Source organism: Xenia sp. Carnegie-2017, unplaced genomic scaffold, assembly GCF_021976095.1.
Source record: "Xenia sp. Carnegie-2017 unplaced genomic scaffold, XeniaSp_v1 HiC_scaffold_19, whole genome shotgun sequence".
Classification (NCBI taxonomy): Eukaryota; Metazoa; Cnidaria; class Anthozoa; order Malacalcyonacea; family Xeniidae; genus Xenia; species Xenia sp. Carnegie-2017.
Genome location: NW_025813481.1, coordinates 10,107,275 through 10,234,956, shown reverse-complemented (window position 1 = coordinate 10,234,956; position 127,682 = coordinate 10,107,275). Strand labels below are relative to the sequence as shown.

Genomic DNA, 127,682 nt, shown 5'->3' with positions numbered 1-127,682 from the left:
TAACCATGCCGCATTTTTACATTTTTTTTGCAAATAAAAAACAGCTGTCTACTGCTGTCTATAGCTGTCTACAACGGCAGTTGTCCTTCGACTTTTCTCTAACATAAAAGCATCGTCAAAATAATTTTTTATAAATACGAAAAAACATAACTATATTTACATTTCTTGCACTTCATATGAAAATTTTTATTTTCTGCAATTCTAGAATTATGCAGCTAGCTGTATACGTCTTAATTTTCTGAAATCCAAGTTTGCAACAGAGAAGTTATCAAGAAACAATCAGAAACGCAAAAAATTTTTGATGAACATGATAATGAATGAAATCAATGGATAATCTCAGAAAACGTACAATTTTGAAAACTGCTGGGGCGATCCGTCGGTTGCACGAAACCTGGATAGCGTTATCCACTTGATAGCCAATTTTTAAACTGTTAAAAAACTTCTTATAAAAAAAAAATATAAGGCTTTAACTGAGTAATCCCTGAAATAAAGAACTGATTCTAAGATTACAAAATTCCTCTGTTGTATTGAAAATATAAACACCTTTTATACAAGTTTGAAAATTTTACTATCCAATGGATAACGCTATCCAAGCTTCGTGCAACCAGTTTCTGCTGACGTATAAGCAGGTATATTGTAAATTTTCCTAGCATTGTTCTTCATATTCGTGACGTACACATACGAATTTTCTAAAACTTTTGTTCTCTAGTATTGCATCTAATTGTACTTAACATTCTCATTTTCTTTCAAATTCCTCATCAGATCTAAACGGACTCACTGACTCCGTATGGTAGGAGCACCAGTCTAGGTAAGTTTATCGAGTAATATGTGGTTTTATAATGTGCATGGATCGAATACATTACTCGATTATTCATTGGGCGATGTTAGAGACTGCAGATTTAACATACAAATCTGACGAACAGTGCGATTTTCTTCATGAAAGAGATTTATTATGAAGGCCAACGATGACGTCAAAGAGACAAAAAATCATTTTCTATTTGATGTTTAAATACATAGTTACAGATCCTTTTAATTTGCAACGTCGTGCCCAGATAGCTTCCAAAGAATGGGAGTGCTGTTATGATTATTTCTCTTACGTGTCTGTATTGTTCTATACATCATCCGGTGCTATCTGCTGAAAAAAGGCCACTTCAACTTTAATTCTTGGATTTCAACCAACATCGATTATCAAACAATGTCATTTGCCCACGACGTCTAGTGTTACAATTGCATTAATAAAATATTCTTTTGAATTTGACCTACAATTGAAAAAAACTAATACTTTTCCTGGTATTTCGTCTTCGCCAGCAGAAAGATACAACAACAGATAGCCATTATAATGATTATATAGCGAAAGAAATTTGTAAGGTAGGCATCACTGAAATTTTGAGCATAGCATACAACGGAAAAATATAGAAGTCTAAGATTGTTAAAGTTAAAAGAAAACAAAAGTTCTTAATCCGATTAAAAGCGCTTGACATCTATGAAGTCATTCCGAAGAGACAAGACATCTTGAGATTACAAAATATGAATCAGAACAAGACGCGACGTGAAGTGAACTGTAAATTTTCGACTTTATTCCAAAATCATCCTTAGACAAAATGATATTCAATACCATACATATATATTTAGAACGCGTGGATTTAATTACGGAAAAACAGAAGTTAAGCAATAGAAATTAATTATACGTCCACACGTAAAAGGATATTTTGGAAAACGGAGGTTTTTTCCTCCGTTTTGGCCTTACGTCCACACATAAACGACACTTTCGGTGACCATAAACGGAGGTTTTCGAATACGCTCTCCAGAGTGAAGACTTATGAAAACGCCGGTTTTGTGTTTACGGGCGAAAACGGAGGTTTTTGAAAATGATGACTTCAATAATTTAGTCCAGTGTCATGATTGAGTCGACCGAGTACTTTTTAAACTGGCGGGTCACAAGTGCATTGCTATTTTATTGGAATAATTTCAAATTTGATAGCATGCATTCCCTTGCATGTTGCAGTGATAAGTATTAAAGAAAGCGGGTGAATATTATGAAGATGCTTTCCTTGTCACAAAATGCCACAAAATATAACATTCGATTTTGCCTTTTCCTTTGGTTTAGCCTTCATTTGACTTTATACCATTCTAATTTTTCTTTAAAGTCACAAAATCAGCAGAGCGCCCCACGTTGCAAAAGAGACGTTAATAAATCCAAAATACAAATAATAAATTTTGCAATTTGATGCTGCAAAAGCTTGAAGAATCTCTTCTTTCAAGTAAATACGCATGCTCAGTACTTACAAGTATTGAATTTCCTCCGTGTTTGCGTATACGTGTGAACAGGCGAAAACGATTCAAATACGCTACGTGTGGACGCGAATCTTTTCAGAAACGGTGGAAAAAATCTCCGTATTTTTATAAATCCGTATACGTGTGGACATCGCTTAAATATTTTTATAAATCCGTATACGTGATATGGTCGGCACTAGATCATAGACACATATGCACAATTATGGGCCTCTAGTTTATACATGTCAGTGGTGCTCATTGAGTTTATGCTCTATATACTATTTTACAATTTTTTATAGACGTATTGTATATTCCATACACCATTTTACAAATTTTTATCAACGTATTAAATAAACGGATTTTAAAATATGAATGCCTAATTTTGACTTTATGCTATGGCTTCAATTGCCAAGAAAATGTAGTGTGGAATTTGAATAGTTACATTGTACATTATGTAGTTCACATTTCGTTATATGTGTCACTAGACTTCGGTAAGTGTTCTATGTAAATTTATATCTATATTATATATCATTGATAACTTCTGTGAAATAATTCACAGCCCGCAGTTAGCCTAAATTTTCACTTCTGCATTGCAAATTTTTCAGGATTTATTTAATAGTTACTATTTTTATTTGAACTTTCTTTTTTTCGGTAAAGAAAGACAAAAATGTTTGCATATGAGTGAAAAACAGTGTTGCCTTTACTACAGTTGTATTTGTTCATCATCACTGATCAGCACTTGACTTCTGAATCAGCATCATAAATTTCACAATTTTTCTTATTAACTCAACCTTTAAAATATTTTTAACCGGTCTTCTTTTTCCAACGAAATCAATTGTTTACGATGCATTTGATGTTTTGAATGCTGGGGTTGTAAGATTGATCTTTGCTCATAATTTAGTGTTCCCATACATTAAATTTATCTTCTTTCTTTTAGGCAGTTGTCGACAAGTTATCATCAGCTTCCCTTCTGTTCTACTTATTAGCTACTTTAAGCTTGCTCTACTTTTTTTATTTTCTGCAAATGAGCATACCATTTACAATAGAGTTTACCGCATTAATAATCACCACCCAACTAGTTTTCCTTTGATTTCTTGCAATTTAGGATTACATTATCCTTAGAATTGATGGCCAAGTGGTATATAAGTGGATTTTTAGTTGTAATAATATCCATTTGTTATTCTGAACAAAGATAATGAAAGAAGGAGCAGGGAGGGATGAATTACAAAATTACAACTGAGCACTGTCCGGACTTTTGGACGTTATTGTTTTCACAATATTCACAAAGGAAAGGTGAATTTGTTGCCAGTGCTGCAACCTGTAGTTGCATGTGTTGCAGAAAACCATTTCTGATTCAGGAATATATCTATAGCAAATGCAGTATATATGCTGATTGTGAAGTGAGATCCTCTGCTGGGTATTTGTTTTTACTTTATTTGGAAACATATAAAGTTATTTTTTCTCAAAGCAATCATGAAGAAGACTACGTATTTTATTTTGATCTAAACCACTATGGAGGGACCTATTCCGTTTGATACTGCTACAGCATTGGCTATGCAAAACAGGCCACAAGCACATGATCCAATTTGTCGTTGTTGAAGGAAAACTGTTATGTTAAGAGATCCATCATCATTGCACAACCCCTTGTAAATGTTAACAAATGCTATTTAAGTGACTCATTTAGACATTTGTATAAACTTTTTTAAATAACCTCTTCTCCAGACATTGAGTTTGATGCAACCCAATGTGCACTTTTGTTATGACATTGAATTGTGTTTTGCGAATCACGCAAGAGAGCAAACCTACTGCAATGTGTTGTTGCTGCAATATAATTTAAACCCCCAACTTGAGGGTTTATTACTTTTATGAGATGGTGGGCAGCATCAATATGAACATCAGTCAGCCATCCAAAGTTGTTAAGCAGGATATCTCTCAGCCTGTACGTTAGCTTTACTTAATTAATGATTACCCACACGTTACTTACTTAATTATAATCTTTTCTCAATCCTTTTCTTCTTGTTTGCATCAATTTTGAGGGTTTGAAGCGTACACCCTTTTCTTTTTCTATCAATGGCATCTTAAATGACAATCTTTGCATTCCAGGCATCCGCTACCGATCCCAATCTCTTTTGAAAATAATTTTTCTTTCTTCTTTTAGCCAACTTGCATGCAGTCACACTTCTCCGTCTTATGATGAGCAATGTGCTCTTTTGCCTTGGTCTACATTTCTTTGGTGACAAAGCCTTATCTTTAAAAGCAATTCCATTTTCCATTAGACGTTGTTTTCTGACATAAATAAGGACTTCCCTGATCTTTTTGAGAATGTGTGGTGATCTTGCGTCTGCTGGTGGTGGCACTTGGACTACCTGTTTATCTGATGTGAACAACGGATGAGTGTCCAACCGCAAGCCAAAGGATTCCCATCCTATATTTGGTTGATGGACAACAGCGCAAATGTGCTTACAAGGCAGTTTTTTTGTTATGTAGTCAATACACTGAGAAATTGGTAATTGCGTGTTGGAACTCAACCTAACTTCAAACAACTTATCATGGCTTTTTACATTGAAAAGTGTGGGTGTGAGTTGAGAAATTTTAGTTTTATGGATGTCAGCATTAATCCTCATCATGAAATGCACGACAACGCCTTTCGGTCGATTTTGCAAATACTTAGGCACACGCTGGACATAACACCTATATATCTCTGTGCATTTGATATTTTGTTCTTTGTGTCTTTCAAAACAAAAAGATTATTCATATATTAACTTTGCTTTTTGCGAACACATAACCATGTATAAAAGCCATCCGATTCAAAAGACCAAAATGCCAATGTATAATTCCTACTTATTTTTTGTAGCTGTTGGGTAGAAATTGCTTTATAATTCTTTTATACTTCTACAAGATCAGAGATGGAACTTTTTCGTCGACCCTCTAAGTATGAATTCTTCAGCCAATTACTTCGTCTCTCTATACCATTTTTTGTGTATATTGCCGCGCACATTATACGCGCATTATACGACCAAACTTGCGGACTGGCTACGCTCCTGCTCACGACCTAACTAATTACAAAAGAACGACCTACTTGGAAAGTGTAGCACTGTTACGTTAATCAAGTATTATGTGGTTTTAATTAATCGGAAGGCATTGTTCAATGGCCGCAATTTTCGCCTGGGGGCAGTTTAACATCATATTCCTTAGATTCCACACTGGATCTCCTTTCTTTATGATGCGCAGAACTTCAGAAATGGAGGTAATATCTTCCTTTTTTTGGTATGAATACTGCCACAACTACATATCCGACATTAGAGCGACACACAGGAAGAACAACGGTAACTTATTTCTGACAGAAACATTTGAGAAAAAATCTTGAGTCAAGCATTTAAGATTAACTTTATACGTACGTGCAGTAATGCTCAATCAATGGACTGTTACAAAAAGGATTTTACCTGTATGTTCGGTACATGACGTCCATAAGACACATTTCTTGACCGTACAATAAAAGTAAACGCCGCACCCACTCCGATTGGTAACTATAAAAAAAATTTGTGTTTTCGTGATTATTCAATGTCGATGACTGCATGAACAATTAACAAATTAACAATAAAGATAAAGTGGACTATATCTATTCATAGATAGAGAATGTTCATTTGTGAAAACTATCATGCATATTCAAAAACCATAATGGATTTTATATAACACAACGAAGTTTAGCAAAAATTTCCTTTGTTATTTAGGGAACACTTTAGGAGTAGCATTAAGACATATTTTACCCTAAAGTGTAATCCATCCAGTAAACTGCTATAGTGGCGAGAATTTCTCGTCCATACGCAGTTTAAAAGAGATTTGACTCGTCTTCAATCCCTTTGGGCTTGGTAGCTCCACAGGTAGTGCGGCGAACTAGTATCCCGTAGGTGCGAGTTCAAATCTCGTTCAATGTTTTTCTCGTCCAATGTTCACATGTTTTTCACATGTTCACAAATCTCGTCCAATGTTCACATGTTTTTCATATAAAACCGTGTTAGGTTTTGCATATTAAAACCGTGTTAGGAATAATATATTATATATATTCTCTGATGATGGCTTTGGAATAAATAGACTGTTATGGGAAAGCAAAAAACCACTAGATGAGAAGTTTTACCAATCAAAAATCTTGAGAGGAGAGAGTGTGTGAAAAAAATTAATGATTATATAGACTTTTGACCAATGCTCTTGACCCAAGCCCCATCCTCTCGTGATTTGTCTCATTAAAATTTAATATTCGTGTTTAGATTATTTTGAATTTGGCTTTATACGTTATGAATAACGACACCTGAGCAAATGAAAAAGAAATCATGGAATAAATTTCGAGTTATTAAATTCTCGGGTATGCTCTCAATTATGGCAGAAATCCCTTTTGGTGGATGCTGTGTGAAGATGACTTCGTATCCAGGCTACCTTAGTATACAACATTGCAAAATTTGCAAATCCAACGCTTGAAAGTTTCGTACCACGCCTTCTGTAGCATGGTAGTTGTGACTATTTACATTAGGAAGTTTAAGCACAAATTGGTCATCAATAACAATATTGTTTCCTGTTTGTATATCTGCATTCAAAGATAGTGCTGCATCTCTCATTTTTCATCTTGGTTTGCTACCATTGAGTCCAACTTCAACCTTACAATCAAGACATTTTAGCTGGTATATGTCCAAATTGTCCATGTGCATGCTTAAGTATTTGAGCATGATGCAGTTCATATCAATGAAAAAAGCTAACTACTTAGTACTTGCTTGACACAGTGTATATTTATGGGGAAATGATGGAGATGAAGAATTTAGTCATCCTTAGAAGGGATGCTGGAGCCCCCTAGGAAATAGCACATATGCCATGTTGTTAGTCATGGTCATTTTACCCAAAAACAGTTGAGGTAACTTCCAGTAAATGAAATGGATACCAGCTCTTATACAGGTCCTTGACTTAAACGAAACCCTGGATCTAGTACATACTTAATAATACTTTGGCATCATACCTTTGAAGTTGAACTTGCGCTTACAATGTTTATCGAGTTTATCGGTATAGTGCAACTCTCTTTGCAGAATATACTTTGTCTCCAGGTATTATTGTAGTTTTTAATCATTCTGATGAAAAATAATCGCAAACTTTTAAAAACTTTCGTGAATTATCGCCGAAATTTCGATAAGTCATACTTTCTAACGACAATACTGAATAGTTAATTCGGGTTATTTTTTATGCGCAACGAGTGGGTTTAATGGTGCCGGTTGCACGAAGCCTGGATAGCGTTATCAATTGGATAGCGAAAATTTTCAAACTTGTGAAAAAAGTGTTTTTATTTGTCTTACGACAAAGAAATTTTGTAATCTTCGACCCAATATTTGATTTTAATGATTGCTCAGTTCGAATCTTATATTTTTTGCTTTTTGAAAGCTTTAATAAAAGTTTTAAAAAATTGCTATCCATTGGATATCGCTATCCAGGCTTCGTGCAACCGGCCCCTGTGGTTTTACCGGTTGCCAATTCTCGACACAGACAATAACACTTTTATACAGTAACAAGGTGCAACGTGATAATCTGGATAGGAAAGAGAAGAGCGTATTTTTCGGTAGCTCTTTTTTGTTTCATAAATATTTTAAAGTATTTGCGTGAGTATGGTGTTCTTGTACAAATCGGAACACATTTTTTTGTTCAAATGTGTGTTGATTACTGCATTTGAACGTAGTTTCAGGACATTGTTTGCAAACCAAAGCAAATCGAAATCTCCAAAACTTAGCTTCTCGTTGTTTTGCAACTGTACGAAACAGTCATGTAAAATAATTTCATCTCTATACAGGAACGTATCAAAATCTGAAAGTTTTGTTTCTCTCACAACTCATACCAGGAAATTGCTGAACCTGGGGGCGGCCATTTCGAAAGGGTGTCTATTTTCACATTACGTTTGTGTAAAATGTTTGCTAATTTGCTAAGTGTGCATTATTTTTCTTTTACACTTTTAATGTTAATGCAATTAGGAGCTGATTGCATGATCCCGGTAGCCGTGATTCAGCCAAGCGTTAAATCATTTTGGCAAATGAAAACGATTCATTAATTATCATCAGATAAATCATCCCAAACGAACCAATTAAAACGAACCAATTTGCCCTAACTTGAGAATTACAACCGGAATGACGTGTAGCGCTTTGCAAACAGTTGCAAATTTTAACCTTGAAGTTTTGGCCTCTTTCAATCCCTTGAAATCATCGGGCCAGCTCGCCTCCATATAATCAGGCCCCTACCATCAAATTTTAGTAGGCTTGTACTTTGAAGTGCAGTATTTTGTATTAAACTGATAAAAAGTAATTTAGTATTTTTATAATGATAAGTTCTTAAATGGTGTTGTTGAAGATGCAAAAAATGTGTTTGTCCAGAGCTCCCTTTTGCCATCTTTATTCACACGATCCAAAATAGTTTTTTCGCTTCTCATTGGCTTGGTAAAATCTTGAGCAATGATATTGGTACAGACATCATCAATCCTATTTTTATGGATTATGCTATAAAAAATTTGCTTGTTTAGACTGTTATTAGACATAGTTGAACGTATCCATGATTTGATTTGACGCATAACGCTGAAACTTCTCTCTGCAGATGCTGACACTAACGGCACAGCGTTGTAAGAGGACAACAACTTGTCAATCTGAGGTAGGTTTTCTTTAAAACTTTGTTTCAGTGCTAGTACAGTAGACTGGCTAGTTCTTTTCTGTTTGGTGGGATTCTTCTGGTTTTCGCTTTGGCCGTGATCTGTTAGACGTTCTTCATTTTTCTTCCAATTACAGAAATCAGTGGCAGATTAAGTAAAGATAAATAGTAGATTAACGTGTTGTTGCCTATATTCTGTAAACGTTTGCTGCTTGCTTCTTGCAGTGACAGGAAAGCCAATCGTATTTTTTGAGCCATTTGGACTGGAAAAATCTTCATCTATTTTTACTTCTAAGCTTTTCGCCATTGTTGTAATCGCTCATATAACTTTGATCCATGGATCAACAATTGCTGTTGATATTTTACGACACGGGTCACAATCATTATTGCTAGCCCATGGAGTGGCATCATCCCTTTTAAATGTTTAGTCATCGTGCGTTGATTTTTCCACCAATTTCTTGGGATTGAAAAAATGATGCTATTTTGGGTCGACCAAAATGATGTTATTTTGGTTTCTCTTAATTAGCATCTTTCTTTGCTCGTAAAGCACGTAAAATTGTTTCAAATTTCTACTTATTGAACGAACTGATTTTATTATTTTACAAAGCAGTATTTATACTATTCATCACAAATAACAAATATTTTCATTGGTTCGTCTATTTAACCTAAATATGGTACATAAGGAAATTTTCCTGACGTCAATAAGTGTTCCTTGGGTGTTAACCGTGTGAGAACGAATACTCTGGTGAACCAAACTTTGTACATACTTTCTCCCTTAACGTATTTCTACTTGACTTGGCACAAGCAATGAAAAATTCCGCCAACAAAATTTGACCTTGAAGTTACCGTCCCCGCAAACGCGAAGTTTTATGTCCCTCATAAACAAGACGCTACTAATTAAGACGTAAATTTTTAAAGTAAACAGTACTTACACATAACACTCTCTGCTTTCGAGGTTACTGTTTCTTTTACCCGTTTCGCGCATTCTAAATGGGTACTACTCAGAGTTCTATACTTTAGATTGCGGAAGATAGCCAAATTAGATTGCTTTCTGTGCTATGTAAAGGCTATGTTTGTCTCTCCTGACCTCAATATCTCTGGACACTGTTAGTGTGAGACAGACAGAAAAGATGGCGCTTAGTAGGAACGGCAATCGCAGGGTAAAACCATACTCTTTGACTGTGAACTTTTTGTTAACTTTGTAAATGAGAAAAGACTTTTGATATGAGAACAAATATACATTGCTTTACTGTTATGTCCGAAACGGTTAAGGTTTATATTTCAAAAACAGTTTTTGTAATAATGTATGTGTTAGAAACCTAGTCTTCAATAAGGTATACTAATAAACGACGCATGCAACAATAGAAATGATTATAATTTGCTAGCCATAATGATTTAAGGGGTTTTTGTGGGCAACGCCCTTTTGAAGGGCAACGCCCTTTTGCAGGGCAAATTTTCTCCACACCCCCCCCATTACTTCAAGTCTTTGGAGAGAGAGAAATATTTTTCCTACTAAGTTTCCAATCCGTAGAGTATGTCTTCACCAGGGGCGTAACTAGACTTGAAGTAATGGGGGCGTGTGGAGAAAATTTGCCCTGCAAAAGGGCGTTGCCCACAAAAACCCCTTAAATCATTATGGCTAGCAAATTATAATCATTTCTATTGTTGCACGCGTCGTCTAATCATTTAGTTGTTTTTTAATGGTATGGTAATTTTTCTACTTCCTGAACACTGCCCTGCCACTTGACGGCAATATGCCCTGCAAAAACATTGTTTTTAGCAATTGGGGGGTGTCACCCAATTAACAGTTACGCCCCTGTATAACCCAGGCTCACTAGAAAGGAGCAAATGATGATTGTAAGATTGCATGACCCATTAGCTTAATTTTTTACAGGTCATGTTTAATGTTAGTGTATAGGTTACTTGATCATTTTACCAGGTGACATATACATGAACTTTGCCGCTCATGTAAACAAGCCGTGAGAGGCGCATCACAATAAAGCTGTTGACCGTATTAAAGCTTTCAACGCGTGGTGACCAACGGTGACGTACCGTATTAACCAGGTATGTCATGCACGTTGCACGATAAAATCGTTATTTTTGTTTCTCGAGCACATAATTTTGAACTTGACGTTAGTTTAAATGATTTAATTTGAACTTTCATTGTACAACGAACTCGTCTCAAAAAAAACTACTTCACAATTCAACAACAACATCACGAATGTATAATGTTAACAACAACCCCCCCCTTCTATAATAATCCCAAAGTGTCAATCACGTGAAATGCACGCCATCCGCAACAACAAAAACAAATGTTCATCACAAGGTATAACTTTATTGTAAAATAGCCAAGTGCTTCGCTGGGACAAAAGAGTGGCCGCATTATCAAGTTGACTATATTAACGGGTAATGGATTAAGTCCCGCCCTACTTAATACCCGAGGTTCTCTTTGAAACAAGCTATTGGGAAAAAATAGATACAGGAGATGTTAATGTCACTCAATGGGAATAAGGACTTTAGGATATTTGAAAGTTGCAAAAAAAGCTAACAAAGAACTAACAGCTGTAAAAGCTAACAAGAACGTTATTACATCATACGCAGTTTCAATGTATTATTTTATTAGCAGGTTGGAATGTCAATACTTTACAAAATGTTTGTAAACTAGTAAGATCTATACTATACTTTCTTGATGTATAATGAGTAGAATAATCCTTATGTTATGTCACTGTACGCTATTAAACTGTCCTCTCCTGTTATTTCTTTGTCGACGTTAAAGTTTATTCATTCGCATGTACAGGAGCATTTCAAAGAATTGAGATTACGTTGACAAATGTAATGGTATGAGCCACTGCATGGTAGATCATTCCATTTGCCATTAGAACTGAAGTGAGAACAATGCTCTATTTTCCCAACATTATTCGGTTCTCCGGCACCCCAATTGGTGAAAGAAGGCATGGCATGTTGCATTGTATAAAATTTATCGTCGTATTTGTTGCGAAACAAACCAAGATATGGATTGGGCAGATTTTTGCTTTTGGCAGCATTATAAATGACATTATTCTCAAGCAGGCTTTTTGGTAGAGCAAGATATCCTCCCATGCGTTGACATTCAACACTAGCTTTGAATCCTGTTTCCTTGGTCGTACTGAAGTAGTAACATGATTGAAGAATATGAATCCAGCCAGATGGACATTTACTGTTTGCTGTTTTGCAATGAAGAGCTTTTCTTATAGGAGTTGAAATTTAAAAGACTATTGAGCTTTGGCACTGCGAGGTCATGTTATTTTTGAGTACTCGATCCTTCGGCATGCTAGACTGTAAATTTGACATAAAATTACAAAACAAGATTTGTTATAAACTATTCATTGGGAACTGTAAACAGAATCACAAAGATTCTTTATTAGACATTTAATTACAGGTACAGATCAATTTGAATTCGCCACGTCATGGTCATGACCCACACACAGCCATCGAAGAAAGCAAGTGTTGGAAACTTGTGACTATAATATGTTTTGTCTTGTTTACCAGTGGTCCTTTTTAAAACAAACGATTTAACTTCAATATAAATTTTCACGGAAACTGCAATTAAGCAAAATCAAAGAGATAATGAAAGCTTTATCTTCCATTGCAGATGTAAATATTGTAAATATCTTCTTTTCCACGTAATTCTTTATTCGTCGTGCTTTTTTAAAACCTTGTTGTCGTATATAAAATGTTGAACAGATTACACACAATCATTGTATATTTAATTTACATAATTATGTATTTAGATATTAGACAAGGAATTTGCTCTGTCTGTAATTAGATAAATAAATTTCTAGCACTTTTTCTGTCGTATTTTAATCAATCGAACATAAAAATCCAGTTTATTTCACATACCATATTAAGAGGTTACATGAATGTACGAATATTGCACATTCCTTCTCCGAACTATTATGCTGCTAGGCTATGCACAACAAACCTTGATTGAAACTTTTAAAGTTAACTTTTAAAGCTGAAGATGACTTTGTTGAAAATGAAAAACAATTGTTTATTTAAATACAGTTGTTTTCGTGTAAGGTACAAACAAAAGCAATACAAATTTCAACGTCATATTTCTTAAATATTCATGTTAGCAGCAGTGGCAACGACAGCCTGAAACGAGTGGTCATGCAGTTATGAAATATAAACTCGCGATAGATTGCTCGCACTTTGTTTCAATTGAAGCATAAAATTTTAAGGAATATAATGAGTCAACTACAAAAAAATTGCAAAAATTTTCACATAATATAGAAAATGGTGGAGTTTCACACAAAATTATGCAACAATCTTATTGCAAAGAACGAAATATATAATTTTTCGCACAATACTATATCTTATAAGACTACTCACAGAATGAATTAGGCAACCAGACATGAACAGATAAATAAGTCATTTTCATAGCCATCACATTTAAATCCTGCTTTGCATATTTGGGTTCTTTTATAATTTTTGCTAGACATATTTTGCAACTGATTCTCCCAGCTGCATAAATGATTTTGCTGTAAGGTAACCATGCACACACTATATAATATTTAGCTTAGATCTCAAGAAAATAAAATATAAATTAAAAATGAGACACAACACTTAACTGGGTATTATCACTAAAAATCAATAACATCACTACAACAGCAATAAATTTAGAATGAGGTTAATGCTATTAAAATGGACATCTTAAACATAATATAATGACAGTGCAACAAAAATTAAATGAGTACACATAATTAAGCATCTTGCTCAAATAAAATTAATTTTTATAAACAGCAAACAAATTTTATGAGTTACTATAATGTAAGGAAATAGGTATATGAATTACTGCATCTTAGTAATAGATAAAGAAAGTCTTTTGAACATTGTACTAAACTTGCTTAGCAATTGTTCATTCAATATGTGTTTACATATTTATTTGAAATGTGAATAAAAATTTGACATGTAGCTGTTTCTGAATTCTGCTCAGCAATAGTATTTGACAAACCTAAACGCCACAGCCAACGAAACGTCTTGTTCGATTAAAAGGAGCGAGAATTTTCTATATTATGACGAAACACGTTAGAAATTCTTTGCAGAACAAGCGTTGTGGACCTGGCCTTGGTGGGTGGCTGACAATATTTATAATCTGTACGAAGCAATTAAATGTCGTTTTCAAAATATCCGTACTAGGATTGTTGATCTTGGCTGTAGGATTACATGCTGATGTAGAAGAACTGTGAGAAGAATTCAATAGGTTGCCATGTTCGCAAAATAACTACATTCTTCCCAGGCAGAAATCGTAAAGGCTTTGGTCAGGTTTGTTACCTGAAATTAAGTCTGCAATTTGAAAATTGCATGACCACCGATATGTATATTACACTGGATAACGCACCATGTATAAAATATAGTACGATAATTGAAGCCGGATGTTGGCTCATTTGCTACGACCTTGGGGGGTATCGGTCCCACTTTACTATATTTTTGTATTACATAATCCCAGTTTTGGCGTTTTTTGTCCTTTTACATAATTCTGATTTGGACAAAATTTTTATTAAATGAACAGAATAACCGGTAAAGAGTTTTAACTTAAATGTAGATATGATCTTCGCTCTTTGTTGGACAATTTAAGCAATTGTCTCATGAACCTGAAAAATTCAGGTTACTCTTGCGCGCTGATAACTTTAGCGACGTTTTTCTATCTGCTCAGTATTTTGAGCGCAATATTCAGCTTTGCTGGTGAACAAGTTAGAAAAATAGAGATGTAAAAAAATTTCTGAAACCGTTTATTAAGCTTTTATGCTCTGATCGATTAGATAGTAAAGCAAGGAAACAGAAATACAACAGTATCAAACATGCTTTTTACATATAACTTTATCAAACTACATGTTTGTAAATGTAGATCGTTCAGGTTGGTATAGTCCTGAGAAGGACTGTTTTTGTTGTTGTTGACTGAAGTTTCGACAACCTTAGCGGTAGTCATCTTCAGATTGAGCTTTTAGAATACGGGCATCGAAGCTAATGATGATTCAGTTTAATAAAAGAAAAAACAACTGATGATGATTCAGTTAAATAAAAGAAAAACAACTTAGAGTTTATGAAGTCTTCTTGATAATCTGTGACTCCTCCTCTAATTGTCTCAAGGCTACTAATCTTTTATGTTAACTGACATGAGAAAACCCTGACAACCATTGAGTTTGAAAATGCCCTCGAATATACATTTTAACAAAGTTTCCTGTCCGGTTGTCCGGCTACATTGTTTTTTTAGGATTTGGTTGACTTTAAGTTCAGACATAGCAGAGGAAAATGATAGTTTTCAAAAACAACATCGACCAGATCTCCTTCAACTTGTCTTATCATAATCAACTTAAACTTGGTCGATTTCATTTAATACCAAAGATTTATTTTAAGAAGTTGATGGCAAAAACAAGTAAAACAGTTTCAAATTAGGCCTTTTACGCATTTGTAATTCAAAAGAATGAAATTCCAACCCGTATTTTCTTCCGATCACGAAATTCTTCACTTTCGTTGGTAAACTGAGATTTCAGCAACATCGATTGTAGAAAAAGCATTTTCGTCTATATTCTTTAAGGGTAAAGGTATTGGCCAAAGGTTCTTATATCAAAACACGACTTCTATAACTGCGTTGTTTTAATAAAAGGGCAAAAGTTATAGACGTCGAGATAAAATGTGGTATACTTTCTTAAACGAAATTCATCCATATTTGACTCTCGGATGTTCGGATGTTGCGAAGTGAGTGGGAGGAAGTTGAATAATAGCAATTGACCATCCTGCTTTGCACTGATTGTTTGCCTACCTAACGGGCCTTTTGGACCCACAAATCAGGCCCATCCATGTGTACACATTTCCTATGTTTGACTTGGCAATATTATAGTAGGTATACTTACTCCAAGTTTTCTTTTTTCGCTATGGCCAAACTAAATATAAAACATCTTGAGCGATAGGTGGTACGCCTGGCACACACGGCCTACATGCTTACTCAGTAACATAAGCCTGCCTATACATAAAAGTACTTGCCATTTGTATACGCTACCATAACGACCGCTTGCATAAAAAAACCATTAAGGTAAAATTCAACCGATTCTCATTTTGGACTTTTCTTTTCATTATTTATTGATGTAGTTTACTGATTAAAACATCAGTTCCACTTAAAACTAAATAAAAGAGAACAATTTCTGGCCTATAATACATACAAAGGAGTGTTTACATTTTGAAACAGTCGCTAGATTTGCTAATCAAAATTAATTAAGCATTATCATTATGCAAGATGAATCCCGTCTGATATCAAAGCTTAATAGTACAGAACAAACATGCAATCAGTGAGAAACACATAATTAATTTGGCACCTGTTTTTCAAGGGCGAATACACTGGAATACAAGGCTAAATACAAGCAATGTTTGTCGCCATAAAATGGAAATACGGCATTTTGTTAAGTTCCATGTCTTTTTCGAACAAATTTAATCATTTCATCTTTGGCTTAAAGAACACATGTGATAAATAAGACAAACATTGTCACAATATCGTTCCAAGAACAAAGTCAAGGTTATTTGAAAGATTATCATTTTAAAGATTTCGTCTCCAATCAGCTGCTACAGCAAAGTCGCAAGTCTTCAAAGGTTTACTTTACTTGTTTATCTCGACTTTAAAATTTGTTTGGCGCCGAAATCGGAAAGGACGAAAGTACTATTGATGAACCAATAAAAAAATACTTTCTACAGAAAGGTAAGTTCTAGGCATCAAATGGCTCAGAAAAGGGCCTTACAAACTCCTCTACGAGACCCATGTCGAGATATTTATTTACTACAAATGCTTCATTCACTATAAAATTTATACACTTAGGAGGAAATCAATAAAAATGAAGCAGTCTTCGATTCCTGAGATCGTATTTTTGTTAAATACCAGTAACATAGCTACGCATTTTATTACCAAGGGCCAAGGGGTTATATGTTTTATGAAATTCAGAGCTAAGAACATCAACATGAAAGTACAGTTTGGGAAGACGCTATTTTTTTGTTACGCAATGACAGAATGTTGGAAGTGTGTTAAGGTTTACAAAAAGCCTTGAGATCGTGTTCATTGTTCTTATTTTATTTTCTAGTTTGAAACTGCTCTCAAAATGCGGTAAATGACAGTTTGATCATTGTATCTTTTAACCTTTAGAACCCAGTTACATCCTATGGGCTATGCCCCCGGGTAATTCCACCCTGGTCTTATTGAATACACTTTCTTCTATTTCCTACACTGAACAACTGAGAAGGGTTTTTACGAGAAGAAATGCGCAGAAGTACCGCATTGAGATTTCGCAGTACAAAGTCTGAGCAATTAGCGACATCAAAGAACTACATGGAAAAACGATGCTTGATAAAAACACTTTCGCAATATCGAAAAGAATACGGACAAAACATGAAGCAACTGAATAACAAAGAGCATAGTTTTTTGAGCGCAAATTATCATTATATTGTTGCGATGCAATGTCTCCAATTGAACAATATATTCGAAGAAAATCAGGAGAAGATGAACGACAAAGTTTCTCATAAAAATGAAAGGAGAAAACGATATTATCATTGGCAAAGTTTCAACACAAAATTGTCAAAGATCCCACCACAAACATTCACACATTCACCAAATAAAACATACAGGATGAAGCATCAGAGATCTAGAACAAAATTACCATCAATTAACGCAAAGAAGATTCAGGAAAATAATAATACTGAAACGAATAAATACGTAAACACCAAACTGCCACCATTTGATGAGCTTCGACTATTCAGCAAGACTGCTCGCTAGGAAGGTCGTAATAGCTGAAATATTTGTTAATTTTTCAACATTTCTGTGGTTGGTAAAACCTAGTGACTAACTATACGCTTACATGTTTTTTGCTGTGTCAGTGTGTCGACCAATTTGAATTGCAAAATAACAAGGAAACGCCATCTTTTTTCTTGCAGTTGCGCACATAGATATATTAAACATAGATTACTGACATATGAATAGCGGTGGGGCCATCGTGAATAATCCAAGATGGCGAAACAAGAGGGCAAAAGATACGGAGTTTGTATTACGAAAATGAGGTTTTTCGCAGTTCTTGCCAACAGTGTTTCGTAATTTATCTGATCAAGTTTTATAAGAAAGAGAAAGATACAGCGATCATTTTGAGCATATATTTGAGTGATATGGATGAAAAGTCGTGAATTTATTCACAGATAAATGTTTTAGTAAAACGCTCACTTGGTCAAATCCATCGTTTTATTGCCAAAAAATATTATGCTATGATATTTGCCTCTCGAATGATTTCCTGTAACTGAAGAAAACGTCGAATGAATGGATAAATTGTTGAAAGCTTGATGTGTTAACTGTATCCACACAAAAAATATGTTTTGACAACCAAAATCCGCCTTTACCGCCATGTTTTTGACAACCGGGTCCAGGCCACTTTTCCCCTCCAGGTCTTATAGAACTCAATGGGCCTCACGTGCGCTATTTATAGATGTATTATACGTCAGCAATCTATGTTTAATATATCTATGGTTGTGCAGTACGAGTTTTGCCAACCAACGCATGCGCACTTGACAATAAAACAATGGCGGTTTGAAGATACCAAAGTTAAAAGTAGCAAATAAGGATATCAATCTAAATCCTGAACCTGGTTGTTGGGCTTAGAGAGCATCGAATTCTGATATTGGCTTTTGATTTTTCATTCATGAAACAGAAATGCATCTTTTGGATCCCCATTCAGTGGTCTAATATACGTGATTGTATTTTATAAGGCTTTTGAAATACATATTTTCATACAAGCAAAATAATATTAAGTAGTTTTTGTGCTATTTCTAACATTAAATACACCTTTTGGACAAGTTATACAAACTACTTTGAAGATTCTTCCAAATAGTCTTTAGCTTCGTTGATTTTCGCGGCGAGATAAGGTGAACCACCTGATGAAAATGTTTGCATTAAAATGTTATGCAAAATAACCCTTTAAAAAGGTGGGCACTTATTGGTTGAATGCTCAAATCACGCGTCTTTACACGGGAACTTTCTTGCAGTTGGCGTGGTTTGCGCGTGCAATTTAAAAGACGAAAATATGAACAATGTATAGTTAAAATCAATTCATATAATAACCAGAAGAATTTGTATAATTTCATTGGTCGAGAGTTATGATCTATAAGAGGACAGACACTCGGAATTGACGTCACAGAAATTTGTTGTTTTTAAATGACAAGAGAAAGGCGAATTTATATGAATATTTACATGAATCCGTGAATTGACAAATAAAGAAATTAAGAAAGCCTAGTTGAAGCAGTGGACGTATTTGACAAAAAAGAAAAAAATCCGGTTTTCAAACATTGATTTGTACTTCGTCTTCGATAACAAAATTTAAACAAAATTGATCAACCATTGCTTGTTTATTTTGTTATCCAATCAAATTTTATCACGTGATTAATCTAGCTAATGCCATTTCTTCAATCCTATAGATCACGTAAGCGTGATATTAACAAAATCAAGACTTTTCAATGTTCGAAGTGTCTAGGGACAAAAAAACAAACTGTTTGACCGTTTAATTTGGGAAATTTTTCTCACTCCGGCAGCTCGTGGCCACTTTTTAAGTTTTTATCACAAATGACGTCATACCCGTGAATCTATAACTGTATAGACAACGGTTAAATGTTATCTTTTTTGTTTGACTACTTTGACTAATTTGAAGCTCTAAACTATGAGTGGAAACACTGATCTGAGCAGGCGCTTGATTCTTGAGGAATTTTAGTATTTTAATAATCACACGGGGCAACGAGAGCGCTTTCACCAAATATATGTAAAATAAAGGAAAATGAGTTGATACAACTCGCATCATATTTTATTTGTTCCTACGGGTTATAGAAACAAGGAAAATTTCTACTATTTCTCAAATATTACTGGACGTGTAGCTTAATGTGATAATTTACGGGAATATGGAGAAATCAAGGAATTTCAACTTACGTACCTCTGTCCGGATGATTTAGCAACATAATCCTTCGGTGCGAGTCGCGCACTCGAGATTTAGGAGCTGACGGACTGTAACACACAAGAAGCAGAAAACTTTTCAATAAAATTATCATAATATATGTATTAACTCACAAGATATAACTTGCTATCTTATTTTTGTACTTTGTAATATTGGAATTTACATTTGAATGCTTTAGATCATCAGTTAATAGCATACCAAAATTAAAATGCGGAGGAAGATTCTTACTTGGCGGGGGGAGGGGGGTAATATTCATAAATGCAAGTTTTACTATATCAGCTTTTATTGATTTTCATTGAGACCCCCTCCTATTATTGTACAATATATTCAATCAGCAGGAAAATCAGCCAAAGTACTTAAGTATATTGCTCAAGAACGTACTTACCTAACACCTAAAATTAAAGATGCTTCTCGTTTGGACATTTTTTGCTCAAAACCACCTTTATAGTAGCCTTTGAACGACTGGAAAAACAAAAAAATATTTTCCTAACACAAAACGTAACAGTATACATTTAGACAAGTAACAACCATTTATAAAATAAATCAAACACAATGTTACAGACGTATATCGAGAATGCATGAGGTGTAGTTGGCAAATGAAAGTTCAAAAAATTCAAAAAAAACCCTGCAAAATCACGGTATCAGGGACAGAAAAAACACGGGGAGCTCGAGCAGGGACTCTGCCCCCTAAAAATCATTAAAAGTTGGCCAGCCTCCCTTAATTTCTTCAAGCTACAAATTATTTCAATTACATATCACTGTTTTATACATAAGGACAAATAATACAATCCCCCTTCCCAAAAGAAAAAATAGGCATGCAGTGCGTACATGTGGGTAGCCTGTCAAGTATATAAATACTAAATGAAGTAGATTAAATGAGCATAATTCGAAAATAAACTATATATTTAATATTATTTACGTCAAACTTTTTTAAGATTTCAAAATATTCTTTAGTTCGCATCTGTGCTTATTGCAAATAACTTCTGCTTGATCTTTGTACGCGGACAGACGCTTCAGAGTTCACACAAAGGAAATGTATTATTACATTCATACTATGATACGCATATGCGCTTTGATTCCTTATTGTTTTCATGCCGAATGAAATGAAAATTTGATAGCAAAACAACTCACGATATTTTTCCAAAACGGTATTGTTCGCCAACGTTCGTATATCCGACTATCACTGAGGATTACGACAGACAGGACAGACAGACAGACACACAGACAGACAGACACAAAGACAGACAGACACACAGACAGACAGACAGACACAAAGACAGACAGACACACAGACACAAAGACAGACAGACAGACAGACAGACAGACAGACAGACAGACACAAAGACAGACAGACACACAGACACTTGCATGCGCAGCGGCCACCCACAAAAACAGCTTCCACAGCTCCTGAATTGAGGGAAGCAAGATCCATTTGGGAATTTGAGGTACTCTGGGGCAAAAAAATTGTTATAGATACGTACATTCGAATTTGGAAGATTCTTTGGAATTGCATCAATCACAGACGACAAGTCAATTTTTCTCAATCCTTGAATAAGAAATCGCCCTAAAGGTTTTAAAATGTTGTAGAATAAAGCATTTACTTGAAAATAATATACAAACAATTATAAAATGCTGGAAACCATTCCAATTGAACTATCAAACGATTTTACCACAACTAGTACTGCCTTACATAAAAAATTAGTTTTAACTCTATTTTCACAAGTAAACGATGAGCAAATTTTTCTCACCAGCAACTGCAGCACCAGCCACTCCAAGGCCAGCCAAAATTAAGGTTGTCTAAAACATAACAAAAAAAGGAAACATGAGGAGTTACGTAAATACACGAATGCAGTTTGACCAAAGAGTAACGATTACTGGAGGCGAACATATAGGGACGAAGGGTGGAGTTGACAGCCTTAGCTTTGAAGAAGTATTAGACGAAAAATGTCGGTCCGCCTTCAATTGTGGACTTTTCTAAACAGAAACGACAAACGTTTGTTCCAGAACGGATACGGTACAACCCCCCTATTTTATTCATTGCTATTTACGGCAATCAGGGAAGTCGCAAATATCTTCGATTTTGGGGGGTGGGGTGGGGTGGGGTGTAGCAAATATTTACCTGAAGATTTTACTGTTTTCCTGATAAGCATTTCGCCGAAATTGGCAAACAATTGAAAACTTCAAAATTTTCAATTTTAAAAAATAAATGATTTGTTTTAAGATATTTTATTCCATCATGTTTAGTTTACATAATCAAGGAATATGCAGCTCTCTATGCCACTCAACAATTTAACAAGTGAAATTTCTGTCCTAAAAATGGTAATAATGATTACGGTCGTAACAACCACAGGCGTACGGGAACTTTAGTTTTTGAGAGGGTAGTGGTTTACTTGTCCGAATTTCAAACCGATGTAAAGCCATTGTAGCAATTTTTAATCCCATGCAGATTTTAAATGATCAATTGGTTGTGTAAACTAATATCCACCGATTTGTAAGTGAAATTAAAGGACATATTGCCCATACCAACTTCCTATTTTACAAAAACTTTTGGTAGATTTATACGTCTATATGCCATATTTAGTTTTATGAAGAAATACATGACTTTATGCACAATTTTCCCTATTTCCTCGACTATTTTGCCCAGGTTTTGCAAAGTTTTTAAAATTTAGGAGACAGTTGCATTCCCTTACTCCCCATTTCGTACGTCTAACGTGTTATCACGTTCATGTACACCATGTTGATAAATTTTATAGATATAAATTATTATTTCCCAAACCAACTATGCTTTACTGATATCCTATAAGCAGGGATTGATAGTTTCAAAGCAACAACTTTGCTCGTCGTCAAATGAGCCAAGTAAGTCAGTTCCCCTGTGTCGGACCTTGCCTAGCCCATATGTCGAGAAATTAATGGGGCTAGACGCGCATTCACTGAAAATAGAAGTATGACGTCTAACAGTAATGGATACTCCCATAAAAAACATTGTGGAAAGAAATATTTACTTTTATCACTGAAGATCACTTTATTCGTAGGCGTAGTCTTCGAAACGTAGAAATGATTGAATGTTTTGTTTACTTTGTGTCTACTTTCTACAAAGTATCAATTGTTTATGTATTTTATACTGAGTAAACATAGAGCAAAGTATAACATATCACAGTCAGTGTTGTACTCTAACTATTGTTTCTTTGCGTATTTTATTATTAAAGGTATATAAAGGTAAGATAAACAGAATTACATGTTTGTAAATGTAGATCGTCCAGGTTGGTATAGTCCTGAGAAGGACTGTTTTTGTTGTTGTTGACTGACGTTTCGACTACCTTAGCGGTAGTCATCTTTAGAGTCAAATGAGGAGTAAACGTCAGGTTAGCCGTATGTGTTATAGTTATCTGGTTCTTAGGTCATTGTATTGTGTGTACAGGAAATGTGTGGGTGTCAATTGTGTATTGTTATTGTGAATAAGTCGTTTGTGAAGTGCCGAGAATTGCTGTAATCTGTTCATGGGGGTTTGTTCTAAGTTGGTATACCAACTTTTTAATGTAAGCCGTTGTCTATAGTAAGTACTAAAAGGAATGCTTTTTGCCGAGTCCCAGTCAATGTTGTGCATTTTGATTCGGTGATATTCGGCAATGTGATTAGTTTTGTCTAATTTCTTAGTAGCTCGTTTGTGTTCAGTAAGTCTTATGTTTAAGTTCCTGCCAGTTTCCCCCGATATGGGAGGCGTTGCAGTCGGAGCAGTTTATTTTGTAAACTGTGTAGCAAATTTCTCCTTTGCACGTTAGCACAAAGCAGTTATGCGTCCGGCGGTTCTCTATGGGACTCTATACTATCTAAAGCTAGCGCGCAGTTAAACACAATTCTCAAATGTCATCAATTTAATTTTCTAGTCAAAGTTATATATCAATTCCAATTCATGCTCCTTACTCGTTCACAGGCATCAACAAAAGACAATGCCGTCTTAATTTGACCCTTCTAAAATACTCAATAATCATAAGTTCCTTTTTCCGCTATAACGATAAGTTCCTAGTCTGAAATAACAATCATGATTTATTTATATAATTTCCGACAAACTGCACCTTGTCGTTCGTTGGGTTGTTCTTTGTCCTTTATGTTCGTTAGTACTTGTCGTAACGTTGTGATTGGTTTATGTGCGACACGTATGTTGTATGGTCGTAAGATACGTGAGATAGTCTCAGACGTACCTTTGATGTAAGGTATCGTTGCTGTTGTCACTGGGTTGTTCGTTTCGTTGGGTTCGTTGGGTTTGTAAGTGTTGCGTTTGATAAAGTCAGAGTAATAGTTGTTTTTGTCAAAAACACGTTTGAGATAGTTGTTTTCGTTGTGTAGAGCGTCCGGTGAATCACATATGATTTGTGCACGTCTTGTTAATTTTCTGATTGTGGTGGCTTTGTGTGAAGATAATTTGGCTTTGTTGTAAGATAATTGGTCTAGTAGTCCTTCAGTATGTGTTGGCTTGCGATAAACTGTTGTTCGTAGTTTTTAATTGTCATGTTTTACCAAACAGTCGAGAAAAGGAAGAGTTCCATTTTCTTCGACATCTTTGATAAATTGTATGTGGCTGTTCTGTTCATTGATGTGAGTGTGAAAGTCATCAATCTCATCTGCATGTAGTGCTGTGATTGTGTCATCTACGTGGCGAAACCAAAAAGGTAGTGCATGTTTGTAAGTCGTGAGCGCCCGTTCCTCTATAGATTGAATTACAATTTTAGGAACTACAACAGAAACGGGTGAGCCCATTACTGTTCCATGTAATTGTTTGTAGTGTGTACACTTCACACTAATTCACAATGACAATACATAATTGACACCCACACATTACAACTAAAAACATCACACCTAAATCACACATCACAACTAAAAATATTTCACTTCACACTAATTCACAATTACAATACACATTTCCTATACACACAATACAATGACGTAAGAACCAGATAACAAATACGGCTAACCTGACGTTTACTCCTCATTTGACTCTGAAGATGACTACCGCTAAGGTTGTCGAAACGTCAGTCAACAACAACAAAAACAGTCCTTCTCAGAACTATACCAACCTGGACGATCTACATTTACAAACATGTAACGATACTCCCGGGTTCAAATCATTTACTTTATAAACAGAATTCGAGGAGAGCAAGGAAAAGTCGCACTCGTTATCGTACTGCACGTTTTTCTAATATCGAATTATCTAAGTTGATGATAACTATTATGTTTATGTCAGTATTGCAATAGTTTAGCACCTGATTTTAACCTGATTTCTACCTAATTTTTACCTGTTTTTTGTTTCAATTTACTATTGGGGGGGGGGCGTTACACCCGCCCACACCTCCCGTTAGCGACCTCTCTGACGGCAATCTGCCCAGAACGTATACGGTACACTCCCCCTATTGTATTCATTCCTATTCACGGCAATCTGCGTAAATACACTGTTTACAGTCGCGGCAATAGAAGCGTTCCGAAAATATTTCATCAACACATTAGCTCACGATTATCAATTGACTTAAAGACTTCCCAACGAAACTCTTTGAAAAAATCAATAATTCCTGTTTTGAAATAATCAATCATACAATGTGCAATTTTTAAATCAACCAACCACAACGAAGCTTTGTGAATCACTTCGTAACTGAATGAATTCAGGGAATCGGGTTAAATTTGGTAAAAAAGTCGGCATTTCTTAAAAGGAAAGATATTCTTTCGAATTTGAAAAATTGCAACTACCAGAAGTAAAAAGGTGGAATTAAGGTTATTGGAGCTGGCTGGAATAGAAAACCATATTCAGCTGTCATATTAAACAAATATCATGATGATCATAAAGATTTTACTGTTGACACCCGTCAAAATAATAGTCAGCGCTATGAATACAATCACGATAAATCCTCAGTAAACATAGCTTCTAGTGATTGCCAGTTCACAAGTTCATCAAAAGCTCTTACATTTTAAGAAATTTCAGCATTTAAAAGTCATTTATACTGGGGAAAACTCAATCGAATTTCTTTCAGTTACTGAGTGATTCACAAAGCTTGGACGTGATTGGTTAATTAAAAAAACATATAGTATGATTGGTCAATTCAAAATATGAATAGCAGGAAGTTTGGAGTTTTTCAAAGAGTTTCGATGAGGAACTCTTTAGATCAATTGATAAAAGTGAGCTAATGTGTTGCTGAAATATTTTCGGAGCGCTTCTATTGCCGCGACTGTAAGAACCGTTGATAATGCGCATCAATCGAAGCACTTTCGTAAAAGCACATTTGACAATGCCATCTTCACGAATATTAATATAGTATGACATATGACAAGACCTCGAATATTTCCCAAAAATTGCTGATTTAATGAAGAAGGGTGGGGATGCCCCATTACCCACTTAGATTTCCATCCTTGGTTCATACTCAAAATAGTTGTACAGGTAGACAGGTTTTAAATAACTTTTTTTCCAAATTAGCATGGTTTTCGCGTAAGAAGAGAATGTTCGACGTAAAGAAAGCCTTGAACATAACTAATTGGTCAAGTACTTTGTTTGGCAACAAAAAACCTTGTTATTTGCGGTAGGGAAAACTTAGAATGAAAATGCTGGCGACAGAATTAAATAATATATAAGCACATTTGTTTTTGCAAAACCTTCCTTACTAGTTCTCTGCAAAACAAGGCGCTTTTCTTCGAAAACAGGGCATTGTTTAAAATTACTTTTAAATTTGAGGGGGACATGTGCCCTCTGTGACCTCCTCCCTACCTATGCCAATAATAACACCTTAGGTAGAGGTTATATTTGAAACTGGAAACAGTGATGTTTTTAAAATGGATAACGAGACGTTTGTTTTACCAGTGCTGTTTCACAGTTCTTTCCAAAATGTTCATTGAACACAATGTTTTTAAGAGCTCCCTCGAGTCCAGAGTACTTTCTAAGAACTGCCTTCAGACAAAGGAGAGAGACTGAACCACTCATTTCATCTAATTACGGAGAATTTTCAGAACAACCCCAAGTAAGCTACCTTATGTAAGCAATGCTACTTTATGTAAGCAAAGCTACAGGTGTGGATGGCACACCTGCAAAGATCTTAACAGAGTGTTCTGAAGAATTATCGTATTCAGGACTTAGACTATTTACTCAATCAGTCTTTAAAATGTGGGAGAATCACCTCTTTTTGGTAAAAAAGCAAAGAAACACCAGTGTTTTTATCAGATGTCAAAGAAATTGTTGAGACAATCTCACTTCTATCTATCCCAAAAAAAAGTGTAAGTTGTGCCATATTAACTGTCATGTTGGCTACTTACGTATTTGTCAGAATGACAGCATGGGTTTGTAAAGGTCATTTGTGCGCTACTCAGATGGTTTTATCACATAGTCAGTGGACAAAAACTCTACTAGTTGATGGATTGTGGGTTGGTGTGATTTGCATGAACTTTAAAAAGAAATTTGATCAAGAACCACATCACATTTGTTTGCAAAAACTGCTTGCAAATTGGATATTTCCAAAATTCTATAAAGCCAGTGCAAAGATTATTTAACTGACAACGAACAGAGAGTAGTCCTAGAGAGATAAAATTAGGTCTGCAGTTCTGTCCAGAGTGTCACATTTGTCATAATTATTGGCAACTTGCCTGAAATGGTTAAACGTTAAAACAAAACTGCCTTGCATGAAGATGACTGTAAAACATCTAGAGGGTATTCATGATCAACTGAGGTTACAATCAGATTTGGATACTTTGTTTTTATGGAGTGATCAAGCTTTAGGCAATAATTGATTTTAACAGTAAGAAATATAAATTGCATATCACCAACAAAAAAATCTTTCAAATCAAATTTCAAAATAAATAAAAGCGCATTTTAGAAAATCTCTGAGTTTAGTGGTCGTAGACCAAAATAACACTTGGCCACTTGGCTATAACACATTTGGCATTATTTATTTCAATTGTTACTACCCTAAGAATTTTGTATTGTGCATTGGTTAGGTCCCAAATGGAATTCTGAACAAAGATGTTTATATACTGCTTGGAATGTCTATAAGCTCAAGAATATTCAGAAAAGATGAAGGTACAAATTTTATGTTGAAAACTAATTAATGAAGATTTAGATTAATTATACCGATAAAAAATCAGAATGCTACAAACTATTCACTGCTGTAGCATATACAGCAGACTTTAAGCATTTTAGCTTTTTGGAAAGTAGGAAGCTTTTGCTTATCTAAACAAGATTAGCTTCTAGTTAATTGTAGGTGTTGAAAACAATAAAAACAATAAAACATGTGCACAAATTGATCTATAGCTGTGTTTGCATTAGCCTGTGCAAAACAGAACAGAGTTCAGCAACTGAAATCAGTCAACCAAAGAGTGGTGGCAAACCAATAATGAATACATTTTAGAAGAAGAATCTAAGAGTTTTTTTTTTTTGATTTTGTCTTTTTCATATTATTCTTATATTATGAAAGAAATAAAATATTTTATTCATGTTTGCACTGGCTTAAGTAAACCTCAGAGACATTAGTGAGAACTCTTGAGCAGGTGTAACCTTCTACCTTTGGTCTCAGGCTTGCACTGAGTTTTCGAGTTCTCCCAAATGTCTTATCAGTATGCATAAACCTGTGCAAACACAGTAAACATCTTTTATTCCTTAAAGATAATATTTCTAGTGATAATTTAATTTGAAATAGAAGTTTAGCAACCATTGTACACAAAACTATTTCTCATGTGATTCGTGGCTAGTCGAAATATTTTTTGAAGCTTATGTAAGTTAGTTAAATTTTGTATTGGACTTTGGTTTTGACTAAGACTTTGGTTTTGACTAATACTTTGGTTTTGACTAATACTTTGGTTTGGACTAAGACTTTGGTTTGGACTAAGACTTTGGTTTTGACTAAGACTTTGGTTTTGACTAATACTTTGGTTTTGACTAATACGTTGGTTTTGATTAATACTTTGGTAGCAGACTAAGGTTTTGTACGAACTTTGGGCCAATTTCAATGAAATAGCAGGTTAATATTCAACCGCTGTACATACCATGTTCAAATTGAAGGAAATTGTATCCAAGTTTTGCAAATTTCAACGCATTAGTTCGATCGATACGTATTTTCAGGGCAGGATTGCTGGTACTTTATAGCGATTTGCAAGTATATTAACTGGTTATTTGCCATCCATGAGCATGACATTTATGACGTAATTTGTACAAATAACCATTCAAAGTGGTGTGGGGGCTGTTTTGACCAGTTTCATAAGCATGTTGCAATTATGTTTATCTGTTCGTCTTTATGCACTATTTCTGACTCAAAAAGTAAGTCTCCACTGTTGTGTAGAAAATCTCGTTTGAACCACCAAATGTTAAGTAAACTTTCCACACAGCTGTAAGATTTTATTCAAAGTTTTAATCACAGTTCACAATCCGCTCTACATGTGTCTCTCGCTTCAACAAATGTGGCAATGTGCTCGCCTAAGCGGTACTTAGATGAGGGGCGGATCAATGCTCCTTTGACAGGAGGGATGCAGATTTACCAATGGGGTCCATCGTTATCCTAGCTAAAGTTGTAAAGGGCTTCGAGCTGTTGCCGATTTTTAAGCTTTCAGATGAGTGAACCTTGCATAATGAAAGCGTAATTACCTTTTTCGAAAAAATTGATATGTTTTTGTTAAAGAATTCGCATTTAATAACTTATTGCAATGTTTCAGTGAAAAAAAAGTAATACTTAATTGAAAATGGTGGTGGTGTATACTGTAAAGCAGGTTATTACAGGTAAAGCAGCAATTACCATTGAAATTAGAAGTTATACGCTTATTTAGTCTTATTGAACAATTTCATAGCTTCTAATACTGTTATATTATTTGTCTACAGTACGTATTATCATCCATAGAATTTTTCTTTGGGGATGTGCACCCCCCTTAACCCCCAGGAAATCTGGCCCTAATGTAGACCTGCCTTAGGGCATTCTGCGTAAGGTCTATTTATGGGTTATTTTTGACAGTTGCTAAAGTCACTTTGTTTAACAAAATTAGGTTTTGTACTTAGTGATCACTGACATAGAATTTCGCTTTTTGCAAAGCAGTGCTCACTGTTTTTAGCTTGGTAAACGTTCTTTCATTTCCTGCTACTGTCACAGGAGCTGTCAAGACGATTCTGAAAACCCTTCTGGTGAGCGGGAAAATGTGCTTGCGCTTCTCAGCTTTTTTGACATGGGCAGTTCTCCTAATGACTTGGTCTGTTGCTTGATGAGGGAAGTAGTTAACAAGATCTCTTGACAACGCTTTCTTCATGTTGTAGCTTTGAGGTTACTATTTGAACATTAGTACTATATAAAGTGCTTTCCAGCTCTCATTGAAATTTCAGTTGCTGATCCTGACATAGGCGTACAAGAGCTATAATGCCTAAAGTGGCAGTTAAACACTTTTCCCTGCTCAATAAAACACCACACTGCTTTACATAATTCTTTCACAAATATTTTTTGCGCAACTAACCTTCAAATTTTGCCATACTTTTCAATCTTCAATTTTTCCTTGTGTTCAGCTCCTCCCTGCCCCTACATCTTGTACGCCTATTGATTCTAGTGTGTTTGACAACATGTTTGATGCAGCTTTGCAAATTTGGAAGAAGCGTCTACAACATATCTTCATAGAATGATTTGAAATTATGTCTTTTCTTATGTCTTCCCACGATTTTTTTGTGCTACCACTCGCTTCCAAAACATCAATGATTTTCAAATTATCTTCCTGACGCTATTTCATCAGCACTTTTATTTTTAAAAAATGGAAACTAAACATTCGTTCTTGTGACCGCCACAAATACTGTATGCAGATTTTTTTACTTGCTTCATCGCCGCCATTGAAGCTCATTATTTTTAAAACAAATGAAAAGGCATTCGTACGCCACCAAAGGCCCGGCGAATTTTTGGGGACCAGATTTCATTAGACTTTTTATGGTCTTATCCATGTTCTGTTGAGACACAGTGCCGCATTAACCAATAAACCAACCACTGTATGGGCCCATGCCCAGAGCCCAAAAGTTTTCATTTTGACAATTATAGATCACATGTTTGTAAATGTAGATCGTGCAGGTCGGTATAGTCCTGAGAAGGACTGTTTTTGTTGTTGTCATACATGTTTGTCATACATGTTACATGCCAGTAATTTAAGAATGACAACGAACGCATGCGCAGCAGCTTAAAGTTACGTATAATGTAGACTGCAACCTTGTCGTTCGTTGGGTTGTACTTTGTCCTTTATGTTTGTTAGTACTTGTCGTAACGTTGTGATTGGTTTATGTGCGACAGGTATGTTGTATGGTCGTAAGATACGCGAGATAGTCTCAGTAATCTCTTAATGTTCTGATTGTGGTGGCTTTGTCTGACGTAGGGTTGTAAGATGATTGGTCTAGTAGTCAGTCAGTGTGTGTTGGTTTGTGATATACTGTTGTTCGTAGTTTTTGATTGTCCTGTTTTGCTAAACAGTCGAGAAAAAGAAGAGTTCCGTTTTCTTCGGCATATTTGGTAAATTGTATGTGGCTGTTCTGTTTGTTGATGTGAGTGTGAAAGTCATCAATCTCGTCTGCATGTAGTGCTGTGATTGTGTAATCTACGTAGTGGAACCAAAAAGGTAGTGCATGTTTGTAAGTCGTGAGCGCCCGTTCCTCTATAGATTGCATTACAATTCCAGCAACTACAACAGAAACGGGTGAGCCCATTGCTGTTCCATGTAATTGTTTGTAGTGCGTACCTTTGTACTGGAAGTAAGTCGAGGTGAGGCAGAGCTCCAGTAGCTCCATGATGTCTTCTGTCGGTAATGGCAGTACGTCCGTGGTGTTTGTAATGAGGGTTTTTGTACAAGTAAGTGCCAGATTAAGAGGAATACTGGTGAACAGTGATTTCATATCAAAAAAGTTCACAAATACCCACACTCATGCCGTGGGGCTTTAAATTCACCTTACAACCACCATTTACTTAAGAAATAAAAGATGTTACTGTGTTTGTACAGGCTTATGCAAACCGAGGAGACCTTTGGGTGACCGTGAGAGCAGATCAGTGGAACGCTGAGACCAAAGGTTGAGAGTTCTCACTGAGAGACAAACTGTCTCCGAGGTTTGCATAAATTAGTGCAAACACGAAAAACATCTTTTATTTCTTTCATAAAACGACAATAATGTAAAACAAACGTTTTAATTTTCCTCTAAAATTTATTCATGATTGATTGAGCTCAAATCAGTTTGTACAGGTTGATCCAAACACAAAGTCATTCATTTAGGTGATATTTTTTTCTTAATTTTCACGTGTCATTTTCCATTACCCTCATAGTATTAGCAAAACAAATCATTAGTAAAGTACAACTGAGTTTTTCTGGACATTGTTGCAGCTCTCTGCATTTCATACAGCTACAGTAGCTGCACTAATCGACCGCCCCTAAAATCTACACCCTGTCTTTGTCTTACGCCTCTTCCTTAACAGCTCACCCCCCTAAACGTTTCAGCAACTCCCTTGTAAATACTATAAAGAGCCGTCCATTGTTTTATAATCAAGATTATGGGAATAGAAATATTTCAATTGCAGTAACGGACATAAAGTGGTTACGCGCAAGGCCCGTAAAGCCTTTTCCAAAAGTCGGGGGGGGAGCAAAAATGCATGAGATCATAAATTATTTTAAAGGGAGAACGAATCTTACCCTATAAAGTGCTTTTGCATAAAAAAGGCGGGTCAGGGCAACTAGCCCCACCCTTTTCTCCTATTTGACATAGCGCCTAAATGTGGATAGCCTGTGACGTGTTGATGAATTAATTATAAAAGTTCAGTTTATGGAATTTTCTTCAACGAAACATTTATGGATTTGAAGGGCATGAAGCTCAATAGTAAATAGGCTATGTAGCTCAACATACAAGAGAAAACATGCAATAGGAAGACTTTGGTATTAGATTGAGTGTTAGTCAACAAGAAATGTAAAACTCAAAATTCTCAAAGCGAATCTATCCATTTTATTAAATATCAATTAATTTTAGTTAGAAAATTTTAGGACCGATAAAACTTTACTGACGCGAGAATGCTTTTTCAATGATTGTTCAAATTTAAATATTTTTATGATAACATTAAACGATCGTCACTAGCGATTTTTAGATTGACATATAATATATGCGATGAATACAATCATGAACTGCAGAACCGCCACTTACTTTCGGTTTTTCAAATAAAAAGCATCGTTACTATGAACATCTTAATGCATTTTTCGTTACAGCGAGGTTGCTGCTTGTTTTAATTAAATCCAGTAATGTACAGTGACATTAAAACTTTACCTTAATTTTTTGTTGGTCATAGTATTTCCACTTATATGCCGAGAGCAAAGTCGAACTCCATGCTTTACCAAAATTTTTTATTTCTCTGTGCTCCAATGGCTTACCTGATTGTACAGCAGTTCAACTGGCTTGAGAATGTAACCATGCTAAATCCACGATTGCAACGAAAAAGTTGATTTGTACAAGATTAAATATCTCAGTAGAAATATCCACGTATGAGCAGGAGCAAAGCCAACCTGTTTTTTATTCTTACAATGCAAACATTTCTGTGTTAACTTAATAAAAATCAACAATGAGCGGAATTATACTTCTAAAGAAATGAATAGTAAATTAAAGGAAAATTTGTATTATAAGATTGAAAGTTTGAGCTGGCTTTGCCCCCCTGCAGGGGGTGGGTTATGTTTGCGCTATCAAACGTATCGCGTTTGGAAAAAGCAGATTTCGTCATGAACAGAGAATCATTTTGTAAGAAGCTCGTCAACATGTATCACGTGTTTTGCTACAATTTTCTCAACCAAGAAAGAAAGATAAACAAGAAAACACAAGAAATCAAATGGGATGTAGACTTATGTAGCACATCGAAGTGGCAATCTATGAATTTGATTTATCTTACAGCAAGGAGTCTCAAAGATTGGTGAATAGAAAACTTTCCCGAGTCAATTGTTATCATTGATGTATTCTGCAAGTACTTCAATATTGTGGATATTCATAAACAGACCAAAAGTCTGTGTTTTTATGAACTACTTGCGTTAAAAATGAATGATATAAAACATTATGAGGTAAAAAGGGAGATTTCATTAAAATTTGCGAATAAACTGACAATTTGCTGATAATTTATCTCGAAAAAAAGACAGAAAAAAAGGACGCTACTCGCCACGACAGGTGTCTTCATGTAAATCGAAAAAGTATAACTTAAAAATCCACTTTTTCAAAAAGAAAAACGAACATGTTAAAGATATTATTGAAATTTATAAAGTACCTGAGATATTTGAATATTTGAAGCATATCCAGTCCTTAGCCAGCTCGTACCGAAATATTGGAAGTTTCTCATAGTCCATTACAATCCAACATTCGGAATAGATTGTTTACAGGAAATCCGTTGCTTGGTAACGACTCGCTACGGAGAAAAAAGAGGGTTTTGAATTTTAAGTAGAAATAATGTAAACTACTCTAACAGCTTTGGCATGAGTAAGAATAGGTACACTTAGGGATTGCAAAGACACTAAATAGGGCGGCTAGGGTAGAATAGCACGAACACATAGTATACAGTGTACGAACACATAGTGACAGTGCATGGCCACCAGCCCCCCTGTTCTGTGGTACCTTATGCAGCGCATACATGTGAAAGCCTGTGGCGTGGATTAAATGCAAGCGTACATAAAATAATTATTGTGTATACTAATAATGAAAAAATATTTTCAATAGTAACAACAATAATAAAATATATCGAAAAATCATTGTCAAAAGGCATAAAAAACCAAGAGATAATACTATTCTTCCTTCCTTTAAAACTCAATGATTCACATGCCCGCATAAAACTTGGTGATTATGACTGCGTGTTTACAATACAACTTTAATGTGTAAAGTAGTTGCGCTTATCCCAAAAATGGAATGCCTGCGTCGTCCCAAGGAATCTTCCTGATTTTTGAGATGAATCATGCGTTGTCAACAATTAGTGGAAATACTTATGTGAAGAGTTTGATTCGTCGTTCATTATTGTTTGATAAGATGAAATTTGTGATATCTTGGTAGAGCTTGCTCACAAATGATGGTGAAAAACAGAAAGCTGACACAAGCTGACACCAGCTGTATGGGTAGAGTTATATCCACAGACTGCAATATAAACAGTTGTAAATAGGTGGATGATTCTGCGTAGTTTTAACGGCCTAACTCGCAGATCTAGAATATAACAGTCTCAACACATGTAAGTAACTGTTGCAATTTTTAAGCTTTATCAACTCATATGTTGATGAAAAATTGCTTGAAGCATCCTGCATCAACAAAAATCCAAGATACAGACGAGCGAAACATCTTTCGATGAATTAGATACAGAAGAAGCAGAGCCGATGAAGTCAGCATCTGCATCTTTACCAATCTACAGTCACGAAAGATGACGACGTTGTCTTGTTAGGCATTACCCCCAACACTTTTAGATATTATTTCCAGATACTTGGACTTGCTAAGCATGTATATATTTCTAAAGTTGTTCTCTAAACAAGAAACAATGTTTTATCGCGTAAGGGAAAGGATCATCTGAAGGATATCGCACTTCTCATGGTGGAAGAGAAAAGACTAAAAAACCTTTCCGTTCCATAGCTCCTCGATACACAGCCACGTAAACAAACATCTTCTGATTCGTGAGTGCATTGGACAACAAAATCAAAACTGCACGAGATACAGTATCAGACATGTGATCTGATGGTCTGGAGAATCAATTTTTAGGAGCTTAGAAAGATAGGTGATTTTAGGATATGGAGTGGTATAATATTCATATATGCATGTTTGAATTTGAAGAAAGCGTAGGAATGGCTCTCTCATTTATCGACTTTGCACACACTTGCCAATTTGCATAATGTTTTGTGAGCGTCAAATGTTAAGTCATAGTGAGCAAAAAATAAATGAGACATCAAATTAAAAATAACTATTTAAAAAATTTGTGCGTCTTTGAATACAATTTCATCAATTTCGTCAATTTCATGAGAAGGTAGGATGCCTTGCGCTAAAAATCTGCTACCGTGCCACGTGCCTTGAAAAGGATGGCGAAACTAAAATAAATACTGACTGCTTAACAATTGCAGAAGCAAAACTTATAAAAAAGAAGCCATAGCATAAAGTCAACATAAAACCGGGGGCATCATTAAACTTTTAAAAGATTGCGAAAAGCTAAAACACTTTATCAAACTTCGTTTCCTTCAAGCTTCGATGATTTTAAAAAGAGGAGATGACCGGATGAGGACACCAAGAGAAAAACGTCAGGGAAGTTCATAAGTCAAAGTGGTAGCATACTCAGGGACGTGGGGACGTGTCGCTCTCGCCTGCCGTTTGCGAGACCTCACACTTTCACAGGAAGACATTTTCGTAAGGAGTTGTTAGTATGGCCGATGATTTACTTAACTCAAATGGCAACGGAGAAGTTGATCCGGCGGCAGACTTTTTAGCACGAGAACAAGATGAACTTGCCGAACTCGGAGAAGACTTTCAAACCAACGAGAACGCCAGTGTAAGTCGAATATTTTCTAAAATATTCCTATTTCTATTATACTGCAATTAATGCTGTTGAATTTTTGTTGTGCGTTTGATGAACGACTCTTTTGAAATGGTTGATTGAAGAAAGTTTTGTACGTTTTAATTGTACTTACCTTTCATATTTTTTGTTGGATAACTTTAGAAATTTTTCGAATGTAGTTAATAATTTAAACTGAAATGTACTCCAGCATGGGGTATTTATATTGACACTGAAGCATTCAATCAATTTACACAGTAACTACAGAGCTATCAGAGAATTCATTTATCTTAATTCCCTGCAAAAAATGATGCCCTTTTGAAACATTCATGGTTGTCATTGGCAGTCCCTACCACTGGTCCCTACCAATTGCTAACCACAGTCGAATATTTACAGCTCTATTTTAGTATGGACTGAAGATGGAATTAAAGCATATTTGGTCTCATTCTTTGTCTTATTTACAGATAAATTACAAGTATTACCACCATAAGCACTGGTGTTGAGTTTTAACTATATCATCAAAGTGCTTTGATAAAAGATCAGAACAAAGTTCATAAAATTAATGCTTTCAACCTTGCATTTGTTTTAAACTGTCCATTGTTTTCTAGACTGATGATCTCGGAGATTTAGTTGGTGGGACGGAGGATACAAGTGGCGGAAGTGTAAATGATCTAAGCAACGACAATGTATGACACACCATTTATTGATAAAATTTAAAATTGAGAGCTCGAAAAGACAGCATTTGAATCTTTATAATGTTTACAAAAGTCAATTTTGAAATTTGCAACCTACCAAAAAGATGAGTGAGAAGTTCAACAAAGTAACAAGGGTTTTAAAATCAAACATTTATTAAAACTCTATGGTGTATGTTGTACTATGTTCTTCATTATGAAATCAAAAATGATGCAATGTTTGTTGTTTGAAATCAAAATTCTTATGAATGATTATGTTTTTAAATTTTTCCATTGGAATGTATCAATTGGGTTGCATATATTGATGAGCCAATGATGGGAAATTGATCTTCAAAAGCCGATAATCAGAAATTTTTATGCAGATCAGTTAGTGGCGAATCACATTCATGCAAATCAACATATATCAGTCATAATCAATCATATATAATAATATAATTTCGGCTTTAAAAATTGGACGACTAAAACTTGCAAGTCTTCATTTTTAGTAACGAAGAGCATGAATAGGTGTTTCAGAGAGATTGTCATCCGAAAAAAAGTATAAAGCTGTAAACGAATTGTCGAATTTAGAAAATTTCACGGTTTGGCCAATAGTCTTTAGCTGAGGGAGAAAAGCAATGTTTTAGTTGTTTTGTGTCTTCTATTTAAACCGTAAGTGATCAAAATTCTATGTGCAAATCCATCAAATTAGATACAATGCCAAATACAAAATGGATTTGTGAATTAAGCATGCTTATTTTTATGTTGGCTAACTCAGAGAATTTCATTTTTGGAGTTATTTACCACACATATCAACCACTAAATATATCTTTGACTATGGTATTGGATCAAGATTTATCTGATTGGTAAATGCTATTTTTCCTTGATCGGCTCATCACTAGTTGCATTATTTCTTTGATGTGTGTATTATGAGCATGTGTAAGACAACCATATCAGAAATGAATCAATAAATTTCTTTTTTTATGCAGGATATCACTGCGCCATTGAATTCAATGTCTGGTTCAAGTATGATGCCTGAAATAGAACCAGAGTGCATTAGGTATCATTGATGTGATTTTATTGTCCTCAGTAGAAATTAAATTTTTCTTGTCAATTTGAATTATATCGCCACTATATGCGCCATTTTGCAACTATGGAAACTTCTATGCATGAAATAGCTCTCCATGTAATGCCTATGTATGCAACAATATATTGTCTCTATACAAAATTTCCCAAAACTGTCTTGGACTTTCTCCTCAACATAAATGTTTGCATTTTTATGCAACTTGTTGAAGTTTTTGTGATAATTAGAATTTACGATCAGTCATTTCCTAATGTACATATTATAGAATAATTTTCTATTTGGTTGTGGTACAATGAAAATGTCTGTGTATTAAGTAAATTTTTTCATTGATATGAAAATTGATCAGTCACAGGATATATTGCAAATTTGTCAACTATATCAGCGTCAGGGAAATAATTTCCTTAGATAACTAAATTCAGTTTAAGAACATTTGCAATAAATTTGATTGGTCGAAATTTTATCTTATTGGGCGTTGTTGGCCTAGATGTTGACTACGCACCGCATGTGACGTGTTGAAGACGCATTGAAGATCTAGCTTTTATCATACTGAACAAAACTGTTATGGCAAATCTTCTTAAAAATATCAGTACAAATTTAAGATACTGTATAGGTTTGTGGTTTGGCGACATTGTTTGAGCGAATAATCAGAGAACGTTTAAAAAGTAGAACTGCGTTTACTTATTTTTTCGTTACTTCTGGCGCAAAGTCACTTAATTCTAGGCCCACAACGCCCATGAAGATAAAATCATTGAAGTATCAAATATATTGAAAATGTTCCTAAAATCCATTCGACTATCTGACCCTGATATAGCTTTTTTAAGTTTTGGAAACATTGAATACTTGTGATGAACATATTAATAAGGGAACAACTGATCATTATTTACATATTACAAAAAATTCAATAAATGTGTAGTCAGCATGCAAGCCTCAGTATCGAAAAGGAAGGCCAGTTCAGTTTTAGAAGTTTTTTTTATCAAGATAGTAAAACATTTCGTTGCATCGGCAATTCAACTTGACAGTCTGGTGTGTCAAAATGTATAATAGGGCCAGTTTCAAACGTCGCATTTTACATGAACCGAAGGCATTTAAAACAAAAGATAATGAGGAATTTTATCTCATTTTCTTTAGTATTTTATGCATTCAGCGCATGTAAAATGCGACGTTTAAATCGTGCTCAACTGATATCAATGAATTCACGTTTCTAAAGAAAATGGAGGGAAGAAAAGGCTGCATTACTCGAGGAAATGGATGAAAAAGAACGCAGCGAGCAGGAAGAGTGGATTGCTCAAGGAAAGAAAGAACTTGAAGAGTGGTATGCCAGGTTAAACGAACAACTTGGAAAAACAAAGGACAATAACAGGTTACAAAATTCTGGGGTTTTTTTCATGAATGCAGGCATGGATTTAGAGTCGGATTGCGCGCGTTTCCTGTAGTGGCGCTAATTTTCCCTCCAAATACAAATGCACCAAACAATTAAGCACAGGCAGTTGTGAATGTGATAGCTATGGGTTCAATGGAGTACACTTTCAAATATCTCCCAATCATAAGAAAAAGCGAACAGAATTTAACAATAAAGTCTGACATTCTACAACGACATGAAATCACCAAGACCACGGCTAAAAAAACTTCGGCTCCCCGCTCCGGCCAAAAAACTGCGGCTTCTGCCAAAAAACTCCGGCATCTGCCAAAAAGCATCGATTCCCAGAAAAACAAATTTCAGCTCCTGTAGAAAGTTTACAGAACTCATGAAACTTGAAAGTCGAGCATGCCGTTTCTAAGTCACTGTTGTTCTTCCAAGAGAAAAAAACTCGTTTAGACGCCATGATGGTGGACATGACAAAGAAGATATTGGCAGAGGTTTCAGTGTCAGCCATTTGTCCTTGTGGCGGTATCAATATTGACTTGTCTAGTAACAACCAAGTTTGCAATTTTTGCTTTGAATGAAGAAAATGTTTTATGAAAGATTTGTTTTTCGATCAGAGACAATGGTTTGTCTCAGAATAACTTTATCGTGAAAAATGTCACTTTCGGGAGATCAATACGATAAGACATCATGTTATCGGTCTTACATAAAATACTTTGCTTCTGTGGAGGTTTTTACCTTTCCATTATCAATAAATTCGTATGTTTGCTGTTTTTTTATGTTGGAGTTTAGGCATTTATTTAGTTCAAACATTAACGAAAATCTCACTTCCTGCGTTTTTGACCACAACTTCGGCTCCCTTAAAATTCATCAAAACTCCGGGTCTTGCCCTATTTCTTTCACAGAAAGCAATTACATAGTTTGTCCTTTTATGTTCGATGTAGGGCAGACGAAGAGCAATTCATCGCGGACAGGGACGAGACAAAGCCTGGTACCGAGTGGGAGAAAGTGTGTGGTTTGTGCGACTTCAATCCAAAAGGAGCGAAGCCGACAAAAGATACCTCAAGAATGCGTTCACTTTTCCTTCAGTTAAAACAGGCCCCGCTGATTAGATAAATGTGTGATTTAGATTGACTGTAATAGCCTTAGCTCATATACCTATTTTTACTTATTCATATTTTACATCCACCATAATGTTGAAACGTGTAGTGGATTGTACACTTGAAGTTAATGAATTTAATGAACCATAAATTAAAATTTCGTGTTTATTTTTTATTTTCAATGGTCGTCACGATTATTGATAATAAATATTGTCGCATTTTCTCTAAATGAATTTTGTCTGTAATCAATTCATTACGCATGATAGTGTACCAACTGAATATATTATTTCACCAAATGTTCCGAAGTATCTCGTAGTCATCGGTGAATTTTGCACCTTGAACCCCTCCCCCCAGTTCAAATTATCTCGCTACGCCCCTGATGATTTTGTTGCCCCCACTCGGGCACTAAATTCTTTTTACATGTTTCTGTATATTTTTGTATGCTGAATCCAAATCCACTTGTTGTCACTGACACAAACCCTCGTTTTTTTTTGCATTTTGTTTTCGGGAAACTTCGTGTTATAATATTTACATGTACTAATTCCTGTTTTTTTTTGCCACGGTTATTACGTATTTTTTGTTTAGCATGAGAGTTTATCTGTTTGCTTCTTGTCAATAAAACAAAAACTTGCACTTTTAACATTTCACCTACATTGTTTAACATGCAGTGGCATAAATTTAGACTTGACCAATGAACTTAAATCTTTTTTTAACAGTCAAATATTTCCAGGCAAAGAACTCTTAAGTACTCCCATCAAAAATCACATTTCACGACAAAAGCTATCATTCGTCATGATAAAAATCGTAGCTAGTTTCTTGATCGCCTTCAGAAAAAGTGAAATCAGAAAACGGGTCATTAGTTTCCTGAAGATCATGTTCTTCTAGCTGACAACTATGACAACCTGTGCAACCAGGAAGACCAGATTTTAAGCAACTGCAGCGATTTGTCTTACAGTCTGTTAGATATTTACATTTGATGTGCTCAAGAAAGGACTCTGGGGCAGAGGGGCGAGTCATCCACACAATCTCTAGTTGGCCATCAGTCTATTTCCATCCATTTCCAGCTGAAGTAGGAAGTTTTAATTGAGCTGATAAGCATCAATTCCAAGCAAGTGACTGAAAGTTAGCCCTTTAAACATGTTGATGAAGGCTATCATAACTTGGTGGAAGAGCATCGTCAGAATACTTGCCTGAATTAAAAAGATGGTATCTGCACTCGTCAACAGTTGTCGATGTTTTGTCGCCATAAAGTTGACAAGCTAATGTATCTAGTGACATGAAAAGCTCCTCGGGAACTTCATTCAATCTTCCCAACTGACAGAAACTCTCTACAAACTTCGGATGCATTTTCAATACCTTCCAAGGCTTTACTTTACCTTAACCTAAAAAGGCGCTAGTGGAATCACAACCTATAAAAATGAAGGGAAAATGTTGAAAAGAATTGAAATCGATTAAATCATTTTAACATAGCAGTTTTACAATTTATGGAATTTATCAAGTATACCAGAGAAAGCATGAAATCCTAGCAAACACGAGCTTAACTCTTCACTAAGTAAAGTCGATACGGTGGAAATATCGATTAGGCGAAAATTGTTGCCTGTCACAGTCATCACGAGAAGTTCTTTATTGACGATCTTTTGCATTCCAAAACAAAGTACAAACCATTGAGTTCTATAATAACTGGAGCGGCTAACTGTACTGGGGCGAGGACGCCAAAATAATGGCGGCTAACGGACGTATTTCCGCTGAAACGATCGCTTTGCAGAAAAAAATACACTCGACCTCCCCCTGGTGTGTATAGTAAATTATAAAGAATTTTTCAAAAACAAACACGATATCACAGAATATGGATATCGTTAGTTTCATATTCTGTGACGATATCTTTTTTGGCATTTCTTTTATAATGCCAACATTTCAATTGTTCAAATGTTGCGAGAGCTGTGTCATATGCCATGGCACTGATATATGCCATGGCTGTGTCATATGCCATGGATAAAGATACGCAATGACCCAGACCATTTAAGATGGAGATTAAACCAGGGCATCCAGAAATTTGCCTTACCGATATTGCAAGAGCTAAAGAATTCGGAGTCTGGATCTTACCTATGCTGCTGTTATAAATCAAATCTTCGCAAATAGAAAACACTTTTATAGTGAGGTTGGCTTGCTTTATCGTATCAACGTATCTTGCTTCATCAGGCTCATCAGAATAGCCAAATATCCACGCAATAAAATTGAAAAGAAGCAAGGAGACCAATTTCTTGACGCTGTAACGCGTTTTTAAGATGCCAGGGGAGGCCATTGTCTGTACCAGGAGACGCTGTTTCTCTTAATATTTTCTCGCAACTCAAGGGCCACTAAGTAAAGATCTCTCAGCGCCATTCTTCTTCGATTTTTGGGCCATGTCTTCGTCATTTCTTTCCTCTGCTTCTTCCTCATCGTATGAATCTTTTGTACTTCTCTCATCTGATGCAATTGCTTTTTCTACGACAGTACCTTTTCCCAAATTTTCTGTAATGATAATTTCACTATTGTACCGTTTTTTTGGTTTGTGAAACACAAGCTCGGGGAATCTCTCTTGCAGTCTTCGTTTCAAACGGAACGTTTTGTAATGAGATGCATTCTCATTCTCCATTTCCACGACCGTTTTCAAAAATTCTCTAAGCATTGTCATGTAAAAAATGTTTGGATTTTTAATCACTTCTCTTTTCATCCAGGAGCAAAAAGATTCAAATGACTTGCTGAACGTATATGGCGTATATGGTGTTTCTTTTGGTGGGCTGGAGTACCTTAAAAATGATGTATATTGTTTGTAACATCTCTGGTAGTATTTCACTTCAAGTGCAATGCAATCTTTCTCCAATATGTGAAGGTGAATGCTTTGATCCTTTTTCTTTTCTGCAGCTTCACAAAGTTTTCCACAGTCAAATGTTGCTGAAGTAACCAGCTGGTCTAATTTGTGTTTCATTGTTCTTCATTAAGATTAAAACAAAATTTTACCTTTGTCAATGACAAATTGTATAACTAGTTTATAGGTAACAGGTGGAAAAGTAGTTTGTGTTAAATGATCAAAAAATACGGAAAGCATACCGGGTCGGTAATATATTTATTTTTTTTGTTACAAATAATGCACATTGGTGGTAAAATTGCATTGTTTCTTGGTTTTGCAGCACTCAACGTGGCTGTTGAAGATCTTAAATTTCTTTTTGGAGGAATGAGTTCTGCTTCTTGGACTTCTTTAATTCTGCAATTATCTTCGATGATTCTTCTCTCGTGATCTGATGGCCTATTTGCACATCTTGCTTAAGCACGTCTTATTAAAGTCGAGTTAATAAACTTAGAATATCAGTTTCGGAGATAGTATAAATTACCTGAAGTGCTTGATCGATTGCCATTTTTTTAATATCTTCAACTATTTTCGTTGTGTTATGAGCAATTTCTCGCTGTTCGTCATCAAGTTCAAGCCAAAGTTTTGTGGCATTCCAAAAACTTTTCTAATGATATGTCAGTAAAGCATGAGAGAGATCCACTTTCTCCTTCGAAATGGACGAAACAAGAAGGTTTGAAATGCATGTCTGCCATATTATCATAAAATGTTTTTTCTCATTCAAATTCCCGCGCAAAACTGCGTGTCCCCGCAGTAAACACCTGGAACTAGTACATATAATATTATAACAGTTTCCTCGAGAACAAAATGGCGGATTTGAAAAATACTATCTCAGACACGAAGACAGATTGAAGACAGCCCTAGTTCGCGTACGTGGTTCACATAGTAAGCACATAGTAAGCACATATATCGGCACAAAAATCACAAGTCAGCGAAGGCCAAACCTTGGACAACGGCAGGAGGCAAAGACGGCCGCCCCCCGCCTGCGCGGCCGGCCGTCGGGGGTCTATTATTTAGAGAGACATTCTCACATAGAATATATTGTGTTTAGAATATATGTCTTGACGCATTATCATGAGGCAGGGAAAGAACAAGTGTGTGCTGTTTTTGCCCGGAAAGCTCACCACATAATGGCGAAGCTCCATGGTTGAATACTGTGGACTTCCACTACCATACGTAAGTATGGGGGCGGAACACAGGCAGAAACTATCCTTTTTCAAGCCTGCAGTGCGAATAGGGTGCATCATAAGCTCGTTTATGCGGAGAAACAAGCAAGAAAGAGATTTGCTAGAGTACTCATCAAATTAACTTCGACATTTGAATTAATTTCGATTTAGAGATTTATCTCACGTAGGATATAGCACTAAAATTTGAACAGTCGAGATGAATGCTGAGAGACTTCTGCAACTATATGACCAAGGTGTAATCGACGGACACGCGCTGACAGCCACAGGCTCAGCCCGAAGACTACAACCATACCAGTTGTCTTTCACAACCTGCGGGGCTTTGACAGCCATCTCATCATGCTGACTATCGCAGAGACTGAAGGGAAGGTCACCTGCATCCCCAACAACGCCGAGAAATACATCTCGTTCAGCATCGGCCAGCTTCGATTTATCGACAGCGCCCAGTTCATGCTCTCAAGCCTGGATGGCTTGGTGAAAGCCAGCGACTCGCGAGACGTGCGCATCACAGCAGACTACGAGCCGAACCTCCAGAGGCGTACCCTCTTGCTCCGGAAGGGGGTCTACCCCAACGAGTACATGGACGGCTGGCACCGATTCCACGAGGAGGCCCACCCGCCGAAGGAGGCTTTCTACAGCAAACTCTCCGATGAAGGCATCACCGACGGCAACTACGCCCACGGAAAAAAAGTCTGGGACGCCTTCGGCTGTACAACCCTCGGCGACTAACACGACTTCTACTTTCGGACAGATGTCCTCCTCCTCGCTGACGTCTTCGAGAACTTCCGAAAGCTGTGCCTCGAGCGATACCGGCTAGACCCAGCCCACTATTACACGAGCCCGGGCCTAAGCTGGGACGCTCTCCTCAAGCACACAGGGGTTGAGCTCGAGCTGCTCACCAACATTGACATGCATCTCTTCATCGAGAAGTGCTTGCGTGGCGGAATCAACATGGCCAGCAGGCGCTTCGCCAAGGCCAACAACCCCAACGTGCCAGACTACGATCCAGGGAAGCCCCAAAGCTGGATCCAGTACTACGACGCCAACAACCTGTATGGCTGGGCGATGTCGCAGCCGCTGCCGATAGGTGCATTCGAGTGGGTCGCCCAAGAGGATGCAAATGCGGCCCTGAGCCAGCCTGTAGATGCAGAGAAGGGCTACATTCTCGAAGCCGATCTGGAGTACCCAGAAGAGCTGCACGACGAGCACAATGGATATCCGTTAGCGCCAGAACGCCTGAAGGTCGACAACGCGTGGATGTCGGATTACCATCTCCTCAAAACAGAAGGTCGACAACGCGTGGATGTCGGATTAAAATCTCCTCAAACAGATGTATGGGGGTGCGTCTCACAAGGTCGAAAAGCTGGTCCCCAATCTGCGCGACAAGACCCGATACGTCCTGCACTATCGGAATCTGCAGCTCTATCTGCAGCCATGCATGCGCCTGAAAAAGATCCACAGGGCACTCCGCTTCGATCAAAACCCATGGATGGGCCTTACATTCGGAAAAACACCGAACTCCGGAAGAAGGCAAAGAGTGACTTTGAAGTCAACCTCTACAAGCTGCTGAACAACAGCGTCTTCGGCAAGACGATGGAGAACCTCAGAAAGCGTGTCGATGTGAAGCTGCTCCGGCCAAGCGAGACCGAGAGACTCCGCAAACTTATCGCCAAGCCGACATTCAATCGGCATCTCATCTTTGGCGATGCGGGAGACCTCGCAGCCGTTCACATGAATAAAAGCAGTCTGCTGCTCAACCGAATGGTCTTCGTGGGCATGAGCGTTCTCGACCTCTCGAAGCATCTGATGTACGACTGGTACTACAACCATCTCAAGGCGCAGTACGTGTCGTCAGAAGAGCTCCTCTACACCGACACCGACAGCCTTGTGCTGGAGATCCAGACTGAGGACGTGTACGCCGACATGAGACAAACGCCGATCAGTACAACACCAGCAACTATCCCAAAGACCATCCGCTGTTCAGCACAGCCAACAAGAAGGTGCTGGGAAAATGAAGGACGAGTGCGCTGGGGCGCCTCTCGCCGAGTTTGTGGGACTCAGGCCAAAGATGTACTCTATCCTGAAAGCCGATGGTCTGGAGGAGCGCAAAGCCAAAGGTGCTAAAAAGGCCGTCGTGAAAAAGCATATCAGTTATGCCCAGTACAAAGAGGCGCTCCTCGAACCGCTTCCGCCACGGTATGGATATCCTGCGCAGTCGCGGGCATCAGATCTTCGGCGAGCATGTCAACAAGACATCGTTGAGCCCGTTGGACACAAAGCGCTAGATTGCGGCCGATAGGATCTCTACCCTAGCATACGGGAATATGGAAGCCGGGCCTCATTATACCGACTTGCTACGTCGACGACCGTCAATGCGTATTTGAATGTTCGTCTTCCGACTCGATCGTGAGGCAGATACAAGAGATCGGCCTGGTAGACCTCATTCGGGGTGCTGATGTCAAACTTATGTGGCCGCGCCAGTACCCCGCAGGACTGTAGTACACCTCTGCGAGGCGTTCCTCAACGCTTCCGTCCGTAGAAACGATTATTTTTCCTCCATTACGACGAGATTCACTTTGGGAAAGAAACCTAGAAACAGCACTACCACATACACCACAGCGCCCTGCAAGTCTGGGGCTGCCGTTATGATTTACAACTATACCACTTATAATTGGTTGCAGTCTTTTGCAACGTATACGAAACGCGACCGTCATTTTCGCTTGACTATGTGTTGTGTTTGATGTGTTGTGTTCACCAAGCTTTTCTGATCTTATCAATTTTATTCACGGCTTTGATTGCCAAATCAATTGGATTAATACCGAATGGAAGCGCACTATTCAAACCTCTTATTCTCCCTCCTTTTTTATCCAGAAGTTCACTTTTAGAAAGAAACTTGGAGACGCCTCTGTCACAGACTCGGCAGCGCCCCGTGAGCCTAGGTTGGCTTTTTGTATATTCGATTTTTCCTTTGACAACAGGTTGCCGTTTCTTACAGTACAAACAGTAAGCGATGGCCATCTCTAGATAATGCACAAAAATTTATTCTGATGTGAAAATACGTTCGTTATGCGCAGAAGGGCGCAAATCGAAATCTAACAGAATATCTGTCGCAGACCGATTGTGAACCCGATCGTGTAAGAAGAGAAGGCAGTACCACCCACACATAATGGAGCGCTGATCCTGTATCTCGTTGCAAGAATAGGGAACAACAAGTTTTGACCGTTCCATCCACTTTTTAACTACGTCAGGTGGTGGAAGGCCGAAACTGTCAAAGTAATCTACACAGTACTCATCAGCAAAGGCGCAAACCCAGTGAGACCACCTCCATCAAGAAAGTCTTGTAAGTTGATTATGACACTTTCTTCAGCTTTAAGAGGCTCTTTAGGAAGCATGTCTTTTGAGAACACCCCTCTAAAGCTTTTAGCTACTGCTTTTAAATTACCATTTACTATACGATTGATATCTTTGTTTGATAGCGGCTTCCACTTTCTCATCCGTGTCACCGCGTCCTGGGGAGGTATGCTCCTTCCCCCGACGTTCCAAATCCAAGGATTTTTCCTAGGACAGGCGCTACGATGGGAGCAGCTATACCTGCAATCATAGAAGCAAAGAATCCACCTTTTTGCGCGCGCGTCATGGCTGTAATCTGACTCTTAGACAATTTTAGATCGATTTCATATCCTTTGGGTCTGGCACCCATTATTCGCTTGATCTGTGTATTAGTAAGCATAAGCATATCAGGACCTTTAAGAGTGCTGTTGGTAATTCGCAAAGTTACTCCACTTTTGTCCCTAACTGCTTTTGCCAAGGTAGTTTTCTGATCTTTTGAAAATTTAACACCGTGAACTGTGTATCCAGAACGACCTTTCTTACCAGAGCTACTACCGAAACCAAGAATACTTTTACTATACTCAGGTCCATTAAATGGTGGGATACCTCTTCTTCTAACTATACCACTACCAGCTACTGCTTTTTGCGTGCTGCCGGTGATAGCACCTGATATAGCTGCTAGGCCTAGAGACGGTAACACTTTTGTTATGAGTTTAGTGACCGTAGGTATGACTTTTTCAACAAGATTTCCAATAAAGCTACCACCTTCTATACTTCTTGACCCAGGAAGATAAATACCAGCGCCTTTAAACTCCTGAGTGATTACTCGCTCTATGGCAGGTCTGAGAGCTTTAACACAAATATTGCGTTTATCAGTGTCCAACATTTTTGTGCACATGCAAAACAATTTGCGTATGTAAACAGTCGAAAAATTTTCGTTTTTGAAATTTATAATTAAATCTGGTGCGAAGTAATCGGATTAAACGTAACATATCATAGCAGACTAATCATCACATCAGACTAACAGACTAAACCATTATGTCCACTTTACCGTTAATCGCATTGAGCCAAAGGAAACGCTCGTTAAGCACGAAGTAGTACACGTGGTACGCCTGTTCACCACCAGCATCAATAGCACTATTAAAAGAGCTACCTAAGATCCAACGAACATTAATGTTTGCTGGAGCTTTTTTCAAAGCTTCAGGATGATGACTAACGTCAAAGTGGTAAATAGGAAAGAGGTTTGCGATGTTTCCTAAGTTTACTTGAGAGCCTGTATCCGGGTCGCTGTATTTCATCGCAGCGTCTTGGAACATTATGTAAGCTCTGTTGTAATTTCTTCAGCATCTGTGTAATTGACTTCAAATTCTTCTTAAGGATACTTGTGATTGTTATTAATTCACACATGAATCTGGCGCAAATTAGCATTATCAAACACATGTATAGTTTGTTCTTGATTGTCTGAGTGCTCTGCATCTTGGAACGCTACGAAGATGTGTGTTGGTAGCTCTTCACTTCCGTTTGTCGTCACACGCCATGAGACGTTGGTTTGACCTGTGGTGAATCTTTCTCGGTAAATACGACCTTGCTTAAAGTATAGCATGCGTGTGTAACCAGCAACCAACTTACTTTCTATCATGGTTTGAACTTCGATCGAAGGTCTGATGAAAGGAACCCAGAGTGAAAGATGTTTTATCAGAAATTTTCCAGCATCTACTCCATTTGCTCTATGAAGCGAGTTTTCAGCAGAAGCGCGAGTGAGATTCAGATTGAACTTTATACCTATGAAAGCTGAATCAATGTCTTTGGCGTAGCCTAGGATGTCAGCGAGGGGAAGCATCATGGTAACGTCTTTGGCGCCCGCGCAGAGCTGGCGGCGACTGGCGAAACCAATGTTGAAGTTAGGGTTCTCTGTTGCGTTGAGGCTTAAGTTAAAGTTAGCCCGGAAGTTGCCGCTATTCAAAGCGACACCGTTACCTACATTAGCAGCAGGAAGCAACTGAGCGTTAGTTCTGTTTACATGCTTATTAGAAACAGTCCCACCGGTAGCTCCAGTGTCGCAGTACCAGAAAGCACTCGTGGCGGTGCTCCTGGACGAATCATCCGAATCAGTTACAAGCTTCATGATTGTGTTGACAGTTGAAGCATACTGACTTATTTCTTCAACGGTCTTGTTGTTAACCTGGATCTGGACCGTCTCAAATAGGCATTTTCCAGAGCGACATTGTTGGCGGCATCATAATTGGTGTTATCGTTCTTTACCACGCGACCTCGAACTTCAAGAAGGGCTCTGTGAAGCCATATAAGCTGGTCAACGTTCTCAGTGTCGATATTGATATTCTTATTATCGAAATTTGGATCGCGGGGAAGAACTCTTTCGTATTGCAGACGCTCAACAGAGCGGTCAACGATGGGCTCGTCAAAGAGTCGAAGTGCTGGGAGTATCATGTCCGTAGCCATTGTTATGATAGTTTGTACTTCGTACAGTATATATATATTATAAAAAATTTGCGTCTGCCAATCGTCAGACCGATGTAGTTTAATTATTATTTCTGATGTTTAGTCCGATGTGATATTTAGTCTGATGTGATATTTAGGCATACATCATGCCGTTACCTGACACGAGGTTGCTTAGAATACCTAAGTCTTGAGAAGTCAGCTGTTGCTTAGCAAGGCTTTCAGCGCGCGATACTAGAGCTTTTCTAGCTTCAGAATTCCCAACCAGCTCATTAAGTTTAGCTCTAGCTTCTTTCGTTAAAGCAGTGCGAGCACTTTTTGCGCGTGTTTTTGCAGTACTAATACCAGCTTCAGGCCCAGCACGAGCCACTGCAGATGCACGTGATTTAGCTTTTCTTGCCACTCCTTTAACGTCTCCGCGGGCGAGATCGGCAACAAGACTGCTTACGTTTTCAGGCGAGAACTGCTCTTTTGCAGTCGATATAACAGCCTCTTTGACTGCTGTAGCCGTATCACGAATTTCTTTTTTGTTAGCCGCCACGGTCACATTCTTGATTTTTGGAGCAAACTTACCTACGAGAGATCCTTAGGCTGCAGCTGCGGACTTCTTCGCACTGAATAGCGCACCCTTTGCCTTACCAGCAAGGCCCACGAGGTTTCCAATCAATGACCCCCTGACAATTTTTCGACGAACTATAACACGTCTAATCATAGGAGCTATCATATTGCCTAGTGTATATTATATATGGAAAATAAGCCATTATGGCAACAGCTTCTGAATCGGAATCTGCTTATGAGCGTGTATAATCACATTTTTGGACGGATGTTTAAATTGTAAGTTACTTGATCACCATTTAAATCAATTTTATTTCCTGAGTGATCAGTGATTTCCATTCTCACTTTATTAATAAGGCTAGTTTTTATGAGTGGTAAGTAGATCGGTGGACTAGGACTTATTTCCAACAAACGCCCTGGTCCTCGGTTTGGAGTAAACGATTTAATAACATCACTAGGATTCCCGTTTACTATACTTGAATTAACAAGCGAGCAGTGAATGTGGATCTTCTGTACATCTGTAATGTTAATTCGATTCTGACTTAAAGTCTTTCTTCTAATAATATCAACTCCACCCACAGCAAACCCAAGAATAGTGCCTATGCTGTTATCTATGTCAAAGGAAACTACAAGGTCACCTTTAATAGTAATCTCAGATTTAGATGTGGGAACATTTACTGAAAGCACAAAGGGTGGATCTCGTCTTGCGATCTCATCTTCATGTGCGAACTTTACCCCAATGCTTCCATAGCATTTTCAATAGCTTGATTGATGTCGGGAAAATTGTAAGCGCATGGGGGTATTGTGATTTTTGCCGTTTAATTGGAGTCTGTTTAAGCTCTCCTCTCTGTGCACCATCAATATCACCATAGTTTCCATTTCTAATCTCAAACTCAAGTTGATTGTTTTTAGTAGTGACATTTTCCCACGAATTCCACAAACTAGCTTCAGTAAGAGCCACTTGATATTTTTGTTAGCCTCTAAAGGTATAGGTGGCCTAAAGCCAATTTGAAAGTCATTCGCTTCTCCACCGTACGCCGCAATGGCTCTTGTTGAGTCTATCTCAATGCTGATTTCGTCTTCTAATACTCCAGCCATTATGGTTATATTGATAACACTAAACGTAACATCAGACTAAGCAATAGCTCTGTATAATATATAAGGAGAAATTTTAACGCACGTATGTATTTCTAATTTTTCGGTAATAACTTTTTGATATCGCACTTTCGTCTAGCAGTTTTGTTAGAATCGCTTCAATATCGTTCTTCAACTCACGAGAGTCATTACCAGCCTCTACAGACTTGCAGGAAAGGTGAAGGCGGTCGATAAGCTCTGATGGGCTATTATAATAGTGCACTCCAGTTCCTGTTCGTGTTGTTTTAAAGAGTTGTTTGGGGCGACTTCTTCTTTTTCTTTAGAACATTGTAACGTTCGAGGGGTTTTTTACCAAGCTCTCGGTTAGCTGGAGAAGCGGTTCTTCTTGTAGACGGGTCTATAGATTTTCCAAGATTTTCAAAATCTACGTCGTTTATACACTCACCAGCCTCCAACCGATCAAGCAAATTTTAATTCTCTATAGCCTTCCAAGATGGTTTGTCTTTTGTTAAAAGGACTAGATCATCTAGCCGTTGGGCAAGCTATCAATAAGCCTTCAATTTCTTTGTCTTGTTTTTTGTTAATAGCTTCTGCTACAGATTTTTCAGCATTAACAATTGGTTCAGACGCCCTTTCAAAGAATTCTCCTTCGTGCTCTCGAGACACTTTGAAATCGACTTGGCGCCGCTTGAGTTCCGCGCGGTTTTTTACACACTCTTGGACTTGCTGAGAAATACTCTTTGATTGGGTTTAAGGTTTTTGAATCGAGCCGAATATCGTCAAAGACTACTGTCTCGGGATTAGTGTCCAACTCCTCTACTGGAATTACATCATCAGGCTCTCTTAATTCAACACATTGTTCCAGACCAGCGCTTTCGCAGAACTCTGATAGAATCTGATATTTTTCCTGGTCGCGACTTGTTGTGTGAATAGTTAATTCAGGGCAATCAAGGCAACGCATAAACATGTTAATTAAAAGGTTCGTTTTGTCGGAATTAGTAGGGCCTACGATAAGATAATGGCTTTTGAGCATCATCCAATGGTGGCGCTTTGATTTTTTAGCGGTCAGTAGGTCGAAATTTATGAGCGCCATGTCAAATCCGACTAATCATATCACATCAGACCAATCATCAAACTAATCATCAAACTAATTATCATATAATAACAGACCAATTTTTTTTCTGCATCTATATAGTACTGCCATAAAATGGCAACTGCAAGCGCACCTCCAGTCGAGCCAGTAGACGTTCCTAGGCCAGTACCACGGATACATCCGGATTTAAAACGTGAATATGAATACCAAGGGGTAGAAGACGTCCTTTCACCCCGTTCATCAGTCGAAACGAGCAACATTTCAAACATTGAGGCAGAGCTCCGCCAAGAGCGTGACGCTCGTCATAAGCTGCGTAAGAAATACACACACATTATTTCGACACTCGACACCTTATCTGCTGCATCGAGTGCCTTTACAGTCGTGACAGGAACTGGAGGTATTGCTCTCACTCTATCTGGTGTGGGCGCCCGGCTGGGGCCGCTCTTGAAGCTCTTGCTGTCGCTGGCGGGTTGATATCAGGTGTTGGGCGTTTTGTTTGTAAAAAGCTCGAGAAAAAGGCTAAAAAGCACGACCGCATAGCCCAAGCTGCTGCGACGATTCTGATGACTGTTAGTGATATTCGTCACGTGCTCTCAGTGACAGCCGAGTCTCACATGAAGAGTTTGAACCGCTTCTAGATCAAATGCGGCGTTTTAATTAGCGTAAACGCGTCTATTCAAGATGAATTCGACGCTCTGATGCGTAAGAAACAGGCTGCCTATGTAGCTTCTCTACTCAAAGAGATAAAAAAGACAAATGAAAACTTAGAGCGTGAAAAAGAAGAAGCTGTTGCCGCCGCTGCTGTAAGCGCACGCCGTAAAGGTGAAGCTCAAGCTTTCAAAAAAATCGCGGGTCTGGCTGGAGGCTCGTCATAGATTTCTCTCGCGGTCAAATATAAGTCCAGTAAATAAAAAAACTTTTCTATTATTTATAGTAGGTATATAAACGTCGCATCAAACTAATGGCAACTTTAGTAATCGGTGGAACTGTTGATGGTTATGGATCTGGAAAACCAGGACCACCAGGGCATAGAGGCCCAAGAGGAGCTAAAGGAGATAAAGGTGACACAGGAGCTGCGGGGGCTCAAGGAGATACGGGTCTTAGAGGACCAAAGGGAGAAAAAGGTGATACAGGAGCTACAGGAGCTCAAGGAGCTAAGGGAGATAAAGGTGACCCTGGGGACAGAGAGCCCAAAGGAGAGACAGGACCTCGAGGGCTTAAAGGGGATAACGGAACTGATAACCTAATGGAAGCGATTATGCGCCCGGGCCCGCAGGAGCTCAAGGGTCTCAAGGACCTAAAGGACCTCAGGGACTTCAAGGACCTCAAGGTCTAACAGGTACTAAAAGAGTATCGGGGTCTATAAGGGCTGCAGGACCTCGAGGGCCTAAAGGAGATACTGAAGCCACAGGACCGCAAGGGCCTAAAGGAGATACTGGAGCCACAGGGCCTCAGGGGCCTTCAGGACGTCAAGGACGTCAAGGACAACCAGGAGCTGATGGGCTTAAAGGAGACCAAGGAGATCAACCGGTTTTAAACTCTCCTACTGGATTCTACCCCCAGGTATGAGCAGAGTAAATGTAACTTTAGTAACGTTTCCTACTGGAAAAACACTTGGAAATAATAAAATAGCATTATTAAATATTTTGTTTGAACGATCTCGAAACGAGTGGTTTAATATTAGATCCAACATATTTCAAAAAAGTTGGGGGCCCTATGTTAGTTTCGTACATAACAACACTAATAATCTTAAAGCGTGCATGGGTTAATACAATACCTGTTAACTGGACGCGAAAATATCAAGTACATTATTTAGAATATTCTTAATAGACTAACAAAAATTTTTATAATATATATAGAATTACAATGTCTAACGCATCTGAGACTTCGGTTCATGAATTTGAATCAACAAACGATCTCTTTCGCCAAGCAGTAGAAGTATACTTACGACAAAATACTGAGAAAATTTTGAAAAATTCCAACTACAATATAATTCTAAAGCTGGAAAAATAGTCATATCTTCTTGGAACTATTCAGACGTAGATAAACCTACGCGTGAGGCTCTCGAAGCTTTGCTACGTCCGGCAAAAATACACCACGCCCGTGGTGTAAAACATCATAGAAGACATGAAAAACATAAAAACGACTAGAAATTCCAGTAGATGTGTACACTCAAGTTGGTACTTCAGTCACTGGAAAAAGAGGTTCAGATTGGACCAATGTTGCGATGTGTGAAAAGGTAAAGAAGATTCTTCTGCAATCACCATCGAAACCGCTGGATTCTACCGAATATCATTAAGTGGAAAATGTTTTACAAGTGCAGGAGAGCTACAAGTACTTCAAATTCCTAGCAAATTACTTGTCTTAAGTAAAACAAAAACACATCGTATTGGTGATATCAACTCTGAATGTAGCTATAGCGATTTTATAGATGTAGACTTACCTGCTGATGCAACATTAGTTGTTCAACACATGGGAACTGCCAAAGTAATTATGACACTCATTATAGAAAGTATAATACCCGAATCTTCAACGATTATTTGATGAAGATTTGCTACACGAAGCGCTAGATGATTCAGAAGGCTTTCCTTCATTATCTAGAACTGAATAAGAACACTTCACGTTTGGCAAAGGGGGTGAACCGGCCGCCGGAGTTTCAGTTTTTGGAGGAATTGCACTTAGAAACTGAAGTGCGTTATAGCGTATTAACGCTGGGTCGCTCATATTTCCATACGCAGCTTCCCAACCTACAGAATTTGTCATAACTGGCGGTCTAATTTCTATTACGTCATTAGGCTTAATAGGTCTGCGCTTACATGGTACCGAAGGAGGTTCAGGTGGAGCTGTATTAGTACGGTTTCTTGATGTAGTGGTTGGAAAGCTTCAAGAAATGAGTTTAGAGCTCTTCCACTTATAAAACCCTCTTTATATAGTAGCAGAATCTCTCTAACAGTGTCCATCTCGATTCTATATACTATATAAATATTATTCTTCAGATTGTATCGTACCTGTCTGTATTTGCAGCCTGGTTTGTAATTTAAGATGTTCTTCTCTTTGTCTTATTATTATATTATTCAATTTTTTCTCGCTTTCTCTTCTTTCTTTTTGCTCTTGTCTTTTCATACGTACTCTTTTGGATTCACTATTCATCTTACCACGTACCCTACTATACGCTACTTCTAAATAATAGACCCCGACGGCCGGCCGCGCGGGCTGAACTTAACTTTGTTATTAGTTCCACAATAAACTCATAATAATTTCACGTACTATCCGAATGTTATTGTCGAATCACGAATAACTTAATAATAGGGAAACTCTTTGCAATTAGAGTGAAGCTCGCATTGTTCATGACTTTTAAAACGCATTTGTTCTGCATTAAATTTGTTAGTCAATCTACCTATATATAAACACACCAAGCTTTATACGGCCACGATTCCGAGGAATTCATCACAATGAACTTTATCAAATTGTAGTCATATTCTATAAATAGCCTCGAATTAAGTCATTTCTAAAGTTCTACGTTAAATGGATAAGTTGTAGTGTGTTGAAGTCAGACGATGACGGTTCATATTTAAATTTTAAAATGACATTTGTTCATAAATTAGATGAATATTAATAATTGATTTCCTGCAATAGCAGCAATTAACCAAAAGGCAGTTGCGTCTCATCATGTTTGGCATCCAATCATGATTTGCATTAAAAGAAGTTTTGCACCGAACGCCACATACAAGGTGAATCAAATACATTAACCGGTGTATAAGATCTCAAGTGTTGTCTTTGTAAAAGGACATAATCATTAATCAGCACTCCAATTTCACGTATAATATGCATTTATTTAATAATGTAGCAAAGATACAAACATTCCGAGCTATATAACAATACGATATGAACATGAAGAAATATAAAAAAATTTACATCGTCTACTGACATATACTCAAAAGAAAAGGCAGCTGTTAGAATGTTAGAGCATTCCTTGAAGAGGGATGAAAAACTTACTGCTGTGAAACCTCTATATTTAGAGTGCGGACTATGACTTCAGCAAACTTTACGATTATTTAAGGTTGCTAAGCAAATATTTAAACAACATTCACACGTGAGAGAACCAATGACTGTCTTTGCAAGGATCGTGCTTTGAAATTATCACGAAAAATTTCCAACAACGGAAAAAATGAGCGACTTACTCGAGAAATTTCTTAAAACTTTATCCAGCAAAAATTAAGAAACACACACCCAAATTTTTTCGTCTTTGTATTAGCTACAATTTTATACAGCAAAAAGAAAAACATTAGATTAAGTGGCTTATTTAACTTCATAGCAGCTGACCCTCACTTTTACAGCGTCGTTGGTCCTAGATAAGCATAAAAAAGCGTGTACGGGACGCTTTATTTTCAAATAAGATACATGAACGTTTAATGAGGAAAGTATGACGTTTCCATGGTAAATAGAGATCGAAGGTATATCATTGAACTGCATATAACTGGAGTGAAAGCTACTTCCCGCCAAAATTGAAAACCCCAAGCAACTAAATTAGTTTCGAGTTCCAATCTTTCCACGCACGGCCAAAAAATTTTCTTTTGCGACAGTAAACTAAAATGAGTGACATTACCGTGGGACAAGCGTGTTCGCCCGGTAAAATTTTGTTTCGTGCAACTAGAGGCATGTTTATATAAAAGTAGCGTTTCCGTTACATATATAGTTCAATGAAGAAAATAAGTTTCTTGCATAACGCGGAAGTGTGCAAAACCAGTGCATAAACGATGTAGTATACAATGTAAACAATTTTCCAAATAACTAATTTGTTGGATACATAGAAAAGAATTTCCCATCGTATTCGCGCAGGAATTGTCAGAAATTCAAAACTACGAACGTCTTCAGTATGAAAAATAGCACGGTAAATATATAGCATACAGTAAACACTAACTACTAAAGGTTACAGATGTTTGAGATTGTGATAAACCATAGCGGTTATGATCAATTACCATTTCTATCGATCAATGGCATGTCGCCACGTCGATCGCGCTGCGGAATGCTGGTGGGAGTAACTTTCCTCAAGCAGAAGATCAAGAGAACGATAAAAACGACCCACAACATGGCTCCAAGCATAATTGCCCACCAATACTTTCTCGTGATTGTTTTCACATCTAAATAAATAATTGTGACAGTGAATAGAGAACAACAAACCTTGTTCACAGTCTGTGCGCGACTGTAACAATTGATACTGAACAAATTTCACGATCTCTGCATGGCGAAGACTTACAAATGAGAATGGGCACAACCTCTGAAAGCGAGATCATTGATACGTGCATAATACATGCATTAGCATATTTTTTACAGGAATGGTGCTGAAAATTCTAGGGTCGCGAGCTGATAAGGAAGTGACGTAACACAAAGTAAGGGGAGTAGCGTAAACAGTTAAAACATTGCTTTGAAAAACTCAGTTCAGCTGTACTACCATTTTGTTTTGTCAAAAGTTAGGAGAGTTAACAATTTATTTAAGGGGGTTAAATTTGATATTTGCAAGGTGACCACCCCCGAAACACACACACACAGAGAAAATCCGCCCACGTTACATTACATCGATCGCGCATCCCAAACTAAATTTGAAACTAAAACTAAAAAAATTTTGAACAATCCCAATTTACTACGTTGACGCAATGTTTATTAATTGAAAATTCTGAAAAGGTGTTTGCCATTTTGCTGTAACAGAAATGCGACGTTTCAATTGCACGAAGCCAAGTGCAGAATGTTGTTTAGCAAACGTTTTTTTGAGAATGCGTTGAATATATTGTCTCTCAAGATCTTACGGTTTGTGTTCATGGCTTAGGCCTTCTTTGTCTCTCTTGTACTTCGAATTTCATCGCTACTGCTGCAATTATCACTTCTTTAGAACAAATTTCTCATTTGCGCGGGACTGTTCAATACATCGCTGCATCTCATTAGTAGGCTACAAATTTTAGGATACGCCGCATTAAAAATGCGAAATCCAGGTAATTTACGTATAAATATACAGCATGACCAACGCAAACAGCACATTGGTCAATATGTTTTCATAACAATTCTGATAATTAACATTATGTGTCAAATCCAGCCTAATTTGTGTGACAGCTTGTATTCACACTGTTTTCGTCCTAACGACACTTTGCAACACAGTTTGGTTTGGAAGATAATTGAGGCAAAATATTCCGTACTTTCAAAAGAAAGCTTGTGTGAGCAAGCAGTTCCTCAAGGGACTTTTGGCCACAACAAGTTGTCCAAAATTAGATGTTGCGGAAGCCAATTTGGGTTACAGGAAAAAACCATGTTTGCGGTAACCTGGCCTCGGTGTACGCAAATTTTTCAAGGATGTTTCAGCAATAAAGTGGACGCACTAACTAAAAATGGACGCACTAACTGCACACCAGTAAAGTTCTAAAAACCTGACAACGTGTTGCGAAACTTTTAAGATATTTAATACTCAATGCTGTTGGAAAGTAGCAAACGACGGAAACCGTTTAAACATTCAAGACAAACGGGCTCATTTAAACATTGCTGCACTCTATAATTATCTGCTATGACCATATCACGGTCTTGATTACACAACTAGAGTATTTTTACAAAACTGGTGAGTTCAAAAGAAATTAAATTAGATTACTGCAGTACTATCTTTGTAGTAACGCAGCGTAAGCCAAGTTTTGTTGTCCCAATTTTGTATAGAGTCAACTCTTAATTGACCGCGTTCAAAAATCACATGCTTAACATCAGAAATGAAGAAAACATGATAAAGTTTTCTCGAACAATTTTGTTATGGCAGATAATGGGTAAGAACTGCTGCCCAACTGATGATTCTCGTCATCTTTTGGAGTAGATGAATAATAAATTATAGTGTTAGTTACCTTCTCGTTTGAAGTACAAATCACCGATATCTGAGAGTGGCTTGCGATAATCAACCCGCAGACAAACGTGGAATAAATCGCAGAATCCTGTGTCGTTAAGGCATGGTGCTCCCGTTGGCAGTGTCGGCTTTCGAAATCCTGTTACCTAGGATACAGTAAAAAAGCGTTGATGCGATGAGCTGCAATGCAGACATAGCGCAAAATTGTATTTGAATATCGAGAGTGAATTTTGACTTCTTTGCTTTCCGAACTTCCACTTATAGCCCTTCATCCCAACATACATAAAAATATACACAACCCACCATACGTAACAATATACACAACCCACCATACATTAGGATATACACATTCCACCATACATAAGAATATAAATTCCACCATACATAAGAATATATACATCCCACCATAAAAGTCATTATCAAGCTGAGCATGATCCAGTTGTCAAGGTAATGCTTTAAGCAATGAAAAGAACGAACGTTGGACGGTGTTACTGTTCACAATTAGATTAAGGGGTTAAGAAAAAATAACAAGTCCTATAGAACTTGTTATTTTACTTAAGATCGTTTAAGCCTATTTCATATATAGTTGTAACTGTTTTAATTTTACAGGCAATACCTGTCAACCGATACACAACAGTGCACTGCACGTTGATATATAGAGCTGTAATCACGGTAAATAGGGAGATATTTGCAGTCAGTAACGAGATCTCGCGAGGATTCTCGTCACTTATATTTAATAAAATACGCCAGGATAAATTTTTCGTGACCAGCTTTCTCCATAACAAGATTTGGCTGAGGATTTTAATCATGGTTATATAAGATGAGTTGCCTTCGCCATTTACGCGTTCACATATGAATTTCTTACGTCGGCGACTGTTGTCTGTAGTACTTGTTGTAAAAGTTGAACGGGTTTAACTTCTACAACAGTTCCCGATTTTTCGGCGATTAAATTGCAAGAATTACAAAGCGCGTTTACATATAGTTGTAATTGTTGTAAACCTTCATCGCCGATAGAATTACCGCCACAATTACAACTGTATGTGAGCTATACTTTAGTAAAGTTTATTTAGCATCACGCGTGCTGGTAGATAATCACTTGGCTTGATAATGACTTTGAAATAAAGTCGAAATATCGCTTTGAATCTTAACTCTCGCCAATACAACTCAAATCTCAAGTTTTTACGAGGCGATGCTATTAGGAGAATGTTTTATCATTAACTTCTTCAAATTTTAAGCCGGAAAAGGTTTTCATGAACAAAACCTACCTGGGGAATATTTAATGCTGGAACACATCTACCGAGGAAGTTACAGCAGACGTAACACTCATATTTTTTACTTGAGCATTGACATTCGGTAAGGCCATAACGCCGACAAACCGAATTCGAACATATTCCGTCTATGCATACTTGGGACTGGGTGGCGCAGGGCTTGAAGTCCCATTTCTTTCCACGACCTGGACACTGGTAGTTGTCAAATCCACGCAAGTTACGACAACGCGACGGATGCGCACATTCGTCACCAGGACGACATAAATAATTCGAACTCCTGTGACTGCAAGTCTTTGGGTCGCAACAGGGACCTAAAAGATAGTGGGAAAACGTATCACACAATTCCAGAAATTATGTCTATTTCTAATAATTTCATCAACCACAAAAGGAAAACGAAGCGTAGAATCGACAATCCAGAATAACATACTTGCGAATGATTTGCTCGGCTAACTATATACGCGGTGCTTACAAAACCTGAATCGAATTTTAACAGAGAATCGTGCATTCCATATAGTATTTTTCGCTGAAACTTTTACATAGCAAAAAAGATGAGCTTTTTAGCTTTCCAGTGCTAGGTTTTTCTTGTCGTAACAAGCAGAAATGATCAAGTTACTCTTTAAACAAAAATTGCGAGCCAAAATTGCCTTTTTCCACAGCTAAGGAGTAAATACAATGAATGAACATTGTTCATCGTATGATACAACACAGGGAAAAACCCGCTGTTTCATTTGCTTTTGTTTGAAAAGGTAGTGAAACCTCATTCACTGCACTCAATTTCCAACGGTGGAAAAATGCAAGCCTTTGTAAAGACGTTAAGACGTTTTACATACGGGACTTTTTAAAGTATAAGGGATGTCCAGTCAATGCAAAAGGGGCAGATCCAGCGATAGGCAAAATAAATTACTTCAACACATCGATTGGTTATTTTTCATTCTACAAAGCTAGGTTTTATCTAATAAAGGTACATCTTTTGAATATAAAATTTGCGGTAATAATTTCTTTTGCCTAACCATGGACCCGATAGCGTAATGCAAAACCGTTTCATACAGTGGTTACTCACCGTCGTTCACGCTACAATAGGAGCCTGCTTTGAGTTTACATGTCGAGGGATCGCAGCATTCCCCCGGGTCGTTTAGTTTGCATTGCTCGGGCGTTCCGCAGTCACACTGCTCCTGGTTCTGACGTACGGTATCACCGCATCTTGGACGTCGATCGGTGATCTTCTTGGGCGTTTCCAAGCATTTAAGCTCGAAGAATTCATTCGCATCTGCTCTAACGGGACGGTCAACTTTGCTGGACTTGAGGGTTGCAACGATCGCACGGATGCTACACGGTGAGAATTTGTCGTTGTTTTACGGCCACCAATCGAAGCCGAATTAGACATTATGTATGTGCCACCATTGAATGGGCTCGGCTGACACTCGGGTGGATCGTACTGAAAACAAAAAATGCTAGTTGCGAGAAGAAACTTCTTCATATTATTTAAGAATGTAAACGAGGTGCTTCAAAACAACAACTATTTAAAATAACGACAATAAAACGCATGTACTGATTGCTCAATAGCTGAGTTTGTGGAAATTCGATCCGAGCTGGTCCTCAACAGCGACATAAACATAAACATAAATGTCCACTTGCAATAAACTGCAATAAGCACAAACATAAGCATAAATACGCGTAAGAAGAACGAAGAGTTTTGATAATCTTGTGATTATGCTTTTGCTTATGTCGCAAGTGAGGACCAACTCGAACATTAGGGATTAGGTTCGCGTATTATTGCCCTTTTCAATTCACAATTGAAGGAATTCATAACAAGAGCCTGTACTTACAGGAGCACCAAAAGCTCTGCCAACTTGCCGTAGGAAAGCTAATTCTGCAACTTTAGGAGGCGCCATTTTGCCGAAAAACTTATACGAGATCACGGCGGAGTTGTAACTTTTCAACTTCCGAACATTGAAATTTTCATAGTTGAGAATAAAGTAGCGTCTGTATTCGCAAATTCCTCCTTGATCATCACTCTGGTTTCTGCCGTCAGATGGGCCCCAGGATAATCCTATAATAGAAGACAAACACTCATAGACAAGAGTACAACGTTTCTTCTTAAAGCAAGTTTAAATCATGGAGCGATCAGAAGACAGGCAATTCCGTTCAACATTTATGACTATTTTTCTTACTGATACTGTTTCGGATACTTTAGCACTACATATTACAAACACGCGTTATTGGCAGTAATATTTAGGCTAACAGAGCATTGAGGCTGTATCGAACACCATGATGTGGTAGTAGAAGGACACGGTGTGGTAGAAAGAGCATAATGTGATAGAAAGAGCACCGTGTGGAAGAAAGGGTAAGGAGTGGTAGAAAGGGCAGGGTGTGGTAGAAACAACACCATGTGGTAGAAAGAGCAAGGTGTGGTAGAAAGAGCAAGGTGTGGTAGAAAAGGCACGGTGTGATACAAAGGGCACAGTGTGGTACAAGAGGTGGTGGAAAGAGCACAGTGTATTAGAAAAGCACGGTAGGGTAGAAAAAGCACGCTGCAGTTGAATGAGCACGGCTTGGTTGGAAACGATGCACGACCACGAAAGATGATAGCCTGCCCCTTAAAGAACACGCGAAAGATATTAAGGCTATACCTTCTGAGGCAATAATACAACGACGCATAAAGAAATAGATTTCAAATGTTGCCTTTCTGGCAAAAAAGTCACGATTGAACGTGACTAACGTCAGAAGGCTAAATTAAGAAAAAAGGAAAGAGGAATTGGGCTGTTGCAAATTAGAGTGAGGTTTCTTTTCTAGAAAATTTTACACCATTTCATGGTTTCATCAGCAGACAAGACTTTGTTTACCAGCAAGATTTAGCAATTGTACACAATGCTACATGAAGAACATTTGGGGGTTGCTTCAATGGCAAACCAGTTCACTACATCTCAATCTCATCGAAAACTTTGTAGAAGAATGAAAAAACAGTATTTGAAGCTTATATGTACATCTCAACAATATTGATGTGTTGAAAACAGTCAGTCTTCAATAACAACTCAACAGGAACATAGACTAGTTCTCTCATTATCACAGCACCTCAATGCAGTTTGAGCTAAAGGTCTCTGACTGCCCTATCAGAAATGGGTTTAGGGGCGGGAGGTGTAAAGCACACTCCTAGCCTTAACTAGATTGAGTCCAGGAAGGATTCATGTTTCCCTACAAAATACTAACATACCAGTTATAAATACAAAACAAATAAAAATAAATTAAAGCAAATAAAAATAAATTAAATGTATCACAGTGTATATTGACCTTAGATGTTAACTTTACTACAAGTTTTTTACCATATGTGTAAGTGATGTAACAAAGAACAATAACATGTTATTGTTTCACTAAATAGCCTAATTTCATATTGGATGATTCTTGTTATGGTTGTGGGAAGATGATTCATAAGATCAAACAATGGTAGCATTAATGAAATCATAGTCCATCAATGAGCAGTTACATAAGCAGTGTCACCTGTTGACAGTGTGCAAATAAGTTCAGAAAAAACGATGTGCAATTTTTTTGACAAGTGTTTCTTTACAGGCATAATCAAATTGATATTACGTTCATTATTACATAGCGCTTATTGCTAAATTAATATTTTTAAAGTGAACTAATTCATATGATTTACGATAGTGTTTTTCGTTAAAACCGCTGATTTTTGCACATCCTTTCAAAAAGTGATGTGCAATTGTTCTCATTTCAGATGTGCAAATTGCACATTGCACACTGTCAATTCGCACACTGCCTGTTGAAGCTTTGACTTATAAAGATTAAAGTCACTATCTATAAAATTTGATTAATGGAATTTATTTTGGTACAAGTACCAATGAATGTTTGTGTTTGCACTCTGATCTTGTATCAAAGAAAAAAAACTAGTAATACCTATCACTTGGCATTAACTTTGACAAACCCTTCAGCTAATGAGCAGTAGCAGAAAAATACATGTTTCATTTGTTCAGAAGTCAGTTTCCACTCAAATAGATAACGTCATTTAGCAGCACAAGATCGCAATTGACTTAAGTTTTAACAAACAACATGGGCTGGTTTCTTTTTTGTATATTTAAACATGCTTTGTGTTTAGAGGTACCCTGGTACAAATCCTGACTCAGATCTTGAAGGGATCTTCGTAAGTTTTAATTAACACAAAATCCTAAAGGATACTATTGGGATCTCACATAAGATCCCACAAGATCTTCAAGAATCTAAACAAATATGTCATTAAATACATAAAAAATATCCAGGGTGTGCAAAAACCATACTTATCAGGCTTTTCTTACTGGATAGACAATATTTGAGAAGGTATTTCATATCTAACATCACCTGTTAATCCACCCTCGAAATCTCGATATGTAAGGAAAAACGCCTGGCAATATTCTTCATAATTGCGGTCTGACACGAAATCAAGGAAAGTTGCAAGGCCCATGCTTGGTGGTCTTAATTCTTTGGGAGTTGTGTCATAGGTGTATGCAGTGATGAAACCAATCATTAGCCGTACATTAAATGGGGCATTTTCCACCCAATACTGATCATTAGCCATTTCGGCAAACTTTCGATTTGCCAACCGAACCAGATAGACCATTTCACCAATCGCTCTACCAGTGTCGTTGCCCCAAGCTTCTGTGAACAAGTAGTCTGCCTCCATCGAAATGTTACAAACCTTCAATCTTTGATCATTTATGACTTTTTGATCGTACAAGTTAAAATCATCTGGCTCGTCGAATTCGTTCGTCTCCCTGCGACGTCTTTTCGAGCGATACTTAATATCGGAAAATATATTTCTCTTTCGTCTAACGCTCTCGTCCTCATCTTCAGCACGAAAATGACAGAATGAAAGTCTTGTGGTTTATCAAAATACGCGTTGGCAGGTCTGACAGTATATTCACCATCCTTCGCGAATATCGTCCCTTCAAAGATTCCATTACGTATCGAACCGAAAGCTTCGGAGTCTGGTTCACCTTCGAGATAGCCAGCCAAAGCAGAATTTACGTGGTCTTTGACTTGGTCGTTCACTCGTTTGTTGGTGTACAAACCTGGGTGAAATGTGTCGCTGTCTGGCTCTAAACGCAGTTTGAATTCCCTTCCGTGGGCTTTAAAATCCAAGAACTTTGTGTTTAGTCCGTTTTTAAATGCTTCTCTTATATCAGTTTCGGCATAGTTTAGCGGTTCGTAATGACGAATGAACTTGTTCAAAGGCTTTCTTTGCCTTTCACTCAAAGTTCTAAACACAAGAGAAGAAACGATAAGTAAGCAACTCCAGCCTTTCATCGCTATGTTGTCTTCCCAACAGAGCCAGAAGTAATTCACGAAGCGATCGAATTTCTCGATAAAATGCGAAAAATCAAAATATAGGTTCTTTATGTTAAATGATAAACGTTGTGAAAATTTGAGAATGGAATGTCGAAACTCGTAACACGGTATTAGCAATGTAAATATGCTCGAGAATGCGAGTGACGTTCGCCCATGTAATACCGGGGGGAGTGTGTTGATATGACGTCACATGGTCAAATATTTAACTAATAGATAACATTTAACCGTTGTCAATATAGTTATAGATCATTGAACTAAAATAAATGGAACGCTACCTGTAATACAAAAAACCCTAATAATTTTTTGAAGCTGCTATTTTGACCCAGACACGCGAGATTTTACCACAGACCCGCGTGTGAAGTCAATGAATTATTAGTTCGCAAGAGAATCTCGAAACGCTTCGCACGCGTGTTTTATAGGTTATAGCATGGTTTCGAGTGCAATTTGGAAAAAACGTAACATGCACGAGTGAGTTTTTCAAAGACTATCAAATTGTTTTACAAATTGCACGAGAAACCATGCTATTACTTATTAATAATATACATGAAAAATTTCTGAATTCTGTTCATTTTTAACTTCAGCGTACGCACATTAATTTAGCCGTCGATCGACCGGCTCGTATTTTTCAATTCCGTCGGATATTACTTTTCACAATACCATAGCTTCCACACACGCAGCTTGAACAAGGTATCTACTTTTAGCAGTTTTGTTATTTTCATCCAGAAACACTTTGCAAACGGTGAACTGTAAAGTTGTTCGCTAAAGAAAATTTTCTTAAAAGTGGTTATTCAACGAACTTTTTGCTATGCTTTTTGTTAGCTTATTGAAATATTTGGCTTTTATAAACCAGCACTCGGATCAAAATGCTCATTTCTAAATAATCAATTGATCATTTATATAGAAGCATTTCATGACACTACTTCTTTACAAAGAGGCATTTGTTAAGCATTAATAATCATCATCATTAACATTATCATTATAATTATCGTCATCATTACTTTCATCATCATTATCATTATCACCATCATTTACATCATCATCATCATTATCATTATCATCATCATCATCATCATCATCATTATCATCATCATTATCATCATCATCATTATCATCATCTTCATCATTACCATCATCATCAACAGTATCGTTATCATCATAATCATGGTCATCATCATTGTCCTTATCATCATCATCATATAAATTATCATCATCATCATTATCATTATTATCATCATCATCATTATCATCATCATCATCATACTTATCATAATCATTATCTTCATCATCATCATCATCTTTATCATTATAACCATCATCACCATCATCATCATTAGTATCGTTATCATCATCATTTACATCATTATCATTATCATTATTATCATCATCATATCATCATCATCATCATCATCATCGTCATATCATCATCATTATCTTCATCATCATCATCATCTTCATCATTATAACCATCATCACTATCATCATCATTAGTATCGTTATCATCATAATCATGGTCATCATCATTTTTATCATCATCATATAAATAATAATCATCATCATCATTATCATCATCATTATATTAATCATCATCATCATTATCATCATCATCATAATCACATTAATAATCATGATCATTAACATTATCATTATAATTATCATCATCATTACTTTCATCATCATCATCATCATTTACATCATCATCATCATCATAATCATTGTCATGTTAATGATCGGTAAAATATTTACATTACTCGATAGCGTTGATTTATCTTATGCTTTGCATTTTATGATTCTAGATACGTCCATATATTTTATTCTTAGCTATTTTTCATGAAATCCATGTTTTTTTTAATAGATACTAGATCGTGATTCAGATAAAAAGTATATAATGCACATGTTCAATTTTTTTTAATCACTAGTTTTCTCAGGAGTAACATTATTGTTCACTCAACCAAAGAAATCTAATACTGCTTACTTCCTTACGAAGATAAATGCTTATATTCATAAAATAGTATAAAATTAAATCTTTAAATTTTGACCTACCGCAGTGTAGTTTGTTTGCTTGAATTTCCTTATTTTAGTAAGAATATATGCTCATTGCTGACCATGCTGTCTTGATCACAATTAACCCAGGTTTTATTCGGAAACAAAGACACTAATTCGCACGAGGCAAGTATTTCAAAGCTGCACCGCGTATGTCAATTATATTGGTTCCAATTCGATGCTGTTTTAAATCCACATGGACATTTTTAGTTATTATGAATTTACAATAACACAAAAAAGTATTTATTCTTTTTTACATTTTTTCACCAGAGCACTGCGAAGTCAACTTTTAGTGCTAAGAGCATTGCGTATAAGTTAGGAAATATATTGTAAAAGCACCATTTATCTATTTTCTTTTGTCGTTCGCACAACCAAGTTATAAGTGTTGTTTGTAGAGATCGCTGTAGAGACATTTATATTAGATACCCTTAGAATATCTTTAGCTGTTTAGTTTTAGCTTCTACGAAATATTTTTAGTTTTACGAAGTCATATTATCTATGGACTTATGCTACATCCATTCTATAAAGAGATCAGCGATATGAATGGTTTCATTTTTTCTGTTTCCTTCCACCAATTACGTGTAAATCCTATTCCAAAAATACACGGACAGACCATAAATGGCCCAGAAATTTGTTTAGGTTTTTTTATGCAATCAATTTATGTAATAAATATATTCCTTTGTTTAATGCAATGTTTGTCACGCACGCTATATTGCGTGAGTTAGTCGTATGTAGGTCTTAAAGGTCTTTTATTTTGCCAAGATAGGCAACTCTCAACACAAAATTACTGACCGTTAAAACAAAATTTTTCAAAAAACTGCAAATATCTCATAAGTACATGGCAAAACACGAAAAACAAATACATCTCATAAATTACGAATAATTTTACTGTATTTTTGCAGTTTTTTCAACGTTAAAATGTATTTCTATGCATTTGAAAAATGCGAATGTTTTTAGGGTTTTGGCAAATATTTTGCAAAACCTATGCTTTAGTCACTTATCTGAATATTTGTCATATTTTTGAATGCTCAACGCATCGCAGATTGGCTGAATTTATGTGAAAACAATTGAAAAAAATAGTAGCCAATCTAAATACATGCGAAAACAATTGTAGCCATCATTTTTGTGTCATTAGCGTAATATTCTTACATCATTCACGAATCATTCATATATCATTGTTTTATCATTCTTGTATTATTTACGTATCAATCTTGTGTCATAGATGTATCATTCTTGTAATATTCATGTATTATTCTTGTATCATACACGTATTATTTTGGTATAGTACACATATCATTCTTGTATCACGCTGTTTTCCAGACTTTTCTCTGATGCATGAGTAGTGGCCCAACAGTGTTTATTAATTTAAGATTCCTGTATTTTGTTACTGTCAAACCAATGTTTCTATCAAAAATATTGAATGTTGGACCGATTCCAAACACGCTAAATTTTCTAGGGTGGGTGCAAATTGTACGAGCTCCTCTAGCTGTTGATTATTGGCAAGAACGATAAAAAGATCAGGTTGTATGGAGCATTCTCTTATAAAAATTGAATCTTTTCACTCATCTTCCTCTCTCTTTGCACGTTCTAAAAGGGTCCAAGCGTTGTTTAGCGTTTCGTTTTTACCGCCAACAATTTTTTCTGTTTTCTTAGAACGCTCGTTTGAACTAATTTCAATGCCCTTCTCTTGTCTTGCATTACGCATTGCGTTGTAAATGTCGTTGGGACCCCTGGCAGTTCACTGGCAGATCTTGCCATAGCAACATCACCAGCTGCAATATAAACCTCGTCAAGAATCTCTTGCGGGTTTCTTCTTTGCCTAGGATTGAATTCTTTAGCTTGCTCTTTGTGCTTGGAAAAAGACGTGTGTACGACGACCGTTTTTTGGCATTTCCATGAGGCAATATGCGAGTTATCTCGTGTTCTCGGCCGCTAAAAAGATATTGCACCAACACCAACGGGATTTGTTGATCAGAGTTGCCTATGAAAATGGTTGTATGAAAACTAGCCATGATATTTTTTCTATCCATTGATTTACAGGATAACATCATTGCTAAAAATATCGTCACGTATAGCTTGTATGAGTTATACTGGACTAAAGCACACGCGTGCATGTGTGAAGTGTTACAAATATTTATAACAATTGCAGTATACTTTAACTCACCATATAACTTGCACACAACTTTGCAAACGTTAGGATCTGACATGTTTTGGTAGTATACTCATCTAAGACAGTACAAATCGCTTGCTGTTAGCTGTGTAGAATTTTTTACCGCTGGAAAAATTTTTTGACGTTTTTGAATCCTTATGCACATGAATGCTGTATTTTGGGGAACTATTGTTTCCAAGCAAGCATATTATCACAATTAAGATAATCTGGCTGTTGCAAATATCTTATATCCACGTTGTGGGACACGTTGATGAGATGTGCACGTTTCCTTTTGTTCATATGTTCTCAACAGTATACAAACAAGTTGTTCAGCAGGTTACGCTGTTTTATCCATGCAAAATCAGGAGTTATTGCATGATCTTTGTACGTCTCAAACAAATACTCTTCTTCACTATTTTCAAAATTAAAGATAGACACTCGATATTAATCCCTAGATTGAACAAAATCATTATAATAATAGAATAATAATAGAAATCGTTATACTTGCAATTTCTATACTAAAAATAAAAATTCTAACATATCAAAACAACTATAGCAACTTCTCTTCACTTGAACACCTTTCTAGCAATCTTTTGCTTGCTTTGGCTCCATGCAAGATGTTGTGCTAAACAAGAGAGAAGCAAAATGAGCTAAATTTTGAGCTAAGTATTTAAACTTTGGAATGTTTTCCATTGACTATAGGAACGTCTTTATAAAAACGCTCGAACTATTAGATTTTTACCAGATTTTAGCACCCCCCACCCCCCCTCACTCCCCGGTAGCGACGCCCTGCATAGAGAAATTGTTAAAAAAAGTTTGTCGTTGTGAAGTATTTAATGTTTTCCATTTGCTAAAATGATTTCACGCTTTGGCAAATCCCGGTTGCCTACGGGCTCATGTAATCAGCTCCTAATTATAACATGTTTACAAGAGTACTAACTGTTAAAAACACAACGGTTAATTAGTTATAAAGATAGCTCAATCTCAAAATATTTTTTTAAGAACTAAGATATCTTAAAGAGTCAGAGTACACTAAATATTATAGATAGGTAAAATTGTAAAAACATTGTTACCTAGATAATTCGCTATATCTCATCACTTTGAGCGATTGTGGGCAATCAGACGTCCCACCAGAGCATTCAATTACATGCGGCTTGTGAAGAATGTTCAGTCGTTCCGGGAAAGTATTTGATGATACCTTTCAAATTACCACAAGCCGATTTGGGAACAGGATGGGTGTCCAAAATGAATAGTTCTTCCATAAAGGCACCAAAAAGAAGAATGTATGACTTACATGTACAAGGCAAATGAATCAGAACTAACTTTTAGAGCTTTAACTTCTTCCAACAATGACTTTTTCCCTCCTCTGTGAATACACCAAATGAATAAAGATGCATCTCGAAGAATTCATAGCGTTGAGGAAGGCAAGAAATTTCTCTCAGTACGCTATATGCTTCCACAATATCGTAGAGCTTGAAAAGGTCTCTGTGTTTGTTGATTGTTCGTGGAAGATTTTCAATGACATCTTCCGAGATTGTAGCAGTTTCCAGCTTACTAGTTGACTTTCTTTCATATACCTCGTGCGCAATCTTCAGACATAAAAAGGCACATGCTTTTGTTCCATCGTTATGTAAAATTTCTGGCAACATGGAAGTCGTGCCGTCATATTCACTGTGGAGTAATTTACACTGTGCCTCATCAGCAACAATATTTCTGTTTATATTTTCAATAAATAATGACTGGGATACTTTTAGATGGATTGTGTTTCCGGTTACTGCTCCTTCTGCAGGTACGTTTTCTTGTTTCTCAGATGCTGCGTCACATGTGGACTCTGATTGACGGTCTTTTTCTTTGATTAGCATAATCATAATATCTTCGTCACTTGGTCTTGACAAAGGTTGAAACTTGTGCAGGATATAAATAATTTCAGGATTTGTTAATTTGAATAAAACCATCCCATAAGCCCACATATCTGCTTTTTCAAATCGTCCAACGATGCGAATGGCAATTGCAACTCACGAACTAAAAGTTCTGGAGCCATAAAAACAGATGTGCCTCTGTTAAAGCGATTAGTCATGGACGAAACAGTGGTATTGGTGTTGATATCCTCTGATTTACCTTCTCCAAAGTCCGTAAGTTTACAAATTATGGGCACTTTAGATGAAATATTTTCCATTTCGACAAGGCTATATAAATGGCAGTAGTGCTGGTTTGACACTAAAATGTTAGCTGGTTTTAAATCTCTATGGGTTATACCTTTACCATGAAGATAGTTCAATCCACATACCACGTTATTTGCAATTTGTAAAACACCAAAGGATCTATACCCATACAATCATTTTTGTCAAATTGACAAAGAAGGTTAGATAGAGTATTTACCTTGGTATTCAAACCAAAGGGCTCGAAAGTAAAATAAAGATATTCTAAAAGTAGAGCGTGATGTAACACTTGTAATGTCCAAATAATGTAACACTTTATTCTATGTGAAAACGTAGAATTAAAAAGCTAACATTATTTGGACTTATCGTTATTGTATACACTACGGTTATTATATGACATAGAGTTTCTCTCATTCCGGGTTTTACAGATTCGGCTTTTCTCATTCTGGGTTTTACAGATTCTGGCTTTTCTCATTCCGGGTTTTAAAGATTCCGGCTTTTCTCACTTTGGGTTTTACAGATTCCGGCTTTTCCCATTCCTCCATTCCATGCCCCGATTCCCCAATCCTTGTTTTACTAGATAGCCGTGTTTTGTGTTTGCAAATGTGTTTAATATAAATGAAAAATGTGCTATTAAACAGTTAATTGTGCTGCGTGCTTGCTTAAAACCGTGAATTAAGCTTTGATTAGTCACTTTCGTGTTTTGCAATTCCGGGCCACCGTAGAAACGTGAAGAATATTATCTAGCTCAATAGCTCGTTAACATCACTTGTTTGCTAACAACATAACACACAAGACAGCGCATCATGCCATAGTCGTATTCGTCACCATACAAAACCTATGCGATTTGAACGTACTTTTCACGTGGCCAGAATAATTTTGTACGATATCGATGTTCGTTAACTTATAATCACCACAAGTCAATCTTGCAAGGCACGATCGATACTTACATAGCGCAGATTACTACGATACGTTGTTAGTTATAAAATGCTGTGCAAAATCAGAGATTCAACACACACAAAAAAAGAAATAAAATACACTACAAATTTATCTACTTTAAAATACCCCAAATATAGCTGCCTAAATCGTTTCATAACATTTTCCTCTCGTGCCAAATGTTTCGAACATCTAGCATTTCCATGGTCTTCAATAAGTCCGCTTTACAAAGTATGTTGAAATCGTTTAGATTGACGAGATGAAGTAGAAAATTTCGACAAAGTTTTTCATTAATAATAGTTTCACCATATTCTTCGACGAACGTCTTGCATGCTTCCGGTATTTGCAAGTCGGCAATGTATCTAAGGTGATCAGAAAGACAGTAAACGACATGAGCTGTCTGACACTAAAACGTGTACGTGATTTGTTCGTTCGGGAGAAGTAGTTCTGAAGACCCCCGGGCTCGGTCGATTGTAAGCCAAAAGCTGAATCAGATATTTTTCTTTAGAAATGTGTGAAATTGTTCGGGCATCATGAAAAATAAGGAAATTTGTCACACGTGAATTGCTAAATTTGAAATTTTCGACTGCAGCGTAACATAACAGTTGTAAACGGAGTGTGTTTTCATCATTGAAATTACTGCAGATCCTGTATAACCCCAACAGGGCATGAAAAAAAGACTACAATACATACTGTTCAACCCTATACAACACAAGTAGGTCGTGTAAAACAGAATATGATACATCCTGTTCTAGTCTGTACAACACTAGCAGGGTGTGTAAAACAGAATATAAAACATCCTGTTCAACCCTGTAAAACACCAGTGGGACGTGTTAAACATGTTATACTAAATATTGCTAACTCTATACAACACGAACAGTGTGTGTAAAACAAAATCGAAAACATCCTGTTCAACCATACGCAACACGACCAAGGTGTGCAAAACAGAATAGAAAACATCCTGTTCAATCCTGTACAAAAGAAAAACGGTGTGTAAAACCGAATAAAAATATCCTCTTCAACCCTGTACAAAATCAACAGGTCGTGTAAAACACAATATAACATCCTGTTAAACCCGTACAACACAAAAAGATTGTAAAACCTAATTACAGTTCATCTTTATTTGAATCGTCGTCAGACCGAATAATGAAAACAAAATCACTTTTAAACGGAACTCTTCCGTTTATCGACTGTTTGGTAAAACATGACAATCAAAAACTACGAACAACAGTTTATCGCAAGCCAACACATACTGACCGACTACTAGACCAATCATCTTACAATCCTTCATCACATAAAGCCACCACAATCAGAACATTAATAAGACGTGCACAAATCATATGTGATTGACCGGATGCTCTACACAACGAAAACAGCTATCTCAAACGTGTTTTTGACAAAAACAACTATAACTATGACTTTATCAAACGTAACACTTACAAACCCAACGAACCCAACAAAACGAACAACTCAGTGACAACAGCAACGATACCTTACATCAAAGGTACGTCTGAGACTATCTCGCGTATCTTACGACCATACAACATACGTGTCGCACATAAACCAATCACAACGTTACGACAAGTATTAACGAACATAAAGGACAAAGAACAACCCAACGAACGACAAGGTGTAGTTTACAAAATAAACTGCTCCGACTGCCACGCCTCCTATATCGGGGAAACTGGCAAGAACTTAAACATAAGACTTACTGAACACAAACGAGCTACTAAGAAACAAGACAAAACTAATCACATTGCCGAACATCACCGAATCACAAAGCACAACATTGACTGGGACTCGGCAAAATGCATTACTTACAGTACTGACTATAGACAACGGCTTACATTAGAAAGTTGGTATACCAACTTGGAGCAAACCCCCCTGCACAGATCACAGCAATTACCGGCACCTTACAAACGACTTATTCACAATACAAACAAACGATCAACTAAAACACTTCACACTAATTCATTAACACTTACACACATCACACCTAAATCACACATCACAACTAAAAATAAAAATATTTCACTTCACACTAATTTACAATGACAATACACAATTAACACCCATACATTACAACTAAAAACATCACACCTAAATCACACATCACAACTAAAAATAAAAATATTTCACTTCACACTAATTTACAATGACAAAACACATTTCCTGTGCACACAATACAATGACGTAAGAACCTGATAACAAATACGGCTAACCTGACGTTTACTCCTCATTTGACTCTGAAGATGACTACTGCTAAGGTTGTCGAAACGTCAGTCAACAACAACAAAAACAGTCCTTCTCAGGACTATACCAACCTGGACGATCGACATTTACAAACATTTATTTGGGGAATTTTGTGCATTAATGCCTTTATTGCTCTGTATATTTAAAAACATATTGAAAACGACACTTCACACAGCGATAGCTAAACAATATGCCTTCATTCATTGATTAGACTAGCAATTTGACTTAGCTTTTATGCAGAAATCTACCATTTATCAGGAAACACTTACCCTCGTTTCATAACGTGAATATTCCACAGTTTCATTAATTTCTTCTCTCCGTCATTGACATCCGTAAAATCATCGATCATCTAAATATTGCAAAGATTATGAACGTTGTGCTAAAAATGACAGGTGAAAAAAGTGAATTTTTTTGTTAAACATAACGACCATCGGACGTTCACTCGGGCTACTCGGCAAGAACAGTGTTTGGTTATATTTGCGTATCATAATTGTTGCCGAAATTCACGACAATGTAATCTTACATGTATATATAATGTAAGTTAATCTTTTCTATTGTAGGCGTCATTAGTTACGCTCAGGCGTGAAACGATCCGAGAAAGATTTGACTGCGTGGTTTTAAGAACTCTGTGTCAGTCAGGCGTGATTTGAATCGTCTCGCGCGACAAAACACTTAAATCTGAATTTTAATGTAGGGCATACCTTAAGGTAGCCCGAGTTAAAATCACAGTTTACGAATCCAAGTGAATAGCATTACTAGGCTTCTTGTCTTCTATGTTCACAGTAACTTCTCATCACAATTTGCTTCAACTGAAGTTGAAGACAAAGAAAAGGAAACACCTACCGATGTTTACGTATCTCTACATCAACATGTAGTATTCCAGGTATTAAAATAACTGCGTTTTTTGCACACTTTGTGGCCTTGTAAATCTGAGACGTGTCTTTGACAGTAGCTAGCATGCAGATTTACGCCCGCTATGTAAATTTTGAAGGATTACCATTATTCATTTCTTTAGAAATCTATTGTTCTCACGGGTAGTAAACACAAAAATATTTGCATAGCGGGAGTAAAGAATCGGGCTGGCTAAGCTACTGATCTTTGAAAGCTGTAAATGTAAATATGTGTCCTTTATGAAAAGAATTTATAGATATTTTATTCTTATCACATAATGGCCGTATTGCTTTTGCTATTTGACTTTAATCAGAATTTCTCTGTCAGAACTTCCGTTAAAAAATCAAGCACTCTTTCCACTTACTTCGAGGTGTCGATTCGTTCTTATTTAATGACCTAGAACTCAATCTACTAGATATCGGACACCACCGAGATTCTACAGTTACGAGTGAGGCAAGCCGCCATATTGAAAGGTGGCAAAAGTTACGATATTTACGACTAATATCTGCTTCTTCGGCATTGATAAATTGTTTCAGAGTTGATAGCCTACGTTTGGTTTCAAAATGTTTGATAGGATTTCTTTTTCAACTTTCCTTTAGCTTACTTTTAAGTGAGAATATGTCACTTTTCAAAATGGCATCCATACCTCACCCACCTTGACATAATAGTCAGACAATTGTGGGATTGGGTTCTAAATTATACGTTCCTATCATAGTTTGCATCAAAAGAACTTGAAGGCATATGAACAGTCGATTTTGAATGTAGCCTTATGAAAGTGAATGTTTAGAGTTAGTGAAAAGTTAAAAAAGTATCTGCAGCAACTTGACTTCACGTACTTTTTGTGTTTTTATTCGCAACCATTCTGGATTCAGTTCATCTTCACTGTCAAATTCCAAGTCATCCGGTTTCATAGGAAGGCACGTGTTGGAATGAAAATACACTCTAGATTCAAATGAACACAAAGATGCGATGTGGCGTGCAAAGCGTGAGCTGATTACCCTATAGATGAGTTTGCATTAGCCTGTGCAAATCGATTTGAGCTCAATGAATTAAATCGATCAAAGAGAATTTGCTAATCAATCATGAATACATGTTGGAGGAAAAGTTTTAACTTGATCTTTTTCGCATTATTGTTATTTTACAAAAGAAATAACAGATGTTTTTCGTGTCTGCACGGGCTTATGCAAACCTCTGATACGTTTGTGACAACTCTAAACTACGTGCAAACCTTCATTTTGCAATAAATATTTTTGGCCGGCTATATTCCTTTGACCAGCAGTTATTTTGTCCCTGTGTAATGAAAGAATAGCTCGTGGCTTTTCGCCTTTCAATGTCATCGAGCACAGGAATAGGTCGGATATCAAAGCCAAATTTCTGCAGTCAGCTTATTCTTCACTAGACATCTCATTTTTAGACTTATTTGGCATAAATCAACAAAAATTAAAACCTTAAGATGACTCTATGTTGGTTAAACAGAAAATTTCTCCAACATACCTGTTGTGGCCATGAAAAAATGGTCTCGTTATTTCGGATTCGCTATCGTCCGGTTCCAGGAATTCGCTAAGACTTTCCTTTTCTCGTTTTGGTCTGCAGAAAGATAAAATCAAATTCTTGTGTCATAAAAACTAATCATAAACGAGGTAAGAGCGTACCTACCTACAAACAAGAAGGGCGGTGTATGACGTTCTACGAATGGGACCCTCTCGACTGAAGGCATAGCCGACCATTTCGTTGAGATCTTCGGCCCCACCAGCATAGGAACTGTCATAGTTTTCATTTAAACATACATCTATACGAGCTCCTTTATTGTGGGGCTACATAACAAAGGTAAAGAATACATTAAAATGAGAACCTTAGCTTTAAAGCCATAGAATATTTAATAAATAGATAACAATTAACCGTTGTCTATACAGTTATAGATTCACGGGTATGACTCGTCATTAGTGATAAGAACTAAAAAATGGTCAAAGAGCCACCGACGCGAGTCACTTTTGGTTCTTGTCACAAATGACGTCTTACTATACAATAAGACGTCATTGCAGTATAGATACACTAACGGTATCTATAACTGCATAGACAACGGTTTCATGTTATCTATCTGGTTTACACAATAAAATCAAAAAAATTCCTAAATGAAACTGTCAACAGTTTGTTTTCTTTGTCCCTCAACACTTGGAAAATTGAAAAGTCATGATTTCGCAAATATGACACGTACATGATCTATGGGATAGAAGAAATGGTATTAGCTAGCTTAGTCAAGTGATAAAATGTGATTGGCTAACAAATAGATAGGCAATGGGTGATCAATATTGAAAGTTGATTATCGAAGACAAAGTACAAATTAACGTCTGATAACCAGGTTTTTTCTTTTCTTTTTACTCAAATACGTCAAATGCTTCAAGTAGGCATTCTTAATGACTTCATTTGCCAATTCGGGGAAAAATTCAGATGAATATTTAAATAATTTCGCCGTTCGTTTGTAATTTGAAAACAAGAAATTTTCGGATTGCCAATTACGTTCGTATATACTCTTATAGATCATAGCTTTCCACAAATGAAATTGTTCGAATTGTTATGGTTATTATACAAATAATGGCTATCATTAAGCCTTAAGTTATGATGCTTTAAAATATACAAGTAGCTAATAATGTAATGTAGATTTGAGCAATGGCTGCGGTGAATTCCCTGGTTCAAAGCATAGGATAAGTATATGTTGTAGAACAAATACTTTTATTTAGACTCCTTGGCTGTAGAGCAATACAAATTGGAAAAATTTATGTCTCCATACTAGTATAGAGGTTCCGTGGCTGTAAAGGGATTGAATAAGTTATATTTCAATACTAGTAGATAGGTTACCTGGTGTAGGGCAACAATTGGAAAAAGTATGCATAAGTGGACAAAGGATTTGAATAAGCTAACATTAATACTTGTATACTTGTTAAAATTGTACACCAAAATACTTGCAGACGAAATATAAGCAACAAAAATATTTTTTAAAAAAATCAGCCTGTCAAGTTTTTTCATCAAATTTTAGGGTAAAATTTTACAAGGGTAAAGGTACGTAGTCATCTCACAAGTTTTGGTCCTGCAATGTAAATTCCAGAGCATTATCATAATTCATTAATATAGAAATCTATTGTTTTCTCAGTGAGTGAACAAAGTAAAATTCACATAGCAAGACCAAAAACACGCACGCTGGCTACCCAACTGGTAGAGAGTCAAACAAAAGTGGATGGTAAAAAATACAACCAAGTCGTACTTACCGCGTAAGTGAAAAGAAATCTTCCGTGACAGCATTTAAGATGTTTCAAAAGACTGTATAATCGACCACAGTTTACACTACACCATGGACAGAGAAAATCATCTCTAGCTTCGGTCTGTTGTCGAGTGTGATTACTATAAATAAACTGATAGAAGATACGCATTTGTTTTCTTTCACGGTCAGTCTCATCCGTCGACATCGCCAGCTCCAGGTTGCTAATTGAATCCAGCTTTCCTTCTCGTAATGCCATCGACGACGAACCGTGGTGCAGCGGTTTTCCTTCCCAGGCAAGAGAGAATTTCAATGTAGGACCAAATGCAAACAGTTCGAAAGGTCCTAGCTGTGAAAATATATTAATATCGATACTGTCTGAGAATATCCTAGCATACGGAAACTTGCATGGAAGTTCCAAAACCTTATCATTGTAATACTTGCATGCAGGTATTCTGGCGCATTTTTCGGGAAAAACCCTGAAACCAAAAGAAGCAAAACAAAACAACTCAAGCAGTACAAATCACCATTTGAGAAGCAAAAGCGTATCTAGCCTTAAATATTATACGAATACCACCCCACCCCAAAGTCACTTTGCTAGCCAAATTTTTTTGGTAATCTTTCAAACATAGCATGAGCAAATTTGGAGGCTGGCTATGCTACTGCCCCTCATACCAATTAGCGAGCTGCTTACGCAGGAGAGCATGGTTTGAACACAAACATTAAACTGAATTCCACAGGAATGCTATTTCACGCTAAAATTTGAAGCCAGCAAAGAAACTAGTACCAATCTTTTAACGCCCGGCCAAAGAAAGTTCAAGCCACTGATATGTATAAAACTGGATGACGCAGCTTAGTGCTTGACTTGAATCGACGTGATTTATTTCACTCTTGGGAAAAAAATAATTATGATGACAAGACTGTAATAGAACGGTTTTGAGCGAAAATTCAAGTTCGCTAAATTTCACACAGAAATCTTCTTCCGAAACAAAGTTCACTTACGCACGATAACCTACTGTGCGTGACTTTAACCCCCACACATACGTGTCTGGGTGTAAAATGTACAAGTACAGGCATGTTTACCTTTCAAGTATTCTTTCAGTTATACATACAGCTAAGTGGATTAAACTCATACATGATTTACTTAGTTGCATTTAATAAGAACTGAGTCACCATGAAATCCGCTCAAAAAAAAAACAGTCTAAATTGTCCTATTCTTTTTCAAAATGTATGCGGCCTGAACTTCGAGAAATTCGACATGAACTACAAATGTTTTGTGAGCAAAAGAAGTTGCGCGTAGCTAACAATTTGATAAAAAACTCGACAAAAAAGTGCCATAATATGCAGGAAAGCATAGTGAACTTAAGCATAGAAAGCATGTCAGTTTGGCGTAGGTTGATTGTAATTTCAGCACCGACATAAAATATGCCAAATGAAGATATATATACTTGTGGGGAACTGGGACGAATTGAATTACGTAACCATATAGTTAATCATCAGTAGTGTACAATCACGTGATTAAGGGGAATTTAGAGAATATATTCGACAGGGATGGGAACTAATTTCGAGACTTTAGTCGAGTGCACATATCTGTACGTGAAACGGTGATTAATGAAATATATCAAACTTGTGAGTGAGTATGTTTGCCATCAACTTATAGCTTCTTTACCGCTCCCAACACAAAGTGGCACCTGCGACGGGATTGTGAGAAATGGAAGAGTTGATCTTTAGCGCAAGAGAAACTAAAAAGCGCTCAATCGAGAAGCGAAATATGACCGGCATAGAACGCCAAAAAACTACTGTTGGCAAACTAACTTCAGAAATTGATCAACTGAAACTTAAAATTCAAGAACTTCGAAAGAGGTGATAACGATGACGAAATTGGAAAATGGGTAAATGAAATCGAATTAGAATTAAATTCGCGTCAAATCCAAGAGTTGGATCCCCCGGGGAGCCTGTCACTGAGCTCACAAAACTAGGATGGACATGGACAATCATGTCACCGGGGGAGAACGTTACCCTTAATAAACTGCTTTTTACTCAAGTACTTCGCAAAAAGTATGAGCAACTGTGTAGGTTAGATGTTCTTGGACTCGAGGACTCTCGAACAAATGATCAACAGAATGTGTACAGCGAGTTTAAAGAGCAGATGTGAAAGAAAGATGTGAAGAAGGTTGGTATGAGACAGGACTACCCTGGAAGGGAAATCACCCACCACTACGCAACAAAAAATGTGGCAGTATTAGAAGATTAAGTAGTTTGACTAAAAAACTAGAGAAACAGAATCTCATGGAGCAGTATCACGAGATTATTCAGAAACAGTTGGAGGAGCTGGCAGAAATGGAAGTCAACGGCAAAGAGTTCTACTTGCCCCATAAACCAGTGGTTAAGCAATCAACAGAAACAACAAAGCTAAGGATCGTGATAATGACAAAGCACCGTCCTTGAATGAATGTTTACAGACCGGTCCACCCCTTCAGAATCATTTGTGGAAGGTGCTGGTGAGAGGAAGATTTCACCCAGTTTCGTTAACAGGAGATATAAAGCAGGCATTCCTCCAGGTAAGAATACTTCAAGATCGAGACGTAATGCGGTTTCATTGGTACAAAGCCATTAAGACGAAAGAGATAACCCTACGGTTTATCAAAGCTCTGTTCGGCTTATCTCCTTCCCCGTTCCTTTTGGGAGGAGTCATAAAACAACACCTAGAAAACCATGAGCAGACCAACCCCGACATTGTAAAAGAGGTTAGAGACAGCCTATACGTCGACGACTTTGTGAGCGAGGGAGAAACACTCGAACAAACAAAGAAATGAAAAGAAACTACTACGGAAATCTTCGCCAACGGGCAGTTTACTTTGCAAAAATGGCACTCCAACATACCTGAGCTAGAATCAGCACAACCACAACAAGCTTCGACGGATGAGACCACATTTGCCAAGTAACAATTAGGAGCGACTACATCCGAAGCAACAATTTTTGGATTATCATGGGACAAAAAAGGAAGACCTCATTAAAGTTCACATACCTACGGACATGTCTCACAACACGAAGCGTGAGATGTTAGCTAAGACAGCGAAGATCTATGACCCACTCGGTTTGGTGTCTCCTGTCACGTTACAAGCAAAGCTCCTCTTTCGGGACTGCTGTGATGTCAAGTTATCGTGGGATAAGGAATTGCCACAACAACTGAAAGATATCCCACGATCTATCAAAATTGCACGAAGTATCGTCGGTTTCCAGGAAAGCATACCTTTGCTGATGCTTGCAGTTATGGAGTTGGGGCAATAGTGGTGGCAATTGTCCATCATGTGAGTGGTACTAACAAGGGCCTGGTGGCTTCCAATCCTCGTCTTGCTAAGAAGGACCTGACTATACCACGCTTACAACTTTTATCTGAACATATGGCAACAAATCTTGTTCATAACGTCAAGGAAGCGCTGGACGGCTTCCCAATCAGCAATGTTTTTGGATGGCTGGACAGCACAGTAGCTCTCCATTGGATACGGAATGGTGGAAGTGAGGATTTAAAGCAATTCGTTGGGAATCAGGTGAGGAAGATACAGGAAAAGAACTACATCCTGAGACACATTCCTGGGAAAGATACTCCTGTAGACCGAGCGAGCAGAGGAGGTAAAGTGAGAGAAGAAAACGATCTGTGGTGGAAGGGATCAAAGTGGTCGACAACGAAAGAATATTGGCCAGAGCACAACCAAAGCAACCGACGAGGGTCACAACCACAGCAACCGACGAGGGTCTGGCAGAAACAAAACCCATAAAACAAATATTTAAAACTGCAACCCTGCAACGAGACGAGTTCGACGAATTGCTGAACGAATATGACCTCTGGAAGACCTTGAGAATTTGTGGATAGATCTCGCGATTCACTCAGAACAGTAGAAAACAATGAAAAAGGAAGAGTGGTCCATTGAATAGAGAAAAAATTAACAATCGGAGATATTGGTGGATAAACGAGTTCAAGCCCAATCTAGACACTGCAAAATTTTGTCAAGATCAAGAAAGGCTTCATCTTTTGCCAGATAAAGATGGTGTCTTGAAGTGTTATGGCCGAATTCAAGGAGATCACCTTATTTACCTGCCCGACAGCGATGTGTTTACAGAAAAGATTGTTCAGCATTCCTATTATGTCATCCTTCATGGGGGAGCAAGTTTAACAATAACGAAAGTACGTGAAAATTACTAGGTTCCGACATCAAGACAAATGTGATGCGAGTTATAAAGCGCTGTCACGGATGTAAAAGATTTCAAGCCGTTCCCTACACAAGTCCTGTCACAGGAAATCTACCTAGAGACCGCACTAAGCGGCGTTTACCGTTCCAAGTAATTGGTATCGACTGCGCTGGCCCGATAAAGTATCGTAAAAGGAAAAATGTTGGAGGAAAAGCTTGGATTGTAGTGTATGCATGTGCAGTCACGAGAGCATTACACCTGGAATCACTGAAGACCATGGACACACAAGAAGTTCTCACAACCTTCAAGCGGTTAATTGCGCGAAAAGGGTGACCAAGAAAAGTTTACTCCGACAATGGCAAGACGTTTGTAGCTGGAGCATAGATATTAAAAGGAATTATGCACAACGAGAGCTTCAACGACTATTTAGCTAAGTTACACATTCAATGGCAGTTCAACCTTAGCCGAGCTCCATGGTGGGGAGGTCAGTACGAAAGATTGATCGGTTTGATCAAACAGGTCGTTTACAAATCGATCAGCAACGGCTATCTGACCTGGGAAGAACTCGAGGAAGTATTTTGGATGTGGAAATCACGTTGAATAACCGTCCACCCGGATACATCGAAGACGACGATTAACTTCCCTTGCTTGCACCGAATGCCATGCAGTTTGGATTACCAAACGTTCTTCCAGAGCAGGAAGACCATCGAATCGAGGATAATGACCTTCGACGCAGAGCAAGGTGTATACGGTGCTGCAAGGAAGTGTTAAGAAAACGGTGGCAGACAGAGTATTTGACAGTACTGCGTGAAAGACGTAACATGAAGCACAACAGGAAAAAGGCAAACATTAGCATTGGTGACGGTGCAATCATAAAGAAAATCGGAAAGAAAAAGAATCGACGCAAGTGAAAATTCGGAAGTGTGGAGCGGTTAGTAACAGGAAACGATGGTGTTGTGCGAGGAGAAAAGCTGAGAGTTGGAAAAGTACAATCGAATGACCACTCCACTTACTATACCCGATGGAGTTATCTTGTGACGTAACGAGGAAGCATGAAACTACCTCGGACACGGATCTGAATGTGGATGCCAGTGAATTCAAACTAAGGAGAAATGCCGCAGCAGTTGCTGAGTGTCGGATACAAGATCAAGTAGAAGAGGAGCAGGAAAGTTGAGAAGGGAAGAAACATTTCCAAGCATTAGGACATTAACATTTCTTATTAACAATAAATTTATGTTAGTTATTATAGTTAGGTAGTTATCTAGTGAATGATTTAATGTGTTTATATTCGTTTCCAACGAGCAAAAGGAATAGGGGGAGAGGTGGGGAACTGGGACGATTTGAATTGCGTAAATATACAGTTAATCATTAGTAGTGTACAATCACGCGAGTAAGGGGGATTTATTGACTATATTACATAGGGATGGGAAATCATTTCGAGACTTTAGTCGAGTGCATATATATGTACGTGAAACGGTGATTAATAAAATATATCAAACTTGTGAGTGTGTTTGCCATCAACTTACAGCTTCTATAGCGTTCCCAACAATATTACGTATATAGAAAGATATTAGCAGGACCAAACAGGATTATCGATATGCCTACTTCGAAAATGCTTTGACATTAAGTATTTGCGTATGATCGTATATCAAAATATATTCCGAAGAAAAGCATTCAAAAAAACTTGTTCTGTAGAAAAATGCGTCAAAACTTAACACAAAATGACTTTTTCGCGCTTCGGGACGGTACTGGTACCATTATCACAGATTGGACTCCCGGTCACCTGAATTAAACTCAATGCACTCTACCTTTCCGTTATAAGCGGCCTCCCATGACATCTGCTTACGTTTGCGTTGTTTACCAATGCCCTTGTCGTGCAAGACCAGTTCATATTCACCGTCAACTAAAAGACATTCGCGTTCATTTCCAAAGATAATTAACTCGGTGAAGTAAACTATTTTGTCGATATCTTGGAGATCAACTTCAAAAACCTCTTCCGTTTCTTTTGACGAAATCGTGCCGTTTTCAGATGGCCGTCGACCGCGAAGACGTTTGTTTGGGGGCTCGGAAGAACTTGATTTTCCTATACATAGCAAAATCATAACATATTTTCATCAACATGAAGTATAAGAGTGTAGCATCCACAAATTGTTATTATTCAGAAGTTCCAAGATGTGAAAACAAGATTATCAATAAAAAAGGTACGTAGAGAGTATATGTGGGTAGCCACAAAATAGACGGCAAATAGTTTATGTACAATAAACATCGAACTTTGTTAAATATTCCAGATTGCAAAATGTGCGATGAATTCAATCCTCAGTCGAATGACCGACCCGAACAAGCCTCTGCAAATTAGGGGAGCACATGCCAAATAAATTTGCGAGATGCTGTGGTTGTTAGTTTTAGGCTGTAAATAGTAGATGTGAAGTAAGTCATTCATCTCTATATTAGGACTGGATAGTGTATAAACAATGCATTGAACTAAAATACAACTGGAACAATAACTCCTATAGTTTTGTCCCATGATTGGCTGAAGCCAAAATACATCTAGAATTTGTCGAACTCCCCCATGAAATAATGCGTGTTTTTTTCGGCGACCGATGTTTAACTAGGCTTCTTGCCAGTAGAAAATCGAGATAAAAAATGATTTATTGTCGTTTTTTTTACACATTTTGTGCTTTGGAAATTGCATCTAACAGAATTAGTTCATGCAACAGCAAGATGGAGAAACATATTCAGCAAGAATCGAGGACGAACGATCAGCAGACAAATACAAGTCTACAAGACGAAACTAAATGTTAAAAAAGATGAATGCTGTATAAAACATATTTGAATATTCATAGCATTTTATACACCTTTTTCGTGTATGATTCATGTCCTTTTACGTTCTATTAATATTCCAGTGATATTATTTGTTTGAAGACACAATTTACCTTGTTTATTTCAATATTGTTCTTGTATCAACTACCAAGCTTATCGGCCCGCTGTGACATGCATTTTCTCTCATTTCATTATTTGCTTAAAACAGACAAAATAAGAATGGCGGGTTTCTTATTTGAAATATGTTCTGGACTATTATGCATTTACATCAGTAAAATAGCTTCTTAAGAACTCTTTTTGCATAGATCTTTCACTTTTCTCATGACACTAAGCTGTATGTATATTTGCAGCGTGTGTATTTTCATGGCATGAAAAATGCTTCTGAAAAAACACATTTTTCTCTTTAGCAAATTGATCAATTTTTACGAAACCTAATAGGCTTCTGTATTTAAAATGGAACTACAATATTTAGGTGGTTTGAACGGTTGGGTATGCCTAGAACTTTCAAAAACTCAGAAAAAGCAACAAAAATCGCGCGGACTTTTCGTAATTTTTGTCTTTGTTTCAAAATTTCACAGCAAGTTATGACTTTTGGCCGATTTTTTTGACATTCTATAATTTTCACTAATATTTTTCAAATACGATAGTATTTTCAAAAGCTGCGGCAAGGTTTACTTTTAAAATTTTACAAATATAAAAATGCTAAAAAGACTTGTTAGCATCACAAGCCATGTAAAATTAAATTTTGTTTGGTCGAATACTATTTGAAACTTGAAGCAAAGTACTGGTATATAGTCCAGTTATGTGCAATCTGGTCACAGTGCTTTGGTGTGTAATGCGTAAAAAAAGCAAATGAATGAATTTTCACATGTGTCTTAAAAGACTTAAATGCATTAAGTAATCTTCTCAATGTGCATAAACATGAAGTCATTATGACAATGGATCAACACTAATGATACACGTCTAACACAGTGTGATGCATTATTTATTTACAAAATATTTTGGTATGCGCGCCCTTCAGAAGGGTTACGTAATTGGTCATTTGAATGAAGAGTAAGCTCAAAACACATTATTGCCATCTCAAAAAACGCATGCGCGTGGCTACACACAAAAATCCAAGATGGTATTTCGCATTATCATAACCATTATATTTTACATTAGCGCAACAAATTTCTAAGCAATGTTGAATCAAAAACAGAGTACATTAATCAACAATTATTGGATTAGGTCGAGAATCATATCAAGAATTATTCAGATCTATAATAGCTACTACATTACCTAAAATTGGGGAAATATTTTTAAAAAGAAAAGAATTGACAAAATTTGCGGTCTGAAACCACCTTAGACTTCGCTACTTAACTCGGGAAAAAAATCATGAACAATGAAAAAAAATATGAGGAGACACACTCAAAAGAAACAAATTCGTTTTATTCAGCAACCAAGCAAAAATTAGTAAAAATAAAAATATTTCAAATTTCATTTTATAAAATAAACCACTTGACTTCCAAGTGTTTAATTTCATATTTTACAAGGGCGCCAAAAAAAACACTAATTGGGAGAGGGGATACATATACATTCAGCTCTGCCCGATTGATTTGCTTTGAAAGCAAGGGCAACACAAATAACTAATCAGTCGAGAAAGCTGAACGTATGAAATCCCCGAAACTAGCCTTGTAGTCTTCCCCTGAATTATACTGTTTTCCACACTCGACAAGGGCATTTAACGAACCCACTTACGTTTTTCGTTGGAAACAAATTCATTTTTTTTTCGTTTCTTTTTCTTCGCGTTCTCAACAAAGGGAATGCTGACTTCCAACATTAGAAGAAATGATCGAACGTTTCTATTGGTCTTTGCATCAAATATTGACTTTGGCACGGAGACACTGCATGACTCGAGAAGCGGTTCTTCATCCGTGCAGGGATTATGGGGAACCAGGCAACGACCGACGCGTTCTTGAATGATAGGAGGAGTGGTATCCTAAGTGAATGGTTACAAATGAAGAAAATAAGACACGCATGCGTGCAATATATATATAGCTGTATATTTTGAGGGACCCGTTTGTTTGACACTCACGACATACAGAATTGTTAATATACATGGAGCAGAGATGTATTTAGGGGAAGAGTGTGGAGGGCTATCAGATATGCACCTCTACTAATTTGGGGTAGATTGGGTGCAGGAGGGATACAGAGTTCTCTAAGTGAAATATATTGTGATTACCGTTTAATGGAGCACACTTTCAAAATGTAAAGAGAATAAAAAATTGAAGAGCGAAAAAAAATATGACATTGTTACCGCAACAAGCAGCAACAAAAGTCTAATCCAAACTTAAGCAGCCTCCCTCCCTCTCTTCCCCGCATTTTTTATTTCTCCCAAACCTTCCCGCGTGTTCTTAGCTTCCTATAACTCTATAGTAACACAGAAAATACTTTCTTATTCTTATATACAATGATGTGCATGTACAATTGTACGTTCTAGACTAACAAATTGCAGAACTGCTGCACACATTCAATAGAATGATAAAGCTTTGCTACATACCTTCCTTCGCTTATGGCAAACTTTAACTATGAACACTTCAGCTGGAACCAAATTTTGATCAGCCAGAATGTCGCTGGATGGTGTGGGTATTTCACCGCAAACTATACCAACAAAAGAACATAGTCCTCAGCAATGGCGTACAATATACTGACATCATAATCATATTTGTTTTGTATAACATTCATACTGCACTAAAACAGCGCTTCTATCAAGGTTGATATCGAGAAGTTCTCAAAAGAACTGTTGAAAACCAAAATGAAAATAACTATGCATATAATTAAATGACACGATGCATTTCGGCAGACTTTTCAACAGGCACCACGTCTGTTTTGATGAAAACTAAAATTTACTTCTATTTATATAATGAACACCTTCCTAAGGCTGTTCTTACTTGTCTATCGTTATAGCTATCTTTATTTCGGTTTTCGGCAGTTCATTTATAAGCCACTCAATTGTAATTCATTATGACAAATACGCTGTTAAGCAGAGCATTATATTCATGTTCGTGTTCTTCTTTACTTACAAACAAACTCCGACAGACAAACATTCTTAATGAGCAGGAGCAACTCTCACCTGGACCTCGAAAAAGCCTTTAAACGTCATATTCAAGTAGCCATTTTTATCTGAACTAAAATTTAAAGACGACACCATTTAACATAATATCTTGTGCAGAGAACTACTTCTGTCTAAAGCATTCTCAGAGCAATTGTGAAGGAGAACCTCACAAATGAAACAGAGCTTCATTGTATCCTTACCAAGTCAGATTTCCGTGATTCATACGTTCACATCTCTCTAAGATATCGTCAATCTTGAATTTCTCCCTGAAACACACGATGATAAACATCTCAGGCATTTTTGTAAAGTATCACTATCTACGGAGAAATTCCCGCAATTTATCATGAGCTCTTTACAGCTTAGCCGAAATCCCTGTAAGAGGAAGTACAATTCTACTTTTCACAACTGTTATTGGCACAACGGTAAAAACTGCGTAAAGGCCCGTTCACACGAGTGAGCAACCGACAGTCGGATCCGCCAATCTAAAAATTCGGACGGAAATAGAATTCGCTCAATTTTCATCCAACTTAAGATGAAAGATAGCCTTCTGGTCAAATTACATAGATTTGAAAAAGACAAAAATACGAAAAATATATCGATAAATGTACTGGACAGCACAAATGGCTGCTCACAAGACTAATTATACAAACGAATGTAAATATCAACAAAATTATCAAACCGTCTGAACAAGCAAAAAAAGTCAGAACCGAAACAATCGGATCAGACAATTCAGATCATGTGAACGGTCAAAAGTCGCAACATATAATTGAAGGACTTGTAGAATTTCATAAAACAATATGTAATAGGCATGCATAAAAATAACTATTTGCTCCGTGTTTAAACATTTAAGCAAGACGATAGTCGAAATAATCCATGCACGGTTCATAAATATAGCTAAAACGTTATATACTACAACACAAATAACACAACTCATTTTGGCTAAATTTATGATTCAATATATGATAACATACTCAACGAAATCTATGTGTCAGCTTACTTGCCCTGAACTAAGTGTACCTGAATATTTTAAAAAGTACTACAGGAAGCAGATCCCAAAGGAAATAGCTAACTTGAAATTCAACATTTGAACTGAAATAAGTAATATGTAAAATCTGTAAGTAAAGGATTAGGTTTTATTATGTTTGAAAGAAATTCGAAAATGAACACTAAATTTAAGGTCTCAAATATTATAATTCAAACATAGAATTTCATACTCTTCGGAGGTTAGTAGAATCCTGAGAAGGACAGTTGTTTTGTTTTTGTTTTTACTCTGAAGATGACTACCGCTAAGCTTGTCGAAACGTCAGTCAACATCAACACCAACAGTCCTTCTCAGGACTTTACTAACCTGGAAGATCTACATCTACAAACATGTAATGATACTCACAGGTTCAAACCACCTATTTTATAGCTACATCCCATTGTTTATTCCGCTGATGTTTGACTAACAATGCAAGAAACCAAAAAACAACCAAAAGAAAAATAAAAATCTGACAAACATGCAGTGGCGTCGGCAAGGGGGGTAGGAGATTGCCTCCCCCAAATACATATATGTATTTCAATCTTCCACAAATTATATAAGGTGCAAAGTGGATGGGCTATGAATCCTTGAACTCAAGGGATCATACCTGCAACTAATTATCCATACACATAACTATAGTGACATGAGAATTTTAGAGACACTGAAATGCAATGCAAGAAGGCATTTCACAAATGGAACATTAAAGAATTCATCAATAAAGCATTTGCATACCTTTGTCGTTTATTTACTCTAGTTGAACGATTTCGCATGTATGTCAAATTCCGATGAAGAAATATGGGCTGAAATATGAAGTAAAAATATTTCAGGTCAAACTTAAAAACAAAATCCTCACTCTCCTATTTGTGGACAGGCAATGTGTACAAACAAAGAGGGAAAATAAGGCACAAGGACAAAAATTCAGAACATATATTTTTTGTTTGAAGTGATTAAGTCATTTGCATGTGGGAGCAGATGGTTTTCAGGCTCAGATGTAGGGATGACTTCACTGCCATAAAATAATTTCAGTTTCCTTAGAGGTTAGAGATCTTTCCCAAAAGTACAAAAATATTCAAAACTGAGCAAAATTAGAATGCCAAGAAATGCACTTACTGCAATTATATTTCGGTGTTAAAAGCTTGATAAATCTGTGTTGGTTCTAAAATGCAAAAATGATTACAAAAATATGTCTTCTGTATATATTTTGGACAACTTGAAGCACTGACTAAAAGTCAACATATGACAATAAAATAGAATTATAAAGTGATTAGATAGATTTGACTGTAATGTATTAAACTCTTTCATAAATTACTGGAAATAATCACTTCAAGAGTCTGCATCAATTTAAAGGATTCATCTTCATGATTTCAATTACCATCAGCCTACTAATCTTGTACTTATTTCAGTTGCTGAGAAGTTTAGCAAATTTGAGCATGCGTAAAATTATATTGGAAAAATAAAGCATCAAAATGACAAAATGCAGAAATGCAAACACAATAACAGTAGGTTTGAGGTTAGGGCTAGGACTTAGTCATTAGAGCCAGAAAATATATCTGACTATTGCAGTTTTTCATTGTTCGAGATTCTTTCTTTCTTCATAATGTAGACGACTCTTATTGAGTAAGCGTGTTATTGTCTAAAACTTCTTCCAAATATGCAGTTAGTGAATCGCGAAAAACATACTTTCAAATGTTCGAAGAAAGGTTTCATGGTCATTTCTCAGCTGTTCAAATTTCGGGTTTCTTCCGTTCGTGATCACGACGGCATCTCCTTTCTCCAACATCGCGTTAATAGTAAAATATTCAAAGACTACCAAATTAACAATTGCTTCTTTACCATAGAGTGTGTCTCATTTCAATGCTCCATATTGCAAGGCAATTGCTTTGATTTGTCTCTGCATTGACGAGGAATATTGTCTTGAAGAAAATTGAGCGTAAGTTTTCACGCTTCACCAGTGTGGCTTCGCCATAAAAATTTCGCTTTGCACATGCGTTCCACCCCCCCGGTAAAAGTACGTTTTCAAGCTCAATTGATACGAAATAAAAGCGCCGTCTTAAGAAAACGCTTTCGGAAAGAAAGTGAAAAACAACAAAGTCGAAGCTTTTCAAAGTAAAGTCTTGTCAGGATTGAGGATCGATCGAATTCTTGATCATCCAACATATTACGTTTAATTCCCTTATGACTTCCCCCTGAAATATTTTGATGTTCGACTACTTCCACTTCTTTCTCACGAAGTTGAACATGAACTTGTCATTATTCAATATTGCTAAAGAAAGAATTTCATTATTTTAGTTAAAAAAGTTGAATCAACGAATATGTTGTACTTTTCATTGACGTATTTTGTAAGATACATGAAAATGAATTATAAAAAGCGTCCATGCTTCAAGACAATTCTATGAAAAACTATCAAGAGAATTGAAAGGGAAACCAATTATATGGAAACATCATGTAAAGCACGCGGGAAATAATGAAACCAAACAAAAAAATGTTAAATTCTACAATAAATTCGTTTCATGAAACTTTCCCTTGCAACTTTCTCTTTTGAAATGTTTGGTGAAAGCATTCGATCTCGTGAAAGAGTTGACGCGGACCAGACGAGACACGGTGCCTCCATTTAACGAAGACTGCGTGAGGCAAGTGTTGGACGAAATGAAAGCTTTATTCGAAGCCAACCAAAAGGACGTTGCAGCGACTGTTGAGGGAGAAGGCGGCCGAGTCTCCGCTGTTCAACTACGTCATGCGAGCCTCGAAAGGAACAAGCGCTGTCTCTTGGCCTATGTGTACAATAGAATGGAGCGTATACGTGAAATTCGATGGGATTTGGGAGCGTTCTTCCCGATGAAGTAAGGAACAACCTGAACGAACAAGAAATCGCTTGGTTCGGACAGTACAACCGTAATCTGGCTAACTACTTGAGATCTGTTGGAATCGATTTGATGCAAGTCAGTTTACCTCCGAAAACTTTGTGTATCGAAGTGCGATGTCTTGTTGATTATGGTGAATTCGTTACAGAAGATGGCGGAGTTGTTTTATTGAAGAAGAATTCAGTGCATCTATTGCAAAGATCAGATTGTGAACATCTTGTGAGACAGGGTATATTGGAACATATATTGTGATGGCAGACAGGTGATAATACTGATGTAGAATGTTGATCTCCAAAGGAAGCTGCTGTAGTGCAATATTCTCCGGGGACCATGAGACTGGGTGGTGGTGGTGGTATTGCTAAGGGAGCAATAACCCTAATCCCCCAAATATGTGCCTTCCTTTTGAATTTTTGAATTTTACTCTCTGATTCCTTATTTGAAACCAACTTTTGAGGCTTTTGCCATTCGTAGCCCTTCCAATCAAAATATGCTCGTTGTCCCAGTTCTTGTCTCTTTTTTTAAATATTTAATGTGGCATGCAGAAAAAAGCTTCTTATATTAGTGAGGTTCTTGAAAAAAGCAAAACAATGCAGATTTATAAGCTTACTGTTCAAAGTCAATTAGTTCATTTGATATTTTACCATTCACAATAACATATGAGTACTTTACATAATGTTTACATAATGCTTTTAAAACAATCATCAGAGTATCAGAAAAACAGGATTTCACCTCTCATCTTTGGATAGTTTGATTTTACATTCTTTTAGGCAATCACATTATTCAAATACGTGAGCAGAGATTTACACTTTGGTCAAGATAGTTTTCAGTAAACAAGGTATGTCACAAGATGACTGCAAGTAATATACATATGTGAAAGAGAATGTAAAAACCAACATAGCAAGAAAATTTCTCTCACTTATTCTTGAAAAGCATTTTTCTCCTTCCAGCCTTCGCAAGATATTCAATAAAAATTCTGTCAAGGTTAGCTACAGCGGCTTGCCCGATATTAAGAGTACAATTGCAGATAAAAATAAAGCAAAAATTTCCGATAATACCTGTAACTGTCGAGTAAAACCAAACTGTCCACTTAATATAAAATGCCTAACCTCGTTTCTTGTATACAAGGCTGTAATCACAATAAAGAATACAAATGAATCCAAAGTGTACATTGGAATGACAGCCGGTACGTTAAAGATTGCTACAACAATCATACGAAGTCTTTACTCCATTACATCCATAGAAATGTGACTGAACTTTCGAAATATGCATGGAAACTTAAAGAGGAAGGTAAACCATATAATATCACATGGTCCATAGTAAAGTGCGAACCACTAAGAAAATCAGTTTTGATAACAAAAAATAAATCATGTTGTCGGTGTTTGGAAGAGAAAATTAACATTACGTATGAAAATAAGTCATAAGAAACTTCTGAACAAAAGATCTGAAATGTTTGCCAAGGGCCGTCTCAGAAAAAAATTTACCGCGAAGTGCTTTTCGCAGGTTTATTATGTTAATTTAAATTTGAATAATAAACAAATTTAGATTTGAGGACGCAAAGTCTAAGACGACGTGAGTATGGCGTAACCATAGATATATTCAACATAGATTGCTGACGTATGTACATGTTATATGTGCGCGCGTGGGGCCATTACATTGAATTATAAATATACTGGAATGATGTTGCATCGTTCATATGTTTGCATCGTTCATTTCAGAGCCATTGGTACACTGAATCCTAGTTCTCATATATACGTTATCTAATTCCGCTGAAAAATTCAACAAAAAACATCTAAAAATTTTGACTGTAATTACGAGTGCTGAATTAGTACAAACTTTAAAACGGACACAGGTACAACTGAATTTCACTTTGCAGAACATATTTTTATTAAATTGCTTAGAAGATACAGTTATTGTATATAAAACTCGACGTTGTTATTTTTTAATGGCGATTTGCTAGTTTTGCAGTTGTAAATTATAGACCTAGGACTATAGCTACGTTTTTCTTTTCATTCAAAATTTGAAGAAAATAGGCAGCAAATTCACTATCTGTCTGTTGTGCCATTTTATATAACTCTTTTGTCTTATCCACTCGTGGTATAATTCAATCTGCATAGGAATCCGGTGTTGTTCAGTAGTAAATATACTGCCAGTTCTGTGATACTTCACAGTTCGAGAAGGAGTATACACATATCTAAGCGCCCCAGCCCTAGTTCGCATACTTATTTACTATGTATATCTGAAAGACATACATAGTAAGCACATAGTGTAATTATGCTAGCATAATTACAAGAAGCACAAAAATCGCACCGGGTAGTAAAGGCCAAACTCAGGACAACGGCAGGAGCCAAAGACGGCCGGCCCACCCCCAGCGCCCGTGCGGGGGGCCGTCGGGGTCTATTAATTAGAGAAATATTCTCTCATAGAGTATATCCAAACGTTCGACAGCCATGAAGCAGGGCAAGAACAAGTGTACGTGGTTATTACCCGGAAAGCTCACCACACGTAAGCGAAGCTTCATATGTGAATACTGTGGACTTCATATGAGGCGATTAATGGAAGGCGGGCGACTTCCACTACCATGTCGTAAGTGTGGGGTCGGAACACAGGCAGAAACTATCCTTTGTCAAGCCTGCAGTGTTGATGGGATGCATCATAAGCTCGTTTATAAACAGAAACAAGCAAGAAAGACATTTGCTAGAGTACTCGCCGAATTAATTTCGACATTTTGAGTTAATTTCAATTTGGAGAATTATCTCGCGTAGGGTATAGCACTAAAATTTGCGACACACGAGATGAATACTCTCGAGAAACTTCTGCAATTATATGACCAAGGCGTGATCAGCGGAGACGCGCTGAACGCCTCTCTTAAGGCTCTTCAACCGCCCGCTGACTCGACACCCACGCCAAAAAATGTCACTCCGCCTATCCCCAAACCGCGCAAGCGCAGGCCCGCCGAGTCTACCCATGATGAGTTGGACGCATACATCAATGAGCTTCTGGCTGAATTTAAACCACGACGCCTCACAAGGGCTCCTCCCCTACCACCCACGGAACTTAAGTGGGATAAAACGAAGGCCTTCAGCTATCATCTGAGAGCCTGGAAAATGCAGGTGCCGAAGGGGCACCCCTCCGAACGCGACTTGATGGTTTTCCTCAAAAGCGCCCAGCCCCACATCGGACGCAAACTCGTCGAGTAGCTATTAGCTCTACGAGGAGTTAAGTTCCAGTTGGCTGTAGAAGTTGAGCTTCGGAAGGATGAAGCAAATGGTACTAAAGTGCTTCAAGCACCAGTGTTCCGGACAAAGCAGATCACGCTGCTTCAGGCGTATGAGATTCCGCAAGCCCTACATGAAGCCTTCCCAACAATCCTGGAGAGACTAAAAAAGTTCACTCGGGAAGGGTCTGGGTGGATAGTGGATCGTGTCAAAACACTCTGGCTTGACATCGCTCACTACCAGCCTTTACGCGGAGGCTCATACCTTCCTCTCCCCACCTCGGGGGGGATAAGAATAAGAAGGAAATCGTCAACGTGAAAAACAAAGATGACGACTGCCTCCGCTGGTCTCTAAGATCTGCGCTGTTTCCCGCAGCTAAAAACCCGCAACGGCAGGGCAAGTATCCCACGGAAGACGGCCTTTACTTCGCGGGAGTGAGTGTACCCACACCGCTCTCCCAGCTCGAACGAGTAGAGCGTCAGAACGACCTTGCTATGAACGTGTATGGTTGGGAAGTCGGCGTTGTTCCTTGCCGTCTGAGCAAAGTAGAGAGAGCTCGCAAGACTGTGAATCTCTTCCTCGTCTCGGATTCGAAAAATCGTGAGAAACACCACTACAATTGGATCAACCGCCTTCTCAACCAGGAATCGAAGAATGGCCACCGGCTGCACTTCTGTGAGCGTTGCCTTCTCGGCTTCACCAAGCAGGATTTGCTGGAAGAGCACAAGCCTGAATGTCGAGGCATCAACCAGGCCGCGCTTGCCGGAAACAACCCCGGGAAAAACGACAAGATCCGCTTCGAAAGCCACCACAAGCAGTTCAAAGCGCCCTTGATAATCTACGCCGACTTTGAGAGCTTGATTCGTAAAATCGAGGGCCCCTCGCTTAACCCTGAAAAGAGCAAAACCCAGCAAACCTTCCGACACGAGGCCTTGCGGCTACTCGCACATAGTCGTTAGTTCCGACGGGGAAACGCCGCCGCTGCAGCTTTACCGAGGGCCTGACGCAGCCAAGCATTTTCTGGAAGCGGTCCAAGAAAAAGAGCGTAAGATGAAGACGGTATTGGCTAACTCCAAGCCTATGCGCATGACAGGAAAGGACTGGAGAGCCACAAGAAAGCCACAAACTGCCACGTCTGCGGCAAGCCCAAGTGTTAAAAAGGTGTTAAAAAAGGCCAAAGGTGTTAAAAAGGCCGTCGTGAAAAAGCATATCAGTCATGCTCAATATAAAGAGGCGCTCTTCGAAGGAAAGCGCTTCCACCACGGTATGGATATGCTGCGCAGTCGCGGGCATCAGATCTTCGGCGAGCATGTCAACAAGACATCGTTGAGCCCGCAGGACACGAAGCGCTGGATCGCGGCCGATGGGATCTCTACCCTAGCATACGGGCATAGGGAAGCCGGTGCCACAGGCGAAGAAAATGCCTTCGTAGAATAGCTGCTCCACGGCTAAACGCAAGGTAGTACCAGACAGTGAAAGCTTCGCTTTCATAAAAGCGTGACAGGACCCCATCGACTAAGCCGGCGGTGTTTCGGTCACAAAGGGCACCACTTGGAGCTCCTCGCGCACAAACGCGCGCTTGGGCCCATCGCTCAAATAGTACAACACGGGCTTCCCACCCTCAACCACTGCCCGCTCGACCTGGTGGGAGGTCACACTCCAACTTTAGGCCATCGAAGAGGCCCACGGGCATAAATAGACACTAACGCCTTCCCAACCTGGGTTTCCGTCTTGTCAAAAACGCCTGGGCATCCTTATACCGACTTGCTACGTCGACAACCGTCAATGCGTATTTGAATGTGCGTCTTCCAACTCGATGGTGAGGCAGCAACAAGAGATCGGCCTGGTGAACCTCATTCAGGGTGCTGATGTCAAACTTAGGTCGGGGGATAGCACTTCGCGCTGGTGCGGGCAAGTAGATCTGCCAGATGGCCTGTTTTGTTAGCCATTCATGAGTCTCATCCTCGCCGACGCCAGCCTCTCTAGCCAGCTTTGGGATAGCAGCACGGCCGCGCCAGTACCTCGCAGGACTGTAGTACACCTCTGCGAGGCGTTCCTCAACGCTTCCGTCCGTAGAAACGATTATTTTTCCTCCATTAAGAGGAGATTCGCTTTGGGAAAGAAACCTAGAAACAGCACTACCACATACACCACAGCGCCCTGCAAGTCTGGGGTTGCCGTTATGATTTACAACTATACCAATTATAACTGGTTGAATTTTTTTGCAACGTATACAAAACGCGAATAATAGTTATCAAGATTGACGTCAATGTTTTAATAAAGCTTAAGACAGTCACACAATAAGCACGAACAACATTGTTTTCTGTTCTTTAACTCTTTAAGTTTATTCATTGTATCCGACATTGCTTGTGGTTCGGATTTGACTTTTTTATTAATTCAGATAGTCGGCACGTGTTCACTTCCTTGGTCTTGAAAGTCTTGAGTAATTATTTGAATTTAGCAAGGTACTCCAGTTTAATATTTTATAGCAACGTCTCACCATATATAATTACATTAATGTTCGTTAGTCAAAATTAATTTTTAAACTATCTTTTTACATACGGAGTAAAAAGCTTAGTATTATCACAAGTATTTCTATTGATTATTAAAATAGATGTACAAAAATTATATATATGATTGTTTCGTTTTAAAAATGAAGTTCAGATCGGCCATTCCAAGAGATTTTGAATGAACATGAAACATCAACATAATAAGACATTTAAATATTAATATTACTAATCATTTTCCCGAGTATTTATTCCATTTCGATACGGGCGTGTACTTTCTTGCATGACATAAAACGATAAAAATTAGGTTTTTCTTTGCTTCTGGACGCCAAGCAGTGAAAAGGCAAATGTCAATATGTTTTCGTAGGCAAGAAACATAAAGGCCGCTGTGAGAACAGTTTGTAACAATTTAGCTTCGAGACCTTTGTAAAGACCCTTTACACCACCTTGTCTGCAATAAAATGTTGGAGACTTTAGACTTTGAACGTTCATAAGACTAAAGAATGCATTTATCGTAGTTTCTTACAATCCAAATAATACAGATAAAATATTCAAATAAGCGGAAAAGGTTTTTATGAGAGCACAAGTCCTGGAGATGTGAAAATCAGTGGGGAGGAAACACTGACATGTATAATAAACTGGATGGCTAATCCACGTATATCATATACAACGATACGCTTATTGCATACGCTTTATAGGTCCAAATTTATAACAGTAAAATCAAAAGAAAATTGAAAAAAAAGTATAGTAAACGATAAAAGGTACGCAAATAAGCCAAATGCACGGTTTCCATTTTCACGCAGGATGCGTTATCCTGTTCGACCATTTTTTCTCTGTTTAGCCTTAAAGTTTAAATTTAGCTGTCCTCAAACTAATAACCCACCAATGGAGATTTAGCCAGCTCACCAGCAAGCTAAATTGAACAGGGTCGTAGCTAGAACGCTAATTAAAGAGGGAGAGTATATATTCATAAATTCAGTTGTGCCTGACTGACTTCTTTAGAAAGCCAAATCACTTTCAAAAGAAGTCAGTCAGGCACAACTGATTATATGAACATACACCCCACTCCACCCCAATTAGCATTCTAGCTACGGCCCAGTCAATGGAGGGAAAATAGGACTATGTGCAATGCCGCACAATGTCTGAGAACGCAAATTTGCCAATACCTATGGAATATCAGCAGTGTCCAATCACAAAGAGGGGGGAGGAGTGACTCATATATAGCAGCTCTTGCATTTTTGGCAACGTAAGTAATAAAACTGTGTACAGACTGGGGTTACATCATTCAAAAACAATGTTTAGCCGGTGTTTTGCTTGCCAACTTTACTTGTGCATTGAACTTCAACATATTCACCTTAATATCTGTGCCATAATAACTACAAAATTTGGTTTTTTTGATTCGTCTTTCCAATAGCCTGTCTGAAATAAAGAGATAAAGTTATATGAGACACAACAAGACAGTTTGAGGGGAAAAGGAACTCGCAATAGTCCAGGTGCTACAAACATAACATGACCCATTTTCCTCAAAAGGTTGGGTGGCATTAATGGTTAGGTACTATAAAGGGGAAAAAAATTTTAACGGTCAGCTGACTCAATCTGGGTTCTTTTAGGCTCCATGCCCTTGCAAATACCTCGAATTCGGACCTTTAATGGACCTCATTAGCCTCATGGCTGTAATTTTGCTGGCAGTTGCAGTTTTACTAGATGAAACAAAATATGCAAAAGCATACCAAAAAATACAGTTCTAATGCATATTCAGACCTCTCGAAAGGACACTGTCTCAAATCAATAATAGATCCCAACAAGTACAAACTTATATCTTTGTACGAACAATCTTTGTGCAATAAAAAAGCAGTTTACAAAAAAGCATATTAAAAATTAAGATTCCTTTGTCACTCAGCCAGATTTTAACACTATTTTAACATATTTCTAAGAATATGATAAGAATGCACCAATCCACGTTTTCGTTATACTTCGTAAATAAGGTGCCATAGAACCGCTGAGCTCAAAATGTGATCGGGGTACAGCTTACGTCTCCCAATATAACTATGTAATTCATATAAGTACAAAAGAGCTGGTACGGTTGAAAAGGTAATTGTTGTGTTGTTTGTAGACGGGACGAAACTTTCTTGTGGGATTACATACCAAACTGATTAATCAAATTCAGAAAAAAACAATGTCAAAATTTCGCAGTAGACAAGAAAATTTGTGTATGATTTTTCTGCCTTGCATAGAAAACAGGGGTAAGTGTGAAAGAAAGAAAATGATGGATAATCGGGCCACCTCAATCAATTCTAATATACATGGACAGTAAACTAAAGCATGCATGCTAAACAACATAATAAACTGTGATACATTGATCTGTCTTCTCTTACAGTTTTCTTTCTGTCAATTGTGAATATGAAGCAAAATTGGCATTTCTCTACAAGAAAATAGAAATATATTATTTCATGGGCGACGGCAATTATATGTTATGACATATTTAAAATTGCCCTAACTTACCATTTCTCTAAACTTTTAATTTTCGGTATCGGTGTCAGCACTGCCAGGACTATTGTTTCCGTTTCTGTTTTCGTCTGAGGTTAATTCTAAACAAATTTAGATGCATATTTTCACATTTCTTTTTTTGGTAGTTTTGTCAAATTTATAGTTATATTCGATACGTTTTTTTAAAGCGGCTTAGAATAAAAAAAACCCAGCTCATTGTAAGCTAGCTCACTGTAGTCGATGAGATCTCCTTCAAATTCATTTTCATTACTCGATACATCTATCAGCTTAGGTGATATTTGACCATCAAACCACTTGACGTTATAATGACCGTCAACAATCTGTCAACCCATTTCCTCTGGTAACTGAGTGGGTGGAGAGGGTGTGGTCGACGTCAACCACAATTCAGCCGCATACTTTGTGCGACAAATCTTTTGATATAGAAGCCAAGAACAAGGTGGCAAAGAACTCCAATCAAATTTTTTGACACAAGTCAAAGCTTTGTCGTTTTCTTTTGGTTCATATTTCAGGAAAAAAGTTCTAGCCTCGTTTTGTCGACAGAGGATAGTATAAAAGAATAATAGTATGACCCCGCTTGATTTAGACAACTGCCTTTTATTTTCAATTTTCTTTGTTTTATATGCACTATTATCACATGATCCTATTTTGCTCATTTATGCTAATTATTATATAACTACTACATCCCTTTCCCTTTTTACATAATTAAACCTAACTATTATTTATTATTTCTTTTTCCTTTTCTGTGGTTTTGTTTGTCTCACTTTGTTGTCAAATTGCTTGGAGAATCCCCACTCTTATATTCAGATATTTTGATACGCAACTTTCTTCCAAACAACACCTCAGCTGGAGAAACCTTTATGGTCGATGTTGTGTCGTCCTGTAATTTCTAAGGAACGTTGGTTATTCCTGTTTCCAATTTTGTCCGTTAGAATTAGCTGTTTTAATCGTTTTCTGTATTGTTTTCATAAAACGTTCAGCCTCTGCATTGGCTCTCGGCCAGTATGGTGTAATTTTTCTATGTTTAAAGCCTAATTCTTAAGAGAACTTGTAAAACTCTTCACTATCAAGAGGAGGGCCATTATCTGATTTAAGTTCCTCTGGAATGCCAAAGTCGACAAAGATTTTGTCTAATTTGTGCATAGTGTTTTTCGCTGTTAGTGTTTTAACGATTTCTACTATTGGAAATCGAGATTACTCATCAATCAATACAAGCAAATATTCACCAGTAGGCATAGGGCCACAAACGTCGATGTCAACTTTTTTCCATGGATTGTTTGGTACATGCACAATGGTTCTCGTTTGTTTTCATTTGTAGCTGCTAGGCAAGGCAAACATTCAGCTAGCTGTTTTTCAGTCAATTTATCAATCCGAGTTAACCACACTTTTTCCCTTAGTAATGCTTTAGTTTTACATATACCTTGATGTCCCTCGTGAGCCAGTTTTATTATCTTGCTTTGCAATGATGTTGGAATTACGTTCTTTGAGCCTCGTAATAGTAATCCGTTTGATGTGACTGTTAGCTAAGTTTTTACCTTTTCGAGGGATTTCAGGTCATCAATATTGCCTTCTATGTGCTCTTTATGTATTGTATACCACTTTTCATTCTGAGTCAACCTCTTTGCTAATCTCCTCCATGTTCATAGCTTTGGGTACTGAATCATCTGCAATAAAATTGACATACTGTTCTGTAAGATCAGGTTTTTAGGACTCAATATCATCAAAGGGATGTCTGGACATGTAATCTGCTGGGTTACTGATTCCTGGACGATACTTGACTTTGAAATTGTACTGTTGTAATCGTAAGTTCCAGAGGTCAATCCTGGCTGGTGGTCTGGAATTTGGATTAATGAAAATCAGGTCTAGAGGCTTATGATCCGTTATCATGTCAAATGTTGACCATATGGAATGGAATGTGACAATGTGGAATTTTTTGCATCACCAGACTATTGCCAACGCTTCATTCTCTGTTTGTAAATAGCGACTTTCTACGTCGGACAAAGCACGACTAGCATAAGCAATTACTTTGACGTCGTTGGTTCCTGGTTGTTTTTGGGGCAGTATTGCACCCTGTCCTTCTGGACCTGCATCAACAACCAATTCTGTCTGTTTTTGAGGATCAAAGTAGGCCATCACTGAATTACCAACAAAGCGACTCTTTATCTCATCCAATGCACGTTGATGTTTACGTTTCAATATCCATCTAGCGCTCTTTATCGTTAGTTCTCGTAATGGTGCACTTATAGATGCATAATTTGGTATAAACCGAGAAACATAGTTTACAAGTCCAAGTAAACTACGTAACTCTGTTGCACTTCTCGGGTTAGGAGCATTTTTGATACTTTCGACTTTCTTTGGGTCTGCTGCAATTCCGTTGCTTGAGAACGTATAGCCATAGAAGTTGATACTTTTCTTGTTATACTCACATTTCTCTTTATTCAGGGTTAAATTGCAATCTTGCAGTCGTTGTAAAACTGCCCGCAAAGCTATGTCATGTTCTGCTTGATCTTTTCCACACACTATGATATCATCTGATATATTTTTTATACATGGTATTCCGCTCAGCACTGTTTGTATGGTGTGTTGAAGCACTTTTGCGGCGCTTGATAACCCAAAGAGGCGTTTATATCGATATAACCCTTTGCGTGTGGAGAAGGTTGTAATATATCTACTTTTTGGATCTAACTCCAGTTTGTGATAACCACTACGCAAATCAAGCTCAGAGAAAACGCAAGCACCATTCAGATCGTGAATAATTTCATTTACTGTAGGAGTTATGTGTCGTTCGCGTTGCACTGCCGTATTTGCTTTTCGCATGTCGATACAGATACGTACTTTTTCAGGGTCTTTTGCTTTGGGAAAGACGACTATAGGACTTACCCATGGTGTTGGGCCAGTTACTTTCTCAATTATGTCTTTTTCTTCTAATTCCTTTATTGCGGTATCGACTTTTTTTGTGTGTGAAATGGTACACGTCTGTGGTGTTGAGCAATAGGTGGAACTGTCTCATCAATATGGATTTTTACTTGGTGATCTTTAAGCTTACCAATCCCATGAAATCTGTCTTCAAATTTCTTTAACAGTTCTTATTAGTTTAGACTGACCCGTTGTTTGTTTTGTCTGGATTGTGTTGACATCGATAATCTTGATTAAATTTAATTTTCGTGTTGTATCATAGCTAAGAAGTGAGCCATTCGCTCGGTCCACAACATAAAACACACTAAAATCGGTTTTATTCTTTGATTTAACAGCAGCTTCATATTTCCTAGGATTTTAAGTGTCTTATTTGAGCCATACTACTTTAGCTTGATGTTTGTGTGTTCAAGTTTAATTGATGGCATTTCTTGTAACAAGGTTCGATACGTTGTTTTGTCTATAATGTTTACGCTCGCATCAGAATCTATCAACATTCTGACTTCAGTCGCTCCAATTATTACGGTCGTTTTGGGCAATCCACTTTGGCTATCTTTGTTCATTGCGTTGATTACTTGGGACTGAACAATGAACGCATACTCTTCATCACTACTCGAGTCAAAGCTGATTGTACACATTTCATCTGATTGTTGTTTGATCACTTCATTCACTTGACGTTGTTTTAAGATAATTTTACAGTACTTTGCAAAGTGGTTTCGTTTGCCACACGCAAGGATTATCTTTAGGATAGGGAAATTTCCCTCCGCAGTTAAAAAAAGTTGTAGTTCTTTTGTTCATACGTCATTCATCCTGCCTTACGCACCGCCCTTCTTTACTTTTGCTTGATCTGTTATTCGCTTGATTCTTGTTGTACCAGACAGATCCTTTTGTTCCCTGGATTTGGACTTTATTGACTATTCTTTGATTTTGTTCTATTCCCAAAGCATGTGTTTCCGATGTCTCCAGAGTCCTGCCAAGATCTAGAAGCTCTTTAAGTGTTAGTTTAGGATTTCGTAACGCCTTCTGCGAAGCCGTGATGAGTTGCTGTTCGTGTGATTTGATTTCTGCGGGGGCGTCGGAAAAGCTGCACGTACCTGTTTTAATCGAGTGTAATACTGATCTAACGTTTCATTAGCATTTTGTTGAGTACGACGAAATATATAGCGTTCGTATTCAACGTTTTGTTGTGGCTTGAGATGTTCTTTTCGTTTAGCTTTTGCCGTGTCGTACTCCTTTGTTTCTCCTGTATTCTCAAGCGTGCGAAAGATTTGGTAGATATCGTTCCCTGCAAAATGAAGTAACATAGGTCGCTTTCTTGTTGCGTCTTTGATGTCCATTGCTGCCAGATAATTTTCAAAACGGTCTAGCCATTCGTCCATCTACTAGTTACAGCTGTAGGATTTTCTCCGACCACAAACGGTGGAATAACAGGCAAGTATGATTGAGCCATCATCTACTTGTCTATCCTGAACATCTTTGTCGCCATTTATAGAAGATTAATAGTATGACCCCTCTTGATTTAGACAACTGATTTTATTTTTAATTTCTTTGTTTTATATACACTATTATCACATGATCCTATTTTATTTATTTATGCTAATTATTATTTAACTATTACAGATAGTTTCTTCATTCCATACATTGCACAAAGAAACATTTCTATTGACAAAATAGTTTCTTTTAGTATTTCCGTGTTTGTTCCCAACGACACAAAGGTCTTGAGTGCATTTTTATCTCCTTCAAGAAGTTTAAATGGACGAATTTTGCCTTTTCGACTAAATGAAGCTGTAATCACACCCAGTGAACGCATGGAGTTCTGGCAAGGCCAACAAAGCGTTTTACCAAGTTCCAGGAAGATCTGATTCATGCTGATGTATCTCAGTATATTCTTTGTATAAACGCGAGTTTCCACTCAAATATTGAATACATCAGGTGGCGCGCTGAAAAAACAATGTTGCTGAATTGTGGTTGTTGTCGACCACACCCTCTCCACCCACTCAGTTACCAGAGGAAATGGGTTGACAGATTCTTGACAGTCATTATAACGTCAAGTGGTTTGATGGTCAAATATCACCTATACTGATAGATGTATCGAGTAATGAAAATAAATTTGAAGGAGATCTCATCGACGATAGTGAGCTGGCCTGCAGTGAACTGTTTTTTTATTCTAAGCCATTTAAAAAAAACGTATCGAATATAACTATAAATTTGACAAAACTACCAAAAAAAGAAATGTGAAAATATGCATCGAAATTTGTTTAGAATTAACCTCAGACGAAAACAGAAACGGAAACAATAGTCCTGGCAGTGCTGACACCGATACCGAAAATTAAAAGTTTAGAGAAATTGTAAGTTAGGGCAATTTTAAATATGTCATAACATATAATTGCCGTCGCCCGTGAAATAATATATTTCTATTTTCTTGTAGAGAAATGCCAATTTTGCTTCATATTCACAATTGACAGAAAGAAAACTGTAAGAGAAGACAGATTGATGTACCACAGTTGTATTATGTTGTTTAGCATGCATGCTTTGGTTTACTGTCTATGTATATTAGAATTGATTGAGGTGGCCCGATTATCCATCATTTTCTTTCTTTCACACTTACCCCTGTTTTCTATGCAAGGCAGAAAAATCATACAGAAATTTTTCTTGTCTACTGCGAAATTTTTGATATTGTTTTTTTTTCTCAATTTGATTAATCAGTTTGGTATGTAATCCCAATACAAAGTTTCGTCCGTCTACAAACAACACAACAATTACCTTGTCAACCGTACCAGCTCTTTTGTACTTTATATGAATTACATAGTTATATTTAGTAAAATAAGTCGGAGACGTAAGCTGTACTCCGTTCATGTTGTCAGCTCAGCGGTTCTTAGGCACTTTCTTTACGAAGTATGACAAAAACGTGGTTGGTACATCCTTATCACACTCTTAGAAATATGTTCAAATAGGGTAATACTCTGGTTGAGTGACAAAGTAATCTTAAATTTTGGTATGCTTTTTTGCAAACTGCTTTTTTATTACACAAAGATTGTTGGTACAAAGATAGAAATTTGTACTTGTTGGGATCTATTAGGGATTTGAGACAATGTCCTTTCGATGGGTCTGCTTTTCCCTATTTTGTTTCATATTGTAAAACTGCAACTGCCAGCAAAATGAGGCTTATGAGGTCCACTAAAGGTCCGAATTCGAGGTATTTGCAAGGGCCTGCACCCTAAAAGAATCCGGATTGAGCCAGCTGACCATTATAATTTTTTTCTCCTTTATAGTACCTAACCATTAATGGCACCCACGCTTTTGAGGAAAATAATGTTATGTTTGTAGCTCCAGAACTACAAGAGTGGGTCTCAAGTGTATTTATACTAATAGCTTGACTTCATTTTCTGGGACAAATGACAACACCTCATTTCAAGTGGTGTAGCCATCCTGCAAATATAATCGTGCTATGTAAATATTTAATTGTTTGCTCACTGTATAAACATTTGATTTCTAAAGAAATGAATAATGAAGATCTGAAATTTACAAAGCAGGACTAAAACTTGACGGCTCGTTTTGCTACTGAATCATTCAAAGCAATAAAAACTTCAGTTTTGGTAAACGGGTATTCACTACCAAGAGTGCAAAGTACAACATAAAACGACCATCATCAGACGACCGTCCTGAGTTAGGAAATAATTATTTTTAAAGTGCCAATGTCAGGGTCGAAAAAATAACTTCAGATAGTTTAATCGAATTTAAGAACATTTGCAACATATTTGATAGGTTGAAAATTTCATCTTAATGGACTTTTTAGGATGTGAGGTTACAGGAGACTGGGGATCCAAGGATAGCGCAAAGTTTAATTTTTCTTATCATGGCAAAAACAATTAGTTTCAAGAAAGCTTAGTATCGAGCCTTGGCGTTTCAAAAAATGCTAAACTGAAATTCATATCGAGAAGTACTCAAAGGCTAAGCAGTTTGTTTTTTTGACGAATAGCTACAACTTGCTCCAAGATTGCGTACAAGGTAGGCGAAAAGTGCCATTTGCAAAATTGCTATTGGGTATTATATAAAACAGCTTGTTGTTTACTATAAAACTGCAGTGCAAGTGTTCAACTTTTTACGTACCGTTTCTAAAGATTGCGTTACGTTATTTGTATGCACACTTACCTAGCGGTTACAGAATAAAGACATTTGGCTCGCCACAACCATACATTCGTCATTCATGCATCACATTCTTTTATTATTACGATGAAGAAAACAACTTATAAACTAGGAGTTACTATCGCAAAGTAATTGCTGCCTGTCGCACAAGGTAGGCGAAAAGTGCCATTTGCAAAATTGCTATTGGGTATTATATAAAACAGCTTGTTGTTTACTATAAAACTGCAGTGCAAGTGTTCAACTTTTTACGTCACATCTAGGGCCGAGTCAGCTACTTCTAGGGTCAAAAATCCCACGAGGATAAAATTCTCGTCCAATCAAATATATTGCAAATGTTCAAAAATGTTATTTCGCAAACACTGATAAACAGGTGGTTTAAGTTAGGTCGCTTACCCTTTGCTTGCACTGTGCAACTTGACATGGGTATGTAAGAATAGTTGCCATGGTCTTAGCAATCGCACCAATCATGAAATATTTCCAAGACGGCAACTGATTTAATAAGAAAAACAAACATTAAAATGCAATTCTCCATTCAAGCATTGAAAGTAAAAGATAAATAAAATGTGTATGCAATTCACATTAAATCATGCTGAAGAAGTTAGAGATCTGATTTACAATTATGAAAACCATGAACGAAAAACCATCGATAATTTAAAAAAATATAGTATAAAACAAATTCCGAAAAAACAAGGCATCTTGAGATTGAAAAATATGAATCAAAACAAGACGAGAAGTGAACTGTAAATTCGACTTTATTTCAAAGTCATCCTCAGACAGAATGATATTTAAAACCATACATACACATATATATTTACAACGCATAAAATAAGTAAACGGAAGTAAGTAATAGAAATTAAATAGTGTGATATTTACAAAGGCAGAGTTGGAAGAAGTGTAGTATTTCAAAAGGATGAATAATCCACTTTGGCGGTTTTATTTGATCAAACACGTGCTCGCTAAGTGAAAAACTCGGACGTCATAACAATTACTAATTTGCTATATGAAATAGAAATAAGTTTCGCTCTCTTGCAAAATAAATTTTAACATTTTTTTATTTCAAAATGTAAGCGCTTAAATGGAAGAAAGGTTACGTGAAGAGAAATTCAAAGCTATGAAACTGCCAGATCTAAAAAATCACCTGCAGAGTAGATGTATAACCGTAAGTAATTATCTGCAGCCGGGACTAGTAGCTACGGTGGCTCACAAGGGCCACCACACAAAATAAAAATATTAATACACACACAAAATAAAAATACACACACAAAATAAAAATACTCACACAAAATAAAATTGCACACACAAAATAAAAATACACACGCAAAATACATTATACACACACAAAATATGATTGCGGGCGCTTGCAGTGTCGGATTGTCGGACTATCATATTATCAGTTTGTAATTGTTGTAAATTGTCATGTTATGTTGTGTAGTGTGTGAATATACCGTATGATAAATTGTAAAATGTTTGTCATATATTACTAGACAAATAGGAAAATATGTATATAGTTATTAAACTGTGGTTTCAGTGGAAATCCTGTACGTAAATTCAAAATACTTAGGAGCACTTTTTCTACCCAATGTGGCATTACGTACAGGATTTCCACTGAAACCACACTTTAATAACTATATACGTATTTTCCTATTTGTCTAGTAATATATGACAAACATTTTACAATTTATCATACGGTATATTCACACACTACACAACATGACATGACAATTTACAACAATTACAAACTGATAATATGACAATCCGACACTGCAAGCGCCCGCAATCATATTTTGTTTTATTTTATTTTGTGTGTGTATTTTATTTTGTGTGTGTATTTTTATTTTGTGTGTTATATTTTGTGTGTATTTTATTTTGTGTATTTTTATTTTGTGTGTGTATAATGTTTTTTTTGTGTGTTTTTTTTGTTTGTGTATTATTTTTGTGTGTATAATGTATTTTGTGTGTGTATTTTTATTTTGTGTGTGTATTAATATTTCTATTTTGTGTGGTGGCCCTTGTGAGCCACCGTAAGTAGCCATTGCATGTGCAGTGGAAAAAAATGAACATTCCATTGATGCCGCAAGTCAGTAAAGCCGAACGTAAGTAAATTTAAGTCGTCGTTTGACCATCCATGACGTTAAGCTGCCGGATCCATTTACGATTAATGTTTCAAATGATTTTAAATTCACCCTCGTTCGGCTTGTTTGACATATTTAATCATCTTATATATCATTCATCGGAATACGACAAGCATGGTCTTGCAGCCTATAAGTCGTTCGAGAACTATCGTTTGTTTTGCAATGGATACGTTGAGTTTTTGCTAACAGCATACAGGTAAGATTCTGGGGTCTATATTTATATAGGCAAGATTAAGCCTACAATAAACGAAATGACTAAAGATGGTAAAGACGTTAACGATTTATGGTTTATATTGGAAGGAAACGGGTCTAATCGCGGCAGTGTGCTTGATGCGTATTGCTGTTGTCTTGGTGGTAGAGATGGTGGATGTAAGCATGTATCATCTGCTTTGTATTCTCTTGATGACCTGCTTTATTCTGAGGAGAGGATAGTGTTACAAGTAAAGAGTGTAAATGGATTCGAAGGTCAAGGCTTGATACAGCACCGTGCAAGCTAGAAGATCCTCAAATAAAATAAGTGGGACTTAAAGATCAAGGAAAGGAAAGAAAAAGAGATGAAGCATACAACCAATACATTGACTACGACTCACGTCCATTTACGGACAGGGGACCCTGTTCACATGAACAACTTGTTAGTGCAGTAAAATCAATGGATGAAATAAAGAAGAAACCACCTATACTATCCATTTTGAAGAAAGAAGTGTATGGCATGGATAAAATTCTGGAAAAAAAGAAAGAATTAGATAAAGAATCATCCAAGCATGGAATAATGGAAAAAAAGATAATGCAACACCCCGAAAGCAATCACCAAGCAAATGCAGATGGCTTCTTAGAAAGTCTCAACTTCTCAAATAAGGAGATCGAGGATATTGCTTCAGTTACTAAGAAACAATTTTAATGCAGTGAATGGTACACCCATAAAAGAGGATTTATAACTGCCTCAAAAGCTAAAAATATTTACACAAAGCAGACTTGCATTGAGAAACATGAGACAGATGTTTCTTCTCTCGTAAAATTGCTAACAGAACAAAAAGATGTCGCAACAATGAGAAAACATTTGGTTGATGATCCTAAAAATCCACTCGAATGGAGACAGAAACATGAACAAAATGCTAGAAAAGCTTACTATAGTGTTCAAGCAAATAAATATAAATAACTTAGTTTAATTTCAAAAGGCTTCATGATTTCAAAAGATACACCTTTTCTTGGTGCTAGTCCTGACAACATTACAAGTTGTAAGTGTATGCCTAAATGCGATAGTGTTGTAGTGGAATATAAATGTCCGTGGACCCACAAATACCGTGATCCCAAAGAGGCATTCCTGCAGCCTGAGATTGGTGGTAGATGGGAAAATGGCAAATTTTTTCTTCAAGAAAAGTCCAGTTATTTTTATCAAATTCAAGTGCTCATGCATATTGCTGGACTGAAAAAGTGTGATTTGGTAGCCTGGACAACGAAAGGAATTTTCTGCCACCAAGTGACATAGGCTCTAGTGTTCTTTGAAAAGATTTGTTTGAAGCTTAAACGATTTGGCATACCAACGTTGGGCCACACATGTTCAAAAAATTCTGCATTTTGAAGAAGGTATCTTCTGAATGTACAAATGGTAAGCATTTAATTTGAGTGTTACCTTGACAAATTTACTTGAAGCGAACATTCTCTTGTCGCAAAGGTGTTTCTCCCCAGGAAAATATAAAAAAAATTACTTTGCTTCCACTTGCGTCTCGTTTTAAGCGATCAGGATACCGCGAATCGCTTTTGCAGGTTCCCCAAGCGCACCTCTTCGTCGTAACCATTGTTATAAAATTACTCCGCCATGTTTGTCCGAGTTTTTCTCTTTAGCAAACACGTGTTTCCACATATATGAAAACCGCCAAAGTCGTGTATTGCAACCACAGACCCGACTGGTGGAATGAGTGTAATTTAAGAGAAGAGTTGTAATTCTTCGCTAGCCTTAAGTCCCGTGTTAAGAAAAGGTTTGTTATGTTTGATGAGAATTCTCACTTAAGTGCTTCAAGAAAAGCAAGAATGTGGTAGTAGTTAGATTTGATAAAGTATTTTATAGTTGTTGAATACAAGGTTTTCTATAGGAGAGGGAGTTCTGGGAGGTGGAAGGAGATCATTGAGTTGCGAGAACTGGTTTTGTAGAGTGGCCAGGAATTGAGCGTTTTCGCACTCAAAGAAATGCGGGACAACTGCATTGAAAAACTCATCTTAGATTGCTGCAACAAAACTGCCTTTTCTTTTAATAACACCATTTGTACCCAAAAAACGGCATTTCTAAGGGTTTGTCCTTAGGACCTGTCCTTGCTAATATAATTTTAACCGAATTTGAAAAATTAATAGTTTCCGATCTACTTAATGATGGCCCAATAAAATTCTCCAACCGTTACGTTGATGACACGCTTGTTTTGATCAAACCCTCCAATATTACCACCGTCTTATCGAAATTTAATAGTTTTGATGCTAATCTCACACTCACAGTTGATACATTTCACGATGGCATAATTCATTTTCTAGATATAAAAATTTCGGTTGCTGGAACTGACATTTACCGAAAAGACACCCACACTGGTCAGTACTCACATTTCTCTAGCTTCGAACATTTTCATCAAAAAATTGCATGGGTAAAACCTCTTTACCACCGTGCCTTCAAAATTTGTAGCAACACTCTTCAACAATCAAATTGAAATAATGAGATCTTACATGTCTTGGAACGGTTATCCTAACAGCGTTAAAAACTTTTTGTTTATAAAACTAAAATCCAAATACAATAATTCTATTCCCATTGATAACCGCTCTTCTATAGATGATAATCTACATAAAATCTGGGTTCGTATTCTTTATCTTGGCATGCGTGAAGATTTCCTCTTAAAGTCCTGTTTTAAGAAAATTCAAAGACATCTTTCTCAACAGGTGAAATTTGTCATTATTTATGACATTAAAAAACGCTCCTATTTTGACTCTAACAAGGACAAACTTCCTTCACTTTCTCGCAGTAATCTTGTACACGAAATAACTTGCCCTGGCTGTGGTAAAACCTACTTCGGCATGACTCTAAGATGCCTGTCTGTACGGCTAAAAGAACATGCAACCAGGCTCACTTCTAGTGCAGTTGGCCAACATTTCTCTGAGTGCGAAAACGCTTAATTCCATCAATGCGACTCTACAAAACCAGTTCTCACAACTTAATGATCTCCCTCCACCTCCCAGAACTCCCTCTACTATAGAAAACCTTGTATTCAACAACTATAAAATACTTCACTCAACCAAATCTAACAACTACCACATTCTTGCTTTTCTTGAAGCACTACTCATCAAACATAACAAACCTTTTCTCAACACGGGACTTAAGGCTAGCAAAGAATTACAACTCTTCCCTTAAATTACGCTCATTCCACCAGTCGGGTCTGTGGTTTCAATTCATCCTTTTGAAATATGACACCGCTTCCAACTCCGCCTTTGTAAATATCACACTATTTAATTTCTATTGCTTGACTTTCGTTACTTAATTCATGCGTTGTAAATATATATGTGTATGTATGGTTTCAAATATCAGTTTGTCTGAGGATGAGTTTGAAATGAACAAAAGGATGAAGTTTTAATTTTTACGTCAAAATCATGGACAGATTTTCATATTTTCCAGAGGGATGGAGCTAAGAATCATAGGGGGTGTGAGCTGATAAAAAGTGACATAAGACAAATACGGTTCTAGATTTTAGTGCCGGTCTGGTAGTGCGACCATCGCAGGTAATATAGAAAGTTGAAAAATTGCGAAGAAAAACTTTAAACTTAGTTCCTTTGTTAAAACTTGGGTGCGTTAAAATACTTCTCACAGTATTGAACAATTTACGTGGTGGGGAAGGTGGGGGTGAAATCTGATATCTTTGGAGTTGCATACCACACAAAAAAACTTCTCTAGCTTCATTAAATTTAACAAATCAAATTTAAAAACGAACCAACAAGTGGATAGGGTGTATAAAAAAAGGTAAAGAGTTGAGAAAACGTCGGCAACTATATTACCGGGCACAGCAAACTACATTCTTTACGCGGATAAGTCTATTGGTTAAGATGTTATAAAAAAAATCAAAGCTCACATCTTTGCCAGCTCCTCGAACATATCTCTTGATTGTTTCATAAACAGTGAATTGAATTGCTGGATTAGACGTGAGCACCAGCGACGCCCTCGTACCACTCCATAGACCGCGCAACCCTTCCGTGCGGTATATTTGGTGAACAGCATCTGAAAAAATGTAGGAAATGTTGTGTTAAAATGCATCTAACGAACTCCGATAATACGGTCACCAACTGCCGAAATAAGATGGCCGTACCATTGTATATTCTACCCCCAAGCCAGAGCATGCATATTTTAAATTTTACACAACTTTTAACTGTTTTTGATGAATTTAAACTAGCAACAATGAAATGGGAGAACATCACAACGCGTTACTCAGGACGTCCTCAAAAGTGACACTAGCTATACGTGTACAAAGAGCAGTCTATAAAAAGTCAAAAACATATACTACAGCATCACTTTTTGGGGGGTATCGTGTATTTCAAATGTGTATTTTATGGGAGTCTGTAATTGGTCTATGATCTATTATACGTCTGTAATCGGTGTATGATTACATAGAAAGAAGGACGTTTCGAATATTACAAAGACATAACTACTAATCGAGTAGTTGAATTCATCTAGAACTGAGTTTCTTAGTTATTGCAGTGGTGTCGCCAGCCATCAAATTTAGTCGCGCAGTGTAAATTTTAGATCAATAACATTATTTATTTCTTTAGCAATGTATAGTTTTTACAGTGAATGTTCGCTGGTCAGTACTAACCGAGATATTTAGCATGACCAAACTTGCGGGCTGGCTACGCTACTGCATTATTGTCTTCCTAATACATTTTAAGTACCTATTAATCCAGTATATTTGTATTGCACTTTTCGACTCAATTCTTCCGATTTCAAGTTTACACCTTGAAGTTTCATTCGCGTATTTGCCACCCATAATGGAGTAGTGATTAACACGTTTATTACACCTAAAATGATAATTTTATTGAAAGTGAGTAAAATAATCGGTGATAAAGCAGTGGCAGACAGTCGGGGACCGGGGAGCATGAGCCCAGAAATAATTTGAAAGACTACATCAAAATCACACTTACAAAACATAAGTATACCTATAGGCAAGCCCCGAGATCTCCCTAGAAATCTAGCACCTTGAGGCCGAGCCCCTCACTAAATACTTCACAAGCAGTCCGCTAATGTGATAAAGCAAATGCTTTTCGTGACGAGATTGTTTAAAAAAGAAAATAACGACTTTTTAATTATGACTTCAACGTAAAAACGTTGACATGAATATAACAGGAACGCTGCCGAAAGATCAGCAACCCCGACTAAAGATTCTTAATTTGATAGCAACTCATCTTTGGAAATGATGGATGACAGGTGAATTTCTTTGACCAAAAACCTATAGCATCAACGTAATTTTTTCATGACTACGATGAAAAGTTTGTTGTTATACCTATTATAATTTAGACATATGAACATAGGCATAGGAACACATTTAAATTTGGGGTGGTAGAGGCTGCTGAAGTCAACGAGTGGTCAACTAGACCTTTTTAAGCTTAAAAATTCTTTAGAGTCGAGTACTTGAAGCAAGTTATGTCATTTAATCGTACTTCGATACAATATACAAAATGTAAGTATGGCAGAATGTAAGTATTACACAAAAACTTATATAATAAACAGAGTGCTTTTCATTGGACAAAACGATACACATGTATTTTTGCACCAAGGCAGCACAAATGCATGTCTCAACTCTCTGTAGTTTGAAAAAGGGGCCTACGTCATTGACACTCGTAAATGTGTAAAAAAATATTGATGAACTTCATTAAACATTAGGCAAGAGTACAAGACAGTCGTGTTCGTGATGTTGCAAGTCGTGCTAATTCAAGTGATAGCAATCACATTTGATCTTAGAATAGGTTTTACTCTTTTACGGTCTTCACTAAATAAATCTGACAGAATTTTTATGTGCAGTTATCCTTGTTAAGTAAATTTCTAATTCGTTCATAGAATTCGTGTAATCTGTGCGTCATGCGTGATCAGTAGGTTATATACTGCAAATTTTGGCTTCATCAAAACAATCTGAATATAGCGTTCCAGTTGTACTCATTTCAACGCGTAAAACTAATTAAAGATGTTCACGAGTACGTCATTGCCAATCTTTGATGTTTTTTTTATTGTTAGTATTCTTTTGTAAATTCTTGTGATTTATTTGTACTAGATTCATTCTTCCACCTCTTATGCACCAATGGTTGACTTAAAAAACCTCCAGATCTTTTCCAAAATCTCCAGGTTTCTTAAAATGTTTTACTGCCTCCACATATTAGCTAGCCTAAGATAGACAAGTCTATAAATGGAAACAACGTTCTGACCAGAACTGTAACCCTAACAGAGTTTTTGAAATTTGCGACTTTGTAAGAAAATATGATTGAACATCTAAAGATCAATCAATTGTAAAATAAAATTAAGTGGGCAAGCTCTCAACAATGCCCACCCTATCTTGTAAAGGATAGGACGGTAAGAATATTCATACATACATGTTATAATCAATAATTATAAAAACACTTGATTTTGAAGAAACATAACACTGAAAAATATACATGCATGAATACATGTTTGAATACACACAAACAATTCAAAAAGACAATAACATTTCATTCATATCAAAATCAATATTTCCAAATGAAGCAGTATAGTTCCTAAAATTATGAAGACCTCATACCATCTTACCTGCTAGAAATCCACATAATAAGTCAACAACAACTGTCTCAGGGGAACGTTTTGTCACATATGCAGCTTTCAGTCCATTGAATGTATAAAAATACACAAAGTTTGAGCAGTAAAGACTGGAGAGAACTGGCAATAAGCCACGATACAATGAAGATCTGTGAAAGCAAAGAATCCAACTAAATATTATGCATTGATTTTTATCATTTCTACACATCCAACTGTTGATTGACAGGTCACACAGACCTTGTTTCTTGCAAGCTCTGCTTTCAATAACCTTTTCAAACCATAAGTGTTTGCTCACAAGCAGTAGAGACAGTTACTTTATGCTTTTCAGGGCAATACAGAAAGAACAAGTTAGCAGATAATACATACAAGCCCTCCTCATGAACAATTTCATAGATAACTTTCCATGTTGTTTTTGCCTTCCGCTCATCATCAACTAAATCAAAATGCATACAAAATATGTGGACAGAGTAAAATGCTCTTGACTTTATATCTTAAATAAACGTAAACATAATATGTTCAAGCACTTACTTTGTAATCTGGTTTTTGCAGTGTCAAGTGGAAAGAAAATTGACAATGAGCTTATGCCTCCCTGAAAAAGAATTTTAAAGAGCATTGATTATGGAAAAAATCACTTGCATCAGATTAGAACTAAGTTATATAAAAGTTGAAGAAATTCACATTACTTCTGAAACATTATGTGCAATATGGCAGAATAGATAACGTAAGCCTCTTTTATTGCAGGCAATTTGTAAGATGACCATATATTATTGCATATGTTTATAAATTACATCATTATTATTATTTATAAAATACGAGCAATAGAATTTCTGCAGCAATTGGTCTTTAACTATGTTTGTATTGGCCTGTGTAAACTGATTCAAGCTCAACCAATCAAATCAATTAATAAATCAAAGAGAATTTATAAATCAATAATGAATACATGTCAAAATAAATATTAAAACATTTTTGTCTGTTTTGCATTATTGTCCAGTAGGTGCAACCCTAGACCTTTGGTCCTTGGCCTACTGATATGCTCTCAAGTTCTCCATAGGTCTTCTCGGTTTGCATAAGCTAGTGCATACACAGCAAACATCCTTTATTTCTTAAATATTGATGAAAACATGTCATAGCATAATACAAGAAAATGAATACAGTTTTAGAAATTCATCTTGCTGGGTTTGTCTTATAAGGCATTGTAAAGCAATGGCATAGCCTGTTGGATAATTAAGAGGGGAGAGAAGTATTGGCATATGCATGTTTTGCTATTATGGATTGTAACCATTGATGTAGAAAGCATTAATAATTGAAAGGTATTAAATTAATAATGCATGTTATTACCCTCAGAAAACCATTGATTTCAGAGTAACTTTAAATGGTACAACATGAATACATGAATATTGCCCCCCTCTCAATTATCAAGCTAAGTATGCCCCTGATTATAACATATATGGATAAATTTAGCCCCCTTTTAACTATAAAGCTGTTTATGGCACTGATTAAAAAAGCATGTATTCTCCACAGTTTCAGAGACATATGTCACATATGTTTATAAGTTTGGTGTTTGAGAAATGCATGTCAGGTGAAATTAATTTTAAAAGGGAAAAGTAACAACTCAAAGAGAGATTTTTTAGCATCCATTCCAGAATCCTTTAGTAATTGGAGCAACTAAGTTCCCCAACAATGGATCATATAATAATTTGAAACATGTGGGTTAATTAAATCCAATCATCATACCCCACTAAATTTTTCATTGACTAAGGATATTATCATCTCTCCAGGTTTATACGTATCAAGAGATCACAACAATTAGAATCGATCGATGAAATCAATTGATAAAAAATTGGCTTTTACGAAACTCATTCGTTTCCCTGGATTTACTTGTACTCACCAAGGCACCGGCTAAAGCGTGAACAAGATTTTTCTGAGAGAAGAGCTGGCGAAGAAACAGTGGAACTTCGCCAAACAGAAGAAAGGCACGAAGTTTTCCAACACTCACAGGTTTCGAGACGACCGTCATGACTATGGTAATAAAAATCGGACCAAAAACCGGTCCCGTGAGGAAGAAAACGCAAGACTTTCCAAAGGCCACAATGTCATGGGATATGGGTCAAATATGGGTCGCCGATTGAAAGTTTCAATTATACCAACAAAATGTCAATTGTAAAGAAAATTCCTTCTTGAATTTCTTCTCATACTATTGGTTTGGAATAATCAAAAGCGGTCAAATTCCCAAATGTACACAGTGTCCTTTCACCACTGTGAATTTAGCAACACATTAAACACCACCAGGGTTGTTAGGCTCCAGCGCTCGTTTGTAGCCAAATATGGTTTGAAAAGTGGCCAAATGGCAACAAAAGAGGCCAAACTTGTTTTCTGAGCTTGCACTGTTTATGGCATGCGGTTTTAATAAGTTTTTCTAATTGCTTCTTATAGTCTATATGGATTTATCATAAATATATACCATACATTGCAAATCTAGCGATGCCAACGCCTAATGTTCACATCAAAGGACATATAGGAAGAGGTGAATACAGAACGTAAGACTGAAAATTTATTCGCTGTTGCAAAAATAGAAGGTGCTTGTTGACGAAATGAAGAGAAAAAATGAACTACACGTCCAAAAATTTCTTGATAAGCATTACAAGCTTAAAAAGGCCATGTCAAAAATACAAAGTGAATAAACTATTTTATCTGTCTTTCTATAAGATCTCGACGTGCATAGTTGTCATTTTTACTGCTCTCCATATATACAGATTTATATAAATATTTATGCATAGTTCTTATAATGTTTATTCTACTCACATTCATACATGTGTTTAGTGGCAAACAGCTCAAGCATTCGCTTAGTTACCTTAAAGTTAATGCAGCAGTTCCCGGCAAAGTGTAGGCTGGAACGAATACGAATAATGGCATTTAGCAGTTCTAAGCTCATCCTATTGCGTTGTTTGGTCTTCACTGATGTCACCAAGGAAAAGGTTCTTTCAACCACTGCATTGCTTACAGGATTTGTCAGGCAGCTTAAGGCGTAAGTTGCCAATTCCTTGAATGGTTTGACCCCAAGAGAAGTTTGGAACTGAACTATCTTTGACCAAAATGCAACTGCTGTATCAGGTATGATGCCGTTAAAAATTTGTTCCTCTTTCCAATTTCGGTGGACGATCTTCCTGTACTGCTCCTCAATTGCATAATCTTGATCCTTTCGTAGATTAGGAAGCGGCAGTTGCTCAAAATCGGCTCTCGTTGTTACATCAAGAACTTTGCTTGGATGCAGGGCGCTTAAACCTTTAAAGATATTCCGGACAGCTGGTAAACGTTTCTCTACTTGATTTACAGCTTCCACAAGAAATTCTAGACACCTATTTTTCACTTCAGAAACTTCAGCTTCAGCACGTCGTTTGTCTTGTTGGGAAGAAATGTATTTCTTTGCTTCTGACAAGAACTTTCCACCAAAGTCAACTTCATAAATGGCTAGATATTTTCCTTGGTGGTCGAAAACTCTACCATATAAACTTTTATGGTGTACATTTAGTTCCGTGAACATTTCTTCTGGATCACCATCAGTTGCCTGGAAGAAGGCATTCACCCTGTCGAATTCTGTGACCAGAGGAGAAACGAAATGGAAATAAAGATATAGGACTGGATCATTGAGCATGTCCAGAAGAATACGAGCCTTGAATCTTGCTGCCTGCGTCGTCTCTGGTTGTGCTGTTCGGAAGTAAGCTTGCAGCTCAAACCAATTTGTGAGAATGCGAAATATAACTTTTCCTCTCACAAGCCACCTCGTAGTTGAGTACTTCTCAAACGGTGCATCTTGCACATCATCTGGATTCATCACTTCGTAGAGCGTCTTGTATGCTTCTCTTCTAATAGCGCTCTTTGAAAACCATTTCGGAATTTCTGCCAGAAGAAATCCTACACTCGACGGAAGTTTCTCAAATGCATGCTGAACACAAAGGGACAACGAATGGCAAATACACGTCATCTTGATGCAATGAGGAGCGACAGCAGCTATTCTTGTCCACAGCGAATTGTGTTCCCCAACCATCACTGAAGCACCGTCACTAGCATAGCCAACACAATTCACTAAATCAAGTTTAATTGTGGCAAGGCAATCTTTGATTGCATTAAAAAGATCATCTGCTGAAGTGTGGACAACAGGAACCAGGTCAACAAACGCTGTAACGATCTTATTTTCAACTTCGCTGAAATACCTTACGATAATGCAGACCTGCTTCGATGTGGAAATATCAGTAGATTCATCCACAATTAACGAAAACTTCTTACCCTGGACATCAGCAATCAGTTGTTCCTTCAACGCTGGACTTATAACTTTGGTCAATAGTTTTGAGCATTTGTTTCTATGCATTTTAATGTTCTCAAGTTTGCTTCCATGAGCATTTCGGGCTATTATCCCTCCGAGATGATCCATGGTCAAGATTGCCGAATGGCAAGCCATTGTAACAGCTAGCTCGATCTCGGCGACCTTTACTTCTTCTGCAACTTTTGGGACACGTACGACTTGGATGGGCCTTGTAGTAGTAGATACTTTAATGTGTTTGATGTGTTTATCAGTTTTTTTCGTGTTTGGTTAAGTTTGCTTGTTTGGGTCTGATTGTGGCACGGCACAATTTACAAAAAAGCATCTTCACTTCCGTCTGAAGCTTTTGTGAGCCAGCTAAATTTACTTTCCCAAGACTTGTTATATTTTCTTCCGCTATCATACGCTCCTTTCCATTTTGATGCCATAATATTGCAACGAATAACGTTTTTATCAGTCTTAACTAGTATTAGTAGTGGTCGAACGTGCTATTTATAGCTAGATGTCGGACGTCTACGAAGACAAAGCTGTGTGCTTGCTTGTGATTAGCTGGTTAAATTGCATGACAATTGGCTGAATTATACTTAGCTGTGATTAGATGAAAACAATTCAATGCTCAATTTGATCCTTATGATCATTTTTAGTTGTATTTCCATCGCATTTTGTACATTTAAGAGATTTTTACAAATAAAGCTCAATAAAAATTTTAAAAAAATTGTTTGAGTAAAAAGAGGCCAAAAAGTAGCCAAATAGCCAAAAAAAAATTTCGAGGCCAAAGAAAGAAAAAAAAGGCCAAAATCGAGTTATTTGGCCTCAAAAAGGCCAAACTAACAACCCTGAACACCACCGTCATCACCACATTCGACTAGATGCTATCCATAGATATATTAAACATAGATTGCTGACGTATGAATAATGCTGGGCCATCGCAGAACCCTGGCCATTGAAAGAGTAGGGACCATGGCAAGTATTGTTCTCTGCATTCTGCATGGTGATTGGGTAAATACGGTCACGTGGGTATCTCGCCACCATTTTTGTTCCAAGAGCGCAATAGAAAACGGGGTTTGCTATAACCAATGAACTTTAATACAACTAGAGTTCATTGGCTATAACCCGAGCGATTATCGGGGACCCACCTAATAGCTTTCTGGTCAGCGGCAGAAGCCTTTACATAATAATCGCTAATTCGTACATAAAATTTCATAACACAAATCAAGACAAAGTATATAGCATAGTGCCCACATTGTGTTATATGTTCATTTGGCATTTACAAAATATGCTATATTTATTTTACATGTCGTCCAAGCGGCATCTCTGACACAAAACCTGTGGTCCTTTTTAAAACAAATGTTGCTTCAAACGCGCATTGTGAAATATAGTAGTAATTCAATGCGTGATGCAACATTTGCGCCCTGCACATATTTTATACTCTTCCTCTTTTAATATTTTGTACGTTATCATTCTATATGATTGCGCCCATCCTACTTTCTTAGCAGACTGGTGTGTCCAGCCCCAACTACGTAAAAAAATTTAAACATTGTACAATGAACATTGTATCTGTGTGTTTTTATCATTGAAGTATGCTGTAGTGACGTTAAATTTACGTATGAGATTAAATGTAGAAGCTACTACTTAGATCCTAGGAAATGGCCTATCTTCAATGCCTATACTCATTATGCTAAATATTCGCGCACTTTTCATTCTTGGGTATAGGTACTTGCGTTTTTCAAGTGCTTTATCGGTCTCGCCTTAACTGCACCATTCCCCGTACAAACATTCCAAAACCTTTTCGCCTTCAAGAATGAAGTTACGCCACTGTAAGGAATTTTCAGTTTCCCATCTTAACATACCTGTCAATGTTTGTAAAGGCTATTATCCTCTTGTTTTGCAATCTAATTAGCTTTAAAAAAATTCGAATGTTATGACTAGGATTAGCTTTTTTAATGTGAAGTGCTTCCTTAATTTTAAGTGTGTATATTAGCACTGACCCTACTCTCAACGTTCAATGTTTTCGATGTAACACCGTGTTCAGTTCGTAAATACACCAATGAATAATTTAAGTCATATTTTTACCGCATATAATTTATAGAACTTGATTCAAAAATTCAGAATAATAAATGTAATGTGTACCGCCTGGGCCATATCTCTTTGAAGACTAGGTTTTTCTTTCTGACTTAACTACGCAGAATGAGACGTGTGAAGCTGCTTCGAAATCCTTCAAAAATTGATCTAAGTTTTCCTCTCCGTCAATAAAACCCTCAACAAATTTTTCTTTCAAGATACACTGTTTTAAGTGCAAATTAAAAATGTTTAGCGATGACATAGAGCAGGGGTCTCCAAACTACGGCCCGCGGGCCAGATGCGGTCCGTTGGGCCTCTCAATCCGGCCTGCAGAGACACTTAAGAAAATAATAATAATACTATTAAACAAAATAAACTTTGTGCAGAAAGTTCACGTTATGACGCAAGCCAACTAGCAAGAGTGGCTTACGTCAATTTTTGTCCCAACTTCCTACTGAGACAGAATCTGTTGACATGCCATATTACACTGCAGTAAGATGGCTAAGTTGTGGAAAAGTGCTTTCATGGGTTTTTGAGCTAAGGAAGGAGCTATTTTCTTAACTAATGAAGCTTGTGTTATGTACTTCGTTTTATTAAAATATTCGCTCTTTGACCAGCGGTATAGGGTTCGTCGGCCCTCAACATGCTGTATGAAAGTTAATGTGGCCTTATGGCTATAAAGTTTGGAGACCCCTGACATAGAGCTTTGATTAAGCGCCATTCTTGAATTGCGCATGAAATCATAATATGAATTTCCCGCTTCCGGGCTATTCATAGTTCGTTCATTTTTCGGCTGTCCTTCGGAAATTATGAATTTGACGTCATTACATCAACTACGTGCTTGTAGATTCTCCCCTTCGTATTTGACAATGACATCAAGATTGCGAGTATAGAGAAGATCAAAACTATTCACAATCCAAACACAAGCACTCACTTTTTTAATTTCTTATCCCTAAAGCAGTCTGCAAACCTGCGTGATATGCGAATGCCGAACTAGTGACATAAAAGAAAACATTTTTTATGACTTCGGTAAAATTATAACAGGATTTCAAAGTTGGTTTTATGCAAACAGTTTTTTAAGTGCCGCCTAGTGTTTCATTGTTATATTAAACAGGTTAAAACTTCAAAAGCATAATACAAGTGCGTTGAACAATGTGCTAAGATTTGTTCTTTACTTTGAAATTTTTTTCAAGAAAAGCTTTGATTATATTATTTAATATTCATGAAAAATTAAACATATTATTGCTTCCTCCGACAAAATCCATACTTGGTATAATTCCAGAGAATCCAAAAATTCGCATTGGATGCATTGGTTGCAATGAGGTTCAATGTAGAAGAAGGAAAAATAGATGGCCTAGAACCTCCTTGTGTCTTATGAAGATGTGGTAGAAATTAATAAAAAAAAATTTAAACAAAATATAAACAAATTTAGATTGTTCATGGTCAAGCAATCTAGACCAAGAAGGAAAGTCTGTCTTCAACATGTGACCTATCCAATTATGTTTAGTTTCTTTTTTACAAAATACTCTTTAAGAGAAACTTGATTTGTAAGTCTTTAATTAATATTTTTACCAAGAGATAAAAGGAACGAATTTAAGACATGATGTAAAATTGAATGATTTATCAAGTTGTTTATCATTTCGTTCCAAATTGTTAGTTTGTACATATAAATTATTAGTGTTATTAGCTGTAAGTTGTAAGGGCAAAAAAAGAGTAGTAGTGCTTGAAGGGATTAGTATTTGTCAAAAATTACATCTTTTCTTGACATACATTTCACAAATCAAAAGATTATAAGTAATGCAAAATAATATCTATAGAACTTGCTAAATTTCTTCACCTACACTGCCAATTAACTGCTTTTGCCTTAATGTAGCAATAAACACAGTGTTTATGTTAGGGAAACCAATGCACCTTAGTTTCCGAATTTTTAATTTCAATGGAAAATTAATGCAGTTCTGTTCGGCGTTCAGTAGTACTTTAGATCCACCATTGTGCCAAGTAGTTTACAAACCAGATATTTCTAACTAACAGCATCATAATATTTGGAATTTTTTTCTTTTTTGTAGCTCTTCTAGTTCAACATATTTTCTTTGTAAATTTTTAGTAGACTTATCAGCTAACATCCATGGTATATTTTTAGTTGATCAAATATTGTTGTAGGACTAAAGTAAACATTTTCTTTCTGCTTTTGGGCCATTTTAACAAAGATTTATTCATTTGAGTATAGAAGATAGTTGCACCAAACCGTTCACAAATGTAGCATGAACAAGCTTGACGACTTTGACAGACCTATTGAAAAATGCCGTTTGATTTTCACTTTAAAAAGCTAAAATGTCATAAAATAACTTAGATTTTATAGCTAAAATATGCGTTTATTTACCGCAGATTTTCTTTATATTGATGTGTGTTTGTACTTTGCATTTCACAAAAGTCAAAAGCATTATTTTCAAACGTTATGCTGTCAGTATCGTAGTTGTTTTTTCTCCACTGTTTATCATTTATACAAGGAGTATTAACTAGAAATCAGGAGGGAGTGAATATTGAAAATATTTTTTAAAATAGAAGTTTTGACCACCAAAATCAGCCATTTCCGCCATGTTTTGACAATTGGGTGTCCAATCCTCTTTATACCTCTAGTTCTTTAGATAATTCAATGTTCGTGAAGCATTCGTTTCTTTTTTCCGAAGATATTTAAAAAG

At 37.0% G+C, this 127,682-nt stretch overlaps 7 protein-coding genes and 3 long non-coding RNA genes across 13 annotated transcripts; 4 read left to right on the top strand and 6 right to left on the bottom strand.

Annotated features, from left to right (window-relative positions):
* Positions 1-18,672: 18,672 nt before the first annotated feature.
* Positions 18,673-34,294, bottom strand: LOC124438587 (mitochondrial import inner membrane translocase subunit TIM14-like). Its single transcript, XM_046988759.1, has 7 exons — positions 34,190-34,294; positions 33,315-33,356; positions 21,689-21,737; positions 21,422-21,504; positions 20,326-20,402; positions 19,920-19,990; positions 18,673-18,873 (listed from the first exon to the last, which is right to left on the bottom strand). The coding sequence occupies exons 1-7, from the start codon at positions 34,259-34,261 to the stop codon at positions 18,806-18,808; spliced, it is 462 nt and encodes a 153-aa protein (XP_046844715.1). The 5' UTR covers positions 34,262-34,294; the 3' UTR covers positions 18,673-18,805.
* Positions 34,295-36,226: 1,932 nt separating this feature from the next.
* On the top strand, positions 36,227-40,881 carry LOC124438586 (clathrin light chain A-like). Its single transcript, XM_046988758.1, has 5 exons — positions 36,227-36,430; positions 37,042-37,119; positions 38,091-38,161; positions 39,393-39,545; positions 40,493-40,881. The coding sequence occupies exons 1-5, from the start codon at positions 36,305-36,307 to the stop codon at positions 40,662-40,664; spliced, it is 600 nt and encodes a 199-aa protein (XP_046844714.1). The 5' UTR covers positions 36,227-36,304; the 3' UTR covers positions 40,665-40,881.
* LOC124438588 lies at positions 37,911-46,969 on the bottom strand. The gene is made up of 3 exons (XR_006946142.1): positions 46,903-46,969; positions 45,293-45,306; positions 37,911-37,920 (listed from the first exon to the last, which is right to left on the bottom strand). It is a non-coding gene; the product is annotated as an uncharacterized LOC124438588 (long non-coding RNA).
* Positions 46,970-54,188: 7,219 nt separating this feature from the next.
* On the top strand, positions 54,189-54,818 carry LOC124439432 (pulmonary surfactant-associated protein D-like). Its single transcript, XM_046989658.1, has 2 exons — positions 54,189-54,418; positions 54,535-54,818. The coding sequence occupies exons 1-2, from the start codon at positions 54,211-54,213 to the stop codon at positions 54,816-54,818; spliced, it is 492 nt and encodes a 163-aa protein (XP_046845614.1). The 5' UTR covers positions 54,189-54,210.
* Positions 54,819-57,061: 2,243 nt separating this feature from the next.
* On the bottom strand, positions 57,062-66,677 carry LOC124439431 (disintegrin and metalloproteinase domain-containing protein 10-like). The gene is given in 8 exon segments (XM_046989656.1): positions 57,062-58,390; positions 60,122-60,266; positions 61,386-61,699; positions 62,449-62,747; positions 62,750-62,823; positions 63,215-63,438; positions 65,733-66,218; positions 66,296-66,677. Coding segments are annotated over 8 exon segments (2,094 nt in total). The 3' UTR covers positions 57,062-58,220.
* A 2,866-nt stretch (positions 66,678-69,543) lies between these two features.
* Positions 69,544-71,236, bottom strand: LOC124438862. The gene is made up of 2 exons (XR_006946183.1): positions 70,924-71,236; positions 69,544-70,740 (listed from the first exon to the last, which is right to left on the bottom strand). It is a non-coding gene; the product is annotated as an uncharacterized LOC124438862 (long non-coding RNA).
* A 2,720-nt stretch (positions 71,237-73,956) lies between these two features.
* Positions 73,957-93,639, bottom strand: LOC124439430 (polycomb protein SUZ12-like). Its single transcript, XM_046989655.1, has 15 exons — positions 93,207-93,639; positions 92,645-92,682; positions 92,259-92,326; positions 90,706-90,771; positions 90,524-90,578; positions 90,138-90,141; positions 89,951-90,051; positions 89,149-89,389; positions 86,400-86,674; positions 80,411-80,749; positions 78,804-78,961; positions 78,642-78,734; positions 77,984-78,089; positions 76,526-76,605; positions 73,957-74,365 (listed from the first exon to the last, which is right to left on the bottom strand). The coding sequence occupies exons 1-15, from the start codon at positions 93,304-93,306 to the stop codon at positions 74,158-74,160; spliced, it is 1,932 nt and encodes a 643-aa protein (XP_046845611.1). The 5' UTR covers positions 93,307-93,639; the 3' UTR covers positions 73,957-74,157.
* Positions 93,640-94,043: 404 nt separating this feature from the next.
* Positions 94,044-95,950, top strand: LOC124439429 (DNA replication complex GINS protein PSF1-like; the record flags this gene model as incomplete). Its single annotated transcript, XM_046989654.1, is given in 3 exon segments — positions 94,044-94,338; positions 94,341-94,649; positions 95,155-95,950. Coding segments are annotated over 2 exon segments (594 nt in total), but the record flags the coding sequence as incomplete, so codon positions are not given.
* A 4,108-nt stretch (positions 95,951-100,058) lies between these two features.
* Positions 100,059-120,944, bottom strand: LOC124438676 (peroxisomal membrane protein PMP34-like). Of its 4 annotated transcripts, none has more exons than XM_046988868.1 (9): positions 120,493-120,940; positions 119,133-119,193; positions 118,971-119,037; positions 118,599-118,753; positions 116,717-116,842; positions 115,903-116,048; positions 110,067-110,162; positions 101,464-101,528; positions 100,059-100,560 (listed from the first exon to the last, which is right to left on the bottom strand). In XM_046988868.1, the coding sequence occupies exons 1-9, from the start codon at positions 120,619-120,621 to the stop codon at positions 100,413-100,415; spliced, it is 993 nt and encodes a 330-aa protein (XP_046844824.1). In that variant the 5' UTR covers positions 120,622-120,940; the 3' UTR covers positions 100,059-100,412. The 4 variants fall into 4 exon arrangements, 3 of the variants coding, with proteins under 3 accessions (XP_046844824.1, XP_046844826.1, XP_046844827.1); XM_046988870.1 differs by having other exon boundaries at positions 100,059-100,303; positions 120,493-120,931; XR_006946153.1 differs by lacking the exons at positions 100,059-100,560; positions 101,464-101,528 and adding exons at positions 102,493-102,531; positions 102,612-102,697 and having other exon boundaries at positions 120,493-120,943.
* Positions 107,725-109,018, top strand: LOC124438677. The gene is made up of 3 exons (XR_006946154.1): positions 107,725-107,875; positions 107,956-108,022; positions 108,855-109,018. It is a non-coding gene; the product is annotated as an uncharacterized LOC124438677 (long non-coding RNA).
* Positions 120,945-127,682: the final 6,738 nt, after the last annotated feature.

Coding starts and splice junctions, on each gene's coding strand:
- LOC124438587 (XM_046988759.1), bottom strand. CDS start 34,261: ATGAGAAACTTCCAATATTTCGGTACGAGCTGGCTAAGGACTGGATAT. Junction 21,738..33,314: donor TTGAACTGCTGTACAATCAG/GTAAGCCATTGG, acceptor GTTATGTTTTAG/ACAACCTTAATTTTGGCTGG. Junction 19,991..20,325: donor TCTTTAATTTTAGGTGTTAG/GTAAGTACGTTC, acceptor TGTGTGTTACAG/TCCGTCAGCTCCTAAATCTC.
- LOC124438586 (XM_046988758.1), top strand. CDS start 36,305: ATGGCCGATGATTTACTTAACTCAAATGGCAACGGAGAAGTTGATCCG. Junction 36,431..37,041: donor AAACCAACGAGAACGCCAGT/GTAAGTCGAATA, acceptor ATTGTTTTCTAG/ACTGATGATCTCGGAGATTT. Junction 39,546..40,492: donor AAAACAAAGGACAATAACAG/GTTACAAAATTC, acceptor TGTTCGATGTAG/GGCAGACGAAGAGCAATTCA.
- LOC124439432 (XM_046989658.1), top strand. CDS start 54,211: ATGGCAACTTTAGTAATCGGTGGAACTGTTGATGGTTATGGATCTGGA. Junction 54,419..54,534: donor AGGAGCTAAGGGAGATAAAG/GTGACCCTGGGG, acceptor CAGGAGCTCAAG/GGTCTCAAGGACCTAAAGGA.
- LOC124439430 (XM_046989655.1), bottom strand. CDS start 93,306: ATGTTGGAGAAAGGAGATGCCGTCGTGATCACGAACGGAAGAAACCCG. Junction 92,683..93,206: donor CTTTCTTCGAACATTTGAAA/GTATGTTTTTCG, acceptor TTTGCATTTTAG/AACCAACACAGATTTATCAA. Junction 76,606..77,983: donor TGCGAATAAAAACACAAAAA/GTACGTGAAGTC, acceptor TGCAATATTTAG/ATGATCGATGATTTTACGGA.
- LOC124438676 (XM_046988868.1), bottom strand. CDS start 120,621: ATGACGGTCGTCTCGAAACCTGTGAGTGTTGGAAAACTTCGTGCCTTT. Junction 119,194..120,492: donor ACGCTTTAGCCGGTGCCTTG/GTGAGTACAAGT, acceptor ATTCTTTTTCAG/GGAGGCATAAGCTCATTGTC. Junction 118,754..118,970: donor ATTGTTCATGAGGAGGGCTT/GTATGTATTATC, acceptor TTGCTTTCACAG/ATCTTCATTGTATCGTGGCT.